General features: G+C 38.8%; 1 long non-coding RNA gene across 1 annotated transcript; it reads right to left on the minus strand.

Moving 5' to 3' along the window:
- Positions 1-15702: 15702 nt before the first annotated feature.
- Positions 15703-71833, minus strand: LOC309615739. The gene is made up of 2 exons (XR_014237036.1): positions 68250-71833; positions 15703-26996 (listed from the first exon to the last, which is right to left on the minus strand). It is a non-coding gene; the product is annotated as an uncharacterized lncRNA (long non-coding RNA).
- Positions 71834-124405: the final 52572 nt, after the last annotated feature.

The raw sequence follows: 124405 nt of genomic DNA on the forward strand, positions 1-124405 counted from the left end.
TTCTCACAGTTGGAACTTTATCTTATTTATAATGTTAAAAAAGAGAATGAAATGCCAATTAGAAAACTCATTTTCAGTTAAAAAATGCTTTTTTGCCTGTGTTATTCATATATCAGTGGATCTTAATGGGATCATATGTCTCCTACTAGAATATAAGTTCTTGGGTGGCAAAGGTCTTGTCTTTTTCCACATTGTAGTGTTCAGTAAGGTTTTCCACCGTGTGCTCAGTATGGCTTTCTAAATTGAAACGGTATCTATGACAACATAAGCTAGGCATGATGGAAGGGAAAGGCATTAGTATTTCTAAGTCTCATTTCACCACTGTCATCAGAACAAATTTAACAGTTCTTTCTCAGAAAAATAATAATCTATTTGATATCCCATTGTATTCATGTTCTGAGAGAAAAATGATTCTGTTCATTTTTCAGGAGCTACACATGGCTGTGTGTATGAGGAGCTCCCTGTAGCCAGGCTTCATATGACAGTCATTAATCTAGTGATGACTTTGGAACAGGAAAAAATTAATTTCTTGCTCTGAGATAGAGAAAAAAAAGAAACATAAAAATCTATTATTTGGACAGCTTTAAGCTCTGACCTACTTAAGAAAGCTAATGCAGTAGTGATGTTCATTCATTAGTTAAAATTTTTTCAGTATGCATTTTATATTAATTGTATATTTTATATTCATATTATGCATTAGGCTTGGATGTCCATATTACTAATATTAGTAATTAAAGATCGGCCAGCAGCCTGCTTTTTAGCAACGTGGTTTTGAATCATAGGAAGCCAACATCTGGCATATAATTTGTCATCTATGCTGAAGATTCCCACCCCCACAAACTTAATCAGAATTAGTTCACTTTATTTTAGTTAAAAAGCAACAAAGCCAAATGGTTTGAGACCAGTGTGTAGATTTTTAAAATTTGACCTTAAAAGATGGTTTTTTAGGTATTCATGCATATGGATCAAATCTCCTTTGTTATTCAAAATATAAAAATTTTTAAAGTTTGCATCAGTTTTCAAGCCGTTGTTTTATATCATATGTTTAATTCATTTGTTTTTTGCCATAATTTACCCCAAAACCCAAAAGGTTGTTTCAGACCTGAGATCAGGAGGGACTGAGAATCATAAGACGATTAGAAAGAAACACTGTGTGGCTTAGGAGACTGATAATGGGATAGAACTCTAAGGCCTCATGCCCTTGCCAGGGATTAACTGTTTACAGGAAATGGGAGATTCCAGACATCTGAGGTGCCCTGATAATCCAACACTTTGGAACTAGAATATCTTTTGAGGACTTAAAAGAATCATTTTATAAGGAGAGCAAAAAAGAAATTAAATACTTTTTTAAGATCATAGGACTTCTTAATAGCTAACTCCTGATTCCTTCCCAGGCCACTTTTTTGTCATCAGGATGCACTGAGAACTTGAGAAACTTAATGCATTGAAAAAATTTTGTTTGTTGAGGAAATTTTCAATGAAATTCAACAAATGGTTATTGAGTACTTTCTACCAAGTAGAGCTAATGCAGCCCTAAAGCCCAGCCCTTTCAAAAAGTTCTGCCTTGTATATGGGCTGGAGTGGATTGGAAAGAGGCAGGAGGACTAGATTGGGAATGTTTGGGCTCAGAACATCATAGAGGATGGAAGGCCAGTGGGACTAGGGAATGGTGATGGGCAGCTGATAGAGAGATGGGAAGATTCCAGAGGTGCTCAACAGCACAAGGGGTCAGCATTCCAGGACTGAGGATCTGACATGTGTGTAAACCATGGCACTGACTTTCACCGGATTATGGAGTGGAAAATGTTCACTTTCCTTAAACTCTCAGGACCTAACCTGAGCTTTTCCACTCCCTCTGTACCCACAACCTCCAAACTCTCCTCTGGAATAATTAGACCCACATGATATCCAGGTGCAGATTCAGCCCTGTGCCAGCCTTGCCTAACTCAGGAAGGCTTTAAGAAGCCATGTTCAATTCCAAGGGGTCACAGCATAAGTTTCTACATTCTCTGAACTTGAGCTCCAAATACCAATGACAGTCTCCTTGTTCCTGAGACCAGCCATTCTTAAACTGCCTCCCAACCCCCAACGTGTGTCTCAGTCTCTGGATTGAATTCCTATGTCAGGATTCACCTGCCCAGGACGTCTTATCTCTCTAGAGATAGGATCAGTCCCTATCTCTCTTATCCAAAACTGACAGAATCCCTGGGGGTGAATAGCTGCCTGGGCTCTTCAGGTAGCACCTGCTTGTATTCCTGTGATGCCTTTCCATCCAGCTTTGAAGATACCCACTATGTTCTGAGCCTCGCATGGGTTTTAGGTTCAGCAAGACCTACCTACTAGGTACTACTTGAGGTCTCATGTGAAGTACTGACTCTGCCAAGGCTCTTTCTACCATAATTAATTATCTCATTTCTGGTTGCATCACAAGATCCCACAAAAAGTAAAATAACCTCTAGAGTATAATTTGCTTAAACGATAAAATGTAGAGTTTGTTTTTCAGCAGACCTTACTAAAATATTAGGATTACTTTTTAAATTATTTATTTTAAAATTTGTGGTAAAATACAAATAAAATTTACTATTTTAACCATTTTAAGTGTCTAGTTTAGTGGCATTAAGTTCATTGATATTGTTGTGCAACCATCACCACCATCCATCTCCAGAACTTTTTTACCTTCCTAAACTGAAATTCCATACCCATTAAACACTAACTCCCCGTTCTCCCTTCCCCCCAGCCCCTGGCAACCACCATTCTACTCTCTGTCTCTGAATTTGACTGCTCTAAGAACTTCATGTGAGTGGAATCATACAGTATTTGTCTATTTATGATTGACTTAGTTCACTTAGCATAATGTCTTCAGGGTTCATCCGTGTTAAAGCAGGTACCTGAATTTCCTTCCTTAGTAAAGATGAATAATATTTCATCATACGTATATTCCACATTTTGTTCATTCATCTGTTGATGGTCACTTGCGTTGCTTCCACCTTTTTGTTATTGTGTGTAATGCTGCTAGGAACATGGGTGTACAGATATGGGTCCAAGTGCCTGCTTTCAGTTCTTTTGGGTGTATACCCAGAAGTGAAGTGATTTTATGTTTAATTTTTGAGGAAACTCCATACTGTTTTAGAATTAGTTTAAAAATCTGACATTGAACAATAACATCTTGCCACCCTCTCCTCTTTATATATATGTATTTCAGAGATAACAATAAAATGACTCTGAATGCATATATACTGATTGGGGTTGTGAGAGAATGTTTCATTATCTATAAAAGAGAGCTTAAGTGTGTTGAAGTTTGGGCAAATAAGAGTGCATGCAAGCTGAGTAAAAAGTGGAAAACCCCTATCCAGTGAGATCTGAATGTGTGGATCATCTAGAGAACATGTCAACTGTGAAAATCCTGTAAGTGACTTTTATAGCTCCTCCCTGGCATAATACAGTGTTTTATATAAGGATATGATGAGTTGAAAATAAAATGGATCACTAGGTTTAAATGTTTTTTTTAAAAAGTAGACAAATTATAATGAGAGCAGAATTTGAAATCCTTTAAGGTTATGAAGGGAATTGTTAATATCATATAAAAAGTTACCCCTAATTTCAATTATACCTAAGACTTTCTAAAAACATAGTGAAAATCTTCAATCTAACATAAATGAGATGTGCATATATAGATGAACTCTAAACAAATGACTTAATGTGTGTCCTAAAGAACAGATTCACTCAGGGGAACTAAATACCAATTACAGTTTACTGCAAAATAATAAAGAGGTGATCTGGAAAAGTTTTGTTGTGTCAGCATGACACGGATTTTAGCAATTATGGAATGGCCAGATTTAAATCCCAGTGATTTAATCATACCCTAAAATACTGTCCTACAAATTTTGTTTCAAGACAGCCCTGTTAAAACAAACACAGCTTCTATAACAGGGTTTCTACAAATTGTGTTGAAACTTAACTGTTAGAACAACCCATTCTTTATTCATGTGCTGTTCACTCTTTAGATTATATTTCTCCCTGGGATTTGTAACCTAAGTTTGAAATCAGATGCTCTTCCATGTATTATGAAATTGACTCAAGTCCAAGGACAGTCAGCAAATCATTATATAATGTGTGAATTGATAGTTTGTTCTAAGCTGTGATTTATAAAGCAAGTGGTTACTCTTGTCATTAGGGATTGCCTGAACATGGAGACAACATGTATTCATCATAGAAAATGGAAAAGTTATATTTGTTTCAATCATCTCGTTTCAAAAGCTAACTGTTGGTGTCTTCAACATTCCTATCATGGGCAGAAAGCCCCACGTAAAAGAGTTAAATCATGAAATTATATTTATATCCTTTAAAAAAGTGCCTTATTCTACTAAGCTTCATTATATCATGGTTTAGGTCATGAACCCACACAGTGATGTAAATGACATAATGGAATGTCTGCAACATATATATCATTACTGACCATTACTCTCATTTGTTTCTATATTCTTGGTTAAGAGAATTATCAAAACTCTTCCCATTTGGTCACACTATCTTTACTCCACTATGTGGTGGGTAGAGCAATAGGCATTGGTGAAATGTAGATAAATAAGATTTGATCCCTGCCCTCAAGAAGCTCAAACTCTAGTCAGGTAGAAGTTGGATGAATGTTAATGGCTATTAGTTGGTAGATTTGAACTATAACATACCTTACAGAAAAATAAATGAGTGTCTGAATAATGGTATTTATTCTACAACTTTTCTTCAACAGTGTGGCTATTAGTCATGCCCTCTTTGTCACTGAACCCCAGCCTCTAGGGCACTCCTGACATGGCCATCAAGGGGCTCCTGATCTTTTCTCCCCTGGCTGACATTAATGTTTTTTTCCTGAAAACATCAGTTACTTTATTAAAATTCTGCCCGGTTGGAAACACAGCTATCTCTGCTTCCACTTCTTGGGGAGGGGGAGTGGGCAGGCAACAGGGAGCCCAGAGTCTTCAGGAAGAGAGGAGTCTCAGTTTCTTCCTGCTAAGCCGTTTCTTTTACTCCCAGAGATTTTGTACCTATAACCCACTCACACAGCTCCCTTTGAACTTAGTCCTCCCTGGAACTATCACATAGTGAAAGAAAAACCTGGTTTGATGGGTGTGAAATTTCCCTAGGAACTTTTGATTTTAGGATAGAAACAAAAGGATAGAGCATAGAGGACCAAATTTTGAATCAAACTCTATCCTCAAAGGTGTCTGAAGGAAAATCTCATAGTTGTGCCCTTAGGCTCCAACTCAAATGAATGATTTTAGCCCATTTAGTTTATTAATGTCTCTTTGTTCATTCATCTATCCCATTAATACTATGTTTTATTATAATGATTTGCATATGCATTTATCACCCCTTTTAAGACCAAGGTCCTCAAGTGTAGAAATAGTGGTGGTATAATATAATGCGAGAGAAAAAGTCTTAGCTTTTTCATAATTTCCATCAGTAACTTCTCCCCTTTTTTTGATATGAACATAACTGATATTTTCTCAGTCTTATGAAACGAATGAGTAAAGACATCTTCAAAAAAACTTTGCCAATTTTTAATTGACCTGTAACATATAATCTAAGTAAAAAAAACTTCATCTGAAATGCAAACAGCTTCATGACAAATCTCTTAGCTCCAAAATTGTCATTCCGAAACTTCTAGATAGAAATTCTGGAGGTACCAATAATCAGGAGCTGGGTCTTTTTCATCTTTGGGTCACTAACTTGTAAATCCATGCCAAGAAAGCAGTAACCCTCCTTAAATGTTTCCTGAATGATTCATGATCATAAGAAATATGCATCTCAAGATCTTTCCTTCTTTTATAGCAAGTTAAGGAAATATTCACAACTTATGATGTAAGAAAGTTTCTGACAGTGATATCTGCAAGGAGGGAATTTTAAATGTGGAAACTTTAATAAAAACTCATCCAGTGGTTTCTCTTTTGACTTCCCTTGAGAAACAGCCCCATCCTTGTCCTATTGTGCTTTTATTTCAAGCATCCTGACCCAAACTAAGTTTATTTTTTGCTCTCATTAATTTATTTGAATAGCAGCAATTAAGGAAACATTGCATGCCAGCCTTAAAACTTTTTCACATGTTCCATGAACTCCCTCTGCACTGATTATACTCATAGCACTGGAACTAGACCCTTTCCTTTAAGGAGCCCAAAGGCTTCCAAAGAAAAACATCTCAAACTCTTTTCTTTAGCTTGATACCAGGTGAGAAGTTTGAGGATTTCAGCAACACCCTTAAAAAAGATTCCTACCCCTTTTTCCTTTTATGTACATTTCTCTATTTTCATTAGTTACTTAATAACATTGTTCATCAGTTTCCTTATTAATAAATAAAAACTTCATTCCTGGAAGCTCAGATGAAGATTATTGGCTCTACCCTCTTCATTAAGCTTTTGGAAGACACCATGGACAAATAATCCTAAATTACTGTGCTTTGCAAACATTTTCTACAAGCGGTCTTTTTATGGAGGAATTTAGATCAAAAGCAACATTTTAAAGAAGTATTGCACAGTGACTGCTGAAGTAGCAATGAGAGAAAGACAGACACAGAGAAACCCAATGACAGAGAGAGAGAGAGGGAGAGGGAGAAGACTCCTCTTTTTAACACAATGCCAGCTTATAAATGTGGAAGGAATGGATAGAACTAAGAAAATCACCATTTTGCAACTCTCAGTATTAATACATGATTCTGGCAAGATCAGGATCAACAGTGGTTGCTAAAATGATTGCCTGAAAAGTTGTGAAACTGAATATTTACATGATCTGAAAGTTTCACAATGCTCATTATTTACAAATCACAAGTGAAAATGTACCTTTATGATGAAGAGCTCTGCTAATCATCATCTTAACTAGGTGATCAAACAGCCTCACAAATAGGGAAACCACCTGATTCATTTGTTTTCACCTGATTTTGTTTGATGTGATATAAGTATACAATGTCACCTATGTAATTTTCTTGGTAAAAATGTTTAGCCTATATCAAATTATGAAGAAACAGTATACAAATTTAGGGTGTGGGACATTCCAGAAGATACTAATCTGGGCTCAAAAAACATCAATGTCATGGAAAACAGAATAGGGAGAAGACTTCTCCAGATAAAAGTGATTAAAAAGACCAAACCAAACCAAAAAAAGAAAGAAAGATAAAAAACAAATGTGTAGTGCAAATCTTAATTGGATCCAATATTTTAAAAATCTATGAAAGAGTATTAAGACAATTGGAGAAATTTAAATATAGACTGTGTTAGATGATAGTCAATTTACTTAATTTTCATGGGTAGTTGATGGCATTTTGGGTATAAGATTATATATAATAAGATATAATATAAAATAAGAAAGTATTCATGACTTGCTATTTCTTATAGTTCAGCATAAAAATGCATATATACACACACATATACATACAAAAAAAGCAAATGTGGGACTTTAAAATCCACCTGCCATTGCAGGGGAAGAATGGTTAAGAATCAGCCTGCCATTGCAGGGGACATGGGTTCGATCCCTGGTCCGGGAAGATCCTACATGCTGCGGAGGAACTGAGCCCATGCGCCACAACTACTGAGCCTGAGCTCTAGAGCCCATGAGCCACAACTACTGAGCCTGCATACCACAACTACTGAAGCCCGCGCGCCTAGAGCCCGTGCTCCACAACAACAGAAGCCACTGCATGAGAAACCCCTGCGCCACAACGAAGAGTAGCCCCCGCACAGCAGCTAGAGAAAGCCCACTCACAGCAACAAAGACCCAACGCAATAAAAAATAAATTGAAATAAAAAATTTTTTAATTAAAAAAGGCACAAATGGATAAAATGTTTATTTGTGAATCTAGGTAAAGGATATATGCTATTCATATTCTGTTTTCTCTCTAGGCTTAAATTTTTTCAAAGTGAAAGCTAGAGAGAAACAAGGAAATTATATATAAACTCTGACAAAAAGCATTATAATCAGTTAATTCTGTAATAAAGATTATAAATCAGCCTTTAAAAAACCCTTTTTTTTCCTGGATCTGCCATTTAACAGGCCTGTGACCTTAAGTGGATCTCTTAACCTCTGAGTGAATTTTTCTAATCTATAAAATGGGGAGATGATGCTCATAAAAAAAGGTCAAAGACCAAGGCTTTATGCAAACTTGTGTTTGAATATCTTCCTCTATGTGCTATGGTATGAAAGGAGAAAATACTCACATTATTATCACTCTCCTCTCATCCCTTTCCTTTCTCAAGTAAAACTTGGATCAAAAAGAGGAAAAAATCACTAGCATTTTTCATTTTTCAATAAAATGGAAATTCTACTCTTTGGTGGATGATTGCCATGTCGCAGTTCAGGAGACAGTAGAAAATTGAAGGTTAAGAAACTGGAAAATTGTTGTTGCCATTACGATCACTTCTATTTGTTGCATCACGATAGAGAATAAGGGTTAAACTCAATTAACCATTTTTCCCATGTTTCAAATAATGTTTTTTGCTCTGTTGTGGCCTGGCCCTTGATGTCTGTTGCTAGGAAACCTGGAAGGCTCTTTTAGTCCTCATGGAAACCATGCTTAATGTAATCACTTTGGCTGAGTCTTTATTGGCTGTTGGCTTGATGCCAACTCAAGGACTGGTCACCTCAAACCCTTGCAAGGTAGACTAGTAGTGGAAGCTGTGTTAGCCCTAGGGGCATCGTGGAAGTGCTTCAGGGGCTTCCTGGGGGCGGGAGAGAGTGGGGTGGGGGCAATACCACTTTCTTCTTCAACAGAATTATTCCACTTTGATCTACTTTAATGTTAGACTCCATTTGAAGAAAATGCTTTACTGGAAGAGAGGAATTTTTTTTAAAAAAGCCCTGACCTAATCTACCAAAAAAGAAAGTTGAATCTCTGAGAAGTGACTTGCCCAAAGTTACACAGCTCATAAACACCAAGGCTGTGGATTAAGCTGGTTCTTCTGACTAAATTGCTTTCCATTATCTCACACTTCCTGTTACTAGGACTGAACACACAGTTTAACTACACATACAATAGCAATGTTTAAATATAATATGAGATATCATGAACAATGCTCCATGCTAATGGATTTGCCAAGTTTGACAAATGGATGATTTCCTAGAACAGTGCTAGCACAGTGTGGTCAGCTGACCAGTCAGTGAACTATTTGTTACCAGCCTTCAATGAAGTAAGTACAGAAATTGAGAGTAAGTGCTTAGAACCTGAGAAAGCATTTTTTATATGGCTGCAACATACAAGCACATAATTTTGTATTTTATGAAAGTTTTGGTCTGTGATGAATTAGAAAACCATAACTTAACAAAACTGATGCAAGAAGAAAATAGAAAATCTAAACAGTCCTATAGCCATTTATGAAAATGGATCAATGGGTCAAAATCTAACTCCTTTAAAAATCCTCCAGTCCAAAATGGTTTATATGCAAGTTTCCCCAAATTTCCATTGAATGGATCATATCTATTTTATATAAACTCTCCCAGAGATCAGAACAACAAGAAAAGTAACAACTCATTTTATGAGGTTAGTGTAATCTCATACCTAAACTGTCAAGGACAGTTCATGAAAAGAAAACAATAGGCCAATCTTACTGATGACTATAGATACAAAAATTCTAAGTAAAATATTAGAAAATCAAGTTCTACATATATTATGATTAAATATTAAATTTGGAAATTGTATTAACATGTTACAGCATTAACAGATAAAAGGGGGAAATAACAAATGATTACTTTGATAAAGAGAAGACAGTGTATAAAAAAAAAAAAATCATGAAAAGAGAAAAATTACTAGCCATTAGAAAAGAAAATATTCTTAAAAGTTATCTTAAATCCATTATAAATGTCTACATCAAAAATGAAAAAAAAGCATGCTCTAAAGCCAGGAATGAGAATGTTTTCCAGCTATCATTGTTTCTTTTCTGATGGTGCAAATTGGAGGTGGGGGAGGGGACACAGTTATACTGATTGGAAAGGCATAACAAAACTTTCATCATTGGTATGATTGACCACACAGAAAATCCTGAAACATGCAAATTATTGGAACAACTAAGGAATTTTGGATTTTATCAAAGCTACTGTATAGAATGTGAAAATATCATTTGCATTAGTATAAATGAGCAACAAATAATTAGACAATATAATTGTAAAAGATACAACTTACATTAATAACTAAATTGGTAAACTGTCTAGAAATAAATCTTACAAAAATGTGCAATATTTCTAAAGAAAACATTTTTAAAAGTTTATTGAAAGATATAAACGAAGACCTTGTTAATAGATCCATTGTTTTCATGTATGAAAACACTCAGTATTATGAAGATATCAATTCTCTCTAGATTAATTCATAAATTCAATATAATTGCAGTCATATTCTCACCAGGATTTTCTGAAGAACTGGACAAGTTGATTCTGCAATCTTATGGGAGAGTAAAAGGTCAACAAAAGCCAAGAAAATCTAGAAGAAAGAAAAGTAGGGAAAGGAAGAAAAGGAAGATCAAAATAGAAATAATTTATTTATAATAAGACTTTTAATAAAACTACTGTAATTTTAAAAGTATAGTACTTGTTCAGAGATGGAAAAGTTGATCAATGAGAGCATCTGAAAACATACCCCAAAATATAAAGAAACTTGGAATATGACAGGCAATATTATAAATCAGTGGGGAAAGGGTAGACTTTTCAACAAATAGTATGGGCCAATTGATTATATATATGGAAAAAGATAAAATTAAGTTGCTATGTCATGACACACAAATTCACATTCCCAGATGGCTTAAAGACTGAAATTAAAAAAAAAAAAAACTTAGAAAAAACATGGAAGATGTATTTATTCAAAGGCTTGGGTTTGTGGGAGTGGAGAATATAATAAATATGTTAATAATAAAAAAAATAAAAACATGGAAGAATCTTTAGGATATAAAGCTAAAGAAAGTTTTTATTTTTACATAATATTGTTTCTTTTTTATTAATTTTTATTGGACTATAATTGCTTTACAATGTTGTGTTAGTTTCTGCTGTACAGCAAAGTGAATCAGCTATACATATACCTATATATTCTTTTTCTAAAAAAACCACAAAATACCAGTAAATTATACAGAAAAAGATTAATAATTCTAACTACTTTAAAAAACAAATTTTAACTACATTAAAAATTAAACGAAACCATAAAGTGAAAAGTCATAGACTGGGAAAATCTATGGGAACCACATATAAGTCCCAAATTTGTGAAGAATCCCTACAGTAACACAGTAGAAATGTAGATAAAGCATATGAAGAGGCAATTTAAAAGCAAGAAGCACAAATGGACAATCGCATATGAAAATATGCTCAACTTCACTAGTTACCAGGGAATTGAAAAATAAAACAGTGAGGTACCATTTGAAGCTATCACATTAGCAAAACATAATCTGTTGACCTCAAGTTTTGTTGAAAATGTTAGACATTGCTGGAGGGCTTGTAAATTAGTATAAACTTCTTGGAGATCAATTTGCCATTACTTGGTAAAGTTAAGACTGAACTATGGCTCAGCAATTGTACTTCTGATTTATTGAGTGTTTACCTCAATAAATACTAGATATATGTGTTAGGATCAATGTACAAGCATGTTCATTGCATTCTTTGTAATAAAAAAAAGTGGGAAGAATGCATGCCCTTGAATAGGAGGCTAGATTTAATTTTTTTTTGAAAGAATATTAAATGATCTTAAGGCTAGATTTACCAATAGTCACAATGATAAACTTCAAAAACATTAGTTTGGGTGCAAAAATAAATTTTTAAAGATATCTAAACTATATCTTTCATGTAAGTTTAAACATGCAAGATCATTTTTATATAAATTTTTATGAATAAAAACATATGGGATAAAAGCCCTAAAAACCACATGGGAACGATCCATGCCAACTTCAGGTGGTACCTCCTGAGTAGGAAAGGTTGAAGGTGGAGATTTACTGTATCTTAAAAGTTTTGTTTCTTTAAAAAAAAAAAAACAAAACAAGATCTGTTTCAAATAATAGTAACAGGTAAACATCATGGTGATGTGTACATGAGTGTCATATGATTCGTTGTACTTCAGTTTCATTGTTAAAATGCAGAATTATTCATTTGATTTTGGTTTTTAAAAAGGAAGAGACAGGGAGTGAAAAATCATTTACACTCGGGGACACAGCCCTGGTCAATTCTGCCGAGCCTGGACTGAGCTCAGGTTTTTCACCAGAGGACCTGGCCGAGCCTGGCTGGCATTGGCTGGCAATTGTCCCTTAGGAACCTGGCGTGGAAAGCACCTGCTGAGGGGACCGCTGAGCCCTCTGCCTCTGCTCCTGGCAGATCAGCTCTGTCCTCCTCTGGGGAGACCTGGAAGGCCTGATACCAGAGTGAAGGAAAGGACACAGAGCTGGCACAAAGATTTGTGGCCAGATACCAAAACACACAGGAAGTTATAAGAGAAAAAGCATTCTGTTTCAACTCCACCTATTGACCTTTTGTGGGTGAGTTTTCGGTGAAACAGCAACATCTTCTGAATACTCAGAGGGATGGCTTTGTAACCTGGGGGAAAGACGCAGCTTCTAAATATAATTGATGTAGCTTTCCTGCCTTCATTCTTCATTCGGGGTATCCATTTTCCACCACATAATCTTCCTATTGTCCACACTGATTCCTGTTTGGTTTGGCAGGGTTAACTGCTGGCAGGGCTCCTCAGTGCTGAATTCTCCATCCTCCACTGTGCAGGGGTTACTGAAATAACAGCAAGCTTTCCCTCACTCTCCAGAACAGGAGCCAAGTGCGACACAAATTGTGAAACTTGTTTCTGGTTACCAGGAAAACTTAAAGAAATCCTAATGAAGCAAAAAGGTTGACAAAAATCTTTCCAACATTTGAACAAAAAAGGTATTTTTCAGGTCTTAGATTTATGGAAGTCAATTCTCCAAACCCAGCCAGACTTTCAAATCTCCAATTCTTTGCACTATGTTATTTAAGTACACTGTAAATACCCTCCGTTGCTCTAATAACAGGTCCATATTGTGCAAGACTGCCATGGTCTGAAGACCTTGTTGAATTTGAAAGAGGCAGAAGTTCCGTTTTTGGCGCATAAACTTGAATTAGGACTAGGGTAAGAATGCCAAAGAAGTCCACATTCTGACAGCTAGACAAGCAGGTCATTTATTTGGAAAGACTTTGAATCCCTTCCCAAAGTAAAATGCAGCCCTTTATACTCAGCAGGCTTGGAATAAAACCTTCTTAACTGACTTGATCAGTGTCCTGAATTTTAGGGCATAGGAAAATGCTTCTGATAGCTTGGAAATGGAGGAAGGGTAGAAAACCAGGGCCTGGAAAGATGACTTCCTCATGGGGGTTCCTGCCATGATATTTTCTAACTTGTGTGTTGAGTGAGAGTTTATATTGTATGTTGAAAGTAGTACCTCTTTGTGCCAAAACGCCAAGTCTGGGAAGAAAGCACAAAAGGAATGAGAAAATGGGGTATATGAAGCTTCCTGGATAAAACTTATAAAACCCATAGGCATCAGTCAAACAACCAGATTTACTGAATTACTATTATATGCCAGGTCCTGTACTAGGTTCTAAGGTAATAAATATGACCGAACAGTCCTTGCCTTTAAAGGGTTGTGGGGGTGTGCAGGCTAGATGGTAAGGAAGGAATCATGACGATCCAGTTATGTGTGCGCCTAACAGTGGCAGTTTCAGCGCTGTCAGAGGGCAGAGCCGACAGGCCAACTGGCCTGGACTGGGACCCTCCCTGCCCCCCATGGACCACGTGTCTGCTCTGCTTACTGCCTACAGGCCTCCATCAGTTGCTTCTGGACCACTGGGCTCTGGTGCTTTTCTCTACTCTGGCCAGTAGGAAAACTTCTACTTCCTGAGGCCAGTTCATTTGCAGGGATATCTTAAAATAGAACTGTTGGACTCTTAATGGCATAGTTCTTTCTGCTGTCAACAGCCCTCTCCTTCTAAGAGTGCCCTGCCAGGGCCTCTCCTAGTCCAAACAAAAAGTCAGTCCTTCCTTAAGACACTTACTTGACTTTCCTTTGGCAGAAAATAGCAAAAAAAAAAAAAAAAAGCACAAATTTGCTATGTGAATGATGTCTTCGTATGTGACCCTTGTTCAGTGCACAACTTGAAGAGCCAGACATGGTGATCCAGCACTACAAGATAGAAAAGAAGCTGGATCAGAGGAAAGCCAGGCACAGCTTCCCCTGAAACGTCTCCCTGCATCATCCAAACCTTGGTACTTGAATGCAGAGACCGGACCATCCATTAAGACTTCTGCATGGGACATCACTTCAGGAGCCCATTTTCTTTTCCTCCTATCTAACCCCCTTCTGGAAATATACCATATACTATGGACAAGCCTATACATGTCTTGACGCAAATGTCTCATTCAAGTTCTCTCTCAAAGGGCTCCTGGGCTGGGAGCTCCCAAAACTTCTGGGAGCTGGACTTCTCAGAGCATATGAGAGACCCAGCATGGTCCTAAATTCACAGCAACTCTGTCAGAGGCTCATCTGGACCTACCCCCAAATAATCTGTTATGCAAATAAAAGCAGTTAATAAATAGCCTAATAGCTTTTCTTTCAGTCATTTCCCCCCCAGATCTAAAAGAACTCTTCTGAGTGACTTGAAAGTTCAAGTTAAGGTTTTGAGTCGGAATGAATCCTTTCTCCTTTTCTCAGAATTGTGTTGAAATGACTGGACTCTGCTAGATGCACATTGGGGCCGGGGGGCAGGTACAAAGATGGATGGAAATAGTCCCAGCCCTCAAGCAGCAAATAGTAATAAGAACACATCACGTTTATAGCCTCCAAATTATTTTCATATACGTCAACACCCACAACTTTGAGACGTAGTTATTATTATGTATATTTTATAGGTAAAGAGGCTGAGGCTCAGAGGTCCGAGCTTGCACAAATAGTATGAGTTGAAGTGGGACCTGCAACGGACTCCTCTGCTCTAAATCTTACCTCTCCCCATGAGTGCTGGCTATGTCTATAGTCCAGAGAGGAAAATAGCATGATCTGTGTCACAAGAGTGGTGCAAACAAAGTTGTGGGCACTGAGGGAGGGGGATATATGTCTCTGAGGGCAAGGTGAGGTGAAGGTGCAGAATGGGGAACCTAAGGGAGCACAGGTGGGGTTTCCACTGGTAAGTTCAAATGAAAAGGCAAATCAGTGTGAGGAGTGGCCCAAGTACAGCCATACATGAGAAGGGAGAATTTCAGCTGATTGGGGAGTGTCAAGTGAACAGTCGAGCACAGCTGGTCTGGGTTGTGTGCAGGGTGCAGAGATAGGGAAGGAGGAGTGAAGTAAGGGAGGTTGTCACAGGCCAGGCTGCTGAGTGTACTGTGAGCTCAGTAGCACCAGGAGCCACTGGGGGATGGACAGCTCAGATTTGGGCTTGGGAGGAGAGATGTTAATTTAAGAGCAGGGTGAAGAAGGGATTATCAGAAGGGACAGAAGATACTTCCAGATACTGTCAGGGCCAACTAAGGGAGTTGGGGGGCGGTCTCTCAACTAGGGCAACAACAGTGGGACCAGAAAGCAGTGAGAAGTGTGGGATTACTAGAAACACCTCATATCTATTTCTGGAGGTTTTAAATGCACATAAACATATGTATTAAGCAGTCCCTTAATTCTTTTTCAGTGGCAGAATCCTATTTATCAGATACCCCCTTTTGTGGAAGTCAATTCTATTTTTAAAAAATAAAGCATATTAAAGCAGAGTTGCCCTGGCAACAGAGAGGTGCTCGAGTGCCTGGAGCACCAGCTTCCCCAGGTACACCCGGAGCTTAGCTTGAAAATCAGATCTCAGGTGGCATTCAGGTGCTGCCTAAATACACCTTATCTCTGTGGACATATTGTCTCAGTTTTTGTTTCATTTTGTTTTCTGGAAAATTGAACTTAGGTTCTTTTATACTGTCTGTGACTGATCCTAGCCAAATATTGCTCTGTAAAAGTTTCGGAATCTCAGGACTCAGGAAGGTCCCTGGTACCATTGAGACAAATGTTGGTCTTAGTTGCATTTTCAGCCAGCCTGCCAGTCACACTTCTACATACTGGGATGCAGCAGTAATCGATGAGTCAGTCTCTGAGCTCAAGGAGCTTATGAACTAGTGGGAAGACACGTAATAAATTCACGTGAGCAAATAACACTTTTAGGTATTTTAGGTATAATAATCAAGTGCTATGAAAAAAATAAAGTAATATGATTGAGAGCAAAGGAGACAGGGAAATCTGACAAGATGGTGTTTGAACAGTGGTCTGAAAGATAAGGAGGAGGAAGTCCCATGTGGATCTGGGAGATGAGCATTTTAAACAACAGGAGCAACAGGTGCCAAGCCTATGAGCCTGGAATCATTCGGTGTGTTGAGGGTCCAAACAAGGCATGTGTGGCTGGGTAGTGGCCAGCGAGTAGGAAAGGGGTAGCAAGTAGGTTCTCCTTTGGCATGGGCAGATCAGTAGGCCTTGTAGCTGGGACAATGAATGGGATTTCATTCTAAATATTTTCGGAAGCTTTCAAGGGAGTGAAATGTTCTGGTTTGCATTGTTACCCAGGATGCTGGAAAATTGACTGGTCAATGGACTGTAAAGGGACAAGAGTGGAAGGAGAGAGGCCACTTAGGCAAGAGAGGATGCTGTAGGCATCAGAACTTACTAGTCAGCAGAACTTACTAGTGAATTTCAGTGGGATGTTATAAAACAAGAGTAATCCATAAGAACTCCTATCTTTTTTTCTTGAGAAATTTGGTGGATGGTGATGCCCTTTACAGAGTTGGACAGGACCAGGGTTAGGAGTTGATTTAGCCTAGAGCATGGGTTGGGCAATGTGGATAGGAGTTTATAGTTCTGCTTTGGCTTCTAAGTAGCAGAGATCCAAGAAGAGATGCTGAGGGGGCAGTTGGCGGCTGGTGCTCAGAATGAAATTGGGCTGGAGATATTGATTTTTAAACCTAAAAGATCAATCAGTAGTATCTATGAGTGCTTACTATGTGCTTGGCACCACTGGAAGAAAAAATACTTTCTATTGTCAGAAAAGTGCTTTTTACTGAGAACTGGTTCCCTGAATACTACAGAGCTAAGGCAGAGCAGGACTTCACCTTTGGGCAGGACAGTGAGATGGAAAACTCACCTGTTTCTGAGAAGAGACTTTCCAGGGTAACCATCTGGCATTCTTTGCAGAGTGCCAGATCTTTGGCACAATTCTGTTTTTGAAACAACACAATTAAGCTTCTGTGAAGCATGGTGCTGTGTAAATCTACTGTGTTAGATATATCATCTTGACATTTAGGTACTGTACCAACAGCATCACACTGCACCCAAACAAAGAAGCCTTTCAGTGTGGTCTCTGTTGAACCTGAGATGGAAATAGCTATGTGGGAAAACAAATCTCTCATGGGTTGTAAGTACTATTCTGACCAATTAATACTTACTGTGTATCTATAGAATCTCCAAGTGTTTAATTCCTTTGAACCAACACTTGTCACTGCCAGTCCTTAAATGAATCAGTTTAATATTAACAATGTAGTACTATCGTTATTTTTATTATTTCTATTATTTATGTTGTGTTGTATTATTTCACATTTCCAACTCTGCGGAAGCAGCTGTGCCAAGCATATTAAAAATACGTTTCTTGCCAGAATTAGATTTGCTTAAAAAAAAAAGGAAGGCAGGAAGGCAAGAAAGAAAGGAGGGAAGGGAGGGAGGGAGGGAGGAAGGAAGGAAGGAAAGGAGGAAGCAAAAGGAAGAAAGAAAGAAAGACTGAATTTCAAAGGTGAGCTCCATAGGGACAGGTAGTATGCTGGCGGTTTTAGTAATCAGCACCAAAATGTATTAGACAATATAAACTTTTCTTCTCTTTCTTCCATCTATCTATCATTCTTGGGATGCCAGTCTCAGAAATCTAGACTAGGGGACTTTTGAGAGTTGTTCATATATCTATCCATCCATCTATTAATTCACCAAAAAGAGAATATTTCAGTGTTGGTGGATCAGGGCATAGGAAAACCTTATCATATGCCAGGCAGGCACTGTCCTAGATACTGGAGTATTTGTTCATTCTCTCAGCACATGTTTGTATTTTGCCTCCCATTAGCCAAACACTGTGTGAGGCACTGAGGATATACTAGTGAAGGAGAGATATGGTATTTGCCCTTTAATTAGTTCATGCTTTAGTAATTAAATAAGTAATTACCTGGATATTAATAAGTGATAAAATATATAAATACAGGAATTTTTTTTATTTAATTGTGGCAATGCTGCAAAGGAAAAGTACAAAGTACAGTCGTTCCTTAGTATCTGTGGGGGATTGGTTCCAGGACCCCTGAGGATACTAAAATCTGGGGATGCTCAAGTCCCTTATATAAAATGGTATAGTATTTGCACACAACCTATGCACATCCTCCCATATACTTTAAATCACCTATAGATTACTTATAATACCTAAAGCAATGTTAATGCTCTGTAAATTGTTGCCAGTGCGTGGTTAATTTAAGTTTTGCTTTTTGGAATATTTTTCGAATATTTTCGATCTGTGGTTGGTTGAATCTGGGGATGTGGAACTCACAGGTACCAACGGCCGATGAGAGTACATAGCAAGAGGGCCTCACCTGGGGTGAGAGGAAAGGGCAGATGGGGAAAGGTTCATTGAGGAAATGATGTTTCACTTGAGACCTGGATGATAAGTAAAATGGAACCAGGAAAAGGGGCATTGGGCAAGGAGTAAGATGAAGTAGCCCTAAAAAAACCATGGAACCTGCTTTCAAGGTCTCTCCTTTCCTACTCCCCAGAAAAAGCTGAAGTAGGATTTGACAGAAATCTCTTAAGGAGTTACGGCATATTGAGAAAAAAATGCTTAGGAGTCTGCTGAAATGAAGTGCTAGAATTTGGCTAATAGATTTGGGCTATCTAAAAAGATAAGTTTGGCAATCATCCACATGAGGTTAATGGTTGAAACTACAGGAATCCATGAGTTCAGAGCCTTGGAACCCTAGTATTGATAGACCAGGAGGCAGAAGTGGAGGCAACTATAAAATGGACAAGAGGTAACCTGGGAATCAGGAGACCACTTAAAGATTGCACTGCTGTGAAAACAAAGAGGTTTTTGGGTTTTTTTTTTCCTGAAGAATTTGAGGTCGCAGGATGATGGTCTTGTTTTGATAATGTCAGATGCTTCATGGAAGTCAAGGATAGTGAGAAATTTATAAAGGCCAGTAAATAAGAGGCATATAATATAAAAGTATTAGTGCGAGAGAAGCTGGGGTTGTGGCAGTTCTATTTTAGATCAGAGAGGACTTCTCTGAAATGGTGAAATTTGAATTGAGTTTTAAATGACAGAAGGAACTGTATCCATGCAGAGCAAGGAGGTGGTTCTAGGTAGATGGAATGGCAAAGTTTCTAAGGCAAGAGTAAGTTTGGCACATGTAATGAGGAATACTAAAAGCGTTGGTGTAGCTGAAATGAATATTCCAGCTGTCACGTCAAAATGATAGCGTATTCTAAAATGACCCTCCCCCCAAAGCATTAACTATCCATTGATGGACTTTATACCTCTCAACTTTACTTCATTATTCAGCATATTTCTGTAAAAGTAAGCCAGGTCATCCTTAAAAATCTATCAATCCATTCTAACACATAGTCATTGAACACTTTGTATACGTCAGTCATTCTAATACTAGGAATAAATCAGTGAACATAACAAACAAAATGTCATTCCAGTGGGAGTGATACAAAAAACAAAGCAAAAAAAGAGTAAATTATATAGTATAATATTATCTAGTATAATTATATAGTATATTATATATAATTATATTATATATAATTATATAGTATATTATATATAATTATATAGTATATTAGATTGTGAGAAGTGCTAAAGAGAAAAATAATGCTGGGAAAAGACATAGTTTTTTCCACGCATCTCTTCACTAACCCAATTGTTCATACATCCATTTATACATGTATCCATCCATCCTACTTTGATGGAATACAGGCCAGGCATTGAGGATACAAATTAAATTGTGAGACTTCTTCTTCCAGCTATGTCAGAGTTACCGCTACCAAATGTGTTTCCTACATACTATAAAACTGAGAAAAAGATGTATGAAGTTTTCCACCATTGAGCAGCAGGGAATCCTTGAGATACAGAAATATGAGATAAGCCCTGTGTTTCCTGCTGGGGGCATGCTCTGGACCAAAGTGCAGGGAGGTGGAGCCCAAGCAGAGAACAGTGATTTTGCTGAGCTGTGGAGGCTAAGATGAGAGTTCAGGACTGCTGAAGCATCTGGAATTCTCAGGCATAGGTACTGGAAAGGAGGTGTCTAAGGAGAGCAGGGACCCTAGGATTCTATGAATGTGTTTTCAGTGAATCCTTGGTTAAGGGCTAAGCTATGCAATCAGAGGGGGAAGTTCTGTGAGTCTTAAAAGAGAATGATTGCTTCAGGGCTGAGAGCAGAACAAGAGATATTACAAGTTACATAAGGCTGGAAGACAGAATTCTGCTCCTGTTAGACTGGTAGACATCTCTGAGAACCTTGGGCATTTAGTTCAGACCCCAAAAGCACCACATTCTGTGAGCAAAGACCACACCCCAGATAAGGGCCATACCAGAGGACTAAAGACAAAACTGGGCTAGGCCAGCCCTGACAAAGAACCAAACCAACTTTGATAGGACAGAAAGGATTCCAAGTAATTTAATTGTTTGCCAAACAAACAGCTATGTAGTAAAGGTCATAAACACTGCAATTAAGCAAGAAAAAGAAATAAAAGCCATAAAGATGGAAAATGTAAAAACTGTCTTTTTTGCAGATGACATGATTATTTATGTAGAAAATCCTAATAAGTCTATGAAAAAGCTACTAGAAGTAACAAGTTAATTTAGCATGGTTCCAGAATACAAGGTCACAAAACAAAAATCAACTTTATTTCTATATTCTAGCAGCAAAACAGCTTGGAATGAAATTTAAAATGAATTTTAAAATGCCAAATTAAAAAATTTAGAAGTTCGCTCATGAGAGCCATTGTTAATAGCATGCAAAGGCAAGTCACAGACTGGGAGAAAATGTTTGTTTTGTGAACATACACATACACACATATATTTATTATAAGAAAACAAATTAATCAATAAAAAATGGGCCAAAGGCTTGGAAAGCTTCACAATAGAAGATATAAGAATAGTCAATAAGCTCATGAAAAGATGTCCAACATCATTCATTATCAGTGAAACTCAAATAAAGACACCAAAATAGCATTTCACACTGACTAGAATGGCTAAAATTTTAAAAAGACTGATATACCAACTGTTGGAGAGGCTGTGGAATTATTGGAACTCATACATTGCTCATGAAAGTGAATAATTACAACCATTTTGGCAAAGTTTGGCAGTCTTTTATGAACTTAACACACACATACACACACATATATATAAAACAGCAATCAGCAAACACACTCCTAGAAATGAAAATGTATGCCTACAAAAAGACTTACTTGAGAATGTTCACAGTAACTTTTTAAAAATTATAATCCCAAACTAGAAACAATGCAAGCAAACCAAACTAGAAATAATCCAAATGTCCTTTAATAGAATGGAAAAACAAATTGTGTTATATTCATACAATGGAGTGCTAATCAGTAATAAAAACCAATTAACTACTGATGCATGTGTTGAGAAGATATTTTGTAATGTTTGTGAAACAACCTCCTTCGAGACTCAGCTCCAGTTTCTCCTACCCTGAGAGCGATATTTGAGGCCCGTGGCCTCATTGCACACAGAGTAAGGTGCTGTCTCTCCTGTTATTCAGTGGTTTTATCCTACTTATGCTCATCTGTATCACTGTGCTTAAAACAGAGTTTTGTGAATATGTATTTTCTTTTCCATCTATCTTACCAGATTAAGAGCTCCTTGAAATCAGTGATGGTTTTACTCATCTCTGAATCCCCAACATTCTGCCCAGCACTGGACACAATGTATAAACTCGATCAATATTTGTGAAAGAAGGAGTTCCCTGGTGGCCTAGTGGCTAGGACTCAGCGCAGTCCTACTGTGTCTGGGTTCAATCCCTGGTAGAGGAACTGAGATCCCACAGGTTGTGTGGTGTGGCCAAAATATACTTTAAAAAAAAAAAAAAAAAAAAAAAAAAAAGCTGCTGTTGGGACTACCCTGGTGGTACAGTGGTTAAGAATCCACCTACCAATGCAGGGGACACAGGTTCAAGCCCTGGTCCAGGAAGATCCCACATGCCACGGAGCAACTAAACCTGTGCACCACAACTACTAAGCCTGTGCTCTAGAGCCCGCGAGCCACAACTACTGAGCCTGGATGCCACAACTACTGAAGCCCACACGCCTAGAGCCTGTGCTCTGCAACAAGAGAAGCCACCACTATGAGAAGCCCACGCACCGCAACGAAGAATAGCCTCCACTCGCTACAACTAAAGAAAGCCCGCGCACAGCAACAAAGACCCAATGCAGCCAAAAATAAATAAAAAAATAAATTTATATAAAAAAAAGAAAATTTGTGAAAGAATAAAGAGACACCACAGATGCATCTTTTATTTGCTTTGAGTCTCCTAAGGCCAGTACAATAGAGATTCAGTAGTGTCTGTTAAATAATAAATGAATCTTATTACTTGGATGTAAGTAATTAGAGGGCTTGACTGGGTTTCTATCCCAATATTTGTTTTTTATCACCAACAGTTTGGCCAGATTAGTTACAGACAATTTAGTTTAATCCAAGTCAGCTTATCCAAGGCCGTACAACTGGTCTGGTGTTAGAGTTGGGACCTGGGCTACTAACTGTTCTTCCTACCTCACAAAAGCAAGTGTAGTCTGTCAGAATCCCTGCAAGGGGGATGTCATCCTGTTTGGCTGGACCATGTTGGCAGCAGTAGGTGGGCAGTGCCATCCTGAGGGCAGCAGTTGCTGTTCTGTTGCTTCCTGACTGCAGCCTGGCCCTTCCCCTCTGCGGGGCATAGCAGAACTCTTTTTCTGAGAGCTGAGTAGGAGCAAGCCTGGACACAGGAGTGAGCAGAGGATGGTTGGGGGGTTGGGGGGTGGAGGGGTGGGGTGGGCATTTTAGCCTCTTCACGCTCGAGAAGGCAATAAGAATCATCTTCCTAGAGATAAGGGCAGGGGTAGAAACCAAGTCTGTCCGTAACTGCAGGTATAACCTTAGCAATAATCTAAAAAATATTCTCAACTTGGACAGAGGAAATTGATAATCGTGTCTAAGAACAAAGACATGAAGAAATTTTATTAATTTTGTTGGTTAGAAGGTACTTTCATTTACCTAATGGTACCAGAAGGATACTTAAATGTGTATTCCACTCATAGTCATTAAAAAACATTCTATTTAAAATAATTCTGTTCTGATTTGGCCTTATGTATTGCTTCTTACAGAATGTAAACAAGAAAATATTATACAGAAAGCTCTTGACATTGTCTTTGGATAGGCTATGCCTATTTCAGGGAACATCAAGTATCAGATGTGATGATACCAAAGAGGGAGGAGGAGGAGAAAGGAATGAATGGGTGGAGATTTGTTTAAGGGTAGAAGCCAAACTGTCTGATATTTTCATCCTCTCAACTAAACAGATCTTGTCTTCCTTCAATACTTGAAGCTTCACCCCTATCTCCCAATCTATTCTCTCTTGCTGATCTTTAGTTACACATGAATCTAATGAAAGAAAGGCAATAAAACATGAATGACCAATGGATGGGCTTAACATCCACTATTTGAGACAGCACTTGGTGTAATGTAAAGCTAAATAAAGCTGTTGTCACTTCCATCTCCAAAGAGGTGCTATTGTTCCAAGTGGCTCTCCAGTTTTGGAATGTGTAAGGAGGTATTTTCTATCATAGGATCATATAATCTTCCTGGCCCACTCTACAAAGCCATCCTAAGAAACATGTTACCCACTCTCTGTTCTCATCTTCGTAAGTAGTACTATATGCCACCAGGCTGAGTGTTGTCATACTAGAAGAAAGAGTATAGATTAGTCCAACGCATATCCCAGCTTAAAAATGGCAAATCTGGAATGTAGAGACTCACCTGTATTTGAGTTCCTGTTGAGAAATCTACACTTTTGATTATATATTGTGCATCTGTAAATTACTGGATTGACCCTGTCCTGGGTAAAAAAAAAAAAAAAAAAAAAAAAAAAAATCATGGCCACCAGGACCAAAGGATCAATAAATTTTGAATAATGTAATTACAAAATTGGTTCTGATAAAGGAAAATGGAATAAACCTGCTGCAACTTTCATCCAGCATTCTTCCCACCTCTGTTTTCATAATCATTAAATCATCTTATTTCACAAATACTTTCTAATATTTCATTGTACTTTTCTGCTTAAATCTAGAGTGTCAATCTGGCATTGACTTTTCCAAGTGCAGTTATTATTATAGGACATACTATAGTGTAAATCAGCCTAGATTTATTTTGCATAATTTTAGGCTATTTCTAAGACAGTATTCTTTCAGTTTAATAGGGTAATGATTTTGAACGAATACATCTTTTCTTGTCCTTGGAGTCACAAACACACACTTCCAATGTTTTCCTTTTATTTATTGCAGAAATTAAACTAGAGATGCCTCTTCTTTATTCTTTCTCCTTTGTACATAGCACTAATAAGTTTATTCATTGATAAATGGTCCAGATCCTTTCCTTCCAGCCATTGTTTTCCTCCAGACCAAAGTTGCTTCTGAGCAACTTCAAAGTTCAAGTATTAAGAATGAGTCAGAATCGGTTGTTTCTCTTTTACTCAGAATTATATTAAAATGAACCTGTTCTAATTGGCATTAAGGTAATTAACTTCAGCTTCACTCAGCAGGAACCTCACATAATCTGAGTCAAATTTGGCAAAACTCAACCCCCATTCTGTGTGCAGAAGGGGCACCTTAGAGTATTGATTTTTGTTGTCCATCAGTTGCTGGCAGTGGTGTGAGTGGAGGACTCAAGTAGGAAGGCTAAGAAGAAAGTACCCCTACTCACTACAGCAGCCACCCTGAACCTCTACAACAAAACAGACGGGTATTACCAACATGGCTAAGCTCTCATCTCTCCAAGGGAGGCACTCTATTATAGGGGATGAATCAGACAGTCCTGAGTTCAAATCCCAGTTCTGTCTCCTACTTGCTCCCGATGTTGGCAAAGCTTTATAACTCAGCCTGATATCCATCCCTGAGTTTCATTCTCTGTAAAATGAGGGTGGAAATAACTACAGTGGTAGTGAGGCTTCCATGAGATATTTGCTCAGTGCCGACAGTCAATACATGGCTGTCAATACATAGCTGCTATGTGATTATGATTATTGTGGGACTCTTTCAAAAGAGGGTCACCAGCTTCTTAGCCTTGTTGAGCTTAAGACTCCCTATGAAGGCAGAAGCCTGGGTTTGAGTTGTCTCAATGGACAGTTCTACTTCTGGCATGCCTTGGGTTGCAGGTTGGGTCCCCAAGTCGACCCCTTCTCCAGTTCAGGCTATCACAACTGTGATGGCCAAACTCCATATTAAAGCAGAGTTTGTGCCTAGAAGTGGAGTTCATGTCTAATTGTACTTCACTGATAAAACAACAGCAAAGTCAGTTCATTAGTAAATTAATACATAATCAACATTTTTTTAGCTTTATTGAGGTATAATTGACATATAAAATTGTAAATAATGAACATTTTAACTGGAAGTTGCTGGTCATTATTATTTCAAATGTTCTGAAAGAGGGGTATAGGTGTGTATCCATTTAAACTAATAACAAATTCGCTAAATGTCTTTTTTGGAAGTGAAAACAATGCTACCAGTCAGAAGTTTTTGTATGTTCCAGCTTGTTAGGGATTTCTAGACAGAGCCAGATTTGTGGTTTGGCCTTAACGTAAATATTCAAATAGTTCTTGATGATTTTTACTGGGCTTACACTTTGTCAAAGTCTAGAAACGAATATGCATATGTTTTAGAGAAACACTATAGTTTTTAGGTTAAATCTGCTTTAGTTATGTGACATATATGAAAATTATGGATGGCACTAGATGGCATTTTTTGTTATAAGCATATACCCTATAAGCTGGTACCTTCATATGGGTAAAAATATAAAACAAACGAAAGAAATACTGCTGAGTTTTAACATCATTTTTTGAACTCTGAAGAGCCAAGAAATTGTTGGGCAAAAAATCAATACTGTCTCATTGCCTCTGTGCCTGGCCCCATTCTATCAGAAACACTATCTTGTGTTGTAAATCTTTAATTTGCTTCTAATGTGGTAACAATCTCAGAAGGCTTGCAAAGTCTTTTAGATAAGTAATACAAGCTCAGTATCATTTGGTTTTTGAATGTAAAACGAATAAAATACATGTCAAGGCAAGTGAAAGCCTTTTATTTAATCAAATATAACTTATGTAATATATTCCAGTAGTCCTTGTTCTTCTTTCACATTTATATAATTTTTGTATACTTGCAAGTCTTCAAGCTTGCTTTTATTATCTGTTTCTCACAGCCTCCTTATGAGGTAAGATTAAGTAGCTTGCTTTAAAGGCAAGGTGCCAGAAGAATAGAGAGATGAAGTCAGTATCCCAGAGTGACCCGGCAAAGAAGTAGCTGATCCAGATTACAAATTCCTGGTCCCTTGGTCCCTTACTCATTAGCCACTAAGTCCCAGCTCCTCTCATTTCTTCACATCCTCCAAGTTTCTTATTCTCTGCTTATTTTAATGAGGCCCATGAGACATCCTTTAGGTTAGACATCCTATTCCTACCATGCTACCACTTTCCTACCCCTAGGAAAAATTTATTCTAAAGCCTAGGGAAAAGTTAATTTGCTGATACTTATTCCAAATTGGCCTGCTACAGCCACTGAATATTACTTTTCCCTTCAGAGGTGTGGGTTATGGACCTTTCCTACAGAGATTCAACATACCTGGTCTCCAAGATGCAGTCCTGGTTTCTGAACAGCATTTCTACAAATCCCTCATGACCTTTATCCTCTTTGACTTGCTAATAAAGCCTTATCCAAGGGCTAAGTGTGGGAAAAAGAAATAAAATAAAGAGGAAGGATTTTTGTAAACACCGAAGTCTGTGGAATTTTATCTTGTTCTTCACAGTACAAGATATGCTCTAGCCCATATCACTACCTGCTGAAACACATGTTTTCTTGTACATAATCTGTCCTGAGACTCCGTGAGTGCCACAGTCCTAATCTTTCTTCACCTTCTCTCATCACTTCCTTGGCTATAATATGGTAGCCATATTAACACCTCTCCCATCCTTGTCTGACTGTTGTAGATAATATAATGCTAGACTCCTGAGGTAGAAAGATTAAGATCTTCTTAGGCAAAAATGAACTCAATTGGCATTCATTATGAATCCCTTTGAGATATAAACCTGCATTTAAAAAAAGATGTTCCCATCTTTGTAATTAGGTGCCAAGTCCCTGCTGTCATCCCAGTGTGTATAATATATTGGTGGAAATGATCAGTAGTTGGTCCAGTCCAGGGCAGTTTTAAATAAATCACACTGATTTTATGAGCTTTGGAGCTGCACTTACTTGGTAATCTTTTACACAGTAATCCTTGGCCAGCATAAACAGTAGGGATTTATAATACCACATGATCATCCAAAATATATCACCTTCCAATTAAGGGAATGCCAGGTGACATCCATCTATCCAAAACCAATTATTGAGTTATCAAAATAGCTGGCTGTTACGCTAAATTAAAACCACAGTTATCTCAAGTGTCTGTAAAACCAGGGAGATATTAAACAGTTTGATTTCAACTTTCTTTTCTAAAAGCACTTAGAATATCCTCTTCGTGTTCTTATCTTGGTAGATAGTATATAAAAGATATGATTTTATCTTGTTGATGATTGAGGAAGTGCTAGCATTTCATGTCATAATGATGACTCCTCTGCCTCATTGTGCAAGATATGTGGATAAGCTATGAGCTTTGGACTAAAAAAATGCTGAAGCTAGGAAATAACCTGGACTACTTGTGTTTGCTTGTTTATTTTAATCAAATCTCAATGGCAGCTCTATTTGTTGCATTTTGATTAATTGAAGTTTTAGATTTCTAGAGTAGAATGGTAATTAGGATGCTATAGGCTGCTAATTTTTACTTTATTTCTTTAAATGTCTATGTAAATATGAACACTTCCAATATTCAAAATGCCATACTCAGAGATCAAGTTAAAAATTTTCATGATGTCTGGTGAGCAGATAAGAATAATTTGTGGTAGAAATTATGGTTATAATAGTGGAAAGAAAAAAATGTAGTCATGGTAACTCATTTTCACTAGGTTTGAAATTAAAAGAAAACCACCCATCACAAAAGCCTAAATAGATTTTATAAGGTAATACTCACAATAAAAATTCCTGATCACAGTGTTGCCTAAAGAAACCAATTTTTGTCGTTATAATGAAATCATCACTATTTGCATTTGACCCCTTAATTTACCAAATGGCACTCATTGATGCAGGTTGATTGTAATGCTGTCAGTCTGTAACTTATACAGATAATCAACACACTATAGGCAAAGGACACATGAGTTATTGCGGCTAGGCTGAGACATCAACTCTTGACCTCTTGCACAGTCACTTCTGGGCTGATTCCATTGCTTGCTCACTCTGGAACATGTTCTTGTACACTCTGATGTTAAGCACTACTTTGACAAGATGTATTATTTAGAACCTTGTGAATTAGTCTATGGCATCCTGTCAGAATTATATTTTGATATAAATTACAATGTAACTGTGAATCATATTCAGAAAATCATGGGTAGTCTAGCTCCCATTTCACTATATCTCTTTTCTACCTACGTATTTTATATCAACTTGGATGTATTTAGGAAGGAATTTTGCTCCAAAGCGGAAGTAGTTTATCTCAAGTCCAGAAAATGGGTTATAATAAAATTGGAAGCCAAAGCCTTTGTTGATTTTATTAAAAAAAAAAAAAATTGGGAAAATAATCAGCAAATTTTATCATTTCTCTTCACTGGTATATATTTTATATTCCAACCTTATTACTTGTGGTTTTACTTTGCTAGAAAAATACATTTTAGAGGGAAACAAATCTAGCAGCTACCTACTTTTGTACGAGGATATAAAGTCTCACTGTTTTCTTTGTATCGATCACTACGTCCTGATGTCCTATACTCTGATTTTTTCATTTCTATTTAAGAGGCAACAAGCAAGGCATAATGTCTTTCAAGAGCACAGTGATCATTCACAGAACTGAAAAATGATTAATGAAATGATATCCCAAGACCTGAATAAACACAGCATTAGTGCTGGAAAATGTCAGCCCTACTGCTTCAAAAGGGCAAAAGCGTCGCTGGACCCAAGCTGGTATTTTTCATTTTGTAAAATGGACTCATCCTGAAATTCTCCAAAATATTCATTTAATTCCTATTAAGAGGCGTGTGTTGAATTGTAAATGATATTAATGATACAACAGTGCTTGATAATGTCAGCTATATTCAGCTATATGTCATTCATTGTATTTAACCCTCTGGGCATTTAGAAAGCCCTTACCTTCTAATATTCTCTTGTCGTCAAATGCTGCCCAATGCTATTTACCAAAGAATTTGATGGTTACCTTTAATCATATGATACCCTCTTTTTTATGGCACATAAACAGAAGTTCTAAATGAATGCTAGCTGATTCTTGTAAACAGAATGATAGATCACAACCCACCTGCCTTACTCATAAGATGGACTCAATGTGTACTTAATACAAAAAAACCAAAATACACTGAAATATATATATACTCGATAATATATTTTTCATATATATTCCTTAGTCAGTATCCTGTTTAGGGGATGTTAAATTGTGGAAAAGACGAAAGAAAAACACGATCTTTGCTTAAATGTCCTTCGTAGGACATTAAGCTGCCTCCTATTTACTGTGTTAAGCTCTACATGAATGATTGGCACAACTTTTAAAATGTAATCACTGCACAGGACAGCTAGGGGTTATTTGATTGCATCTTCAGAATAATGTTTAAAAGTGAAAAAAACATATGGTTCTAAGTTTCATTATTCAGCCATTTTATATAAAAACCAGTTGCAGAATGGAAGAATTTAGCTTGGCATACAAGGTCATACAGAGAGGGTGATGTAATCTGGGAGGGGCACGCGAGCCCTGACTCTCAGCCCAGGGCAGTGTTGGTAAATGAGCTGGCTTAGTGAAGAGCCCATTATCACTCCTGACCACCCTCTTGGGAATCGCTATCTGAACTCTGTACACAGGGCTTTCAGAAGGATCCAGAGATGATAACAAGACCACATTTGTTTGCAACTTTCAATCAAATAGATTCTTCAGATGGTCTAAACACTACTCCTTTGTCTATCAGAGGACAAAATTACATTTGATAATTTAATGATAGTTTTTAATAGATTGAGAAGAATTTTTGTCAAAAGATGGCCACCATATAACCATGGTTTGTTTAAATAACCTCATTTCCCTCTTACCTTATATCAGAAAGTTAGACTTCTCATGTACCTTATTCATGCTACAACCTGATTTATATCCCTGAGCCAAGAACTCTGAGTGGCATCAATCCATACCATCTGAAAGCTTTTGCCAAAGACATGTTAGAACTCCTTTAAGGAACAGATCACCCCATGAATTCTAGACTTACACAACATCAGTGACCTCACAGTGAAAGTATGCCTTAATGATCCAATGGTAGAAGCTGTTCTGTAAATACATGGAATAGTTCTTATTGTGATCTATGGGCGTTTCCTAGAACTTGTGAACTGTTTCTAAACCCACAGCTCCATGGTGTTTTCAAAGTTTGATTTACAAAAGAAATAGGCAGCTAAAAGATTTTCTATTCCAAAGCTCTTTTTTTTTTTGCAGAAGTTAGATCTGAATAAGATACCTCAAAGCCACATTGTGTCACCAAAATCCTTCTTTCTCTAGTTCTAAAATCCTGAAAGGAGCCATTAGAGGTAAATCAGTTTACTGCACTGCTTCTAAGTTGGAACAAACCCTAAATGATCTAAATCACTGTTGCTTTTCTTTAAACACACACACACACACACACACACACACACACACCTCCTTTCTCCTATTTCTCTCTCACTTAGCTGGATTGCCTCTCTGACAGAGAGAAAAACAATGATCATTGGCCCCCAGGGAGAGTAGTGTAGCTGCAAATGAAGGGTGGAGTGAGGTTGTGAAACAGTGAGCGTGCTTTTTGTTGGCCTTCATTTCCTCCATGATTCCTGTGATTTCCTCTTGCCGGGCCTGGTGGATGGAAGGTCTGCAGTGGGGGACAGGGGAAAGGAAGCTATGTGCCAGCTCTGCCTTGGAGGTATTACAAAAGAGGGATGGGACATTTGAGACACATTTTTTCTTTTACCGTAAATTATAAAACAAAAGAAAGAGGATATGTACCTCAAGAACTGAGCCCAATTCTTCCCTTTGCTTATAGAAAATTCTCCCCTAGGCTCAGAGAAACCTTTTACAGTGCCCACTTTGTGAACTCTTCACTCCATGCACAGGATGTATGAAAGAATAGCACAGCGCAGCAGAGCACACACCTTGGAGCCATACTGCCCTGCTTCAAATCCTGACTCCTATCATATACTGCTTTGTATCTTTGGTTTAATTTTCTTACCCCATGAATGAAATTTAAATACCTACCTCATAGAGATCATTGCTCATAGTAAATGCTCAGTACATGGTAGTAAATATGATTGTTGTAGACCCTGACAGATGGTTTCTCCTTAGTCCTCTACTTTAAAGAACATGAGAAATAGGATTTCTACTTATTCTCCTGGAAAGGAAGACTTGGAGGCTCCGCACTTTCTCTCGCCACTACGCTTGTTGAGGTTGCATTTTGGGTAGAGAAATCACAAAATTCACCATCCAAACTAGGACACTTTTGAGAGTGAAATGGAATGTTAATCCGATGGGACACTAGGGCAACAGGCATAAACTGGGGCTCTCCCTAGAAAACTGAGAGTTTGACATCCTAATTATGGGACTGTTCAGCAAGCTGAGGTCCTAAACCTTCTTCCTGTTTCAAAATCTGAAACACAAGTGGAGGAAAAGGTGCTAATTTTCTCAAAAGTCTGTTCTTGTTCGAAGAAGGCTAGGAAATAATTGCACCTGCTATTTTATCCAGAAACTCCATTAAAAAAATGAGTCAAAACCACAAAGGATTATTGCTGCTTTAATATGCCTTGTCAAAAACACTGGCTAGGAGGTCATCAGGACCCCTGGGTTTTTTGTCCCACTTGGCAGCTAATTGGCTGTGTTATCACAGTCTGGGTCCCAGTTATGCCACCTATACAATCAGAGAGTTGGATCAAGGGACCTCTGGGATGTCTAACAGTTTAGAATTGTTTTTAATCTCCTGTAGTGCTAGTAGTACCTAATAATTTCAGTAGTATTACCTTCTCTAAACTCAGATTTTGCATCCTTCTGAAAATAGTGCTCAGTTTAGGTTGTGAGCAGTGTGTTACTCCCGGAAGCACCATAAAGGGATAAATAATACTCTTTTTTTATCTTTACTGGGAGTGTTTTATGTGCCAGAGACTATTGTTTCATTTAAATACCTACCGCTATGAGGTAGGTATTTAATTTTCATTTATCGGATAAGAAAATTAAACCAAGGATATCGAGCAGTATATGGTAGGAGTCAAATTTGAACCCAGGACAGTCTGGCACTATGGTCTGCTCGGCTCTGCTGTATATTTTTCCATACAGCCTGCACATTTAGGCCCTGAAGCAAATCTTTGTGGTAGGTATTGTCATCATCTGTTAAGAAGGGAACCTGAGACAGAGAAGTAACTAATCAAGGTCTTGCCACACTAAGCAGTAGTGTTGCTTTGAATGGAGAGAACAGGACTTCAGAGCCTGTGTTCTTAACCTGTGCCGTTAAACAAAGCAGGGTGACCTCAAGGAGAGGCAGAGGACTCCACCCCTGGGTCACAGGAAACAGGATTTATTTAAGTTTTAGAGGGTGAAGGCATCATTTCCATGATCCACATCCTCAAAGCAGTATCTTCTGGCTTAGCTTGTCAATGAGGGCAAAACTTGACCCTAGAGGGTAAATATCCAAAAGGTACATTTTAACAGGCAGCAGACTAGAAAATGCTGTTTCCATATTGTAACTTGAAAGGCCTGGGCTATAAATATCATTCAGATTGCTTTCTTGCTCATTGGAAACTCATTGCAAGGTCTCACCAAACTACACTGAACCAACTTGCACGACATTTTCCACCAAGCTTCTTAGCAGATAATGCTTATTACTTTGCAGCTCATTCAGGGGCTTTGATAATGACTTTGCCAAAGACCAAAAGACAGTTTCTAATCAACACACACATTTTATCACATGGAAAGGAACTCAAGGAAGCGTCAACTTAATTAACCCAGATAATTTGCTTCCAGGAAGTAGTTTTAAAACATGAGTTAAATTGATTTGAATTATATTGCTACATAAGATTCACATGAAATCTAAAGAAGAGGGGTCTGAGTTTTGAATTTTGATTCTTGCAGCGTCCATTTTTTTAACAGGTTAAAAAAAATATTCTTGCAACATCAAGTATTGGACTCGGTTTTCCAGACTCCTTTAAATAGGAATTTGATTTGCTTCAATCATAGTGCCAGTACTGTCTTTTATTTTTTTTTTTTTTATAGTCAATGTTGTCGATTTTCAACTTTTAACCAAATTGTGTTTTTATTTATTCATTTTATTAAGCTAACCTTTTTGGGGTATCTAATGACTTCTTTCCATACTTCCTCTTGTCATGTTCTTTTAACAGGTTCTCCTGTGTTGAATAAATCTGTGTTGCTTCTTACTTATATATGTTACCCTGTTTTAAACTGTGGTTTTGGAAACTCAGGGTGAGACAAATGGTACTGGTTATCTCCTCCAAGATTTTTATAACAATAAATTTGGAAATACTGTATACAAAGACAGGCTTTACTTTCTGAAATATAGTGGCAACTCATTTATTTGAAATAATAGGATAAGAAATAATTCAGACCTGCAGAAATTATATTACACTGGCATTTCCCTAATAGTTCAAATCATAGATTCTATCCATCTTGATTGTATTGTGACCACTGACTCTATATCTAAGTGTCCTCCTATAACATTACTCTCTCAAAAAATAAGGCAGGGGTAGAACAGTAAGGATAATGAGACAGATAATAATTATGATAATTTTAATAATGTACAATTCTGATGTACAGATAAATTTCATAAAGTATTTGTTACATTTCTAAAATGTAAGACTGAAGTACAGAAGTGCTACCATGGTCAACTGAACGATGAAGGCATTGGCAGTAAGTGCATGCCATACAGAGTATTTCCAACAGGACAGATCATTACAGGAAGTCATCATTGACTCTCTGAAGACATTTATCTTTATATGTTTGGTGATGTCAGGTGTTTCCCAAGTATTCTGTGAAAGGGAATGGCTTTTCCTTTTCCTAAGCTCAGAGATTTTAGACTGATGGGTGAACTACCTGAGCCTTTAGTCAGGTTCATTCATTCAGCAAATATTTGTGAACCAGACATTTTTCTAAATGCTGGAGATAAAGTAATGAACAAAACTGATAAGCTCCCTGCCCTCATGTTGTTTCCGGTCTAAGGGGAAAAGAAAGTAAACAAGAAACAGGTGATCAGATAAGACAGTGCCAGATGTTGACAAATACTACAAACAGGTAAAAAGGGTGATGTAATGGAGAGGTGAGAGTAACTAGGAGGAGGATACTTAGGGTGGGTGGTCAGAGAAGCCTCACTGAAGAGGCTCTAGAGTGGAGATGGGTCATGGGGATACTTAGGCAAAGACCATGTTGGGCTGAGGGGGAAACAGTTCCGAGGCCTTGAAAGTCAGCTATGTGCCAGGGCTGTGCTGAAGATGGGGGATTCAAAGGTACACAAGAACGGCCATGGTCTTTGCTCTCATGAAGTTCACTGTCTAATAGGAAAATAAGGTTTCTGCCTTCAAGGAACTCATGATTGGTAGAGACAAAAGACGTGTAAGCAAGTCACTGCAATATAGCAAAAGTCTCCACGTATGACCATCATGACAACAGAAGGAAGGGAGTGATCAATTTCCCTGGACAAAGCAACAGGTCAGAGGAAACCTCCCAGAGGAATTTGCCTGTGGTCACCCAGGTCATCAGTGGCAAAGCCAAATTTCTCACATGGGTTTCTCAATCCTTATCCAGTGTTTTCTGTGCTTTGATTTTAATTGTATTCCTGGGGGACAGAGAAAAGAGATGGGAAAAGTGAGGAGGCTAAGAAAAAATTCCCCAGATAATGCCAGGGAAGCACATACATGATTTTAGAGAATGGCACAGTTTATATTTATTGACTCCAATACTGTACTGAACTTCTTTAAAAAAATTCTAACATCATATATGGGGCTTCTGTGTAGAAGATCAGCACACGCTATGAAAATGCAGTTACTCAGTCCAGTTATAGATCCAAAAATCTTTTTCCCCAAGACAAAAGAATTTTTCCATGTGTTTAATTTTTTCCCGTCTGAATATCATCTGTAGTACAAAAAATCATCTGGGGGCCTTGCCTGGAGGAAGGAGTTCAAGGATGGATGGTGGGTTATGTAGCTGGCTTCCTAAAGCTGTGTACAATCTACCATGAGTTGCTGTTTTCAGTTACAGTGAGAAATGCCTCTTTCTTTGTGCTTCTACCTAGTTTTTCCCTGACAGACCCGCGAGGGTCAGTGGTTTCTGTTTCTTAGCCACCACTTCTTATTTTGATCTCTACATGCTGGGTTCTGTTGTGCCTAGAGGTCCTGACCGCTGCCCATTTCTTTCTTCTTAAACCACAGTCCGCTCTTGAAAACGAATGAGCTTTCAAAAAAAAAGCCTGGAATTAGAATATAAATGCAATATTCGAATAGCCTGTAATTAGAATATAAACTACCTTCTTCTAATAGTCCACGCAGATAAGAGTGTTAATGTATTATGAATCTAGGAGGGAAAACAGCCTTGACAGTAGTGCCTTCCCCCTTCACTCATGCTTCAACCTGGAAGATCTATTTAATGTTTCACTGGAAACAGACTGCCCTTCTTTCTCTAACTAAGCACAGGAGACCTGGAGTCTTTGCCATTTAATGATGGATTTGCATATGGCTTTGTTATTTGTCAAATAAATCTCGTTTTGACTGTGACTCGTGATACCCTCCAGACAGTAGATCCTTAGGTTCTATGCAGGCTTGTAAATGTCCAGCTCAAAATTTGATTTGAGGAAGGTTCTTGAGACAATGGGAAGCGGTCAGTGCATCAGTGTCATGGTGGGGACTGACCCCAATCTCGCATCAAGAAGAGAGGGGTGGGAAGCACACATTTCTTGGCTTCTTGATGGTGGATGGAGAAAGGGAGCTGTTTTTCTTTTTGTCCCTTTGCTAATTAAGGAAAGCAGGGAGAGACACGAACTTTATTGAGTGCCTACTGTATTCTTGGAAGGATGCTCGGTGTTTGTTTTCTCTCTTGATTTTCAGAAAAAGCCTGTGAGATACTAATTATTATTCCCATTTGTAGAGATGAGTAAACTGAATTTCACAAAATTTAATCAAGCTGTTCAACCATGTAACTTTCCATAGCAAAAACCTACACTTTCGGAGAAAAGCTGCCAGAACAGAAATAAACAGGATTGTGACATTTTTGTTATGCTAATGTGAAAAGGAAAAAGACATACTGACTTTAAGAGTTAATTTCAAGATAAACAATCACATAACAATGACAGATCAGACTGTCACCCAACAAGGCAGTGTTCCTGCTAGACTCTGGGCTCTTAGAAGATAGTAATTTTGTCTTTTCATTTTTCTGTCTTCCGTTCTTTCCTTTTTCATGATCCAACTGAAAAAGCTGGTATCAATGCAGAGTACTCACAGGAGGGTAGTTGAATGAATTAATTCATTAATTAATGAGGGTTATTGAGACAGTCTTAACTTTTTTTTAAATTTTAATGCTTGCATTTTATTTATTTATTTATTTTTAGCGTTCTTGGGTCTTCATTGCTGCGTGCGGACTTTCTCTAGTTGTGGCCAGCAGGGGCTGCTCTTCATTGTGGTGGGTGTACTTCTCATCGTGGTTGCTTCTCTTGTTGCAGAGCACGGGCTCTAGACGAGCGGGCTTCAGTAGTTGTGGCTCGTGGATCCTAGAGCGCAGGCTCAGTAGTTGTGGCTTACATGCTTAGTTGCTCCTCGGCATGTGGGATCTTCCCGGACCAGGGATCGAACCCGTGTCCCCTGCATTGGCATCTTAACCACTGCGCCATCAGGGAAGTCCAGACAGTCTTAATTTTTTTATGGTTATGCAAGAGAGAAGGATAATAGTCTGGAGAATCAGGCTTGGGAGCTGAGTTGTGAATAAAGTTAAAGCTTAAGATATAAACACCTGGATTCAGATATTGAGAGGAGGGAGGTATGATTAGCAATGCAGGGAGAAAGCTGTGTACAGCAGCCAATTTGAGAAAGATGATAGGGACATTTAAAGAAAGATAGAGAGGATCTGGGGGCCTGGAATGAGCCCCTGCCAGGGAGAGAGTGGTGGGTGGGAACAGGCAGGTTTTGCTCTGGCAGATTACTAAAAACACTGTGCCCTCCCTGTGCTCCAGGCACTCCACAAAAACTCTTTTTCTTTTTTAAAGCCTTCCAAACAACTCTGAGGTGACTGCTGAGAGCTCCATTTACAAGTTAATCAATGGAAGCTCAGAGACTTTAAGGGACCTGCCCTGAGTCACACAGCCATTAAATGGCACAGGTGGGATTTGGTAACAGCTGGCTGACACCAGAGTCCCTGCTCTGTCGACTGCTCTGTGTGTCCTCAAAGGCTGTATGATGGTGGGGGCTGTGGGAGCCCCCAGACACTGCAGAGTGGCCAAGAACTCTGGGAACAAACAAACAAATATAACTCCCTCCTTGCTTAAGAACAGATAAAGCTGAGATCAAGGAAAATCAGATTTGGACTGAGGCAAAAGGTCAGGGTGAACTCACACACAAGGACAGAATTATTGAAAAGAACAAACGTTTATTAAACAATTACCCTGAGCCCAGGGCCTGGAAGAGATGGATTACTGCTTTAAACCACCCTAGGAAGGAAAGACCTCTGACTTTATTACTATGTATGCATGTGTGTTTCTATACAAAATATACTGCTTGTTCCTTGAGATTCTCTTGAATTCCAGTATATTAACTTGGGTACTTTAAATAGTGCATACACACATATGTGCACGCGCGCACACACACAGTCACAAACACAGACACACAGGCGAAGGATGTTTAGGAAAAGCTGAGCATCTTCTTTGTTTGGCTCTGAGCCCAGTTCAGGAAGGCTAGTCCTTTTACAATGCCCCTAAGCAGTCCTCAGAGCTGCAGAAAATGCTGATTATTTCCCTCTTTGCCTAAAACTTCCATAGGGGAAGTTTCCTGTCCATTGTAGCTGCTGAAGGGAAGTTCTTCAGGCCTTGTCCTCAGTTCCATCTGTGCTGGATGAGAGATGGGCCCCTGGCACAAGCAGCCAACCCATACGCTGGCTAGAGGCTTACAATGTGGCCCAGAAAAAAGGCAGGCCTAACAATCAAGATTCTCTTTGGAGAATGAGAATTGAGAAGTAGATACTTGAAATCTGTTTATTCATGAGGTACAAGAAAGGAAATAGCTTTATTATTTTTTCTCTAACCAGTGCCTTCAAATATCTTCCTTTGGATTTCCCATCTGTGTCTCTGGGTGATACCTCAGGCAGACACCATAGGTTTCTGTTCCCTTTCAGTTATTAAAAAGATGGCCTTGTTTCCTTATTTTAGTAATTATGATTCACGTTAATGTATTAAGAAGTGCAACACAGTTCGATTTTAAAATTGCAACCTCACATCTGATTCAAAGCCCTCACCCACGCTCCAAACCCCAGCTGGGGACTAACTCTGGGTGGAGGCCCCACACAGGGAAGGGAAGCCTGGTCCATGCTTTCACTCACTGTTGCTCTTTCCATTTCCTTCTCTGTCTCCCTTCCATTACTGGTGTGTTGGGGATCTCAGAGCAGCACCAGATGAAAAGAACAAACGTCTTTTACATAATGGATGCTGCTGTAATTTGGTTATTAACATCATCTGTTCAGCAGTTCTTTAATGCTCCTTCCCCCAAAGGGCACATGTGTGGGTTCTTCACAGGGCCCCGTCCCCTGTCCTAGGCAGTGCACTTTCTGACCTCCTGAAACACCTCTCAACACCCACCCCCCCACTTGTTTGTCAACCCGCAGCCTCTCACTTCTAGGTCCTCCCCACGGGTAGGAATCCAGGGAGGGAGAACTTTCCGACAGAGTGAGAGAGCTGCCTGTCCCGCTGCAGTGCGTACGGTACGTGCTGGAAGGTGGAGGGCGTCTCAGCTCCCTGCCCCACCACTCAGCTGGGGCGCAGGCTGCTCTGCTGCTGCCTCCCTGCTCACTTGTGCTCTCTGGCTTTTGTGGTCAGCCTTCGCCTTAGGCAGTCTCTAGGCCAGAAGTATCCACCGGGCCCCATGTGCTCGAGGGCCCCAGCTCTCTCGACTCACACCGAGCTTTCTCAAGAACTCTCTGCTGCATGGCATCTTGGTCCCTGTGCTGTCATGGGCCTTTGATTCTGCAGTTCAGTGACTTCCGGCTGGGGAGGGAGATGCCAGTCTCTCTTGGGGGCAGGAATCTTCAGTTTCTCTTGGAGCCTCCTGAACTTGGTTTAAGGTGGGGCTGAGCAGCTCACACTACACACTTTCCTACACTTCTGCAGCAACATCCCTAATTCAAACTACCCTTTTACATCAATGAACTCTCTGCCCCCTACCCCACCCCGCCACGCCAGTACATTCTGATCTTCTGTTTAGAGAGGCTGGTGAGGTGGGGGCTGGGGAGTCAGGGTCAAAAGAGCACTTTGTCCACCTCTTATTAGGGGCTGGAGGGCAGATGTGTCTGACTGCTCTTCTACATTCTCGCTAAAGATCAGGGATTCTTAGTACCTGCTAGCTTCATTGATGAGGCTGTAGCTAAAATTCTAAATAAGGAAATTAATAAACAGAGAAATTACTCATCAGTAACCTTTTACATAATGGTAGGACCTGAACTTATAAGGTCAAGAAGCTAGGGGGACAATGATGGAGCACCCATGTATAAAACAAGGCTTTGGAGGAGGGCTGAAGACAGTTAAAAGCATGAGCTTCGGAGGCACACAGTACTGGATTTGGTCCCAGTTTAGCTATTTCCTAGATGTATGACAATCTTAGGATAAGATCAATATCTTTGTAGCCCCAATTTCTTCATCTATAAAATGGAAAAAGTAATACTATATGCCATTGAGTTGTTGTGGGGATTAAATCAGGTAATTGTTGTAAAGCATTTAGTACCATACCTGGTACATAGTAAGTGCTCAATAAATGTCAATTCCTGTGAGTGAGGAAAAGTATGTCCTGGAGGGAAGTCCCTGCCCCTCAGGGGGCTCTTCACATGGGCTGTAATGTGAATAGTGCCCCATGTGGGTGTGCAATATGAATGCACTCAAGTGGGTCTGAGAAGCCTGAGGATAGAGAGTAGACAGAGAAAAACAGAAATAATGAGAGAGAGAGACAGAGAGAGACCGGGGGGGCAGCGGGGGGGAGAGAAAATGAGAGATTGTCAGGCCATAAAAGAGGGAGCGAAGTCAATTCCTCCAGCTGGCTGCTGATAGCTTCCCAGTTCCAGCCATTCTACCATTCCAAGCTGATAACTGACGAGACAAAACAAAACAAAATCCCACCAGCACCTACTTGAGGCAACTTTGACGAGTCTCCGTCCCAGAACAATGAGTGTGTCTCCTGAACACTCCCCTCCCTCCCAGGGAATCTCCAGGACAGATGTGAGGATGGCCATTCTCTGCCACTCTTAGAGCTAACAGAAGGAACCAGAGTTAACAGAAGCAACCAGAGCTCCCTATCCAGGTGCCTGAGCTGTTTCTGAGGCTAGACTTTAAAAAAAAAAAAATCAAAGAAATAAGAGGAGGAACAGTTATTTTCTGACCAAAAGGTTATTTTAAGGTACTGATACTGTCTGTGAAACTGCCTGAGTGACTGAGCATCAAATTATTTAGAGAATGTACAATATTCTGTATGCTGTGCATAGCAACTTAAATGTGGGCTTTTCTAGAAATAATGGCACTCAAATGTTCAGATGGCTCCACTGGAACATATGCATGTGATAGATTTGCATTTGCATCATTAGAGAACAAAACCCTTAAGTCAGAAACAGTAAATTGAAACACATGGAACTTTTCTTTCTGGAGGAATCTTGCCATGGCTTTTTGCAAGTTCTTTACTGCTGGCTTCTGGTGGTAGATTGCTTGCAGAGATGGCCGTAACAGTCCTTTGCAATGTGACCTTGCCATTCCCTCCATCAAGAGGTGAAGTTTATTAATCCTTCCTCTTGCCTCTTGGCTGGCATCAAGAGTAGTGTTGACCAATAGAATATGGCAGAAGCCAAGTCTTATGATCTACCAGCCTCTGCTTCAAGAGGCCTTGCACCCTCCACTTTCTCCCCCTTTGCCGCCCTGAGACCTTCATGTATGGTTAGCCTCGTTGAGGATGAAGGACCCCAGGGAGAGAGAGGCCTCGCGGACAGCCAGTACTAGCTGCCAGGCAGTGAGACCACCTTGGGCAACCCACATCTAGTCACGCTGCCAGATGACTGTACATATAGGTGACCCCGGGCAAGACCAAGCAGCAGAAGAATCACCCAGCTGATCTTGGGTCAAGAATCAGCCCTGTTGCTGCCCGGCAGGATTGTTAGCAAATAAATAGCGTGTTTAAACTGCCAAATTGTGGGGTGTTTTGTTACAAAGAAATAGATCGTTGATGCAAGGATATTCCACTTTCCTCACTGTGAGCAGGAACTGTTAACACTGTGCAGTAGGAAGTGGGATGGATGGTCCATTAACATCACTAACCAACAGTAGAACTGAAGAAGCCTCAGTCTCAGAGGGTTGTCTTGTTGGGAGATTGTTATCATTAGAAAACATTTTGTTACGCAATGTGAAGAGCAGAAGGTCTGCCTCCTAAAGCTGGAGGGAAGTGGCATGTCAGTCACTGGCAGTACTTGCTCTCTGAGCTGTGTTTAATGTGTGAAAAAGTTTGCCAACAGGAATGCTTGGGGGAGGGAGGGTAGGATTTTTTCAGCCAGGGTATCAGCTAGGATGGATCTTATTTGCATGTATCAGCAGCAACATCACAGAGGATTGTTCCCTTTTCTTTCCCTTCTGCCAGCTATTGTGACTAATTGAGAATTCTGTGACTTTTCCAGCTGGAGGATATTAGAGCACACACCTGAGCAATAACTGATACCAGCTGTTGTCAGAGAGATGATAATAATTTTTTAAATGTACAAAAAGTTTATCAAATCCAACGTAAAATTGGTTTATTCAGTTAAGTCCAGTTGCAAGAGTAAGACCTCATGTACTGACTTTTCAAACAGAAATTGAGTATGTTCCTGGTGCACAGTCCTGTTCTTTCTCATTGAAGAGCTACACTGGAATGCAACTAGTCTTGACCCAACTAATTTTCCTTCTTGACTGAGAAGAATAATCTCTATGCTACTCATATAAAATCTCAAAGTGCAGCATGGTGAAATAAATACCATGTTGTTCTTTTCCTTGCGTCTTTCTATCAGTGGCCTCCTTGTAGGGAAAATATTCTGCCCCAGCATCCAGCATATATGAGAAAAATATGTTACGCATTCATGGATTTAATATAAAGAAATCCAAGGACTCCAGAAAGTTCTGCCCAAGAATCCTTCAAACTCCCATACATCTTGGCTATGAGCTTCTCTCGGCACCTGCGTTGGCCCTGGAGGACCTGGGTGATGGGAAAAGTCAGGCAGAGTGTCTCTGGGGATCAAGATGTTAGTGCTTAGTTTGTGTTGTCATGCAAAAGATTTTGCTTTTGCAAAAGGAGTTAGACACAGGCATCTAGGCCATCGTTTTGCACCATTGAAATCATACTCAAGTTCAGTTAAAAAAAAAATTAAACTTAGATCAACTGTAACTGGTCCAAAATTCTAGCCAAAGGGCAAAGGCAGGGGTTGAAATGTTATAGGCAAGTGCTTTTAAAAAGTTAAAAGTATCATCTAATACATTTTATTTGTTTGTTGATTTTTAAATAAACTTTGAAAAAGTAATAATTTCTTGGGCAAATAAATTCAATGGTAAATTTTAATGATATAAAAGTGCTTCATACACAAGCTGGTTCTCACTTTGCATTTAATAATTATATAGAGAAGTATGTAACACATCTAAAATATAAAATGAATGAATTCGGAGTAAAATGTCCCTTGAAGTAAGAGGCTTTCACTAGTTCTAAAACTTAATTTAAAATATATCTGCATTTGATTGATGTTGAAACAGTTTCTCTGTAACTCTGATGTACATAGTTGTAAAGGGGTCTGGCTTATATCTGCCCTTAGTAGAATGCAAAGGGATTTGCTCTCCTTGAAAGAAGGTGGGACCACACAGAAATTCAAAATATGTTTTTCCTTTCATCCACGTCTCATGAGACTCAAAAAATTATCTCAAAAAATATTTATCTCAGACATACTAGTAATTCCCATGATTTACTTTGTTTGGAGAAAGAATATATTCAATGTTTACAGTTAACAAACAGCTCTTGTAGTGTAATGTTCCAATTATGCACGCGGTCCAGGGGGAGAATCTAGTGCTTCAGGCCAACAGAGGTCATTCAGCAGCCCCGCTCCCTCCCCTGCTCTTCCTATCCCAGTACATGACCTGAATCATGTACTGTAGTTTGGCTCTCTATGTATTGATCAAATTATTTAAATACTTAACCAAACCCTGTTTTTTGTTTGTTTGTTTGTTTTAATACTAACAATGACGATCCTATTAGCTGGAAACTATCTTGAAGGACCTTGAGCAACAAGCCTGACATATCTAGATTATTGAATCCCTGTCTCATGATGTGATTTTTTTTTAAATTCAAGATCCTATAAATGGGAAAGATCTAGCAAAGGTTTTGGTCCCATAGAATTCAACCGTAGCATTTGGCAGAATGGCATCCAAAAGCTTTTTCTGACATATGTGGAAAATAAGATGATGTTCTTCTTCATTATTTTCATTCTTTTTAAACAATTTTGTTATTTTTTTAAAAGATCTATTTTTTATTACTTTTTTATTTTTTACATGTACATGTATCTGTTCTTTTTCAATTTCTTTTCCCAATTAGGTTGTTACAGAATATTATTTTCATTCTTAATTATTTTCATTTTATTGTGTATTTCATCAGGTACTCAGTGAATATATTCATTTTTTAAATACAGTGTTATCTCTTATGGGGCAATGGTAAGAGGACTGTTCTGGGATGTAGATGACTTAAGATCTGGTTCCATCTGCTATGCAGCCTTAGGGAAATAAAATTAAAACATCTGCCATTTATTAAAGGCTTACTCTATGCAAGGAGCTAACAGCGTACCTTATAAGCCAAGTTTTATTTTAATCTTTTCAACACCCCATTTGGTAGATGATATTAACTTTATTTCCAAATGCAAAAACTGAGTCCCATAGTGGTTAAGTGATTGGCCAAGCTCATTAGCTGATGAGTGGATTTGAATCCAGGTCTTTTAGTCTCTAGAGCCATACTCTTACCTGCTTCAGTTGAGTTGTAGTGTCAGCAGCTCTGGGGGCAAATCTCAGTTCTGCCACTTACCAGCTAGGCAGACTTGAGAAGTTACTTAACTTCTGTGTGCTTTCATTTTCCGTTTGTAATACAGGAAGGATACTGTTTAGTCCAGAATATTGGAAGAGTTAAATAGGACATGTTAACAAAAGGGCATGTTAACAAAAACATGTTAACATGTTTCCCATACAGTAGTCCCTAATCCCTAAATAAAAGTTAGTTCCTTCACTTTCCTCCTTGCCTGGGCCTCAGTTTCCCCCTCTGTGTATTAAGGAGGGCCTTAGCGGTATAAAAACTCCAGAAAGCAACTGGTGCAGTCTCTTCAGTGTATAGGTAAGAAAACTAAGACCTAGAGAGGAAGCAACTTGCCCCAAATCAAAGTTGGTTAGTGAGCAGTTTGTGTTTAATTTGACCAAATTACCTAAACCCAGGTAATCTAGATTCTAGATAATTAGCAAAATTCTAATTATTATACTTTGTTTGTTTTTGGGTTTTGGCCCAGGCTCCTTTATACATTTATTGCAAATGTGCTACATGTAAAAAGACCTATCTAGTTATTGTTTTCTCAGTCTGAAATGCACTTCTCTTGACTCCTCATGACTTTCTGCTTCTCATCTTTCAGGTCTAAGGTCGAATATGACCTCCTCGAGGGGTCTTTTCTGTCAGTCTTATGACCCACCCCCCCTGCCCCAACCTCCCACCTCACTCGGTTACTTTCCATCATGTCCTCTTGTGTATTTCCTTAGACACACTTAAGACAATCTGTAATTATTGTGTTTATAATTAACTTGTTTGCTGTTCTCTGGTTACACCAGAATTTAAATATCATGAAAGGATCTTGACAGCATTTGTTCGTTTTGGCATCCTCAGCCTTAAGCCAGAGCCTGACACATAACAAGTTCAAAATAAATATTGGTTTAATGAGTATCTCTACCTATCCATCCACTCACCCATCCATCCATCCATCCATCCATCCATCCATCCATCCATCCATCCATCCATCTATCCCTTTTCCTCAAAAGATCTCAAAACACTTTAAAATACAGATGGCTTGATAATTTAGCTTTGAAATGAAAACTAAATAAATGATTGGCCTTGGTAGTCAGGGTAAAGAAGTAACAAATGAAATATCTCATCCAAATAGAAAGTGAAGCTAACACATTCAACTGCTGTTAGTGGCTGACTTAATCGGAAGCAGTAAAAATTTTTAAAAATCCTCCTAATTAATAAAAAATAAGAATAGTTGTTATGAAATATAGCTTGTCTGAAGTTTTATTCTTAGCACAACATTTTTAATTGCTTCCAAACACTTTGCCAGGGAAATTTCATATTCCTTTTTTTCTTGGTCCCTAGGGATTATTCCCTGCCACTTGAGTGACAAATCCAATATCTGGTATCTAATAAGCAATGGCAGCTTTTTAAAAAAATGATACTACCAGTTTTATCTTTAATTTAGAACATTAAAAAGAATTAAATACTTAGGAATAAATTCAACAAAACTAGTGCAAGACAGGTACACTGAAAACTATAAAACAGCACTGAACGAAGTTAAAGAAGACCTAAGTCAAGAGACATCCTGTATTCTGGAATGGACTGGAAGACTTAATATCATTAAGATGGCAATGCTTCTGAAATTAATCTACAAATTCAGTGTAATGTCTATCAAAATCCAAGCTGCCTTATTCTGCAGAAATTGTCAGGCTGATCCTAAAATTTATAGGGAAATGCTAGTGATCCAGAATAGCGAAAACAAACTTGAGGAAGAAGAATACTGTTACAGGACTCAAACTTACTGATTTCACAACTTATTACAGAGCTTCCCTGGTGGCGCGGTGGTTAAGAATCCATCTGCCAATGCAGGGGACATGGGTTCGAGCCCTGGTCCGGGAAGATCCCGCATGCCGCGGAGCAACTAAACCCATACGCTACAAGTACTGAGGCTGCGCTCTAGAGCCCGCGAGCCACAACTACTGAGCCTACGTGACACAACTACTGAAGCCCACGCGCCTAGAGCCCGTGCTCTGCAACAAGAGAAGCCACCGCAATGAGAAGCCTGCGTACCACAAGGAAGAGTAGCCCCCGCTCGCCACAACTAGAGAATGCCCACGCGCAGCAACGAAGACATAACACGGTCAAAAATTTTAAAATAAATAAATTAATTAATTTTTAAAAAATTATAAAAAACTTATTACAAACCTATAGTATTAAAAACTGTTTATTGGAATAAGGATAGACATATAGATCAATAGAATAGAAACTGAGTCTAGAAATAACCCATACATCTATGCTGAACTGATTTTGACAGGGGTGCCAAGACTATTCAATAGGGAAAGAATATTTTTTTCAATAAATGGTGCTGGAACAACTGGATACACACATGCAAAAGAATGAAGTTGGACACCTATTTTATACCATATACAAAAATTGGTGTCAAAATAGATCAAATACCTAAATGTAAAATTGTAAAACTCTCTGCAAAAAAACATAGGAAGAAATCTTTGGATCTTGGATTCAGTGATGGATTTTTAGATGTGACACCAAAAGTACAAGCACCAAAACAAAAAACAGATAAATGGACTTCATCAAGATTAAAAAAATTTGTGCTCAAAGGACACTATCAAGAAAGGGAAAAGATAAACCACAAAATTGAGGAAAATATTTGCAAATTATGTATCTGATAAGGGATTAGCATTCAGAATATACAAAGAACTTTAAAACTCAGCAATAAAGGGGTAAATAAGCCAATTTAAAAATGGGCAAAGGATTTGAATAGACATTCTCCAAAGAAGATATACAAATGACCAACATGTACATGAAAAGATGCATAACCTCATTAGTTGTTAGGGAAAAGCAGATCAAAGCCACAGTGAGATACTACTTCAAATACACTAAAATTGCTGTAATAAAAAAGACAGGCAATAGGAAGCGTTGACCAGGATGTGGAGAAATTGGAACCCTCATACATAATTGATGGGATAGTAAAACGGTGCAGCCACTTTGGTAAAACAGTCTGGCAGAATTGTCAAATGACCCAGCAATTCCATCCCTGAGTATATAAACAAGAGAAAAGAAAACATATGTCCATGCAAAAATGTGTACATGAATGTTCATAATGGTCAAAAAGTGGAAGCAATTTAAATGCTCTTTAGCTGATGAAATTGATTAAAAAGTGATATATATCCATACAATGGAATTATTATTCAACTATAACAATGGAATGAAGTACTGATATGTACTACTACACAGATGAAACTTGAAAACGTTATGCTATGTGAAAGAAACCGGACACAAAGGTTGTATATCATATGATTCCATTTATATTAAATGTCCAGACTAGGCAATTCCATGGGCACAAAAAGTAGATAAGTGGTTGCCAGGAGTTGGGGAAGGGGGGGAATGGAGAATACCTGCTAACGGTTATAGGTTTCTTTTTGGAGTGATGAAAATGGTCTGGAATTAGTGGTGATGACTTAACAGTGTTGGCAGTGTACTACAACCACTGAATTGTACACCTTAAAAGGATAAAGTTTATCATATGTGAATTATATCTCAGAAAATCTGAGTAACATAAAGAAAGAGGGTTGAAATATAATTTGCTGAAAATTAAAACAGGTAAATATCTGAGAAGTATTCTGCCCGTGATGCAAAAGCTGTTAGGTTAATTTGTGATTTTACCTTGAGTCAGATATGGAAAGTTTTGGAAATACTTCTGCCTGATTTTTGCATACCTCTAAATCTTCTGTAGCTGATTGAACTGAAGGAGTCTTTAATCAAAAGAATAATACCCGGGAATCAGACTTTGTGGCTTCTTATTTTGCCTCTCCAATATCAGGTCCTGTGGCCCTTGACAAGACACACCTCATGGAGGGGCTCATTTCTCTCTTTGTGAGAGGGACTGCTTGTCCTGTCTCTAGCCCCCTGGACGAATGCTGAGAAATAGGTGCACAAAATAACAGTATGACATTTTACAATTCTGAATGCTTTAGAAATACAAGTTAATAACAGGAATTCTTCTTTCTTATAATTAACTCTAATAGGACAAGCACACCTAATACCTAATATCTTTCCAAATTCAGAATGTAATTATTAGTGAGAGGTTAACTCAAATTTAAATGTTATTTTATAGTAACTGGGCATAAGGAACACTAATAAACCTTAATAAACTTTTCTTTTGAATTGCATGAGCTAAAATTCTGCCTAAGTATTATGCAGCTGAAATCAGACCTGCAGCAATGGATAGTTCCTGGAGAGGAGAAATATGTTTATTGGCAAGAATTGATGGTATTTTTCTATGACTGTCTCTAATACATCAACCCAGGAAGCTAATATATTGCAGTCAGTATTTAATGACATACAAGTCTGTAATAAACAGAGACTTTCTTAATCACTGCTATGCTCTCAAATTAAGACATTCTTATTTCTCCCCTCCCAGCCCATTCCAGGCCTGATCTTCCCAGGTAGGTGTGATCCTCTTTATATGTATGTGTGTGTGTGTGTGTCTATATATATATATATATATATATATATATATATATGGAGAGAGAGAGAGAGAGACCCTTTATTTCATCTATCTATCTTTGCTTCTTAGATACATAGAATGCAAGCCCTGTGAACAGCATCAGCTATGATTTTTCATCTTTGATTCCCCAGCATTATATATAGTGATTGGCACATAGTAGATATTTCACAAATGAATAAATGAATTAACAAACGTATATTGTTGGTAAATTTCCGTATGAGCATAGTATAGAAACAGCCAGAAGGAAGATCAGGAATTGGTTCCTGGGACTGCTGCCATTCATAGCTGAGGTTTCAAGTCCTGAGGGAAATGCTGCTGCTGGGCTCCCTGAGAGACTTGCAGTGATGATGCTTGAAAATGGGCAACTTACTAGAAGCAGAGGTTTTTAGTGCAGAAGAATTTAAGCAAGTTACTGATGCCATCTGCTCTTAGTCCATGCTGGTCACACTCCCGTCCTGCCTTTGCACTTACTGTTCTCCCCCACCTCTGTTTCAATTTGCAACACCTTCCCCCACTCCTTCCCACTTTCCCGCTTTATTTTTCTCCATTTATCATTTTCTCCAATTATCACTATGTATTCTAATTATTTATTTACTGCCTGTCTCCCCTCCTGCCCCACCAGAATCTAAATTCTGATTTTATATAGTCTGCTTTTTCCCTGGTCTATATTCAGTGCTAAAAATAGTCCCTGGAAATAGTAGCTGCTCAATAAATATTATGGGAGGGAGGAATGAAGAAAGAAAGGAAAGGGAAAGGAAGAGAAGGGAGGGGAGAGAGAGATGGGAGGGAGGAAGGGGAGAGGGGGAATGGAAGAAAAAAGAATGTTGGGAAAGAAGAATGGAAGGACAAAAGGGAAGATCAATCTAAAAAATATCAAAGTCTGGCAAGCTTTTTAATATATTCAGGTAAACTCATGGCTGACTTACAGATTTGTTTTGCTTAGCTCACGAAAATATTTAAAAATTTTTAAAAAGCTGAAAAATTTCTATAAAATATCAGATGATGAGCTTCTCTCAAACAGTCAGGTCTGATTAACTGGGTCTGGGTCTGTGCTCCCATACCACATCAGTCATCTAGACCTGAGTATCCCCTTTAGTAGGGGATATGGGCTAGAGTGACAATAGGCCAGAGAATTTAAAGCAGGGATGGAAGTTGGGATCTCTCTTGGATTTCCTGAATGGCCCTGAGAATCTCACTGTGGATGTGTAACCCAGGAAGTCCTCAGAATAATTTAGATTCTTATGGAAACCTATATTCCCAAGGGGGTTTCAATGAGCAGATCATGCCCTGGACTTTAAGACCTGGTTCATTCAGACCAGAGACTCCCTGGAGCTTACCTGAGAGGGGCAGGTGTGCCCAGACAAACCCTCTACTGATCCTCTGTCCCAAGAACTTTCCCTGGGGAACCTGAACCCTGCAACCCTCTAGCCAGGATGTTGGTGTAAATATATTGACATGTTCACCCACTGGAGTGATGATATCACAAAGCCTATTTAGCTCTAAAATATGCTTCACATATGATTCCATCACCCCCATGCATCTGTTCATTCATTCAACAAATAACATATCGAGCACCTACTAAGTGCCAGGCCGTGTGCCAGGTACTATATATTCAAGTGTTGAAGAAGTCACATGATCCCTGTCCTCACAGACCTCACAGTATTATCAGGAAAGAGAAACAGGTAAGTAATAAGTGTTAGCATATTGCACAGGAAGGTATCAAAACACAGCAGAGGCTTTGAAACTGCAGATTTCAAGTTCAACATGTAGAAAATAGGCAGATGTTCAAAGTTTTTTCCTAAACTGCTTGGGGGTAAGTTCTGGGGAAAATTAAATCGTTTTTTAACTTATTCTTATAACATAGGATTCTTACAACATATATAAATTTCCTCTAGAGTCCTTAATTTGCTTTGAAATTTTAGATGTAATTGTCTAAAGGGCACTTTGCCTCCTCACTTTATGCACACAAATATACCATAATATTTTGATCTAAGTGGCTGAGCCCACCCTTTTACATGAATCCAATCAATCTGAAAGCTTTCTCCAAGCTACCTAAATTATTGCTATTTTCATTACTAATACTACTTACAAATCTATCTACTATCATTTCTAATTATTATTTTATTCTATAAATTATATTTTTATTTTATAGTATACACAGTAGTATATATTGTTTATTGTGGTAAAATATATAAAATGTAAAATGTAACATTTTAACCATTTTTAACTGTACAGTTCAGTGCCATTAAGTATATTCACATTGTTATGCATCCATCACCACCATCCAGAACATTTTCATCATCCTAAACTGAAACTCTGTACCCACTAAACAATAATTCCCCATTCCATCCTCCCCCAGCCCCTGGTAACCACAGTTTTGTTTCTGTCTCTATGGACTTGACTATTCCAGGTACCTTATATAAGTGAAATCATACAACGTTTGTTCTTTTGTGACTGGCTTATTCTGCTTAGCACAGTGTCTTCAAGTTTCGTCCATATTGTAGCAGGTATCAGAATTTTATTCCTTTTTAAGGCTGAATAATATTTAATTGTATGTATATATCACATTTTGGCTATCCATTCATCAGTTGGTGGACATTTGAGATGTTTCTACCTTTTGGCTATTGTGAATCATGCTGCTATAAACATAGGTGTACAAATATGCTTATTATGTTTATGCAGTGCTTTTAATTTTTCAAAGTGCTTTTTTGTGTCTACAATTCATAAACTCTGTGGGAGGTAGAGTAGTTAGTATTCTCCTCTTCTGGCAGATAAGAAATCCAAATTGTTGAAAAATTAAGTCACATTAATTTAGGGATAGTTTCTGACTCTTAGCCTGGAGAATCTTTTTCTCAACATACTTTTTATTATTCACTCCAATAATCCCTTCACCAGCAGAGATGCAAAAGCAAAAATATCCTTGTTGAAATGCAATTCTGGGGCAGATCAAAAGTCTTCTTTTACTTGGACAGGCTAAATGAAATCAGTAGGCCCACAATTTGGGGAAAAAATCAATTTTAAAAATTTATCTTTCAGGCATCAGTGGCAGCAGCTTTTTCTAGCAAAATGACATTCTGGGCTAGCTAATCCAGACTTAGCCTTCCCTCTTCCCCCTCAACTACACCATTGCTCATAAAATTCAAACTTCCCATGTACTCCAAGTTGGGAAACTATGTCTATAACCCAAATAAAATACCTAAATCTTGATTACTCGCGGGTTTAAATCATACCTGATATAGTTTCACATTCTGTTCTTGGATAACAATCATCATTAAATTCCAGAGACGCCAATGCTCTGAATAGAGCTTTTAAAAAGTTGAGAGGTCCTTAGATGACCTTTGAGGGAGGGGAGTAGAGGCTCGGTTTGTAGGCGTGGCAGAGCCAATGGTGCTGTGTCCCCCATGGAACCCTTCCCAGCGAGGCTGCAGCTGATTTGTGCTGGAGCAGTTTGTCTTTACTAAATTCATATGTTTCTTTATGTCAATGACATTAGGCAAGATTTAGTTTTTTAAAATAGCACTATTTATCTGTGCTACTTCTTGTAGTTTCTGTTGGTTTAAAAAGATATTTCTAACAGTTATAACTGCTCTATTAAATTTTATTCAATTTTTAAAAAATATCTCTAGTTTTAATAATTCCATGTCAGTGGGAAAGATCCTGAGTCTTACAGTTTGCCTGGATTTCTGCCTTCACTTGCTTGTCCTGACCAGGTCTACCCCCTTCCTGGTGTGCATTTGTTTTCTTTGATGGTAACATTTGGTGGTTCTTGCTGCCCTGTCTGGGGTGTACACTAAATACCTCTTTGATTTGTGCTGTTAATTCCTTGATGGTGTTGCTTCCTTGGTAGGATTACCAAATCTAGCAAATAAAAATACACCCAGTTAAAGCTGAATTTCAGATGAACAACAGGTAACCTTTTATAAGTATGTCCCATGCAACATTTGGGACATACACTAAAAAATTTTTTGCTGTTTTTCTGAAATTCAAATTAAACTGGATGTCTTTTATCTGACAACTCTGGATTTCTGGCAGAAAGATACTCAAAGAGTAGGAGCTCATAGTGACCTTAACTAATAAAAACAGAATCAACTGTTCTTGAATCCAGACAGCATGGCGAAAATGCCAGTAAGTGTGATGGGGTCTAAGCCTGGTGATTTGGAGAGACCTAAATTGGACACCAAACGGCAATGTGGGGGTCACAAGAAAAGAGATAAAGAGGATTTGCCCCTCGATTTCTAGTTCTCTTTTGGAAGCAGACGCTGATAAAGGTTACTCTCCCAGGTGATCAATCTGAAAAGCCTGGTTTGTAAGGCCAGTAAAGGGAAGAGGAAGTAAGAAGGTAAGGCAAACTCTGACACATACTGAATTTTGTTAATTCTGAAAATTTGAGGGTGGGTAGGAACTCTACGAGGGAGTATATGTATGTGTGTATTGCGGGGGTGGGCAGAGGAGGAGGAGATGGGGAGGGAGTGGGAATATGACCTACCAGAAAGAAAAACAACATCTGATTATATTCTAATACAGGCTCACCAATATATCACCATTAAAGTAGTTTATTTCGTATTCAACCGTAAAACTGTTTACCAGAGATTCTAAATAGTTTAGAGTTATCACACTTGTGTTAATTTGATTATACATAGACACACTATTGCAGGTATAAAATGATGTTAAAATTTGCTTTGTCTTGAAAATTTTGTAATTGAAAGACTACCAGAAATTCTGGCAAAATACTCTTTTCCTTAACAGACTTGATCATAGGAGCTTAGAAGTCCAGTCAGTATGTGGCTGGTCAGGGGGACAGGATACCCATGATTTGCTCTGTGACCCCCAGCAAATCGAGTACGTTTCACTTTACCGTCTTGTTCCCCCCTTTATCTTAAGCTGAGAAGTCAAGTGTTTGTTATGTACCTCAGTGTGGCCCAGGATTGGGTTAGTCTCCACTGAGGATATAAGAGGATGCAATGCCTGTTCTTGGGAACTTTCCAATCCAGTTCTATTGAGAAAAACGTCCCTCTCTTTACCAGACGTGGCCCCTAGGCCTTTAGCTGCATTCTGAGGAAACAACAAATTGAAATCTGCGGAAGCAGAGGGTACACTGCGCTCTATACCTTCTTTAGAGTTGCCTCAGAAGATATCACAAAGGGTTTACATTAATGTTTAAAGCTCATACCCATTAATTTGAAAACAGCCACAACCCCATTACCCACATTGGTAGGTAGACATAAGGTTTTCCCAGAGAGGAAATATAAAAAGCTGATGAAAATCTGAAAAAAAAAATTTGGTCTCAATAGCAGTAAACAATAATAATACAAGTTAAAATGAGACACTGTTTTCTCCATAAACTTCTTAAGGTTTGGAGAACATCAAATTCAGTGTTGGTGAGAGGGAGGTGAGGTGTTTATTCCCATTAACTGCTGATAGTAGTTTGAATTAAAACTATATTTCTAGAAAATAATATTCTAATATCACACAATATTGTTTTCAATGATAGAAATCTTAGAACTATGCTCAGTAAATGATCAAGATACTTTATGGACAAAAAGTTGATAGCAACATTTAAAAAAATAGAAAGGTTGTAAGCAAACTAAATGTTTAGTTGCTTGGGTATAGTTTATTATATTTTATATGTGTAAAAAATGAAATATTATACATCAAATATTCATATGAATCTCATTAATTATTAAAACATGGGGAGATATCTTTGTCATATATTTAATTAACAAAGAGCAATACAAATTATATACAGTTTGGGATCAATTATTTTGGAATAGTAGAGAAAGAACTGCAAAGAAATATACAAAATGTTAACATTGGTTATCTATAGGGGAGTGTTTATAGGTGAGTTTTTCTGTCATTTTTACCCTTTTATATATTGCCCAAGATTTCTATAGCATTCAGAAAAAATATGTACAATAAATGGTCAGGTGGATGGATATCCAGAGCATGGTTCTAAGAACAGAGACTGAAAATATTGTTTATTTATTTATTCTTCCCATCTACTATCTGTATGACTTTGGGGTAAATCACATAATTTATGAAGCATGTATTTTCTCATCTATAAAATATTGCATCAAACTTTCTCCCAGGTTTGTTAGGAGAATCATTTGGAGTGATGAATATGAAAAATACTTTCTAAATTATAAAATACTTTAAAAAAAATCTAAAAGGTGAATTGGGGTTGACCTTATGACATATTTCTATGTGGTTATATCAGGTGTGAGGGAACAGTCTGTGGCCATACAACATAAAGCCATACACATGGCTTAACTGAGGACCAAATTCCTAGCCCATTAGGTGCCTATTCCAGGGCCTTTCTTTGAGTGGTTTACAACCCATAGCATTGGAGAGCTGGGAAGGTAGTAGTAAGGGACGGGGTAAATAAAGCCGGGCTGGCAATGTGGGCCAGATCATGAAGGGATTTGAAAGTCAGGCTGAAGACTTTACAAATTTGATCTTCACTGGTTAAGATGGAGCCATATTAGGTGTTGTTTCATTTGCTTTGAGCCTGGGTGTCACAAAGGCAGCTGGTTTGGGGGTAATTAGCCTAAGAGTGGCCAATTTGCTGGATGGACTTAAGGGTCAGGAGAATGGAGGAAGGAGTCTGGCTAGGTCAGAGTTTTGGCAGTTCCTGAGGGAGGAGATGATGTTCTCGACAAAAACTTAGTGGGAAGAAAAGAGTGAATGTCAGAGAGATTTCTCAGGGAGAGAACTTGTGATAGATGGAGCACAGAGGGTAAAGGAGAAGGAAGACTCAAAGATATCATTGATACGTCTCCTCTGGAAGATGGGAAAAGGGCTTCATTCCTTAGTAATCCCTCCTGAGAGACTGAACATATAAGCCGACAACAGCTGGACCATATGTAACAACTGTGCTCTGAGGCCAGCCTCTGAGCAGCCAGCCCATTAGAGTCAGGACTTGGGCAGTGACTATCAACTTCCCTATTTTTAATCCCTGCTTCCAACTCAGGAGTTATTTAGCCAAAAAATGCTCTCCTAACCAATCACATAGGATGCCCCACTTCTAGCTGGCCCTCCTCCTGCTTCTACATGCTAGCAGTGTCCAGAAAGGTCACACCTTTTTCCATCATCCCTTTTTCCACTATAAAGCTTTCCCACTCCTCTGCCTGCCTTTCAGTCTGTGAAATGCATGTGATAGTGTCTGATTCCCTTGTTATAGTAAACTGAATAAATCACCTCCATGTATTCTCATTAGGATGGTCTTCATTATTTCCACACTCCCATATCTGCCTTCAGCTCAGCCACTCTTTCCAGTAGTAGTATCTAGGGAGGCAATTTGGTGATTTGAGAGAAAGCATCACTAGGAATCACTTCTAGCCTCCAAACTAACTCTGTGGCCATCTCTTAACCCACTGAACACCCATTTCCTGAATCCATAAAATGAAACTTGTATGTCACAAAGTGATGAAATTCTGTGCCCTGGTCTTCAAGAACATGTAGCCTGTCACAGTATAGACAAGAAGTGCAACAGATCCTTAACTATATACAAATATATTTCCCTGCCTGTAATTTTCAGAAAGAGAGAGAGAAGGAAGAGGGAGGATGGAGAGCAGGAAGGAGGAAGGCAGATTGGCTCTGTCAGATTTGATCTAGTTTAAAGCTTCTCTAACAGGGAAATGAAAGGCCCATGGTTCTAAACTCCCTTGAATGAGGAGACCAGCTTCTGTTTTACTGGCCTAAACCTGATGCTACAGCACCTGTTCCTCCTCCAGTGAGCAGTGATAAAGTCTGACCTCACCTCTCTGAAGAGAGCTTGGTAACCTGTAACAGGAAGTGAAGTGTCCAAGTGCAGTCTCCACAGGAAGGGAGGAACGGGAATCAGGTTGTACAAACACCAGTGGGTACTAGTTTCTATTCTGTCCTCGTCCCTCCAGGGATGAAACACAGACATTTCTTTGGCCCAGTGATCACAAGTCTTTTCCAATCAGGACTCAGGACCTGAGAGGGAAAATGTAGGGGTACTGAAGAGGCACTAATTTTTCAACATCACATTTCCATTCTACTTGGTAGCTTTTTCACCATATGAAACTACCCATGCAGACTTTCTTCATTCTACATATTCTTGCTTTGTGGCCCATCATCACTCATAACACCACATTAAATAAGGATTTAGTAGCAGACACATTCAATTTGTCTTTACAGTTGTTAAGTCTTTGGTGTCATAGTGAGAAAGAACAAATCAACAGCAGGGGTTCCACATAAATAGTTTATTTCCTTTGATTTTTTTTTTTTTCTGAAGAAGTGTGGAGCTACATTGACTTTGAATTTGGTGAAAAGTCCCTTTAAGGCATTCACAGCTTGTTGCAGGCCATGGACTTAACAATGCTCTTTCTCGCCTGGAGGAAGTCAGCTGCCTGCTTTGAATTTCAGTGACCACATTTAAAAACCTTACCCCTCTTGACCAAAAGGATACAATGAGACAGTGTGGGTGAAAGTGTTTATAAACTGTTTGTAAATGTCACAATGTTGAGAAAAAAGGAGGCCAGAGAAGGTGGAGTCCCTGTTACTGGGCCACCACTTCAAGGCCAGGCACCAATCAGTGAAGCATCCAGTAACACAACTCAGGTTCCTTAAAAGTGAATCCCTACTTCTCATTCAAGGTAATTCTTAATCATGTTTTACCTATTACTCCTTGTAGAGTGGAAGTTGGAATAGGAGAATACCTGAACCCTCTGACATCTTACGCAATTTATGAAAATCTTCAAGGAAGCACCCCTGTGACATTTTTCAGATTCTCAAGGAATATATGATCCCCTTTCCCCAACCCCACCCCCACAAAAGAAAGAAAAAAACATTAAGAACTCTTAATCTAATGCCACAAAACATAGAGAAGGCTATCAAGTTGAGGACAAAAAATAAGAAAACAATCTACAGATACTTAATCTTGTTATGGTCAAGAATTAATGGTTAGTTTTGTACCGCTAAGTAAATAAGTAAGTAATAAGAACATTCAAATTAATTCTTTTGACCAGCAGCTAAGTGGAAACAATACTTTTTCCACCAGCTCCCTTCTCCTCCCAGTTCCTTTGTACTGTTTAATTTTGATGGAAAGACAGTGCCTAGTAGGATCATTTCAGAATATGGAGTAATTACTACCTAGGATATTTTTTCTCTTACAGGAGACAGTACTTCTTTATTATTTTGGCTTTCCCATTTTTCTCCCAATAATGAGACTCAGTAATGTTTAACCAACAGGAGGCGGGCGGGCTTTCAGAGGCAGCCATTGAGAAAGGTCTGGTCCAAAATGAGAGAAGAGGGAACCATTAAGCTAAAAAGGAAATGAATTCCAAGCTTTGACTCTCTCCAGGGTTCTCTTGGGTGTCAAAGCTTATGCTTAATGAGGGTCCCAAAGGGGAAGGTCGTAAGTCAATGTCACTTGGCTGGTTCAGTGCAAGCCATTGGGCTAAATGTGTCAGTATACTCTGCGCCTGACCACAGGGACCTGGAATAAACCGAGGCATAAAATAACCTCACTTGCCCCTGAAGGAAGAGAAGCTGCTGCTAAAATGAGACTCAGGCTTTTAGTAAGGTCTGCACATTCCTTTGACCCCAGGACTTCTGGCATAATTTCTGGGAATGTCATGCCACAGCTTCTTAATCTCTAAATGGAGGAAAATTTATACCACCACCTCCATGGGTCTCAGGAGAAATGGCCAATGATTCTCTGAATGCACTTTGTGCTGCTATTTAAATGTTACAGATATATGGATCAGGACTCACTATACAGAATCACAGCATTTATGGGCTGGACGGGATCTTAGATGTCATTTCAGTCTAGGAGTTACTGCACGAGCTAGAAAGAAGACTCCTTGGCAGTACTAATTGAACACTGTGGTTAAGAGCAGGGACTTTGTATCCAGGTTGCTTGGATTTGAATGTCAGTTCCATCTCTGCACCTCTCTACCTCAGTGTCTGCGTGTGCAAACTAGGGATAATTAAAGTTTCTATGTCATAGTGTGCTGTGAAGAGTAAATCAGCTAATAAATTTAAAGTGCTTAGGGTAGCTGTCAAACTAAGTACTGTATAGTGTTTGCTCATATTGTTGAAGAATTTCACACAGTGCTACATAACATTAATTATACAGTTTTAAATTCTTATTAACCACAAAAGAACCTACATATATTTGACAAGTGGTAAATCATGTATATGGGAAACATTATTTGTTCAGTTTACACAGTGTTTAGTGAACATTCTTGGACTAGTCACGGTTACTAGAAGTAAATTCTCTCTTCCCCTGCATTTGTCCAGAGTTTGGGAACTAAAACTCATCCATCCATTCACTCATCAGTCAGCATCTGTTGAGCACCTAGTATGTGTCAGACCCTGCTCTGACAGTGAACAAAAGAGTCAAAAATCCTTGCCCTCCTGAAGGTTACAGTCTAATGTAAGGAGTCTGCTGTGTAAGGAGTCTTCTTTAGTCTGCTGTTTTTTTAGAATGAGGAGACTGAGGTTCAGAGATTCCTTAGCTGATTGCCCAGAGTCACACAGCTTGTCCTAGATCCCGTGATCCCTTATCACACCAGACTTTTAAAAATATCATTTACCGTGCAGCTCTAAAAATGTCCAAAAGATGCGTTTGCCTGTCAAATTAGCTGATACAGAAACAGTGCAGTCGCATAAACGTACCAGCTCTTCTGTGTCTGACAAAAGTATGTGTTTTCCCAACCCCTTGGGGCCACCACGCGACCCTCCTTTCCTTTCTTGTCACATTCACCATGCCATTTCATTTCTGTTACCTCCATTTACAAAACTTCTGAAAGCTAAAGCAATGAGTGAAGATGGCACTGATGATAAAGAAAGGAGGGTTTTGACTATGGAAACGTTATTAAAGGAGAGACAACTTCATCTTGAGAATTTCAGGCTTCATATTCCGTATCAGGTATGCTTCTTTGCCTTTTGGGATAAAATCCTTATGTGGTTTTTATTTCTTTTCCAGACTTCCCAGGTTGTATCCTAAGGTGTTCAGAAATATCTGTTTTTCTCTTTCAGAACTTACATACTCAATTTGCTTTGAATTCATTATCATTTTCTTGTTCATATGGACATGTGTCGGAAAGTGTGTAAAAAGGCAGTGAAGCACCTAGTTTTAGGTGTTATTTGTGTGTAGATTAAGTGTATGTCCATTTATTTTCTCAAGTATTGCATTTCTTCATTTCTAAGATATCATCTTCTGAGATGGATCATTAGGTTATGTATGAAGAAAGAAAAATAACACTGTCAATTGAACTATTACTTGCCATCAATTGTAAAATTCATCCTGATTTCAGAGATGTAAAAATGTGAAAAGAACCTGATACCTCTTCATTGGTAAAAATGTTTTTCATGTGATCTGTTACAAAATTATCCTTTTTAGTGGGTGCTGAATAATTGTTGCACTGAAACACTTTCGACTTAATTATTTCAAATATCCATCAGAAATGGCACCTAGGCAGAACACTCTACGACATACATCACAGCAAGATTCTTTTTGACCCAGCTCCCAGAGAAATGGAAATAAGAACACAAATAAACAAATGGGACCTAATGAAACTTAAAAGCTTTTGCACAGCAAAGGAAACCATAAACAAGACCAAAAGACAACCATCAGAATGGGAGAAAATATTTGCAAATGAAGCAACTGACAAAGGATTAATCTCCAAGATTTACAAGCAGCTCATGCAGCTCAATAACAAAAAAACGAACAACCCAATCCAAAAATGGGCAGAAGACCTAAATAGGCATTTCTCCAAAGAAGATATACAGACTGCCAACAGACACATGAAAGAATGCTCAACATCATTAATCATTAGAGAAATGCAAATCAAAACTACAATGAGATATCATCTCACACCAGTCAGAATGGCCATCATCAAAAAATCTAGAAACAATAAATGCTGGAGAGGGTGTGGAAGAAAGGGAACACTCTTGCACTGTTGGTGGGAATGTAAATTGATACAGCCACTATGGAGAACAGTATGGAGGTTCCTTAAAAAACTACAAATAGAACTACCATACGACCCAGCAATCCCACTACCGGGCATATACCCTGAGAAAACCATAATTCAAAAAGAGTCATGTACCAAAATGTTCATTGCAGCTCTATTTACAATAGCCAGGACATGGAAGCAACCTAAATGTCCATCGACAGATGAATGGATAAAGAAGATGTGGCACATATATACAATGGAATATTACTCAGCCATAAAAAGAAATGAGATGGAGGTATTTGTAATGAGGTGGATGGAGTTAGAGACTGTCATACAGAGTGAAGTAAGTCAGAAAGAGAAAAACAAATACAGTATGCTAACACATATATACGGAATCTAAGGAAAAAAAAAAAAAAGCCATGAAGAACCTAGTGGCAAGTCGGGAATAAAGACACAGACCTACTAGAGAATGGACTTGAGGATATGAGGAGGGGGTGGGGTGAGATGTGACAGGGTGAGAGAGTGTCATGGACATATATACACTACCAAATGTAAAATAGATAGCTAGTGGGAAGCAGCTGCATAGCACAGGGAGATCAGCTTGGTGCTTTGTGACCACCTAGAGGGGTGGGATGGGGAGGGTGAGAGGGAGGGAGATGCAAGAGGGAAGAGATATGGGAACATATTGTATATGTATAACTGATTCACTTTGTTATAAAGCAGAAGCTAACACACCATTGTAAGGCAATTATACTTCAATAAAGATGTTTAAAAAAAAAAAAAAAAAGAAATGGCACCTGGGTGGGGGGAAAAAGGGCTAAAACCAAGCCTGGGTCTTTGAACCTGAATTGAAATATTTATAATTAAGTGATGACGTCTTAGACTCATGTCACAAAAATATGTGGGGGTAGGCGTTGTGGGAGAGTATAGATAAGGCAAATCTGGCTATGAGTTGATAATTGTTCAAGCTGTATTGTAAGGTACATGAGGGCTTAGTAGACTATTCTGTTAAAGTCTCAGGAAAAAAAGAATTTCTGCTTGTAAGGTAGTTGCAGAACCTCCCAAGAATAGGAGTGGGTTCCCTTATGTCAGGAAGGCTAGCGCTATGCTCATGGTGGTAAGTTCTAGATGGAGACTGAAGAGAACAGTTCCTGGGACTGTGGGTGAGGAGGTGAGTGGAAGATATGTCCATTGCTAGTCATTCATCTTCCTTCTGAATACCTTATTGTGTTGAAGCTGCCTGGGTCCTACCTTTTATTACAGTGACAGTTGGCTAGTCCTCATAATTGCTTCTAGCCCGGAAGGCCACTGTATTACTTTACATCAGTATTTGTTCAGCCACAGGGGATATACAGGATTGGCATAGAGGCTAATTAAAAGCAACAACAATAGCAATTAAAAATTTTATTGAATGTTCCAGCCATGCTAAGTGGCTTACCACACGTGATTTTATTTAATTCTCCTGACAGCCCTACCAGGTTAATACTACTATGATCTCTATTTACCCATGAGGAAACAGACTGATAAAACTTAAGTGCCTTTCCCAAAGCTGGCATGTGGCAGGGCCTAGCTCTAAATCTTAGGCTGTGCTCTAAATCACACTATGTACTGACTTCTTTCCAGTGACACTGGATTAAGAGCAATGGAAATCACAGCCTGATCTTGCAGATCTGGACTAGTGACTCAACCTCAAGCCAATAATCAGCAGATACAGATGGGTGAAAAGGAGCACAGACGCAGGAAAGCAACCCTTGTAGAAACAAATCAAAAGGAATTCAGATACCTCTACCATGTAGATAAACACAGTCCTAGCAGTGGGACAGGGAGAAGAGGTCAGCTCATCAATGGTTTCCATTCTCTCCTGAGTCTTTCAATCATTTCAGAGCGTACTCATGCATTCTCGAGCCTTTCATACCTGGGTTTAGCTGGTGTGTTTCATACCATCTCCTGGAACTCAGATGGTCCTTCTAGACTTTCACAGCCTTGTTCCACTGCATCTGGAATCTTTCCCCTGGTCACTAACTGACACGATATGAAGAGTATTTTCTTACATGACCCTGTCCTACAGGGCCCTGACTATCCAACCACACTTTGTTAAAAAAATATAATCATTATTCTTAATCTTGTAGAGACTCAAAGATTTCTCCTGCCCTGCTGGGCTAACTATTACCGTCCTCTCCATATTCACCCACAAATGCCTCAGTGACATTGAAATGAAAAGATCTTTTGGAGTAGGAAATCTTGAAGTCATCATCTGAATTGATCAATAATTTGGGCTGCAGGCTTCAAAGGTAGTTCAAGGATGGAGTGTGTACTCACAAGCAATGAAAATTACAGGGGTGGGGCTTGCACTATAGTTAGCACAGGGCTCTGCATACAGCATGTCCCATTCATACTCCTTACCTATGCTTCTAACAGTGTCACCAAAGACCACATTGCCTTCTTTGTCTACACTGTATGGAATTTAATATCAGCCGAAATCATAAAGTCTTATTTCACGAGTGTAAGTTCTTCCAACCAGTACTTGTACATTTACACTTATAAACCAAGTAAATAATCATATTTATCATTGTTACATAGGTCTAGGTAGATTCAGATCATTATTCCAACGTGTTAAGATCTGTTTGGATTTTGATGATGTCAACACAGTAATATATCAATCTTCTTGGCATTATATTAAGAATTTGTTAAACATACATTTATCTAAGACACTGAAAAGAATATTAGGATAAGACCAAGAACAGAGTTTTGTTATAAGCCAATACCAGACGCCACCCCACGCACCCCCCCGGTTGCTAAGAAGTACCTCTAAGTATGTTCATTCAACCAGTTATTAATCTTCCTAATTGCATTAGCTCAGCTCATATTTCTTAATCTTGTTTCCAATAATATCATGAAGGAATTACATAGTGCCCCACTGAAGTTCATGTGGTAGTATTTTGTCTATTGCATTTCCTTGAACAATGTTTCCCGCTAACTTGGCCTGATTTAATTTAGCTAAAAGCAATTTGACAAAAAGCAATTTGGTCAAGAAAACAATTTTGTCCAAACAATGATCTAGTTAAAACGGAATAATGCCAATCGGTGTTTTTTCAAAGTTGGTCATTTTTGTGTACTCTGGACAGATTTGTGACCCATTTTGTATCTTATATATTTTTGTTCCTATTTTGCCTTTTCTCAATAGTTTGATTTTTTAAAATTTCTAGTTCATTTCCAGCTAGTTATTCCTTTCAAGCCTTACTTATAATGTAGAATGATTGAAACAATCTAACTGTTCAGTAGTTAATTAAAAGAATGCAAATGTCCAACAACTGATGGATTATTATTTTTTTAATATACTAGTTTTCAAATACCATATGGTAGGCAAAATATCATATGTAGTCCAAGGAAACACATATGGAAGGCTATCATACACTAATTTGCAATCATTGGTTGGTACTATTTGAATGTCATTATGGTAAACAAATTCTTTTCTGGTTTGTATTTATAATTTTCCCATAATGAACATGTGTTGGCTAAAAAGTCTAAAATAATACATAAATCACAGTGGTAGTCAATTGTTCAATTACTCTATTAGCTTCAAATGATTAGCTCCTTTTGTTTTATCCTTAGCTTGTTCCTTGAGCAATTCCTTAATCGTTCAAACTTTTCACAATAAAGACAGAGTAATTGTTTGAAGATGAACTCGTTATACATAATGATAAAAAGTTCTGAAAACTGTAAAATAATTTTTATAGATACTTATAGCTCTATAAAGCTGTCCTATGCTTTATCACCCATAATTGAACATATAATGATGGAAGATGTTCATTTTCAACTAATTTATTGTGTTGACCACTTTGCTTTAGACCAAATTACCTTTGGCTAAATTACATGCTATCTGTCTACCAGGCTAATAATACAATAGAGAAAAAAAATGTGACTATCAAGGAGATTTTCTTTTGAGTGAATCCATGATGGATTCTAGGGATCCACTAGCTTCTCTTTTGGTTGTTCCACAAACCACTCCTTTAATAATCCATTTTTAAATCTTGCTAGTTTGTGAAAATTAAGCAATATGTATAAGTTCCTTTTGAAGCTGTCTAAAGACAGCAACGGGGAGTAACTTCCTACTTAAAATAAGTGCTGACAGACTTGGCTAGGCTGTCGTCCAGGCCTTTATTCCAAGTATTTTACACTGACCAGTTCTTAAGGAAATTGCTCAACTTCTCCAGCCTCTGGCATCTCTACAGAATCACTTCAAGAATATGACATACATTTAATATTCTCCTACCTTGTCAGTATCCCGATGCTATTTTTCCCTTGACCCACCTTACTGTTATTACTGTGATTTTAAAAACCAGTGTGGTTTCAAGGGCCATGATTGCTGCTTGGTCCTGCTCTTACCTCCCGGTCTATATTTATGGCTGTCTGAGAGGGAGGGTATATTGGAGTCACCAGAAACTCCTGTAAATTGCCAGCCATCTCTTCCTGAGCTCCGTAGTGCTGCTACCAGGTACATAGGTGATAGGTTACACTTTCTATTATTTTGCCTAATGTACTGAATTACATAAGATAAAATATCTAAATTATTTTCCATCTTCTCTGTGAAAGGATACAGTCAAGATTACTAACTTTTAAGTCATAGTCCTCACCTTCCTAGAGTTTTTAAAAAATAAAATGGTCTAACTGCATCTCTCAGGGTTTTTTGTTCACCTAGACTTTGCATGCCTGGTAATTTCAGTGAAAACTTGTAGGATGATTGAAGGAACGTGCTTCACATGAGATACGAAATTGTAGAAGTTAATTTCAACTATTCCTTCAGCCTTCCATTCATTCAATAAAAATGAAAAGTAAAAATAACAAAAATAAAGGAATCTATTACCTCTAGAGACAAATGAGACATTCTTTAAATGTGAGTTCTGTAATGGTGGTGATTTCATCAGGGTTTGGTTGTTAACAATGACAGAGAATTCTTATTCCTAGTGCTTATAATTTTAGTGCTTCTGTCTATCTTTTGGGAACTCCCCCCAAGCATTCCCATGCTGAGAAATCAGAGTCTGAGTGCAGCTATGAGGAAAAGACTCAAGACTGTCAGAGATTAAAAAAACACAAGAACTTCAGTGAATCTTTCAATAGAGGAGATGTCATCCTTGGATAAAGGAAGAGAGAAATCTTGAAAAATTTTTCTGGTCCCTTATTAGGCAGTTTTTCCTGAACTGACATAGGCAATATATTTCACCTTTGTTCCTCCCACCAACTGTTTTTTTTGTTTGTTTGGGTTTTTTTCTTCTGCTTTTAGTTTTATTAGAACAAGACAAGGAATTCCTAAGAATGGCTGTGATGTAGTGTCTGGTTAATGAAGCTAACACATTGCCTAAGTATTTATTCTCACATACAGGGTATTTGGATTGCAGATGTGCAGAAATGTTATCAGGTTAAAAATAACTCTTTCTACAAGGCAATGGCACACTGGAATGCTAATCCAAGCCCACTGCTTGTCCTTGTGAGCCTTACATCCTGGGTATCCTAGCTGCACAAAGCAAATAGCCCCAGCCTCATTTCCTTAGGAACCTCACCTTTCTGCTTGAGCTGTTTTAAAAATGTGTGCCGAGACTAGCAGGAAATATGGGGAGAGAAGGAGAAAAACCCTCAGATAGCCACTCTCTTTTCCAGACCCCCACATTCTTTATTGCATGCCTGGTGGGGAAATTTTCTTCCCTCCAGGCCTAAGGTAGCTTAGACATTCTAATCCTTACAGTGAGTAAGCATCTCACTTAAACCGTGTGCAGCTAATCAGTAATGTGGTTCAAAGGGTAGGCTCATGGAACTAACTGGGGCCAGGTGACGCAGCTTAGTCCTGGAAGGGAGAAAGCCCGGGAGAGGGGGGATGGCATCCAGGCCAGGTCCCACCAAGGCTGTCACTTCAAACTTTAGGTGGGGTGCCCTAGCCCCTCTGGGGTTCACCTTCTCAGCCTGTAAACTGAAGGGAACCTGTATCATAAGAATGTGCACTGGAGGCCAATATATCAATATAGACCACGATCCACGGTGAGGAAGATAATAATGAGCAAGAATCTAATTGATTTGTGTGGATGCACTTTGGTGCTGTCTGTGAAAAGGGCACAAAAAGAGGTTTGGAAATCTCAGGAGAAGTTGAAGATACCCACAATTAACTTAGTCCCCAGGTAAGTGCCAAAGGCAAAGTAGGAGAGTAGAAACATTGGGGCAAAGATTTAAGAGAAAAGAAGCAGCATGAATATAGTGTAGGTTTTCTACTTTGCAGTCTGCAGAGCACAGAGAGAAGATTCAACATCTTATTTTCCCCTACAACAGAGAGATATATTACAGTGATGCCCTCTTAGAAATAGAGCATTTGGATACCTAAAAGCATCCAGTATTTCACCTTTGGAGTCTGAAGTTGAATGAAAACATTAAAAGCGCTTATAAATTTCTACAGAAAGATTGGATTTTTGTCAACAGCATTAGACAAGTAACTGCCTTACATACATACTGTTGAGTGTGTTCTGCATCATCTTACGTCTGGCACGCCTCTGGCTCTTGGTGGGCACTGTAACGACTTCCAGCTTCCCAGCTTCCTTGGCCACAGTCACAGGAGCAGGCCTGCACACAGCAACACCTGATCCCAGCAGAGTTTCCACGTCTTGCAGAGCAGTGCCAAGACCACTGTAACAGCAGGGTTTTCACTAATCTCCTCCCATGCTTAAGCAAGCACCAAGCGACACTTGGGATAAAGACCCACAGACCTGGACTGACATTTGGTTGCAGTTCCACTGGGGTTTTCTCTCTACAGGATTATTCCTGCACACAGACCCATTTTCAAGTAGCAAGGATAATCTGATCCCATTTTAAAGGACACTGATTACACTGAGAGCAGAGAGAAAACCTAGCCCATCCTACACACTTCCACACAAGTTTAAAAGTATAACATATCTATGTGACTATTTCATTATGGAAGAATTTTTTTTAAGCAGTGGGTTTTTTTGTGTGTGTGTCTTTTTAAATCAGAGCTATATGTGCATATTTGACAGTGAGCTGTTATTCTTAAAGGCAGCGGGAGAGGCAGAACATTAAAGTTTCACATTAAACAACAAAGAGTTTTAAGGAACGTCCTCAAATTACATTCACAGTTTCAAAGTTCAAGAATTGTGGCTGAGCACTGCTTACCTTACAATTTCAGGTCTCAAGCGGTCTTTAAGTTTAAAGCAGTACATCAACTGTGCAGGATTGATTTTCTTGCATAGAAGTCTAATCTGTCATAGCACCCAGCTCACTGGGAGGAACCAGCCTCCTCTTCCCGAACACCAATGAGGGAACCAGAGGAGCACATGTGGGAAGTGGCTTCCCTGAAAGCCTGTCACAGTCTGCACATGCTCTCAAATCAACCTTGGCTTGAAGCTCACAAAGCACCTCACTGTGAGATCCCAGACATCTCTGGGGAGAAGAAAAGGGTTATTAAAAAAAAAGCTCTAGCTAATCTGAAGTTTTCATGCTTTTGTTGGGATGGACCACTCATTCATTAAAAATATAGAGGAACTATTTTCTGTTAATCAGCTTCCTGGGGAACAAGTAAAACTAATAACAATATAACCTATATATTGAAATAAGAGGGAAAGCTTATCCTTTGGAATTCTGCTACTGGTCCTGGCTGGTGTGAAGGAGGGCTCCATCTCATCACTTAGAAAAGTGTCTACTCCATAAGAACCGACAGGATGTTTTATTGGAAAGAAGTTCACAATTATGAGTGTGCAGTAATGTTTATTAACTCACTCCCACCAGGCCCAGATATAAAATGAAAATCTACTGCGTCTCTGTTACAAAATCGTTGGTGACATTGACATAATATTTCAAGTGGACTCTCCCTATCAAGTTAACTAGAAGTCATTGTGAGGAGGAATTACACATCCTCTCATGGGACAAAGATGTACAATGACCAGAAAAACATTTGTCCATGACCTTCATATCCACCTGCTTTAATGTGCCACAGAAAAGAGGTATTGGGTGAGAAAAAAAAAGTCAAAATACTCAAATCTCTTCAAAATCCAAATGTTAAGACTCGAGCCATGACTACCCTTTGCTTGGAGTTTGATGTTCAGTCCTTCTGCCATCTTTGCTCGGACACTAGCCTGAAGCAGTTAATCACAGTAAGCAGTTAGCTATGGATGTAAATAAGATAGAAGGGTAGCACCATGAAGTGGAGCAGAGAGACCCATGTTCAAGTTCTGGTTCTGTTTGTATCACCAAGTGTAAGCCCAGGAAAATCTTGAGGTCTCTCTGGGTCTCAGTTGTTTTCCACCCCGCCCCCCCCATAAAGTGAAGGAGTTGAGAAATGGAAAAGAAAATGCATGCAAAGGCTCTGAGTTCAGTTCACTGGGTAGGGGCTAAAGTGAAATGGAGGACGTGAGTCTACATTTCAAGGGTAGCTATTACTCCCAAAATAACTGATTCTAATTGGAATGAGGGTTGAATTATGCCAAATCCTCTAAATTTTTAAAAAGAAGCTGGAAATTCAGATTTTTATGTGAAATAGAAGTTTTATATGTAAGCAACTTATTCAAAAATGTTTAAAAATACCATGAATGCCAAACAAAATCTATCTGCTGGTTAAATTTGCCTTGCAGGCTACCAGTTTAGGATTTAGCAACTAGGTAATCTTGAGTCTTAGCTTGCTGGAAAATAAATAATACAGGGAAATTTGTCTCTAAAAGAAACTGTCTTTCAGCATGCTTAGCAGTCAAGGTAGGACTTAAAGAAGAGGCTGCCTAATACTTTGGGGTGAAATTGGGGACCCTCGCTCCCCTACTTTATGATGGTGACCACATGATCAATGACCTCATACAGCCGATTTGCCATGGAAGGGGCTGGTGTGGGACCCATGGGATCATTAGCCGTCTAAGAATCTGATGAGTGAAAGGAGGCAGGAGAACCCACACAGGGGAGAAAAGAAAAGATTATTCCAGTAATATAAAGATCAGCCGGATGCAGTGCTACCAGTCTTATCTCAAGACTGAAATATCAAAAGTAAAAGCAAAATTTCCAATGGGGCTCACGATAAGTAACTAAATTCAGGAATTGACGGGAAGAGAAGGTTTATTGACTTGCTGAATAAAAGAGATGTTGGAAGGTTGAGTGGGGTGGAGATTCGTGCAAAGCGAAGTTGACTGAATAAGTCTCTTCTACATCAAAATGCAAAACTATCATTAAGAATACTCAGTCCTCGGGGTCTGAGCAGTCTGAGCAGTGCTATCCTTCCTGAGCCACTGGATGAGCTCTAACTGGGTGGAGAATGACACTTTATGAGTGTGGACTCATCCTTGTTGAGGGGGAAGGGTGCTGACTCACCAGGGACCCAGGCCAGAGCCCTGCAAACATGGTCAATAAATATTTGTCCTGGCTGATGAACCCTGGCATGGAGACTGTGGACCAAAGATCAAGACAGGTACACAAGGCCTCTAATCATTCAAGACTCAGCTTCAGTCTCAATCATTTTATTCCAGGAAATTCCCCTTAATCTCTCAGGCTACCTTTCTTATAGAGTATCCTTTATTTTGCTCTATTTTAGTATAGTACTTAAACTGAATTTTGATTTTTCTTGTCTACTTCTCTGTCTACCGCACTAAACTATGAATTGGTCGAGGTAGGGATCTCTTTCTCTCTCATATTTCTTTATTCCAAGAATCTAGCATAGTCTATGCATAGCACATGTAAGTAACTTAATAAATATTGGTTGAATGAATTAATAAATAGAAGCTAGTAACTAGGAGGAATGTTGTGCATTATAAATGCAGTGAAATTAAAGTTATAAGGCACATCTTTGAAAGAAAATTAGGTTTAGATGAATTTTTTTCTATGAGAATTATTTTTTCTCAAAAGTATAGTTAATATTTTTTCGGTTTCATGCTGTTGTGGATTCTGCAAATTGTTATTCTGCACTGGTTCCATGTAACATTCCTCATTACAATGTTTACTGCCATTGCCATAATTCAGACTTTCTAAGCCGTCTTATTTATGTTTCCTGTGACCATCTATGGGAATGTTTTGGTCAGTAATGAGTGTACAGCTGAGAGTTAACATAAATTGGCCACCTTCAAATCTTGTGTTGCTCTCGCAATTACAAAAGAGGGAGTAGAGGGAGTAAAGGTAATTGACTTAGCTCTGAACTGTTACATGGCAGCTAGCGACAGCAGCAGCACACACTGCCACCAGGGTTCAGGGGACCAAAGAGTGGAATGGATAGAATCATTCTTTTACACATAGATTTGGAACTAACTAGAGAGAGCCTCCCCGGTAAATTTGAAAATAAAATTTGAAAATACAAGATCAATCAAGATTTCAAGCAAATTAAGTTTATTTTGACCACAAGATTCTATGACTATTTGAGAAATTGATGAATACAAAGAAATAAAAGAATGAAGGAAAGCAATGTAGATGATTGTTACTGTTATTCATGACTGAATAGCAAGCTACCCCAAAACATAGTAGCTTAAAACATTTTATTATCTCCATGGTTATATAAATTGACTAGGTCTGTCTGGGTGATTCTCCTGCTACTAAACTGCAGTTATGGGGACAGATAACTGGTTGTCTCTTGTCTTTCTTGATAATAGACATACTAACAGGTGTGAACTGATATCTCATTCTGATTTTGATTTGCATGTCCCTAATGATTAGTGATGTTGAAAACCTTTTAATGTACCTGATGGCTATTTGTATGTCTTCTTCAGAGAAAGTCTGTTCAGATTCTTTGCCCATTTTTTAATTGGGTTATTTGGGGTTTTTTTGCTATTGAGTTGTATGAGTTCCTTTTATCAGTTAATAGGTCATAATCTATTTAATAATATAGCTAAAGATTTGTCAATTTTGTTTATCTTTTCAAAAAATAGATCTTAGTAACATTGTTTTTTTCTGTTGTTTTTCTGGTATCAATTTAATTTATTTTCTGCTCTGACTTTTGTTATATCTTTCCTTCTGCTAACTTTGGGCTTAGTTTTCTAGTACCTTAAGTTGTAAAGTTATGTTGCTTATTTGAGATCATTTTGGTTTCTTAATGTAGGTAGGCATTTATCACTGTAAACTTTCCTCTTAGAACTGCTTTTGCTGTATCCCACACGTTTTGGTGTGTTGTGTTTCCATTTTCATTTTTCTCAAGATTTTTAAAATTTCTCTTTTTATTTCTTATTTGGTTCATTGGTTGTTCAGGAGCATGTTGCTTAATCTCTACATATTTGTGAATTTTCCAGTTTTCTTGTAATTGATTTCTAATTTTATACCATTGTGTTTGGAAAAGATGCTTGATATGATTTCAGTCTTCTTAAGTTTATTAAGACTTGTTTTGTAGCCTAACTTACATATTTATCTTTACCAGTGTGTGGTATATTTTCATGTTACTAATTAGTGTCCTTTCATTTCATTTTGAGGAAATCCCTTTAACATTTTTTGTAAGGCTGGGCTAGTGGTGGTGAATTCCTTCAGCTTTTCTTTGGAAAACTATCTCTCCTTCAATTCTGAAGGACATCTTTTCCAGGTAGAGTATTTTTGGTTGGCAGGTTTTTTTCTTTCAGTACTTTGAATATATCAGCTTACTCCCTTTTGGCCTGCGAAGTTTCTGCTGAAAAATCTGCTGGTAGTCTTACAGGCATTTCCTTTACATACCCAGGTTTTTACTCTTGCTGCTTTTAAGTTTCTCTCTTTGTCTTCAACCCTTGACACTTTAATTATAATGTCTCAGTGTGGGTCTTTTTAGGAGTCATCTTTTTAGATACTTTTTGGGCTTCCTGGATCTGGATATTAGTTTAGGTATTAGATAAATTAGATATTGCCTTAGGTTAGGGAAGTTTCAGCCATTATTTCTTTGAATAAGCTTTCTCTCTGTCTTCTCCTTTTAGGATCTGTATAATGTGTACATCTTTATGCTTGTTGATGTCCCACAAGTTCCTAAAGATATCTTCATTCTTGTTTATTCTTTTTTCTTTTTGCTCCTCTAATTGGATGAATTCCACTGCCCTGTCTTTGAGTTCACTGGTCCTTTCTGCTGCTTGATCTAGTCTGCTCTTGAACCCCTCTATTGAATTTGAAATGAAATAAGTCAGACAGAGAAAGATAAATATCATATGATCTCACTTATATGTGGAATCTGAAAAAACCAAGCTCATAGATACAGAGACTAGATTGGTGGTTGCTAGAGCTGGGGTCGGGGGGCAAAATGAGTGAAGGTGGGCGAAACGGGTATAAGTGGTCAAAAGGTATAAACTTCCAGTTATAAGGTAAATAAGTCCTGGGGAGGTAACGTACAGCATGGTGACTATCATTAACAATACTGTATCATATATTTGAAAGTTGCTAAGAGTAAATCTTAAAAATTCTCACAAGAAAAAAAAATTGTAACTATGTGAGGTGATGGATGTTAACTAAACTTACTGTAATCATTTCACAATATATACATATATCAAATCATCATGTTATACACCTAAAAATAATACAGTGTTATATGTCAATTATGTCACAGTAAAATGGGGTGGGGGGGAGAACTGCTTCTTAGTTTCATGATACTTGTGAATGCAAGCCCTGTTGGCTTTCAGAGCTAGATATTTTGGGACCCCCCCCCATCCCCCAGTGGGAGCGTTAAAAGTTCAGATGCTAGATGTGTGATCCAAACTCTTTTCTCCTCAAGGAGAAGTTGGGAGTTGGGGGTTCCGTCCCAATTGTATGGTCCTGTGCCAGGGGTGGGGTTTGTGGTGAGAGTGTGTCTCAGCCTTTCCTATCCATTTTGATATTGTGGGTATTTTCTTATTTGCTTGATATGTAAGAGTCACTCAGGTAGTTTCTGAATTTCTCTCAGAGGGACTTGTCCCCTTGTTAGCTGTACATTCAGTGCATACATGGAAGGAGGGAGGTTCAAGAGCCTTCTCTATTGCCATCTTGGTTCCTCTCCACAGTACTTCCACATTTTAAAGGGATGATTCCCAATATTGGGATAGAATGTGAGCATTGGTGGGAAGGTGTAGCAGGTATAAGGTGGAGGAGGTAAATGGGAAGTTGTTCAGTATTACGTCAGCAACATTTCTAAAATAGTCTGAGTTCCATATTTAACTGACTAAATCTATTGTTTGATGGGGAGGATAATAAGGAGGAAAATGAGGGGATGTGTTTTGCAGGATAAATAAGAAATAAGCCATACCTTAACATAAAAATCTTGGGTTCAAATCTGGACTCTCTCAGCTATTAACTGTGTCATCTTTCTCAAGTTACTTTATTTCTCTAAGCTTCTATTTCTTCATTATTAAAGTAATGATAATGGTACCTGCCTGTGGCAGTATTTTTAAAAGGACCAAAAGTTCTTTGACACTCCTCCTAAGAAAAGGTGGGATCTATGTCCCCTACTCTTGAATCTGAGCAGGCTTGTGACCCCTTCAGCCAGTTGAGTATGGCAGTCAATACTGTGTGATTCCTGAGGCTAGGTCATAAAAGGTCTTGCAGCTTCTGTCTGGTGCTCTTGGAATACTTGCTCTCTGGATGTCTCTTACTGGGACACTACCTCCTAGAACCCAGGTGCCATGCTCTGAGAAGCACACATCACCTGAGGAGTTATGTACAGGTGCTCCAGTCAACAGTCCCAGCCAAACCCAGTGTTTAAGTCATTCTAGCTCAGGTGCCAGACATATGGGTGAAGAAGCTTTCTGTTGATTTCAATCCCTAGCTGTTTTACTCACCCCTAGACATTGTAAAAAACAGCTACCCCTGCTGTGCCAGATGAATTCCCAACTCAGTATTCATGTGCATCATAAAATGGTTGTTATTTGATGCCACTAAGTTTGGGATAGTTTGTTCTGAAGCAATAGATAACCAGAATACTACATTGCGAAGGGTTGTGAGGATTAAATGACACAACATATAGAACTACTTGGCATACAATTGCATTAAATAAATACTGACTTTAAGGTACACGAGGGACATCTAGATAGATGTTTTGAATTATAGTAATAGTAGCAGTAGAGTAGTAGTAATAGTTGTAGTAGTAGTAGCAATACCCGCTAACATTTCCAAGCATATCCGATGTGCCCAGTACTGTTCTAAGTGCTTTACATGCATTAACACACAGTCCTCAAATAACTCCACAAGGAAGGCACTCTTAGTGTTGCCCTTTCACCGAGGAGAACGCTGAGACCCTTAGAGAGGTTAAGTCTCTCTTACAATTCACGCCTCCAGCAGGTGGGTGGGCGGGGTTTCAAACCCAGGCAGTGTGACTGCAGGGCCCCTGCTCTTAGCCACGCTGTCCTGTGAAGAAGAGGGAGCTGCGCTGGAGACGGGGAACTGGGAGCTGTGGACCCCAAAGCCTTGAGAGTGGATTTTCTCAAGAATGGGTACAGAGTGACAAGAAGAGAGAGATAAACGTGGGCCCTGAGCAATCCAGGTAGCAAAGGGCAGGGCTTAGAAGTCAGAGCAAGAGTGCTCAAGAAGGGAAGGGCTGTGTGGCCGGAGTGTAAGGAGGGAGCATCACTGGAAAGGAATTTGGAAACATATCTGTCCTTTTCCCGTGGGGCCCAGTCTTCGGGGTCAGGGAGAGGTGCAGTACCCCACCCAGGAGTTTGTGGACGCTAAAGATGTAGAACTAAGTATTACTATAACTAAACCCATAGCTGAAACATGAAAACTTTGCTGGTGTATCCAATTAACATCTCTCCTTATTAAGGGCCAAGATCCTTTCTCCCGGGAGAGCTCTCAAGTTTATTTGCAATTGCTTCTAAAAATTGTAACGCCCTGTTAACGCCTGAGACGTGCCGGGCACAGAAAAGCCAGTTTGCTTACCCCCTTATCCCTCTGAAGTGACAACCCTGGAAAAGCTCCCTCTAGAAATACAGCGAGTTGCCCTGACAAGTTAACCACGTGGAGCCTCCCCTTTACTTACTCACACACAGACTACTGCAGAATTAGTTATACAAACTGGGTCATGTGGTGGGAAATAGAAGAATGATATATATTTTTTCATCTTATATTATATATATAATCTTTTTATGTATATTATTAAGGGATGTGACAATGACTTGATTCCTTCAGCTATAAAAGAGAGCACTGAAACAGTGACAGTGAGCTACAAATGGAGGTGAAGTTCTGAGGGGAATTTTGGCCAGGGAAGGGAGGGACCTTGCAACCCAGTCCGTGGCAGACCAAGTTCATCAGGTAAAGACTTTGTGTGAGATTTCTGGGTTTGGGATTACCAGAGGTTAGAGGTGGGCAGGATATGGTTTTAAAACAGAAAATTTATTTTAAAATGAACGTGGGTCTACCCATTGCTTTTCTTTTTAAATACTACCAGTCTAGTGGAATGATCGTTCAGTTTAAACATGTTCTTTGAGGTCAATGGCCTGGCAATGCATTGGTCTCAGACCTTTCCCCTGGGACCGTTCTTTCTTCCCAGGCAGTTTCCTCTCAAAAACTGTAAATTCCTAAGCTTTTCTGTCTCTCTGACAGCTCATTAGCTATCACAAGAAGATAGATTTTCATCTGCAGACTGCCAAGGGCAAAGAAAATGTTTAGATCCCTTCTCAGGACATAAGCTCAAATTGGCTCTGAGATTTGTTGCTTTAGCTTTCTTGCGTTCAACAGCCTGAATGGAGGCTGCTCTCAAGTGTTTTAAAGGCCCAAGTTTTGGGGATGGTATGGTTGAGGGGTGTTGTAGAGTTAGTTAGACTTGAGTTTTCACCCTTGCATGGGCAAGTTTTTTCACATCTCTGAGCCTCTTTTTCCTCATCAGCAAGACAAGACAATAACATCTACCCCACAGGACCCTTGTAAGAATTCGACATGATGTAAATTAAGGATCCAGCACAGAGCGAGGCAAAGGGAGAGCACTCAATAAATTGTAGCAATTCCTAAATTCCTATTATCTACCTTGGTCCTTTCTCCCCTTCTGTCTCTTTCTCTCTCAACCTTCCTTCTCTTATTTCTTTCTTCCTGACATTAAAGGACAGATTTCTCATTACTGGAGAAGTAGGACAGTCCTGTGAGAGAGTACATAAAGGAGCATCAACCAGCGCTTCTCATAACTTTCCTACAGTGGCCCCAGCTAAGCTCAGTCCCGGGCAGACAACATGGAGAGATTTTGTGAATTAGTGTGTCCCCTAGCTGTCGGCCTGAAGGGAGCACCTCATTGGTATCCCATTTCTGTGATACACAGTTCTTATGCTATTGAAGCAAACCTGATGATTCTTACCTGCCTTTTGCCTCCAGAGCAGCTAAGTGAATTTGAATGCCTTCTTATCTGTGTTTGCCTTCCTGGACTCAGGCTCACCAAGTGAACCCCGCTTACCCCAGGGGAAGCTGCAGTAGGTTCTCCCTGTGTCTCTTTAGTGCATCTACACATGGCCATCCATTAAGACGTAGAAGCAAGAGGCAGGTTGCCAGCATTTCTTTTTCATTGTATAATGAATCAAGAATAGGTACGCTGGCCCAGACCCAGTAGGATCCCACATGGGGAAATACAGCTCTCAGATGTACAGAACAGTGAAAACCCATTGTAGGTCTTTAATCAACTTGGTCTACCCTAAGGTGACTTTAAAACTTGTGTTCTTTTTCTATCACAGGGAGTGGTGATTAGGAACATGTGTTTGTAAATCCAAAAGTAATTTCCCACAGCTTTTGAATTAAGAAAATTAGAAAACTACCATGGATTCTTCCATTGGGTTGGTCACAGCCCCACCCAGCAATTTCTGAAATCCAGTGTTATGATATTTGATTCTAGTTTTCACTTTAACATGATAGCTGAGCCAGTTAAAAATGTTTATTTTTATACCAAGCATTGTATGTTCCACATGTTCTGTAGAGTTTGCTCTCTAGGTAAATTCCATTCTATCTAAATGTATTAGTCACTGGTATGATCAGCCTGAAATATATCAATGTGTTGATTTTTCTGTTTAAGGTCTCTTATTTGTTTTTAATTTTCATGTAGGACTAAATTCCTCAAAGACTTGTCTCCCTCTTATTCAGTTCATTGTACTTGAGATTTAACACAAAAGTGAATTTTTGACTTCTTGGTCTGAAGTGTAAGTGACGGCAGGACAGTGCCTGGGCTACAATTCAGAATTATATTTATTTATATATTTAATTTATTATATTTATTTATCTTACACTTTATACTTTTCCCTCAGTGGTGAATTAATCTCTTTTTTCTCTCTGTCTCTGACTATCTCTCTCTGTCTCTGTTCTAAGTGCTTTATGAATATTAAGTCATTTAATTCTAGCATAACTCTATGAGGTGATACTATTATTGCCCCCATTTTACAGATGGGCAGGTGAGGCACATAGAGATTAAGTAATTTACCCACTATCATATAGCTGTTAAGTTGCAGAGCCTGGATAGTCTCATGTTCTTATTTATTTCAGTTCTGTTCCAATTCATTTTCACTAGTCAGACCCTAACTTTCAGTATAATATAATTCATTCCCATAAAAAGATATCCCTTGCATTCAAGGGTATCAAGTATTCACTGTCCAGGAAAACCTGAACTTTGAGCTGTGCTGATCCATTTCACAAGATCCTCTGGTGACCAGAAGTACGCATTTGTAAGACATCCAGCTGGATCAAGGGTGCAGGAAGAGATCCAAGCCAACAGGCCCCCGGGGGATCAAACCCAGAACCTCTCAAGGACTGTGGGCTCACCCACTGAGCTCATAGCCATATAACCACGTGTATCCTTGCTCATAGCAAAGTTTTAGGTGACTTCTCTCCATATTGTTCCTGTGTCTAACCCCATGTCACTTTTTCTGCTAAGCTTTATTTTCTCTTCTGTGCTTTGTAACTCAGCTCTGAACCCAAGTGCTTCCTGCTCTCATTCACCCTTGCCTATTTAGGAGCAAACTCGCTTTGTTCTGTTTGCCAGCCAAGAGTGCTCCAGGGGAGAGAACACTTTTGGGCATTCTGCCTGTGCAAGGCCAGAATGTGCTACTTGAAGAGGAGCTTCCTTTAGTGCTCAGAAAACAACCTTTCTGGCCCTTTAATGCCAGCCCTAGCCCTATTTTTAGTTCAACTGGTAAGAAAAAAAGCCATATAAATATGGAACTGGGATTCTAGAATCACTGGGCTGCTGGAACCCCATATGATTCTGATTATTTAATGTAGCCTCTGTTTCTAGATGACTGGACACTTGAGTATACCAGCCCTGAAATGATGAGTCTATCCTGTTTGAAAAGGCTGTCATGAAGGGGAAGGGGGCACATGGGAAATCTCTGTACTTTATCCTCAGTTTTGCTGCGAACCGTAAATTGCTCTAAAAAACCCCACAAAGACTCGATACACACACACACACACAGCGACCAGTATGGCTAGAATAGAGGGAATAGAAGAAGTTTCCCAGAAAATAAAGCCAAAGAAGTAATGTGGGAAAAAAGACTCTAAGAACAGGAGTTTCCTTGTTCGTCATGTGACAGACATCTTTTATGTTTGCTGGGCCAAACCTTAGTCTTCTCTTTATCTAGCTTTGACTCATTTATCAGATCTCAATGGAATCGTAAATTCCTAAGGAAAACCTTCTGAGCCTCATGTAGTTTAATGGCCAAGTCATGCACTCGTTATACCCTGTACTGTTTCATAATAACACTCAACATGAATAAAATATAATAATTTATTTGGTATTGTTTGTTCAATGCCTATCTTCCTCCAATACAAATAAGCTCCAAAAGGTCAGGGCCGTGCCTCTCATGTTCATCTACTACATCCCAGTGCCTATCCCTGCGCCTGGCACTTAGTTGCTGGAAAAGTACCTGTCAAAAAAACATTGAGTTCAGTAGAAAGTACGGCTATTAGCTAGGTCTTCAGCTGGTTCTTATACTAAGATATTAGTAATCAGTTCCTTTCTCCCCTGTCTCAGGAAGGTACCTGGCCCTGAATGAGTAAGTAAGTAAAATCAGTACTTAATTCTTCTCACAAAGTGTTCCCCCTTTGTGAGTGGCTTCTTCTCAGGCTGAGCGTCTCAGACAAAGAATGCCTCTGCAGTGGTCAGCGACCCACAATGAAGAGAAGTCCAGTGTGTGGTCACCACTTCATGACATTGGAGATCCAGACACCATAGAAGTAGCCACTTTAGATCAGTTTGTTGGCTCCATACTAGTTTTTACAAACCTAGATAATGCCTTTATGGTTTTCTCTGATCGAACTCTGCCTGTTGTAATGTTTGATTACAGTGACCACAGTCTTGCATAGTTCAAGAACCTCTAATTACAGAGTCCTTAGATCAAAAAGACATCCTATTGGTAATTTTTTCAGCATTTCTAGAACCATGTCTAGAAAACCAAGTTTCTCGTGTTATTCTAAACAGCATCTATTTGAGAACAATTTGAAGAATGTCTTGTTGAAGTCTGACAAAGACAGATTTGTGATATATCAAGTTTCCTTTTTTTGCACTGATTGTTTCAAAAATCTGAATAGGATGCTTTAGATTTAGCAGTTAATTGCTATGATAACATTTAATCTGATGATTCTGCAAATGCAGTCAGCTATGGAATATTGCTTGCTTCTATGCTTAGAAGCTCAGTCTGTGTTCTGATGCATATTTTACAACTTCTTCTGAGGGTTCTTATTATGTTTGAGTTTTGTTCTGGAAGTTTTACGAAGGCCTTCTGGCGAAGAATGAAGCTTCTGACCATGACATCTTGGGGCCTGGAGAGATTGTAGTTCCTCTCCTTGAGGATAAAAAGTAACCTTGTTCCCTGTTCAGAAGGATTTAGGAGATTATTACAAATTCACCAGGGTTTATGAAATCTTTTTTATTTCCTTCCATATTTTTAAAGCCTTGCCTTCAGAGAGAGCAAATTTACATCATTCCATAAGAAAAAGAAATTCATCTCTGATGTGATGAATTATTGTCATCCTAGTAGTTTCTGCCTTCTTACCTTTTCCATGGAGATCTCAAGGGGCAGGCATGAAAGGTGTGGATTTGGGTGTGAAAAATGGGTTAAACCACTCATAAATGTGTGACACCTCCCAGTCACAAGAATAAGAAAAGGAAAATGACAAAATCCAGCCACATATACACTCAAGTTTGTTTCTTGGAGAAAAGTAAATTCCTATTCTCCATGACTCCAGAAGTGTTGTGTGTATCTCTACTTAGAAATAGCTATAGCCTATCTCTTCAGGAAAACTGTAAAACAAATCTCATTCATTTTGAAGAGGATAAAGGTAATAGATGGGCAGGAAGGCATCTTTCACAGAATGACAGAAAGGGCACAGAAATCTATCTGGTCAGGTCCCATCAGAAGCACAGACCCTCTGTGTATTTGGAGCACACATTTTCTATATGCTCCAAATTAGTGCATTAGATGTGCCTTAGGAGGTGAGTGGTGAGGGGGAAAAGTGGACGGGAGAAGAATTCAATGCGGGTCCCAGCTCTCCTGGACTGTTTATGATCTAAGGGATTTTCCCAATGGGGGCTTTTCAATTTCTGTGTCTTACATACTTCAAAATATACATATCAAAAGTATCACATATTCCCTGTAGCAAACCTTGAAGCAAAAATTCCTCCTTAAATTGAGGCTTTTCACCTCTGACACGAGAAACTGTTAAACCCCTCGCAGCTGCCTGCATGTCATGGAGTATTCCATCCGCTCTGGCTCCGTGAGTGATAACAGATATCACCCACACTCAGCTCTAGCTTTTCCCAAGGAAACATTAATTCAGACTTTTCCCTTACTTCTCGTAAAGAACCCATAAAGCTTCCTTGACCACACAACAAAGAGATGTTCAAAAGCAAAGAAAATGATACTAAAATTGCATTTGTTTTTTTTTTCTTTTTTTCTGCAGTTTTTAAAGCCTCTTTTCAATGCTCACCCCCCTGAGCTATTTTCCTGAATTATCTCAAGTAAGAACGCTTTGTCCTGGCTTTGAACATTTTTCATCAGAAAGGGAACATTTTCAAAAAAGGGAGTCATAAATATTCTCCTAGGCATAAAATAGGCACTTTTGAAAAGTGAAAGACAGACTGGGTTTTTACATATGAGTTTACTCCATATTTTAGAATCCTTCTCGAAGTAAGTTTTTCAAGAGACCGTAGCTGCATTTCCACACCAGTAGCTCAACGGTCTGCCCAACAGCGTTTAAGCAACAGGGTAGGGCAGGATTCCTGGCACATCTGAAACTATTCTTGTGAAAAATTGCATTTGCTTTGCTTTTAGAGAGCCAAAGAATGTGATGAGGACTTCAACTTTTTCTTGCCCAATGATTTTGAAGTTTTATAATTTTTGACTGTGTGTATAGGTAATATACAGGCATACCTCCCTCGTTTTATTGTACTTCACTTTATTGCACTTTGCAGATATTGTGTTTTTTACAAATTGAAGGGTTGTGGCAACCCTGCGTTATCAGATGAGGTTAGCATTTTTTTTAGCAATAAATATTTTAAAATTAAAGTATGTTTTTAAGACATAATGCTATTGCACACTTAATAGATTACAGTGTAGTGTAACATTTATGTGCACTGGGAAACCAAAAAATTCATGTGACTTGCTTCATTGTGATATTCGTTTTGTTTCAGTGATCTGCAGCCGAATCTGCAGTATCTCAGAGTGTGTATATATAATTGGTACTCGCATATATACTGTAGATATGTAATATTCAGAGAGTTGTATTCTACTTCCACTGGACTTTTCTGTTTAATGTGCCCTTTTTTTAACTTCCTTTTGTCTGATATCTCAGAAAATGAAGGATGTCATTAAATTCATTAAAGGACAACATGATACACAACAGAAATTGCCCAAACAATGCATTAGACCCTGTATATAGACAGGTATATAGACATGGGGGGGGGGGGGTGGAAAGAGTGCTGGGTTTGGCATCATACAGAAGTAGATTTGAACTGAACCTTAGCCCTTTTCTAGTACTATGTTCTAGGGGCAATTTTTTTAACCTCTTAAGTCTCAGTTTATTTATTTACAAAATAAAGCTAATAATTCTGCCTATATCATAGGGTTGTTACAAAGGTTGGACTGAATATTTCTAAAATACCCAGCTTAATGGCTGCCTATGTGTGCTCACTAAAATAGTAGTTTGACTTAATACTGATAATTGTAATGGCCCAACAGGAGTGTTGCAAGAGTGAGTATGCAGTTTTGGTGCATAAAAATATGTTGGTATGTGAACCTGTGAGAGCCACAGCTCGTAAGTGTCTCATCCAAACTCTGATCTTCCACATCCTTGAGGTACAGGAGGATGTCGTCCACCATAGGAGGGCAGATTGGTCCTGTGGCAGCTGTGACACGCGCTACAGCTGGCAAGTGGTAGAGTGTTCGGGAATAGCAGAAAACAGGTGTGGTACCTGCTGGTTTGCAAGCCCAGAGGAAGGCCTGTTGGTCTCTGGATAGCCTTAAACTATGCCTCCAAAAACTCAGATCCAAAAGCACATTCTTTTTTTTTTTTTTAACCTTTATTTATTTATTACTATTTTAAAAAATTTATTTATTTTATTTTATTTATTTTTGGCTGCGTTGGGTCTTCATTGATGCATGCGGGCTTTCTCTAGTTGCGGTGAGCGGGGGCTACTCTTCGTTGCGGTGCCTGGGCTTCTCATTGCAGTGGCTTCTCGTTGCAGAGCATGGGCTCTAGGCGCGTGGGCTTCAGTAGTTGTGGCACGTGGGCTCAGTAGTTGTGACTCGCGGGCTCTAGAGCACAGGCTCAGTAGTTGTGGTGCACGGGCTTAGTTGCTCCGTGACATGTGGGATCTTCCCATACCAGGGCTCGAACCCGTGACCCCTGGATTGGCAGGCGGATTCTTAACCACTGCGCCACCAGGGAAGTCCCCCAAAGCACATTCTTAACCATGTGATTTCTCAAGAGAGACTCCTACATTACCTCCTAGAAGTGCCTGACTTTACATTCCCAGGCACTTGACAAATGCCCTGAATTTCCCATCACGTATTCCTCCATCATGCACAAGGCACCTGTGCAAATTGTTCCCAGCCATTACACTGGCTTCCAACAAGCTGGAGATGAGTTCTAAACTCAAATAGCAACTTCAGATAAATGCCAGTACTTGAGTACCCATCGGGGTTAAATCATGCTGATTGTCACCTCAGGTCTTACTGAGAATGGAGTAGGGATATCAATCAATCAGTCAGTCAGTTGATCAATATATACCACCGTCCAGCTGCACCAGCAGCATCACTTTACATAGATGTGAGCTGAGTGTGAGCATTCCGTACTCATTCTGCATCCTCACAATCTTGACCCAGTACTTATTCCCCATTCCGCAGCCAGTGGGTCCATCTATCCTGGAGACCTGCTCAGGCTTTAGCTAAAACACAGCCTGCTTACAGGGCTGTGATATTCATCCTAACCTTTTCAGATTTTTCCAGGAGGTGGATACCATAATCTATTCTCTCAGTCACAACTAGAATCTAGCTGTAAATGCAGATATCCCAGAATCACAACCTAATATTTATTTCATTGTCCACAATCTCTGTGCCTTATATACTAGATTGGAATTCCTAGTATTGATGCTTCCTGAAATAATATCTACTCTTTGGATATAATTTTGTCCGGAGCTTCAACTCTGTCTTACAGGGGTCAACAATTGCAAGTGGGTTTGTTCCCCAAAGCATGCACTTTGCTTTAGTGAGCAGAGCCTTCCTGACCTCAGGTCATTAGGCCTTCACATTAGTGTACGGTTCCTGCCTGTCCCCAGTAGACCTGAACCTATTATTACACTGGACAGGTTAGGTATCTTTCTATCCAGCTGTAGATAAAAATTCTAATCACACCATCATCACATATATAATGTTTGGCTTACAAACTCCAGTTAGCTTTCCCTAACCACCAAAATATCACATCTTCAATGAATTAAGTCACCATCACCAAGTGCTTCCATAACACATTTTGCATGTCCCTCTTACTGTATTTCTTCTGTGTTTTATCATCATTTGTAAATCATTTCCCTTAGAGGATAAGTTCTTGGAGTACAGGCACAGTGTCTAAATTACCTTTATGTCTCTAGTTCTAACGCATAGTAGGTACTTAATGGATGTTCATTAAACAAATGGATGAATAAGGTACTCTTAAATTTCATAATTCTACAGTCTATTAACTAACTCATTTAATTCTGAAGTCAATAAAATGCCAAAAGGTAGAGCAAGGGATTACATACACTTTGTCTCTTTTTTCCTAATGCTTTTTCCATAACAGTGAGTTGTTGCTCTGTCTCTGTTTTATTAATTTTAACAACAAAAACAAAATAGATGTAGCTGCCATTTATTACTTGCTATTAGCCATGTACCACACTTAGGGATTATACACATAAGCTCGGTTAATCTTCCTTCACATCCTGCCTTATTTCCACATTAAAAAATAGGAAACAATAATGTTTCTGTTCTATCCATGCCTGAGAACCAGGGCTTATTGGGTGAGGGAGAAACATTCTCTTTTTCCAAGAGTCCTTGTGTAGAACTTCATTTTCAGTTGATACTCTGGGCAGAGTTCACTCCCTGAGCACAGTAAACTTGTCCTATTCTCTCTTCCTATACCAGAATCAAACCAGAATCAAGAGATGCAACCAAAATATGGATCTGATTTTCTAAATTTATTGCAGAATAAGACTTCTGATCTCACTAGTATGTCATAGCTAAAGCTGTTATACTTTGACTTTAGTTGGCTATTCAGGGATGGAACACGTTTTCAGTCCCTTCCCTTAGTGTCACAGTTATCAGGCATCTTTGAGCAGTGGCCACATGAGTGCTCAGGAAAAAAGAGGATGACCATTCAGTTAGATCATCTGGATCAACCATGGCAGTCAGTAGGATGGCAAATATTGTAGACAGGTCAACCGTCAAGCATAGTCTGCTGCCCCGATCAGAGAACTGGGTTTCCCTTGTGTGGATAGCAAATAATCTGGTCCTTAACTTTGATCTGCATATACTTTACAAAGGGGGATTCAGAGTCTTCAGACCCGAAATATTACATACTAACTCTCAGATCTCAGACGTAGAGCCCTAATGCAATATTTTACCATGGAGAAGTAACATCTTAGAAAACAAAATATAATTTGCCGGGAATAACTCAAATAATGCAAGCTCTCATATTAGCGTGAAGGTAGCAAATTGGCTCTTTTCCCTTAGTTTTGAATTTGATTTTGAAACCATACTAAAATACTTGCAAGCATAAAATCCATAAAGAAGGTAAAATCAAGCTGAGTCTAGGCTGGAAAGAGTCTAGCAACAATACCCTTTCCCCTGACAGCAGGCAAGGTCAGGGAGCTCCTGTGAAGATGTGGGGTGAGATGGACCAGTGTTGGGTAGTGGCAAATAGCTTCATTTTGCTGTTATTTGAATTTTTTAAAACATGAAAAACCTTGGCAGCTTTGCTATTGGTGAAAAATGACAACCTTGTTCCCCTAAAACAGCTTTCCACACAGCAGGCTCCAGGAGCTTCTCCGTGGAGCATAATTCATCTCTGCAGAGTGGGGTGAGAGCAGGCGGAGGAGGAACGTCGGATTCACATGAATGCATTCAGCTGTCTTCTAAATAAAAAACCTGTGCTCTTTAGCGCTAGGAAAAGCCCCATGCTTCAAAACCTCAGCTTCATTTTCAGTCTTGAACATCAAACTTGTAATCTTTGTTCCTCATTTGTACATTTTTCCCTGAAGGATTAGACTTTGGATCTGAGAATTCCCTGCCCCTTTACCATGTCAGTGCTCATAACCTATCAGTTTAAATTGGGAAGGGCCTCCACTATCAAAAATAATAGTGAAAATGAAAAAAAAATGCATCCATATTACAATACTAGTGATTATGGTACTGTAAAATATCTCATATAATCACCAGGCGACCTTCAGCAGTCACCAGCAATAGCCAAAATTTGAAACACATCGACCATCACATATATAATGTTTAGCCTACAAACTGCAATGACCAAGAGCTGCTAAAACCCCTTCCCCACCTCCACCACGTATGTTATCACCAACTGTCATTCAAAATCCATGAATAAATAACACGAAGTGCTTCTTCATTTTCCCTCTACTTTAATTTTGTTTTCTGATTAAAGGAAGCCAAAGCACTGTCTGGTTTACACATATCCAAACATGATGTATAAGCAAATTTAATGAACTTATCCATGTATATGGACACGCTTTCTTACATAGGAAAAACAATAAGCTAAAATAGATTCATGCAAACACATTGCAGTTGTATTTCATTTGGAGTAAATTTTGGCTCAGCATATAAAAGCTATATTAAAGGAGTTAGTTAGATGTGGTAAATAACTTGAACAAAAGAAACTTTGCTTATTATTAATTAAACTAGAAAGGAGGCAGACTCAAAGTTCAGTGAGATTTGTATTCTCTCTGAAACATGGCAACAACAAGAGAATGCCATTTCCTCCCCTTCAGGAAACAGCTATCAGTTCATGAGTCACTGTGTAAGCGTTCTACGACTGGGCTCCTAAATGCCATCCACCAGCTGTTGCCCAAACTTATGAAATCCTTGCCAACGTCACTTCAGGACTGAAATTTCTACCTTTTTATTTTCTTCCCCTGGAACAAAACTAAAAAGGTAACATGCTTGCATAGACTTGCAGAATTTTATGACAGGGACAAGAACAAACTAAAACATTTTCGTGATAATTTATTCTCAGCAGTTGTATTAATAATGTTTTTCTGATTAACGATTAGGCTTTTCCAAAGGAAAAAGCACAATGAATCTTTTTTAGCCCCAGTTTAACCAAAATTATTCTTTATCTGAGGCAACTCCAGATGGTTCATTTAGAATTACCAAGATTATATATATGTGTGTGTATATATTATATATTATATTGTATATTATATATATATGTTATGTATTATATATGTATGTTTCCAGAAACCTCACAGATTCCGTTTTGGCTACCAGCATTTTATTTGATCACCAACTAATGACTTCTAATTTAATCATTGTGCCAGGCTCATATATTCAAGTAATGTTATCATTCAAAGTGAGTAAGTATATTGGGAAGTTTTTCTTTTTCCATTTTTATATTAAGGTATAATTTACATACAGTAAAAATAGATTGTTTTAGTGTACAGTTTCTGTGAGGTTTGACAAATGTATATAGCCATGTGTCCACTACCACAATTAAGATGTGGAAAGGTTCTGTCACCCCCCAAAATGCCCCTTGTACTTTGTAGTCAACTCTTTTCCCCACCCCCAGCACTTAGCAACCATGGATGTGTTATCTGTCCCTGTAGTTTTGTGTTTGATGAAAGAATGTTATACAACTGGTATCTTAGAGTATGCAGCTCTTTGAGTCTGGCTTCTTTCATTAGAAAAATGCATCTAAAATTCATCCACATTGTTTCATGAATCAGTTCATTCCTTTTTATTGGTGAATCGTATTCCATTGTAGAACTGTACCACAATTTGTTTATCTGTTTTCCAACAGAGGGATATTTGGGCTGTTTCCATTTTATAGTGACAACAAATAAAGCTGCTAAAAAACATTCACATACCAGTTATTGAATGAATGTAGGTTTTCATTTCTTTGAGAATTCCAGTTGCTGTAAATCCTGACCAACACTTAACATTATCAATGAGATTCTATATTTTTAATAAAAATATCCATGAATCCATAAGCAACCAATTCAGAGTCTTTGATTTTGAATGAATATGATTTTTTACTGCAAAGAAAAAATTAAGTCACAGCAGAAACCTTTATTTGCTCCCTAGTTGAGTGTTTTGCCTTGACCTAACTTTTTTAGTTTCTGGAATTCTGCTTAATTTGAAACATTATCTTACTTAAAGTCCATGGAGTGGAGGCTGCTGCAGATTCTTTTTTGTCTTCAGAAAGCACTGCCCAGTTTCCCTGGTACTTGGAAGAGTGATCCTTTCTTCTTATACTTTGAATACAGTAGGTTAAGTCCAGTTGAAGAATGCAGAGTATGAAAACAGAGCATTCTAAAAAAATCATAGTAAAGATTCTGCAACCTGTAAGGAGCCAGACTACATCTATTTTGCAACTCCCTCTGCCCCACTTCTTAGCCACCCAAAACGGACTCTTAGTCACAATTTTTAAAAAAAATAACTGCTTTGTTATAATTCACATAACTTAAAACTCACCATTCTAAGGTGTATAGTTTAGGGGTACAGTCTAAGGTTTTTAGTATATTAACAGTTGGAGTTATACATCCATCATTACTAATTCTGGAATGTTTTCACCATCCCAGAAGAAACCTCATAATAATGAGCAGTCACTCCCCATTTCCTTCTCTCCAGCCCCTGGCAATCACTAATATACTTTCTATGTCTATGAATTTACCTATTCTGGACATTTTATATAAATGGAATCATAAAATGTGTGGCCTTTTATGTTGGCTTTTTTCACTTAGCATAATGTTTTCAAGGTTCATCCGTGTTGCAGTATGAATCATTAATTTTTATGGCCAAATAAAATTCCATTGTGTAGCTGTACTATATTTTGTTTAATACAGTCATCACCTGATGATTATTTGGGTTGTTTCCACTTTCTGGCATTATGATTGATGATGCTCTGAGCATTCAGGTATAAAATTTTCTGTGGATACTAGGTTTTAAATTCTTTTGAATATATACTGAGGAGTAGAATTTGCTCGGTCATATGGTAACTCTTATGTTTAACATTTTGAGGAATTGCAAACTGTTTTTCCACAATGGCTGTACTAATTTACTGTCCCACCAGCAAAGTGTGACAGTTCCAATTTCTCCATATGCTACTCAACATTTGTTATTGTCTGTATTTTTTATTTTAGCCAACCTAGTGGGTGTGAAGTGGTATCTCACTGTGGTTTTGATTTGCTTTTCTGTAATGACTAATGATGTTGAGCTTCTTTTCATGGGCTTATTGGCCACTTACATATTTTCTCTGGAGAAATGTCTGCTCAAATTCTTTGCCCATTTGTAAGTTAAATCGTGTTTTTAGTGTTGAGTTTAAGAGTTCTTTATATTGTCTAGATACAAGTTCCTTATCATATATATATATATATATATATATATATATATATATAATTTGCAAATATTTTCTCCATTCTGGGGGTTATCTTTTTACTTTCTTTATGGTTTCCTTTGAAGTACAAAAGATTTAAATTTTGATGAAGTCCAATTTATTTTATTTTATTTTTTTCCTTTTATCACTTTGCTTTTGGTATCATATCTAAAAAAAAAAAAATTGCCTAACTCAAGGTCATGGAGATTTGCTCCTATGTTTTTTTCTAAGCATTTTACAGTTTTAGCTCTTACATTTAGTTCTGTGATCCATTCTTTGTTCACTTTATTTATTTATTTAAAAAGCAAACTATACACATTGTTTCCACACTTCTCATTATCCACTTCAGAGTTTGCAGATAAGGATGGTCAGACACACCTATTTGATTATGCCATTGTGGTTCAATTCACTGCCAACTTACTTCTGCTTTGAGAGTGTCATCTGCCCTGTCAGTTCCACAAAGGAAAGCAAGCTAGAAGTGCAAAACCCCCAAGTGAGTGCTTTTTCTTTTCACAAAACTTTCTTTCAATGTCTTTCAATTCTACTTCTTTTTCTCCAAGATTTTGAAAACATGAAATTTATATATAATTTAAAAACACCACTCCTGATTATATTTCTATTATGCAATAGCTTAAGGATCTCTAGCAATTGAAACATAGAGTTATAAAATTAGGATGCTCAGTATTTTAATCCTTTCGTGTCCATAAAACTAAAAGAGGAACTGCAAATACAAAGCACTGAAAGACACTCATACTATTCAAAACATCACATGGCTTTACACCAATTATCTGGAAAATTGTCTCTTTTCCTTTTTTTTTTTTTTAATTTTTTACTTTGCCAACCAGAGATATAGCTAATAAATTACTCTTTCCTGTCCCAGTTTCCCTATTGAAAATGAGGACACTGGTGCTTATTTCCTACTCATCTTAAGGGACTAATGCTGTGTTTGAGAAACATAAGAAGTTTTGCCTCCGAACTTCTAGAAAGAGACAGTGTGGAGAGCCCAGAGTGTCACTAGTGCAGGGAGGAATCTCCATACTGTGTGGGGTGCATGTTCTCATAAATAAAGAACAGACTAGTCTTTTCAAATACAACAAAAATATCTGAGAACACTGCCACAGAGAGGGGTGTTAATCAGCTTCTGCATCCTACATGTCAACACAGAATCTGCTTGGAACTAAGCATTTAGGACCATCACAAAATCTTGCCCTTTGTGTCACTTCTGCAAATTAGCAAATCATTGCTCCATGCTAAGACTCCTCTCTGCTCTCCTAAGCAAATGCTCTTAGCATTGTGCTTTGAAAATTCATCTTTTAAGGAAGAAACTCCTTGGTCTTATTCTTGAAGATGAATAAATACCATATCATGGCAAGATCTACAATTTACTGTAGGATAAGAAAAAGTATAAATGTATATATATTTATTTGTATCTTTAAAGGAAGAGCCAATGGTGAAATGATCCATTTTAGGACTGATTTGATTAAATAAAGAAACTAGAAGGCTGAAAGCTTCTAGCTTTCAAAGCACAATATTGTCATTGTTGTGTTTTTATGTTGCTTTTTTATTTTTTATTTTTATTTTAAAATAATTGAAACCATAACAACAGAGAAAGTATATTTCATGAATCAAGAAAATGAAAATATAGCTGGTACATGAGTGAGGTGGTGTTTATTACTTTTATGTGCTGTGTCATTTCACTTTAGATCTTGAAAGTCCCCTGAATTACTTCGGGGGAAAGTTGCTGTGAACAACGCAAAGAATTTTTCTCTGACATCAGGTGTATCTAATAGTCATAAGATCTATAAAAAGAGCAGCAGAAGAAAAATATTCTAATGAATAAGTTTCATACAGGTCAGGAAGACTGCTTAATGTAAAACTGTTTGGGGAAAACAGAGGGTTAAGTCTGTTCTTTGCCCCTTCCCTAAAAATGAATGCGCTTGTTTCGAAAAGCACGACTCTTACTGGTATTTCTGGTGACATGAATTTATTTTTGGTCCTAACTCCTGAGAAATATTACTGGGATTTAATTTTTAAATCCATTGACTATCTCCAAATACTAAGTTTAATTTAGTTTAAGAAACATTTAATCTGTTTATTACCTATCTGGTTTAATGTCAAAGTATCCACTGCATTTTGGTATTAGTCTCACCTCTTTGGGGTCTGTCACTCTTTGGTGCCATGGTTCCTTCTCTCTCAGATACTTATTTATATGTCAGAGAAAACTGGAATTGTATATCTTCAAGCATAAAAGGAGGAGTATTTCTTGTCCTTTCAGCTCTCTCTGGCTTTATTTTCTGTTATCCAAGGAGCAAGCCATCAAAAATTAATGTTGAGAGATGACAAGTATCTTGGCTACTCAAGTCAGTAGCAAAAATAATAATTTTTTCATGGACTTTGTACTTCTATAAGTGTAAATTATTCATGAAGTGCCAGTTTGGGTAAAAGTCAGTTCAATGATAGATTTGAGCCAGCACCAGAAAATTTGCTAAGGAAAGCTACAATATCATAGGGCTTCAACATTTAGTCATGCAGTTAAAATGTATCTCTACTCCTTCACTCTTGAACTCAGCTTCTTAAAATTTGTAAGTTAAAATTTCAGCGAGAGCCAGTTATTTTCTAAACTGGAATTGACCCTTAGTATTGAATTATTAAAGATGGTAGCCCCTAGGCATCTACCAAGAAAGAAGAACGGCGTTTTGCCTGAAAATCAGTTAACTTATTTTCCACGTCCTAAGAAGAGAGACAGACAGAAATTACAAGCAAGTGCCCACTCAGCTCTCCAAGATATGCATTTAGCTGCAGTCCCAGAAAAAAAGGAAGGGAATAACCAGGGCCACAGTGGGTGTTCCTGTGGCTTCGGAGAACAAAGAAGGGACAGCCATTTATACTGTCCTCCAGAGGATCCCCTCCACTTAGTGTACTCTCATTTGTCTCAAGGTAACAAACATTCAAATAAACCTAACTTTGTTCTTGGTCCAAGCCCCTGAAAGGAAGGAGCCACCATTAAAAGTCACATGGCTTGTTTATGCCTTTCCAAGTGATTTCTTAGAGATAAGTTGAATCTCTTTGATCTGGCTCCAGTGAAGTACTTTTAAGCAGTCCAGCATTAAAATGATCAGAAACTAGTAAGAAAGGAATTCAGTAAAGTAATTCAGAACAAGGCTTATTGGATGGTGGAGATGAGAAGGTACAACCAGAAACACTAAAAGGAGAAATCAAGTGAATGAAATGGGAAGCCAGTGGGAGAAAGTTCATTACAGGTTTTCAACTTGGAGTCATGATTGACGGACAGGAAGAAATAGTCCAGAAAAACCTTGTTTTTGTATAGTTCAACAAATGATGTGGGAGTGGGGATTGTCATAAAATATTTCAAAATACAGGACTGTCCTTATGAAAGACATTATGCAAAACAAATTTAAGTAACTAAACTAACATCTCTTCCATCAGTGTGTCTTATCTTAGTGCTTATTTTCCCTTATTATTTTAGGGAAAATTGATTTCAAATGGAATTTTCCAAATTGTCATGACCTTCGGAATTATGCTTGGGGATAAATCTCAAAGGAAAAAAGCTGAAAACACATAAGTTATTCTAATGCCTTGGATTGTCTTTCACTCTGTTTATATCCTCTTCTGGGAATAAAAGTAGATGGCTCAATCAAGAGGCTTTTTTCCCCAGTACATCAATGAGGTCAAAGACATGTTGGGCATCACTAGAAAAGTAGTATAAACATATTTTCACTTCTGTGTGAAACCATGATTCTGTATACCTGTACCTCAACCAAGATCCAGAGAAAGCCCAGAAGAGGACAATTATAGGAAGACAACAGGGGAGAAAGTCATATGGCATAAACTGAAACAAAACATGCTAAGTAAGGATGTGATTGGACTCAGTAGAGTCCAAGTTGGTGATCTGGGGAGGGGTGCATGGGACGCAGTATTCTTAGTGCTGAAGTTTACATCAAGGAGGACCACTCCAACAAAACTCAGCCCCTTAGCACACTTTCAAGACTCCTTGTTATCTGTCCCCTTCTTCCCTCTGCAGGCGCCAGGATTCTCTTTCCTAACCTTCTGTCTCCAATCCCACTTCTGCCATACCTAAGTTCTAGCTATCCTGAACTTCCTTCTGTGCTCCAGGTGTGTTGTGCTCTCCCCAGACTTTTGATAATATCATCTCTGCCAGTTGCTGTTTCCTCTAAGACACTATCCCTGTACACCCTAATCAGCATAAGATATCCCTTGAAGTAGTCCTAATTTAAGGTGTCTTCTTAGCTCATGTGGGTGCATGAGTCAAATTAGGCCAGTCAGAGTCTCTCTTGGGAATTTGGTTTGGAATCTAAGATAATAAGCCATTTCATTTCTTACTGGAAACGAGAAATGAGGTAAACTCATTTGGGCTTCCAATATGGGGCATTCGTATTCTGCCATATGCATGGAGATATGATGATGTTGATAAAATCCAAGCTGCAGAGAATGAAAAAGATGCCCAGAAAGAAGCCAATGTGCTAGATCATGTGATTTCAGGAAGATAAAGAAAAAAAACAGCTGCCTTTCTTCCTGACAGCTCTACTTCCTATCCTTTGAGTTTCCTGAGAATTACCTCTACACATATGTTAAATTACCAATTTTTGCTACCCTAAGTGGGTTCCTGTTACTTGCAACCAATGATTGTAGACTCAGACAGTCCTCCTGTGTGTGATTGTAGCACTCTGTCCTTCCTCTACCATTATAGTTGCCACTACTTTGCATTTGCTTATTTATTGACCTAGTATTTTCACTCAGCTGTGCCTCCATAGGACAAGGACTAAATGTGTCAGAGTCACAAAATCTATCATGGTGTATTTTAAATATAAGAAAATAAATATTTGTTGAATGAATGATTTCTTAGAAAGCCCATCTTTATGCTTCTTGGCTTGAGTGGACCATGGAACACTCTCAATTTTCTTTCCTATGTGGCTGCCTAAGGTTTCAAGTCAAGTCATAGCTTTTGATTCTAAACATCAGTCCAATGTATAACAAGAGGAAAAAATTCTTTATGTAGGAGTATTGTTTAAGAATTCTTCATGAATTTGTGGAGCATTAGCTGATGTCATATTAGAGAGCTACACAGGCTTTTAGGTTTTGTCCCCAATTTAAGACAGTAAAAATATGGAACAGTTGTCAACACACAAATAAGGAACGTGAAGTTTTTTAAAAGAAACCCAATCTTTTTATTTGGCAACTGGGCCTTGGTTGCTTACCTGATTGAAGATCAGAATCACCTGGAGAACGTTTTAAAAATACAGATTTTGGATTCCACCACAATTGCAATCAAAATTGTTATAAAGCTCTTTGAATGATTCTGAGTCCCAGGGAATTTTCTTGACCACATTGCCCTGAGTTCCTCTTAGATCAGGTTAGAAAAACATCTTTAGAAGTTATAGACATCCACAATATAAAAATATATAGATGAGACCTTACATGGGAATGGGAATGCTATTACCCATTCATTCCATTCATAAATAATTTATTGAGCAGTTCCTCTATCTACTTTAAGAGTCTTAAGAGCATGTTCAAGGTGGAATTGGAGTTTTAGGGTTAACCTAAGAACAGCATGCTTGTAAAAAAACAATAGCAATTCTCAAACAATCTTCTTCATCTCCTTAACCAATCAGATTTCTGCAATGAACACATGTCTGAATATGAAATTGCACCACTGGCATTTAGATTGTAAAAAAATTCCTCAGTGTTTAACCAAACCCAAATGCCATTCTCAATTCTGTCTCTATGGAAATTTTTTGGATTGAGAAGAGCTCCAACTGAAAAGGGAAGTCAGTGGGCCCTTAAAGTCCCTGGGTCTCTGAAACAAATGTGAAACATGCAATTATAACACTTCTAGAAAACAACATAGGAGAAAATCTTCAGAATCTAGGGCTAGGTGAAGATTTTCTAGTCTTGCCATTAAAATCAGAGTCCAGAAGAGGGAAAATTGATAAATTGGACCTAATCAAAATTAAAACTTTTGCTCTATGAAGCTGATGTGAGAGGGTGAAAAGGCAAGCTGCAGACTGGGAGAAAATATTTGCAAACCATACATGTAGCAAAAACTTGTATCTAGACTATATAAGACTTGCAAAATTTAACAGTAAAAAAAGAAATCAAACAATCCAGTTAGAAAATGGACAAAGGCTATGGACAGACATTTCGTTGAAGAGAATGCAAAGAAGCACATGAAAAGATGTTCAACATCATTAGTCATTAAGGAAATATAAATTAAAGCCACAATGAGATATCACTACACACCTATCAGAATGGCTATAATAAAAATTAGTGATAACAGCAAATGCTGATGAGGATACAGAGAAACTGAATCACTCATTCTTTGCTGGTTGGAATATAAAATGGCACAACCTCTCTGGAAAGTGAGGCAGTTTCTAATGAAACTGGCAGTTTCTAATGAAACTGAACTTGCCATATGACTCAGTAATAGTACTCCTGGGCATTTACCCCAGAAAAATGAAAAAAATGTATGTTACATGAAATCATGTACAAGAATATTCATAGCACCTTTATTAATAATAGTCAAAAACTGAAAACAATTCAGAAGTCCTTCAGTGGATGAATGGTTAAACACTGTGGTATACCCATACCATGGAATGCTACTGAGCAACACAGAGGAACAAACTATTGGTATGTACAATGTGGTAGACAGAAAAATGCGCCCCCCCCAAAAAAAAAGATGTATGCTGTCTAATCCCTGGAACCAGTGAATATGTTATATTACATGGCAAAAGGGACTTTGCAGGTATAATTAAAGTTACAGACCTCAAAATAAGGAGATATATTGAATTATTGGGTAGGTCCAATCCAGTCACATGAACTCTTCAAAGAATTTTCTCTGGCTGGAGTGGGAGTGATGTGTCAGAAGAAGTCAGAGAGATTCCAAGTGTGAGAGGGACTCATCTGCTATTGCTGGGGGCAGGCCACATGGAAAGCATTAAAAAGGGTGCAGGCAGGCTCTTAAGCAAAGACTGTCTCCCGGCTGACAGCCGGCCTGGAAATTGGAACCTTTGTCCTACAAGTACCACAAACTGAATTTGGCCAACAACTTGAATGAGCTTGGAACCACTTTATCCCCAGAGCCTCCAGAAAGGAACACAGCCTTGATTTAGGCCTTGTGAGGTTCTAAGCAGAGGTCCAATTGAGCTGTTGCTGCACTTTTGACCTTTAGAAATGTGAGATAATAGATGTGCGTTGTTTTAAGTGACTGTGGTAACTTGGTACAGCAACAATAAAAAACTAGTATAGCAATAACTTAGATGGATCCCAAGGGAAGTTTGCTGAGTGAAAAAAAGCCAGATAACTGGTTGCTAAAGGTTAGGAGGAAGTGGGGAGGGAGGTGGAGGTGACTGTAAATGGGTAGCATGATGGATCCTTGTGGTGACGGAATTATTCTGTAACTTGACTGCAGTGGTGGTCACACGAATCTACGCAAGTGATAAAATTGCATACAACTAAATACATACACGCTCATGAATGCATGTAAAACTGGTGAAACCTGAATAAGGTCAGTGGACTGTATCAGTGTCAATATCCCAGTTGTGATGTTACCCTATAGTTAAGCAAGACAGTAGCATTGGGGGAAACCAGATTAAGGGTACATGGGGATCTCTCCATATTATTTCTTAGAACTACATGTGAGCCTACAATTATCTCAAAGTTGAAAGGCTGATTAAAAATGATTTAATAGATATAAAATACATATGTTAAAAGTAATATTTTATTACTTTATTTTGTGTATTTATGGTACAAAAACATTATCTTCACTTAAAAATTTAATATAGTGAAAAACAATAGGTTTAAATACGTTAGAACATCAGAGCTTTCACTTCAGAATGAGCTGAGGAGTAAAGTGACGTTCAGCCCAGCCAGTTTCTTGTTCACTTGCCTTTGGAATATTAGAGTTGTCTTTCAGCAATACTTTTTCTGCAGAAATCTCTTTAGAGGACATTTGCCCCTTTGGTGACAAACAATTTAGTTAAAACTAGATAATAGAATTCACAAATCCACTTAACATAGTAAGTTAGCTCTTTGTTGTGGCTATAACAAATTACCACAGATTGAGTGGCTTGAACAACACACATTTATTATTTTACATTATGGAGGTTGGAAGCCTAAAATGGGTCTCACTGAGCTAATATCAAAGTGTCAGCTGGGATGTGTTTTTTATGGAGGCTGCAAGGGCGATTCTGTTTCCCTGACTGTTCCAGCTTCCAGAGGTTGTTACATTCCTTGGCCTGTGGCCCCCTTCTGGCAGTCACATCACTCTGACCTCTTGTCACATCTTTCACTGAGACTCTCCTGTCTCCCTGGTTCATTTATTATAAGGACCTTGGTGATTACATTGGGTCCACCCAGATAATCCAGATAATCTCCCCATCTCAAGATCCTTAATCAGACCAGTGAAGTTCCTGTTGCCATGTGAGGTAACCTATTCACAGGTGCCAGGGTTTCCTGGACAGTTCTGGGGGGCCGTTGTTCTGTCAGCCACACAGGACATACACAAACTGCAGCATGTTGCAGTGTGCAGAATGCATACAGATGTGTGAGGACTCCACTGTCACCAATCTGTTGTGGCACTGGCATGCCCCTCAGGATATCTCATGTACTAAGTCCCACGACCCTTTCAGATGCAGACTAGAGAAGGCATCAGCTTTAATTCGTGAATTAAGTATTGTGAAGGCTTAATATCTTTTAATTTTTTTAGTTTATACATGATTATAAATAGACATTCTAACCTTCTCTCTCCATGCCTCACTTGATTGCCGTGGACCCCTGAAGTCAAGGGCTCCCAGTTGGAGGCCACTGCTCTCGATTACCAGTATTTAACAATCCCTCACATCTGTGCAACAACATACAATTTACACACTGTGGTCATAGTGTTTCACTTTGTGGGATTGTTAATTCCACAAAGATAACACTGAGAGGTATATACGGTTTCTACTTTATAGGTGGGGTTTTCCAAGCTCAGAGAAGTTCAGGAACTTGATGATGGACAAAGCTAAAAAACCTGCTGAGTGAAAAGCTGCACTTTACACCAAAGCTCCCAGTTCCTCCACAACTCTGAGGACCGGTTCTGGGTAAAGAAGGAGCAGGTTTTCAGTATCCAGGGAGAGAGCATCCTGAATTGTCAGGAGGCAGCAGTAGTAATGGCAGTGAAAGCAGACAGCCTGGTTCAAAATGCAGAGTAATTTCACATTAACTACTGAGATGGCAACTGATTTCCTCGTGGTCAGAACCTCTGCATAACCGAGACCAAGTCCAGTAACAAAAATCATTGGGTCTCGAAGAAGCCGGGACTGTGCAGTAAAGAAAGGCTGTATTGTTCTGAGCACATTTTCTTTTCTTTTCTTTTCTTTTGTATTTCATGAGGTCACAATAGTTCTAGGGTTTTTTTTTTTTTGGTTTTTGGTTTTTTTTGTTTTTTCCTGTGGCTGTCTTTTGGAGAGGACATTACAAATGACAGTGATTCCATGACAGACATTCTTTCTTCCTCAATGGCTCAGAGAACTCCAGAAGTTACAAGGCTATTTTTATTCACTGGGGCTTGGGAGTCACAGTGAGACAGAGCTGCGGGGCTGGTGTCCTTCTGATAAAGGGAACAAATGCATTCATAAGCCATCTTGAAAGGATGAAATGAGCTCATGGAAAATCAGGGAGAAGCAGATGTAATTATACAGAGAATCACAAGACATGAGCTTAGAGATAATTCAGAACAGCATGACTGAGCAGCAGAAGAATATGGAAATTTGTAACTGATAAGCAGTGGTATCTGGGCTGAATTTTGAGAGGTGGTTTGAAAGATCTAATGGACAGATTACCTACAAGGCATTTAATGGATTTTAGCTCCGACACTGACTTACTTTAATATTTAACTAAATGCTAATTTTGGCCCCATGCATCATTTTATATATTCAATCCATGGATTGGAAACATTGATCTTAAGATTGCTGAGAAGCAAATTAATTAACCTTGTAAATGGCTTTTAAACTACAAGTAATAAGAACCAAATATTTGAAAGTGGCACTAAGACTACAGCTTGCAAAGAGTGTATAGGTTTCTGTTTGCTGGAATAATTACCCATATGCAAGAGTTGCATATGCAAGCCAAATCTCCTAATCGATTTACTTCAACAATAACATTGAGGTCACATTACATTAGCAAGGGGAAATGGAAAGCAGAATTAATTATCTCGATACTATAAACTAGAGTAAACAAATGTTGCTTCAATTATCTGATTGTTTCAGATGAGATTTGGGATGTGAATGATCTGAATTGCATTGTTAGTGAATTTCATGTTGCTAAATTAGACAAAGTCTAAAAGACTCAGAAAGCCAAAATTTCCTAGGGGATTTTTTTGTGAGTGACTCCTATACACCTGAATTTGCCAGAATGCAACTCATAAATAAACTTATATACTGGCCAAGTATTTGGCCAGTTTCTTAACTTTCCAGTTTTATAAGAATAAAAACTGAAATGGTCAAAATACTACTTTCATAACTGTCAACCAATTCATAGTTACAATTAAGGGAAATAAAATATCATGTAGGAAGCAGGCTGAACACATTCACTATTATTAGATTTTTACCACAGTAATAGTTCTGTACCTCCCAATTTCAGAGGTATGAAAAATTTGTAAAACACTTAATTTTAGGTCTATACACAACAGATTGCTCAAAAGTCTGGGAATACAATTCAAGAGGAAATCACTTTGGACCTGGTACAATTTACTTTTATTTTTCAAGGGCTTTTGTGTTAAGGATGACTGAAAATTTTAAAGCCAGATGGGATTTAAGAGTTACTTAATCTAGTGGTGCCTATTGAACAGTCATTAGACCCATGCTGGGCTGCCTGCCTATGAATTTATATCTAATTTCTCTGTCTTCAGATAGGAGAAGTTTTCCATGGGGGTAGGGGTGGGGGACTCTTAGCTTTTATTTTTTAAGTGCAATTTCTAGGCGCTGCCCTGGATTTTCTGATTGAACAATTTTGTGGGTGTGACCACCCTTGAATCTGTATTTTTTGAGAAGCTTCTCAGGTGATTCTGCGGTCCAGCTATTTGTGGAAACCAAGGATGCTAGTCCAACCTCTTTCCTTTGGAGATGCTGAATCTGAGGATTCCTTATTCTGGGTCAGAAGAGGGAGGGAAGAGAATCCAAGCTCCCTGATTTCTAGTCTTTTTTTTTTTTTTGCTCCTCACTAGGAGGCCTGCTGATGAAATCCCTTCTGTTCCTTGTGAATGTGAATGCAGAGTGAGAGGAGTGGGAGGAGGGGTGGGTCCACAACCCCATACCACAGATGGAGGGGAGATTGATTGACACTAGGGAAAGTTAATTTGCCTTACTCCCTTCCCCAGGAAATTTTAAAACCAAGGGAAAAGTTTAATTGGCTGATAATTTAAGAAATGAAATCTTACAATAGTGAAATGGATTAGATAACATCTTAATATCTCTTCTAGCTCTAACTTTCTATGCTTCTGTAATTTAGTAACAGAGGAACCCATTGGCACTTTCACTTTCTTTTGTTAAGATGGTTTCCCAGAAGCTTCCTCAAATGGAAGAAACTTACATTCCTCATCCTTCTTTCTACTTAGCTTTTCTTATCTGAAAGGATAACTACAGGGTAAACACTTACATATGCAAAACCTTTCCCTCCCTGCCTTTGGCACTTACTTAACACTTTCAGATCAAATCTACGGATAGCTTAAGTGGCTGGGCCTGTAGCTGGTTTAGCATAAATACAACAGCACCACCTTGTGTTGTGTTCCTGGGAGAATTTACCTCTAACAGGACAAAAGCTTGGGTGAGGAGGGGCCTGAGCAGGATGTAGCAAGGAGACCTGTTTTCTCTACTGAAAGCAGTACTGCTCCAATCCCCTAGAAAAACTCTTTTGTCCACTACCAGCCTACAATTTTCTCCTATAGAATATATATATATATATTCTATTAAATGTGTATTAAATATATCTATATATTAAATGTTATATACATAATCTAAAAGGTGGTTGGGAAGTAGAAGGGCAGAAATAAACATATATTAATAAAAGCTTAGGCAAGCACAATGCTTTAGCATGTATTTTACAGGAAAAAAAATCACAGTCAACTTTAATTTCAGAATGCTTGAAGGTAAATGCACATTTAATGCCAATTGTGATTTAGCACTTTATCTAAAAATTCTCCCATATTCAGAGAGGTAACTTTTGAATAATGTATTTGCCTATTAAAGGGAGAAAAGGATTTTTCACAAAACCTCTCTCATAATAGTTCTGTCATGAGTAATATGGGTAAAATAGTTCTATTATGGGGGAAAATCTTTATTTCCCAAATATAGTTGTAGAGTTTTATTTATATTTGAATCTTCTCTATAGGGTAAGCTGAGAAATTAATACATGTGTATCATATATGTATCAATATATGGGACTGAAGGACTATACTTAAAAAGACACCAAAATAGAAATATTGCCCAAATAAATATGCTACTCTTGTCTGATCTTTTCACCAGAAACAACATAGTTAATTAAGGAAGATTGTTTTCAACTACAGTTTGAAATGTCAAGATTGGTATAACGAATTAGCAATTCTTTATCCCTGAAGTCATCTGGAAAATTGAGTCTGAGTCCTTACAACCTACACATGATTATAGGATAGAAAGTTACACAATTAGAAAGTAGCAAACTACAGGGCCTTTCTGGGATTGGTCATGCAGAACACCTTACCCAGAAAGCCCTGCATGAGGCTCAGTAATATTACTTTTTGTCGCAAAAGGAGGATTTTGTCTTCTAACTTTGTCATCATTGATCCAGTCTCTAGAGTATACATTTACTGTGCTGAAGTAATGACTTTGAACGAAGACTACAAATAAGAAGAAAAAAAAAATCTTCCTTACTTGGCCATGTTCTTTCTGGTGAAAAGATCACACAAGTAGAATATTTGGTTGGGCAGTATTTCTATTGTTTGGATAAAATTTTTATATTATATACTCCAATTAAATTACAATCTGATTTGTAAAAATTGTAAATTTATGGTTAAAGACACGTGTAATGTTCAGGTGTTAATCGTGAACTTAGTGGGCATTAAACAAGTATCAGTTGATAAATATGATGAAAATGCTCTTCTTTTCTTCAAGCAAAGACATCTTAAAAACCTCCAAGGGCTATTCATTGGTCTGCTGATCACAGCCTCTTGACTTGTCTTTCTAACCACTGTTAGTTTTCTGCACAAAGAAGTGTTCTACCCCTTCCCCCCAGCTCTGCACTCAGGATGACTCCCCACTAAAGAGCATCTACCTGGAACAGAATGGGACTTCACATTTGCCCCAGACCTTCCTTTCCCTTCCATTAGACTTTCACTGAAATTTTATCTCCTTCAAATGCCTTCCCTACTTAGCAGAGAATTACTTCATACTCCCCACAAAATCCAAATACAGTCAGCCCTTAGTATTCACAAACAAATTCTCCATCTTGTCCATTACCTGCAGAAGCCAGGGTTATTTCTCCACTACACAGTTGGTATGGCTCAGTAAGTTCAAGCACATTTTAAATTAATTCAAGTAAAACATTAATAGGAAAGGAAATTTTCTTTTAAAAATTCTATAACACATTCCAAAGCAGAGAAATTTTAAAAATTTATTCATTACTTGAATTATATTATTTCTTGTCTTTATCATGGCCATTAGCTGTTTTATTTTTCTCAAATATATATTGAAAATATTTGGGGGGGGGTCTAATTTGGGTCCTGAGGAGATTACAGACAATTTCTAGTTTCTCTTAATTCTGTACTGCCAGCTACATGTCTTCCTACTCAGGGGACAAGAAATGACTATTTGCTGATAATGGAATAATACTTTTTTACAATGGTGGACCAATTTTAGAGAAACTGTTAAAGTTTACTAATGGTGGTGGATTAGTCTGCTTGGACTGCTATAACAAAATACCACAGATTGAGTGACTTAACAGAAATGAATTTTCTCACAGTTCTGTAGGCTATAAATCCAAGATCAAAGTGTCAGCAGGATTGGTTTCTTGTGAGGCTCTCATCGTGGCTTGCAGATAGCCACCTTCTCACTGTGTTCTCACATGGCCTTTGTGCACACACAGAAAGAGAGAGTTTTCTGGTGTCTCTTCTTATAAGGGCACCAGTCCTACTATATTATGGCTTTAGCATATGAATTTTTGGAGGCACAATTCAGTCCGTAACGTTCCACCCTCTGGACTCCCCAAATTTGTGTCCTTTTCATATACAAAATACATTCAGTCCATCCTAATAACCCTAAAAATCTTAACCCAATCCAACATCAATTCCAAGTCCAAAGTCTCATCTAAATAGCATCTAAATCAGGTATAGATAAGGCTTGAGGTGTGATTCATGCTTAGGCAAAATTTCTTTCCAACTGTGAACTTGCGAAACCAGACAAGCTATGTACTTCCAAAATACAATGGTAGGACAGGCATGGGTTAGATAATCCCACTCCAAAATGGAGAAATTGGAAATAAGAAAGGGGTGATGGGTCCCAAGCAAGTCCAAAACCTAGCAAGGTAAATTCCATTAATCTTAAGACTTGAGAATATTCCTCTGTGGCCGAGTGATCTTCCTGCAGGGCCGCTGGGCAGCAGTGCAGCGTCTTGGACAGTTTCTAGAACATAGCAGACTCCTAATACTTGCCACTTCACCCTCTTTCTTACTAAGTTTAATAGAAAGAACATGGTTTTCCATTGTCTGGAATCTCTAATACTATAAACCAATAGACCTGTATTTAAATTAAAGTAGTTGAAATGTGTATTTTAGTAAAGAGTTTGGTGTTAGCTTGTTGACTTCTAATTTTGATGGAGAGCATGCCACCCACTCTGTAGTGAGCTGGTGACTTAAATGACTATAGATGTTTGATTCAACCAGTGGCTGGAACTCTGAAAACATATTTATGCAAATCAAGGAGATGGTGGCAAAGCCTTAAATTCTCTATAGTTTGACTAGTGAATTAGTATATACAACATTCTTTGGAATGCTCAGATAGCTTCTAAGTACATCAAGACCATTAGCAAGTTTGCCAGAGAAAAGTCAACCTCTTCAGTTTTGGCCCAGAAGTTTTGACCTACTTTTCTCCATACCTAAAGGCAATTTTTTAAAATCTGAAAAAAAATTTTAAAGATCAAACATTTCACATTTAAATATTTTTTCATAATCTTGACGAAATAGTAAAGTTTTGAGACTGTGTTGGGAGTGAGAGTGATAAATGTGGTTAACATATATATCACCCATACCCCATGCCAGAAACCATACAGTTGTTGGATCTATATAGTGTGACCTTGGGAGATATAGTCTGTGCTGTCATTGGTGGTTATAAGGTGGTGTGGTAGAAAAATATTAAAACCTATGCAAATGACTACATCATTACAAATATGATAAAAGCAATGAAGAAAAGCACTCAGTTGAAGGCACTGCGATACAGGTTACTTCTATATATGTTGAGCACAACACAAAACATCTTCTTTCCATGGGTTTGATTACTTAAAATCACATTCCTGGAGTGCTCTGAGGAAGGCATCAATACTACAGGACATGGTGAAAGGACAAGTTAGGAGAAAGTATTGACAGACTATCCTTACTCTCAGTGTAAATTGTAGGGGGGAAAAATCCTTTACAAAAATTCCCATAGCCTAAACTCTACTTTTGAAACAGGCCACAGATCCATGGCAAGCTTCTACAGAGTACAGATTGAAAATTCTTGTGTAGAAGAATAGCCTGCTTGTTTTCAGAAGAAAGGTGGGAAAAGTGCCTGCAACCCCACCCACCAATGATATCACCATTTTCCAGAAGGCTTGTCCATAAAATGGTGCCTGCTTGGCTGGACAGAGAAAGCATGATCGCAGCCCCACCCCTGATGTCAACTCTGTGCCAGGAGTAGGCAGAATCTTAATACTATTTTATAGGGCAGATTTCAGTCCTCTCACTTCCCTCCTCACAGTCCAAACTCAAATGCTAACTTTGACCTTCCTTTCTGCCCCTGCTGTCAGCACACCCACCACTGCAGCAAAAGAAGGCTGGATCTTTTCCAGGAATAGCTTCGGTCTTGTTCAGATGAAAGGCACGATGCCAGGGTGAGGCAGTCTTGTTATTAATCAACCTTGATTTCAGAGGATGACACAGTTTCAGGGGCTGTGCTTTAAGTACCCTTTCAGCCGTGATGAAAGTCAAGCATTATTCAGCTGGGTTCTAAGTGGCCACTTTAAATCATTCTAAAGGCTGTACCATTTCAGTGCTAGAGCCAGGAACTGAAAACAAATAATGTGCTATTGGTAAACTGCAGTGAACTCTGTGATTTTGAACCCTGAGCACCAATTCATGCTTATAAAGCTGAGAGTTCATGCCAGGGAAGCTTGGAGCTATTGGAACGTAGCAGGGCTGATTCTGTCCAATTTGACTTCAAGGGCATTTAAGTGAAAATTTGCTTTAAATAGTCGAGGCTGAGGAGATAAAAAAAACCCTGGAAATCTATACATCTTATCCCTTGGGAAACATTTCTAGCTTAACTAGTTGTCAAGTGCATTGCTTATTTTAGACAATCACGTGCATAAATTATCCTTCCAGGCCATTCAAGTTCCAGCTCCTCACATAGCCTTCACCAGTGCCATCGGTTTGCAGTGGGTGTCCTCTCCCTGTTCTGAGCACCCATAGCTCTCATTATCTGCTTAGTATTTTATTCGCTTTGTGTTCCATTGAGAAATGAGATGATCATGGGCTGTGACGTCAGGTGGATCAGGATTTAGACGCCAGTTTGGACACTTGTGAGCTGTGTAATTCTGAGCCGTTTGCTTAACTTCTTTGAACTTCAGTTTTCCTCATTTGTAAAATGCAAAGTGCCTTGCACAAGGTAAAGATTTAATGTGATAAGATGTGCTAGCTGCCTAGGGCAGTGCATGCAAGGTACTTCATACACGGTGACCACCAGCAGAAGTAGCAGGAATAGTAGCAGCAGGAATATTATGTATAATATGTTGTCTCTCTCCCTGCAAAACAGCGTTCTTGAGAAAAGGATCACACTATATACTTGTATGATATCTCTCAGCATTTCTAGCATGAGATGCAAGGGACACTGAGTAAGTACCAGTTGAAATGTATTGCCGTGAATTAGTTGGGTATCAGTACATTTGCCCAGTTAGAATAATGGGACAGAAGCCTGGGTCACCAACTATCCTGAAGAGTGACACATGTTACACAGAAAGAGGGCTTCATTAGAAATATAAAAATAAGAACTTCCTCTTTCACAAGGTGTTTGAGTTACTTTAGGGTGAGGAGAGGAGGAAAAAGAAAAGAGAGGGAGGAAATGAAGTAGAAAAGGATAAATCATAGGAACAAAGAGAAGAGAACCTATATTTGCTGAGCACTATATGTTAGCACATTACATGAAATCCTCACTCTATACTGAAATCTAAGTCCTGTTAGTCTCAGAGAGCTTAAATAATCTTGTCCAAGGTCGCACAGCCAATAAATGGTAGAACTGAAAATTATACTCTGGGCTGTCAGCCTTCAAATGTGGGTTCATACACAGCTCTGTGCTGCCACCTTCTTGTACCAGAGAGTTAAGAATTGCTATTCTAGGGACTTCTCTGGTGGCACAGTGGTTAAGAATCCGCCTGCCAATGCAGGGGACACGGATTCGAGCCCTGGTCCAGGAAGATCCCACATGCCGCGGAGCAATGGAGCCTGTGCGCCACAACTACTGAGCCAGCGCTCTAGAGCCTGTGAGCCACAACTACTGAAGCCTGTGCGCCTAGAGCCTATGCTCCACAACAAGAGAGGCCAGGGCAATGAGAAGCCCGCACACCATAACAAAGAGTAGCCCCCGCTCGCTACAATTAGAGAAAGCCCGTGCGCAGCAACGAAGACTCAATGCAGCCAAAAATAAATAAATAAAATAAATAAATTTATTTTAAAAAAAAAGAATTGCTATTCTATGCCAATTAATCCTCTAGATTTCACCCTGCCCTTCACATAGAGTGATGCATCATTTATCATTCAAAACAGGGCATGTTTGAGAGTTAAAGAGGGAGCTATTAATAATTTCTCTAGGAACAAGAGCCCAAAATTGAACTGTCTTGGGTAAAACTTGACATTTGGCCACACCAACTCAAAAGAGTTGTCTGCACTCTGAGCTTCCTCAGCTCTTAAGGACTAACAGCTCATACTATTATGCTATTCATGCTCTTCACTCTCTAAATGGCTCTTGGGGAGATCATCAGAGACCCCCACCACCGCCACCGCTAAATCACAAAGATATTTTTAGTCCTCATTTCACTTGACTTCTCATTATACTTGACTCTAGCGGTGATTTCCTCTCTGATAATTTTTATCCCCTTGGCCTGTGGGATACAACACCCTATCATCCTTTTGCGTCTCTAGCTTTTCCAACACGTTATGTTCTACCCAACTTTTAAATACTGGAGTTCCTTCCTTAGGCCTTGGTTAGAGGTCCTATTTTTTAAAATCTAATTTCTTTTCATGTACTCTTCCTAGGGAACCTCATTTACTCTGATAGCTTCATATAACATCTTTAATTACCATCAAATTTATATTCCCAGCCCAGATCTTTCTTTTGAGCTTCAGGCCAATGGTTTACTCAACAGTGATATTTGGGTATTTAATAGGTACTTCAACCTCAATAAGCTCAAAACTCATTTCTTTCTTCCACCCCCAGCAACTCAATTTTCCCTTAATGACCATTAGTTCAGTGAATGGCACTGCCATCCATCCAAGTGTGTAAGTTGGAAACATCCTCCTCTTCCTCACCCACCATATGCAGTTGATCATCAAACAGTGTTGTGTGCCTTCTAAATGTCCATCTCTCCTTATCACCTCTCTGCCACCACCCTAGTCCAACCAATATCGTTTCTGTCTCCAGTTATTATAATGGCTTCTAGACTCTCTCTCCACCTCCACTCTTGCCTCTCTCTAATTATCACCCTGCAGCATATGAACCTCTCCTGCTTTAACTCAACCCTCTTCCCCCTCTGTCTTCAGCCTGACTAATCTATTGGATCCTCAAACATTCCGTGATCCTTCCTCCTTTAGAAGCTTAGAATGTTCTTTTTCTCCACACTAGATAACTTATTCATTTCCCAGGTCTCAGATTAGATGTCTTTTCCTCAGAGAAGCTTTTTAGAGCTCCTGGACTAGGTTGAGTCTCTCTGTCAGACGTTTTTATGGCTCCCTGTAATCTTCTTTTGAGGTATTCATTAAAATGCCTCAAAGATTGTCCCAATCTTGCCTTGTAGCACAACATAATTTTATTAGATATTGATGTTATTCTAATGGTCTTGGACAGGTTCCACAGCATCTCTCAAAAGCTGTTATTAACATCTAATGCGCAGGATGGACCAGAGGCCCATGATCTTATAATTTCATTGGTTAGCTCACTTTGAACTTGATGTATGAGACAATGACTTGCAGTGAAACAGTTTGGTGATCTGACGTGGGACAAGAGCCAGATAAAAATGTTGGGAAAGGCCCTCTAAATTCTAATCATGAGCTCTTTCCCTGGTCAGATGAAACAGAGCTGGACAGACCCAGGGTGCTGTGAAGACAATGAAGAAACCAGAAAAAGCATGGTTCACACTGAGTAAAGTCAGGAGAACTGTAAATGGCAATGCCTTGTACAAGAGTGGATGATGACGTGTATGAAGAGTTCACAAAGCTGGTTGTCGATCCCAAATCTTCTCTGTCACACACAACTGCAGGATTCTTCACCATCCATAATGATACCATTAAATATAAAAGGTGACAGTGTGCCAATACAAGATATAACTTTAAATCTAATTTCTTTAATTAGCACAGTTTGTGGAAATTTGTCTTAATACAACATAGTTACTCCTCATATAGCTATTGCCATGTAAATTAAGTATTAGTTTTAGCAGGATAATTTATCTAATCACTTGCATTTAATGTTCTTGATACTCCTAAGTACTTTAAAAACTCATTTGTGGGCAATTAAAATGCGCTGTTATATTTCTAAATTACATATTCTATTAAAAAGCACTTTAATGTAGTGATATGCCATAAAAATTCTATTTGCATGTCACTTTTACATCTATCAAGAATTGCTATGGTGTATAAATTGAGCTTTACATTGATGTCAGTGTTCTTTTCAGTTTATTCTTCTGGGATATCCAGCAATGTTAGAGTGTTTCTGTCAAAACTGCACTGATATCCTCTCTAAAAGAGGCCTTTAGCTTTGGGGCTGGAGTGAGATGTAGGTGAACAGAGGTTCCAAAGTGAAAGATGCTCTTCTTGGCAGATTTGAGAAAAGTATGGAGGGAGCATGGTAAAAGGTGAAGGAAAGATGGGTCCCAGGAGGAGGTGATTGCAGATGAGCATGGGAGATGAAGTGTGGAGATTATTCCCTGACTTAACACGGAACCAAGTGGTCTGTGAGGGCAGAGAGCTGTTAGCGGGTTTATCAGATTCAAACCTCACTGGACAGCTAATCTGGTAACTAAGGCAAAGAGACCTTGGAGAAAACTACACTTCATTTTATAACTACTGAACTGGAAATAACTGTAGAGGTCATTTTTTTCAGCCTCCCTTAGAGTACATACTTTAAAACTAGAGCCAAGATGTATGGAATTATCTGGCATCTTGATAGAAGCTACAGAGAGATGCTTTTCAGGAGGTGCTCAAAGATGACTAAACACTCGGTTAAAGGAACGGATATTATTTAAATAAATAAGGGAACGCTGAGAGATGATCTAATCACAATTAAAATAGTGACCCCAATATGTAAGTCAGTAATTAATGGCACATATAACTATTTTACTGAACAAGCTTAATTTAAGAGGATACAAACCAGTCTTATTCTTTATCAGTATTCTCTTTTAAACCTTCTGTGTCAGATAGTTCTTCACCTACCGCAGGTGAAATCTTAGGAAAGCACCATAGCTCTTCTAGTCCAGGCCAGTCCACGGTCATAATCATAAAATTACAGACTCTCTTCCAATGTAAAATATTCCCCCTTCTCCAACTCATGTTGGCCTAGGCCACTTCTTCCCGCCCTTCTTCACCTCTCCAGAGTCAGCAGAGGTAGAGACTGGGGTAGATGAGGCATAGAATGGTCAGGCTTGGCTGATGTGGTTGTGATCTGGTTTTGGTTCTTTCTGAATATGGCAGATTCCAAATTCTGATTCTTTCTTTGTGGGCTGCTTGTTGGGTTCTCTGGACACCCTCTCCCCCATGACCGGTGTTCTCCCTCTTATAGTCACGTCCTCTGGCCGGCTGCTGATGCCTTTCCCCTCAGTCACCTGCTTCCTTTGCTGGGCCATCTCATCCCTTTTAAAAGGTGCTCTTGGGCAGAGACCTTTTTAAAAGGATCTGAGACTGGTGTTGTCCTATAGGTCCACTCATGGCCCTTGGGAAATTCAAGGTGTCTTTCTTTGCTCCATCAAACTCTGGAAGCGCAGACTATTCCTTATGTAGCTGTGGCTCTTCCAACTGCCACCAGGCAGAGGAAGCCGCTCATCTTTAACTTTTCAGGCCTGAGTCAGATACCTGTTTCTGCATTTTTCAGATTCTAGGGAATGATTGCCAAGCTCTCTGAGTGTTTGTCTTGAAATGGCATTTCCTCAGCTGGAGATGGAAGGAAGCATGCCTTTCTCCTTCATTAGGCGTGCTAGTCAGCTCAGAATGCACAACACACTGACAGCGCTCTCTGAAATGGTCCTCACTACCAGTGAATCCTTCTCTTATAGAGCAGGAGTGAGTGATGCACTAATGTTGACTGAACCTATTGTATTATTGCTTAGCATGTGTCTAACAGCTCACTAGGATATGGGAGTATTTGCCTCTGCTAAAACTCCAAGACAGCAGAAGAGGTGGTTTAACATCCTATTATATGCAGATGGCCTGAAGCCATGTCCCTGTTATGCTCCTTGTGGTAGCAGAATTCTAAAGATGTCCCTGCCAGATCCTTACCCCCTGGTTATTCAATCGAGCTCTAATCCAGATGTTGCTATGAAGGCACATTGCAAATGTAAGTACGGTTAGTAATCAACTGACCTTCAAATAGGGAAATTATCCTGGTAACCCAATATAATCACACGAACCCTTAAAACCAGAAGAGGAAGGTGGAATAGTTAGTTAAAGAGATGCAACAGAAGAGGACAGCAAGAGACATGAGGTAGAAAGGGAGGTCTCAGAAATTCAAAGCATATGAAGGACTTGACCTGCCATTGCTGACTTTGAAGCTGGAGGAAGGCAGCCACAAGCCAAAGTATGAGGCAGCCTCTAGAAGCTGAGAATGGCTTCCAGACAATAGCCAGCAAAGAAGTAGGGACCTCAGTCCTACAATCACAGGGAACTGAGTTTGGCCAACAACCTGATTGAGCCTGGAAGCAGATTTTCCCCCAGAGCCTCCCAATAGAAGCCCAGCTGACTGACACTTTGATTTTGGCCTTGAGAGACTCTAAGCAGAGAAACCAGCCAAGTCAACCTGGATTTCTGACCCACTGAAATGTAAGACACTAAATTTGTGTTGCTTAAAGACTCTAAGTTTGTGATAATTTGTCCTAACAGCAATAGGAAACGAATGTCCACCTTCACCCCCAATGATCCTTTCAGGATCTCTGACCCTCTTCCTCCCCATAGCTGATGAGAGTCCAGAGACAAGTGTGTTATTCCTTTTACTGGATGTGTTTGGGAAGGGTAAAGAAGGGAATGAAAGGTGTGACATACCTTGAAATCCACAGCAGTACGCAGCTATGAGAATATTCTATCTATATTCCTCCTATTTAAAAATGACTTGCTGCTGCCTTTTAAGTTCTTAAAACAAACAAAACTTGTGTGCTCAAAACTTTCTCTTTCCTTATTCAATTTGCTTGCTAAGGGTTGTGCTTCCTGTGGCCTCCTTCATATTCTCTATCTGGTGGAGCACTGTACTCAGGGGCAGAGAAAGGATGGAAAGGACGTTCTTTGCTAGAAATTTGACTGTAAGTCTCAGAATTTTAAAGAAGAAAAGAGCTAGAATTTCATGGAAAGGTCAGTGGGTTGTGGAAGGCTTCCTAGAAAAAAAAAGGTTACCTGAGAAATGATCTTTTGCCTAAACTGTTCTTCACACAGTGCTACCCAATCTGAGACCCTTAAACCAAACCCTGGCAGCATTCAAGGCAAAAATGACCATTTCATCTGAAAACCACAGGATGTGACCTTTCTGCAGGTATCACACCAGACTCATGTGTCTTATGAGCTCCGTGCCTCTGTCATGGTCATGGGAAAATACAGCCGTCGTTATGCTCTATAAGGATCTGGTTCCCTCTGTTGGGGACCAGTCTCCATACTGCTTGAGGAGCAGGCTAGGCTGTTTTTGCTTGGTCAGACATCAATGAGTGTATGGTGATAAGCCAATTTGGATGAAAGGAAGCAACCTTGTCAAAACTTTCTTATTCTTTGCTTTGGGGTAATTGGTAGCCCTAGGATTGCCCTCCGACCCCCACTCCCAGTAAGATAGCTGGAAATGAAGACACAGATTATGAAGGCACTTAAAAGTTGCCAGGAAGCTAAAACTTAGTTCTTTAAACACAAAATGTAAGCATTTCAAAAAAAAAAAAAAATGTGTGGTTTATCTTGTTGCTAATTTCCTGCTAACATGTGAGGTGATACTTACTAAAACACCATTAATGGCATGGGAACTGGACAATTCTCTTGGCAGTTTGCACCTGGAAGGCTGCTTTCATAGCTACACCAAAAGATGTGTGGACCTAGACTGTTTGTAGCTTCCAGATCTTCACACTCCTGAAATTTAAGTACAAGGACAATAATGGAAAATATTGAGAAAGTAGAGGGTATTAACTGAGAAGTGTTAAGGAGAAAGAAGCCCAGAGGATAAAGCTTGCAAATAAAAGTCAGAAATAGGAGTGAAAAGAACAATTATGACATTTTGATTCATCTTCCACTGTGTCATTCAGCGATTATAATTTAGCTACCCATGTCATGAAGTCTCCACAAGGAGCCTTTATAGAAAATAAAGATGGAAACAATGAGGTAATCCTGCCTTCTTGCCTTTATAATTTAAGGTTGTTCCCCAAAGTGTGTTTTTGAATGTCCTGCCCACCAAAATTTCCTATGACTCAAACTATGGGATTATTACCACTTCCTCTGGGAAGCACTTTATAGAATAATAGCCTTTATTATTAGGAATACTTTTTTGAAGGTTAGCCAGATTTTCTCATTGTCCAACTGAATCCAGGATTTTGGCTATAATGTCCCTGACCACCCCCAAACAAGTGCTTCCTTTCAGTCCATGTGGATAATACTTCAGGTTTCATGTAGTACTTGAAACAGTGTAGGTTCCAAAGAAATATTGGTTGAATGAGTATTTCTAGATGAATGGATAGATGAATAGATGAGTTATTCTTTGTTCCATGTCTTTGAGTCCTCAATCTGATTTCTGAAGGTCTTTGATAGTGTTAAATTTTGGGGGGTGAAGGAGGTGAAGAAAGGCATCTTCATGGCCATTGTTCTTCAGGATGGACCCCATTGGGTACAGATTTGGGACAATGATAGTGTATTGGTTTGTTAAGGCTGTCATAACAAGATCTTCTTTGAGTTTCTCTAATATACTGAACTCCAGCCTACCTCAGGGCTCTTGTACATGCTGCTCCCCTGCCTGGGATGCTCATCTCCTCTCTCTGTTTTGGGTAACTTCTTATTCTTCCAGTGTCAGCTTAGATGTCACTTTCTTATGGAAGCTTTTTCTACTCCCCACAACAAGTTGAGTTGCCTTTATTTACTTTTATGGCACACTATAAGTCACCATTTTAGTGCTTACCAAAATTTAATCAATTGATTTCCTAGTAAGTACTTGTTTAATTAATCTCTCTGCCATAGATTGAATGTTTGTGTCTCCCCACCCTCAAATTCATATGTTGAAACCTAACCCCTACTGTGATGGTATTTGGAGGTGGGGATTTGGGGAGCTGATTAGGTCATGAGGGTGGAGCTCTCACGAATGGGATTAGTGCCCTCATAAAAGAGACCCCAGAAAATTAAAAAAACAAAACAAAACAAAGAAAAACAAACAAAAAACCCAAAAGAGGCCTCAGAGGGTTTCTTTGCCCTGTGTGAGAACACAGTGAGAAGATGGCCATCTGAGAACCAGGAATTAAGCTCTCACCAGACACCAAATCTGCTGGCGTTTTGATCTTGGACCTCCCAGCCTCCAGAACTGTGAGAAATAAATTTCTGTTGTTTATAAGCCACCCGATCTATGGTAGTCTGTTATAGCAACCTGAACGGACTAAGAGACTCTCCCATTAGACTCTAAATTCCCCTGAGCACAGAATCTGCTGTTTTCACCATTGTGTTCTCATGACTTAACATGCAGGGTGGTATGGAAAAAGAACCAATAAATAGATGTTGAATAAATGCATGAATCAGTAAATGAATGAAGTCATTTTTTCCAATTATGTATCTTAAATAGCTTATTAATACTCTACCTTTCACCTCAGTGAACTGTAATTTTTACAGTAATACCTAATGTATTCCTTTCAGTCACAGATGGATCATCACTGAATTGTCTGGTTATTCAGAAGTAAAGTGAAATCAGCATCAGGATTAGCACAGCATATGCACTGGTTGAATGTTCTGTAATTGATCACACATAGGAACACATACCTCTCAAAAGACTAAATGTTTTAACATAGCCTGACAGCATTTCTAAGTTAATTAATTGAGTTATTCATGATATATTTATTGATCCCCTGTTATGTGTAGGCATTATTCTAGGCATTGAAGATGATCAAGGACAGTGATCAAGGATAGACCCCTGCCCTCATGGAACTTACATTCTAGTGAGTATGACAAATGGATATAGAATAGAATGTCAGGTAGTGATAGTACTATGAAATATATAGTGAAGCAGGGGAAGAGGAAAAAGAGGGGCATTGGGTGTTATTTTAGACAACGGTGGTCAGAGGGGACCTCCTCATTAGAAAACCAGGGAATGTCTACTGGGGAGAAGAAACAGACAAAGCAAATGCCTGAGGTAAGAAAACTTGAAGCAGCAAGGATTCAGGGTGTCTGGCAGGAGAAAAGGGAGTAGTAGAAGATGAGGTGTAGGCTGAGGGCTAACTAACTCAGGACCTTGAAGTCCACGTTAAAGCTTGGATTTTATTCTAAGTGTGTCAAGAAGCCAGTGGAAGTGCGGAGCAGGAATTGGCATGTTTTCAGGTTACTTTGGCTGCCAGGTAGCAGAGACTGTTAGGCAGGGTGGAGGCAAGCCGGCTGGTTAAGTCTCTTGCAGGTAAGCATGTGAGAGGCTACAGTGGGTGTCAGTCTTGTTGCAGGATGCCAAACCAGAAACCCCGGGGCTAACCCTTCTAATCACACTGTGTTCTCCTGCATCACTCAAGCTTTACCCCACAAATGTTACAGGCACCCCACTCTGTGAGTCCAGACCGGGGCTGCTGGAAACCACCCCCTGCACAGCCTCTGACCCTTCCCGACAGCCCACTTCCATTACTTGCTCACTACATCCCTGTCCCTTCTCCCCCACAGGCCCCGTAGCCCCAGACAGAGCTGTCCCCACACCCGCAGTAAGCTTGGTCTCCATCATCTCATCAGTCGGTGCGCTGGGACCACACCTCCCTAGGTAAGGCCCCCAGGATGCCTGGGACTCTGTATTGGCACTGCTTGACCAGGAAGAAGAATATTCAGGAATTCATTATGAAACAGTACCTGGTTAGAGAGGAGAGACAGTTTATGGACGGCTCCCCCCACCTCCATCAACACACGGGCGTTTTGAATGATAACGGACTTGATTTTTCATCGTTAAGCGAGATCCCCTCACACCTCAAACTTCATAAACAATGAAAAGAAACTAACCTATAACTGGAAGATCTTTGAAAGAACTGAAAGAGAAAACTGGAGCTGTGGTGACAGAGTTGGGGACAGCTCAGCGAAGGGCACGCACTCAGCCCACCACCACAGCGGAAGCTTCCATCCTGCTGCAGAGCTGACTGCTAAGTCCTCCTACAACCTGTTCTTGACTGATCCATAGAGAGGCTTCTTCCCACATAAAAATGGTGCAGAATGACATGTGACCCCTCAGAAAAGATGAGGACATTGGACAAGTCACTGATTCTGCTGATACAGCTTCCTCATCTGTGTCTACCTCAAAGGATTAGTATGGGGTCTGTCAATGGAAAAGATGTGAACTGTGGTTGCTGAGCTGCTTAGGGAGAGGCAGAGGAAGTGTGATGAAATCCTGAAGCACCTCCATGAGGACTGAGGCAGGAAGTGGGTGGGGATCAGCACAGCTGTGCAGAACAGGGAAGTCCCCCAGGGTAGGGGAGATGCTACAACTTCAGTTGGAAAAATCCACTACAAAATAGATGATTATTTCCAGATTTTGCTGCTTGCAAACTAAAACAACCAAACAGACAATGGGAGCAAAGTGTTGCTATCTTGCAAAACTCCAGTTTTCTTTAAAGAAGAAATACGTACCTCCTATATACCAAATACCGTGTTGCTTCCAAGAAGATGCCTGAAACAAGAGATCTTTCCATGGGCCAGTGTGTGCACAGCCACTGCCCCTGTTGGCAAGGCTGTTGAATAGAAAGCCTTTAATGTTTTTTTAAAAATTCAAACTCTGTACTATTTACTGATTTACAAAAAGGTACATTCAGAACTTTTGTCTCCTTCCCAAGAGGGTATCCTAGGAGTCAGCAGCTGCACAAACACACACAGTTCAGTTAAGCAATATTGGGGATTGATGATATGTGCTACACACGCATTTTTAATCTTGTTTAAAAACGCCATAAGCACAAGTATAAAGAATTATGATGAGCCACACACCTGCAGGGAACACAGTGACCCAGCATGACAAAAATGAGGTGCTCTTGCATAATGGCAAGTCAGCGGCCTCCATGGGAGGAGAGCATTTCAAAGATGCAGATGGCAGAGAGTCTATTGTTATCATTTCACATAAAGGATAGTGGTAGCCGACCATTAGAAACGAAAAATTACTGTTGTATTGTTCCTGTATGTAGGCACAAACCATTTGTGACAAATTTAGCCAGCCCCACTGCCAGCCTGCTCAGCAGAGCCAAGTCAGAATGAGCTTCAGCAGAACAGGCGTTCATTTGAGTAAACTTGGTCCCATGGCTGATGGAGGCAAGCTTGCTCACCACACATTTTATACTATCTCCACCGTATTTAAAACAGCTTCTCCTTAAACCCCCGTTTCTTCGTTTTTTGGAGGCTTTGTGCTTTTTACACTGTCTTCTCTTGACTTAAGCTTCATGAGGACAGGGGCCACTTTGTACCTGCCTTCATGTCCAAACACATAGCACAGTGTTGTTCCGCAATGGGTGCTCATTTCGAGAAACAAGTTCTTACTAAATGTTCCCATTTAACAAGAGCAACTGTAATACAACAATGTTCTCTGCTGAGTTCTTGCTGTCAAATTGCCAAAGATTAAACAAAATGATAATGCCAACTTTGGCAGTATGGTGGGGTACCACCTGTCCACAAAGCAGTTTAAAGATAATATCAAAAGTTTTCAAAATTAACATATTTTTAAACTAGGAATTCTAAAACTTATCCAAAAGAATAGGATAAATCATGGATTTGTTCTAAGACTTACCCCCAAAGAAATTCAATTCAGAGTTGCTTATCTTATTTGAAAATTGAAACAAAACTAAATGTCCAACACTAGGGTATCTGTAAGATAAAAGCATACATCTCTGCAAAGGAATGCTATCCAGGTATTTAAAATGATGTAAAAAATATTTTCCAAATACTTCTGTTTTGGAAAATATAAGAAAAGGAAGTTATAAAACATGTAGTATGCCCCAAGTTTCCTTTTTAGGAAAAAAATATATATATATGGGACTTGGGGACTAAGCGTATATATATATATATATATATATATATATATATATATATATATGGGACTTGGGGACTAAGCCTATATATATATATATCAACATTACTTACCTGTAGATGATAGGATGTTATTTTTGTCCTCTTTTTGTTTTTCATTATCTTAGGTTACCTTATGATTACTCTAAAATGAATATATATTACCTATACAACAAGAAAAAAACAAGTTTTTGTTTCTTTAGTTTGTTTTAAGAGACCTGCATGAAAACTTTATTACTAGTCAATTTCAGACACTAGCATTGGTCCAGACAACATTTAGGTCTCTGAAATCAGTCCAGATGAGTGCTGCTTCTCCAGTTGCTCAAAGGGCACCCTTTTGTTTCTCTGAGATACACCACCCTGCAGAATAATCTGGTCTCCTAGCTTCGTCTAACTCTAAGCATCAGAAGGCAAGCTATTAATATTTGGAAAAACTAGACCTTGCTGCTGAAAGGTGTGACCTTAAAGAAAAGTTGATCTGACTTAAGGTTTACTTTTGTGGTCTGTTATACAGCAATACCATTAAATTATGCATTTTCATTCACTATTTGTTGGGAAGTAGTCCCATCCAAGAATTTTTAAACCTCTAAATAGCCTTAATGGGTTAAGATTCCCAAATCAAAGAAAAACTTACTTGTTGGTACCTTGGTTACTTTGTGCCCCAAGAGCAAAGCCAGGGTCAAGGGAGATGATATATATATTGCCTAGATGTGTATGTAGATAGATTGATAGATAGGAATAGATAGATAGATACAGATATATAGAGAGAACAGAAAGTCAGTGTTCTCTGTTAATAAAGCATCTTGTATTGGACACGTAAGTCTAATTTTTGGTGGGTATAATAAAGTTCTTTTTTCTTTAGCTAATTTTGCTTTGCAAATTCAAACATATTTAGAATATTTATTTGCTTATCACTGAGAACAGGATTAAAGGGTGCATAGTAATCATGAAAAAAAAATTGTGGTTGACTAAACGCGTATCTGGTTGAATCATAAAGAAGTCAGTGATATAAAATGAGATTTTGAAATAGATTGTAAATCTTTTAGATGAGGCCAAACAAGTTTGAAATCTTTGCAAATCGCTTTTTTTACTGATCCCCCCTGCTCAGTCTAGAATGCTCTGTTACCTAGTTGAGAATGAACCATTTAATCATATTATTCTCTGCATATCTATGAGCAGCCTGCCATTTTAGGCTTTTTGCCCATATCTTTATTATAAAGCATCACTGCTTTGTTGAGTTGTCTTCCTAATGTCCTAAATTGTTTTCAGGTAATAAATTAGATTCTCAAGCAAGTGCAGTATTATATAGCATAATCCAAGCTCTTTGAAGAAGACATTAGCTCAAGCAGGGGAAAGGATGTTGTTCTGTGTCTGAGACACTGGAATCCAGTCCTGACTTTACCAGGACGTGGCTGTGTGATCCCAGCCAAGGCTCAGTGCTTTTCTGAGGCTCCATTTCCTTATCTATAAAACCAGAAAGTTGTCATGAGATGATCTCTTAAGGCTCCTTTCAGCTTTAAAAGCCTTTGCAGTGAAATTATATGGAAACTGTCACTTGGAATAATTTATCATCATTTTTCAAAGATTTGGGGTGTAGGTCATGGTGTAGAGTGACAGCAATCTTCTGGAGGAAAGGAGAAGTCACTCGGTGTAAAATGCACTTGTCCATTCTGCCTCCCATAGGCCACGGGACAGAACTCATGCAGCTTTCTTCAGTTTCCTTAGCAGAACACGTGGCTAACTGCATAAACTCATAAAATAAAACGCATGGGCTTTGAAATGAGCACTTTCCACAAATCACAATTTATGAAACCACCAAAATGGAATGGTAGGTTTTTCTCTCAGCAGTTTTTTCTTCCATTCTTCCTTTCAGCAAGTTGTAAACTCAGGACTGCTCATGCAGCCTATATTCGGCCTGGGAGGTTCTCCTCCAATAACTCAGCCCCTGTGATGTATCCCCTAGGTGCAGCTTTTGCAGAAATTACTTAATAAATCAGTGGTTGACATGCATTTTTACTCCCCTGGGTTGTGCACTAAGCATTTTCTACAACCCTTGGGCTTATCTTGCTTGAAGACATTGATCTTAGAGAAGGGATCACTTTCAATTCATATAGGTTTCAATTTGATGCTTTTACATAGGTAAGGAAACCTATGTATGCTATATTTGGAGTTTTCCAATATATGGAAGGACAATGTTACTTTCCTTAGAAGGCACTGCCACATTCTAGTTCTTTCCACCACAGTCTCTAGATAAGGGCTGCATCTACCCTCACTGTATGTGCTTTAGCAGATGTCAGACTCAAGCAAGAGACCTCTAACTATATTATTAGAGATTTAGTACTTTTAATGTTCTGAATCTGCTAACTTGAACAAAGAATGTAATATTAAGCTCTTTGAGGATTTCTTCAAAACTAGTTCCTCCACTCCTGGAAAACATCAGATAAAACTAGCGTATTTCAAAATAATATATTATACATGTAGAACATGATCTTCAAATGTTTCAGTGAAAAATGTTATAGAATTAGTCTCCAAGTCAATTTGAAGAGAGAAAGTATTAACATCATTATTTGATAAAATTCAAAGAGAGGTTATAGAAGTTTTCTAGTATTTTACTAGGTTTGAAGTAGATCAGGAAAAAGACCAAGTCCAGCTGGTTGCAGTGAATATTGTTTTTCTTTTATTAGACGTTTTATTTCTGTGTAATTTGTCAATCCTTCCAGCCAATATCTATTCAACACCTACTAGTATAAGACACTGTAATGCCTGTGGTTCTGTACCCAATCCCAGGATTTTTTTTTTTCCCCTACAACAAGCAATTCTCCAACACCAGCTGAGTGCCCTACAATTCAGCTCAGTTGTGACACTGTCTACCTGGAAATAGTGTCAGATTCCACAGGTTAAGGGCTCAGTCCTACAAGACAACACCCCACCCCCTTCCAGATGCCAATCTCAAGTCCAGGTTGTTGCTGGTGTTTCTGACCAATCTGTTATAGATCTGAGGTTCTCAAGACCTCCTCCCTGAGTTTGATTAATTTGCTACAGTGACTCATGGAACTCAGAGAAACATTTTACTTACTAGATCATTGGTTTGTTATAAAAGGATATAACTCAGGAACATCCAGATGGAAGAGATGCAAAGGGCAAGTTATGGGGGAAAGGACACAGAGCTTCCATGCCCTCTCTGAGCCTGCCACTTTCCCAGCACCTCCATGTGTTCACCAACCTGAAGCTCTTGGAAACTTGTCCTTTTGGGGTTTTATGGAGGCTTTGTTACATAGGCACGATTGATGAAATCATTGGCCATTGGTGATTGAACTTAGTCTCCAGCCCCTCCCCCTCCCCCTGAGGTCATGGGTGGAACTGAAACTTCCAACCCTCTAATCACAGTTCACTGGCAACTAGCCCCTGTCCTTAGTTGCTTTCCAAAGTCACCTTAGTAACATAACAAAAGCTGCTTTTATTTTTCTCTCTTCACAGGAAACTTCAAGGGTTTTAGGAATTCTGTGCCAGGAACAGGAACAAAACCCAAATATATACTTCTTATTATAAATCACAATATCACAATAACCAATATCTATTGAGTTATGTCCAGTGTTCAAGGCACCGGGACTATTAGCTGATGGGTAGCACAATCTTTTGAGGTCCTGCTACTAATAATACTATACTCATTTTAGAGGTGAATATACTGAAACATACAGGTTTTGGGTAGCTTACTCAAGATCATCCTGCTGGCAAATGGCAGAACCTGAATTTGAACTCAGGTCGTCTGAGTGCACAGTCCATGCTCTTCATCACTTCTCGTACCCTCTCCCAACCACCTTGGGTGTTTCCGGGAGTGTACAGTGTAGTGGATTGTGTCTAGATATCTAAAACTCAAACCTTAACGTGGACAATGTCATAGGAGAGATGAAATCCAAGTTCTATGGATGTGCAAAGGAAGGGGGATGAAGAAATGTTGGTTATGGGATGACTAATGATTGCGATATTATGGAAAATTGGTCTTTTCTTATTCTTTAAAAAGGCTCTTGAATGTTAACTAAATTTGTATTTTATATTATTTATATGTAGATACAATAAATATTATCACTGTGCCAGTTGAAAATAGGTAATCTACTCTGTCTGAAGAAACATTTTGAAAGTGTGTTCTTCAGAGCCACATGAGGTTATTCGTAATAACTCATTTTGCTTCACTGTTAATTGTAGTTTTTCCCCAATTTACCTAATTTTTCCATGAATAAAATGACTACATTTTGATTTATAACTAAAAATTGTGCAAGGGCTGTAAACTCCTGAATCTACCAAATCTGGCCTAGTGAAAGCAATCTTCAATGACTTATGTGCTTACCTGTCAGAATTAATTGGATTGTTACTGAAAGTTCACGAAATGCCATTCATTGCCTTTTAAAATACTCATCATTTCAAATTTACATTTTGATGAGTCTTGTCTCCTCCTAGAGTGAGCTTTTTCTAGAGTTAACTCTTACTTCTCTGAATTCCTATGACTCTTTCAGTAAGTGCTTCTACCATTAATCATATCTTGTATTTATATGTCCTCTGGCATTACATTTAGAAGCATTATGTCTTCCTAATTAGTTTGTCATCATCTTGAGTGTCATTATTTCAGGAAGTAAAAGTGTCTTCTATTTCTTATCTATTTCTAATATAGTCAGTTTCTGCTAGCTTTGGGCATGCGGAAGTGCGAATGAATGAATGCCATGGACCTGACTTGTCAGTGCTGGTCAATGATCTGCTGGTACTCCTAGGGTGTAATTTAATCTGGCGGTTAGGCCACTGGGCTGGAAATAGAGAGGCTCAGATCCTACTTCCCATTTTCTATGACTTTCGATGCACCACTTAAGCTCTCATTTTCCCCACAAATAACTTGAGGGAAGAGTCTCTGTCTAGACCAGTGGTTCTAGACCAGCCTTGATTGCACATTGAAATCACACAGACATGGGCTTCTACCTCCAGAGATTCTGATTTTATGGGTCTGGGCATTGGGGTTCTGGACGGCTCCCCAGGTAATTCTGCAGAGAAGCCGAGGTGCAGAAGACTTTGTTTAGAGACTTTCAGAAATGTTAATGCATGCTTACAGCCTAGTGTAGTGCTCACCATCATCCCACGTATACTTTCTTCCAAGTTCTGCTGATTTGCCTGTTAAATCTCTCTGAGTCCATCCCCTCCTCTGCGTTCCTTCTGGTACTGTCCAGCATTTTTTTTTAACTTCCTGACTTATCATTTTGTCCTTCTCTGATCCTTCTCTTGACACAAATATGGCTTTCCTACCTAAAGCAAATATGGGCACGTCCCTTTCATGCTAAAACTCTTCACTGTAGAGTTGAGTACTTGCTCCTTATAATGTCATACAAGGCCCTACATAATATGCGCCTTCCTGCCTCTCTAACCACACGCTCCAACACATCCC

This window comes from Balaenoptera borealis (genome assembly GCF_965194805.1).
Source record: "Balaenoptera borealis genome assembly, chromosome: 18".
Taxonomy (NCBI): domain Eukaryota; kingdom Metazoa; phylum Chordata; class Mammalia; order Artiodactyla; family Balaenopteridae; genus Balaenoptera; species Balaenoptera borealis.